At 49.7% G+C, this 144179-nt stretch overlaps 1 protein-coding gene across 1 annotated transcript; it reads right to left on the reverse strand.

The window, feature by feature from the left end:
* Nucleotides 1-23965: 23965 nt before the first annotated feature.
* LOC146830215 (T-box transcription factor T-like) lies at nt 23966-107654 on the reverse strand. Its single transcript, XM_085604034.1, has 8 exons — nt 107399-107654; nt 73995-74259; nt 72722-72856; nt 68423-68484; nt 51808-51869; nt 34981-35157; nt 25353-25485; nt 23966-24584 (listed from the first exon to the last, which is right to left on the reverse strand). The coding sequence occupies exons 1-8, from the start codon at nt 107608-107610 to the stop codon at nt 24296-24298; spliced, it is 1335 nt and encodes a 444-aa protein (XP_085460160.1). The 5' UTR covers nt 107611-107654; the 3' UTR covers nt 23966-24295.
* Between the last annotated feature and the right edge of the window lie 36525 nt (nt 107655-144179).

The following is a 144179-nucleotide window of genomic DNA, read 5'->3' on the forward strand; positions in this document are numbered from 1 at the left end:
ACTTCCGCTCTAGAGAATCTGCATTAACCAGGGGCCACTGCCTTCTGCTCTAGAGAATCTGCATGAACCAGGGGCCACTGCCTTCCACTCTAGAGAACCTGCATGAACCAGGGGCCACTGCCTTCTACTCTAGAGAATCTGCATGAACCAGGGGCCACTGCCTTCTGCTCTAGAGAATCTGCATGAACCAGGGGCCACTGTCTTCTGCTCTAGAGAACCTGCATGAACAGGGACCACTGCCTTCCGCTCTAGAGAACCTGCATGAACCAGGGGCCACAGCCTTCCGCTCTAGAGAATCTGCATAAACCAGGGGCCACTGCCTTCCGCTTTAGAGAATCTGCATGAACCAGGGGCCACTGCCTTCCGCTCTAGAGAATCTGCATGAACCAGGGGCCACTGCCTTCCGCTCTAAAGGGTCTGCATGAACCAGGGGCCACTGCCTTCCGTTCTAGAGAATCTGCATGAACCAGGGGCCACTGCCTTCCGCTCTGGAGAATCTGCATGAACCAGGGGCCACTGCCTTCTGCTTTAGAGAATCTGCATGAACCAGGGGCCACTGCCTTCCGCTCTAGAGAATCTGCATGAACCAGGGGCCACTGCCTTCCGCTCTAGAGAATCTGCATGAACCAGGGGCCACTGCCTTCCGCTCTAGAGAATCTGAATGAACCAGGGGCCACTGCCTTTCGCTCTGGAGAATCTGCATGAACCAGGGGCCACTGCCTTCCGCTCTAGAGAATCTGCATGAACCAGGGGCCACTGCGTTCCGCTCTAAAGAATCTGCATGAACCAGGGGCCACTGCCTTCCGCTCTAGAGAATCTGCATGAACCAGGGGCCACTGCCTTCCGCTCTAGAGAATCTGCATGAACCAGGGGCCACTGCCTTCTGCTCTAGAGAACCTGCATGAATCAGAGGCCACTGCCTTCCGCTCTAGAGTATCTGCATGAACCAGGGGCCACTGCCTTCCGCTCTGGAGAATCTGCATGAACCAGGGGCCACTACCTTCCGCTCTAGAGAACCTGCATGAACCAGGGGCCACTGCCTTATGCTCTAGAGAATCTGCATGAACCAGGGGCCACTGCCTTCTGCTCTAGAGAACCTGCATGAACCAGGGGCCACTGCCTTCTGCTCTAGAGAATCTGCATGAACCAGGGGCCACTGCCTTCCACTCTAGAGTATCTGCATGAACCAGGGGCCACTGCCTTCCACTCTAGAGAATCTGCATGAACCAGGGGCCACTGCCTTCTACGCTAGGCCACTGCCTTCTACTCTAGAGAATCTGCAGAAACCAGGGGCCACTGCCTTCCGCTCTAGAGAATCTGCATGAACCAGGGGCCACTGCCTTCTACTCTAGGCCACTGCCTTTTACTCTAGAGAATCTGCATGAACCATGGGCCACTGCCTTCCGCTCTAGAGAATCTACATGAACCAGGGGCCACTGCCTTCTGCTCTAGAGAATCTGCATGAACCAGGGGCCACTGCCTTCCGCTCTAGAGAACCTGCATGAACCAGGGGCCACTGCCTTCTACCCTAGAGAACCTGCATGAACCAGGGGCCACTGCCTTCCGCTCTAGAGAATCTGCATGAACCAGGGGCCACTGCCTTCCGCTCTAGAGAATCTGCATGAACCAGGGGCCACTGCCTTCTGCTCTAGAGAACCTGCATGAACCAGTGGCCACTGCGTTCCGCTCTAGAGAATCTGCATGAACCAGGGGCCACAGCCTTCCGCTCTAGAGAATCTGCATAAACCAGGGGCCACTGCCTTCCGCTTTAGAGAACCTGCATGAACCAGGGGCCACTGCCTTCCGCTCTAGAGAATCTGCATGAACCAGGGGCCACTGCCTTCCGCTCTAGAGGATCTGCATGAACCAGGGGCCACTGCCTTCCGTTCTAGAGAATCTGCATGAACCAGGGGCCACTGCCTTCCGCTTTGGAGAATCTGCATGAACCAGGGGCCACTGCCTTCTGCTTTAGAGAATCTGCATGAACCAGGGGCCACTGCCTTCCGCTCTAGAGAATCTGCATGAACCAGGGGCCACTGCCTTCCGCTCTAGAGAATCTGCATGAACCAGGGGCCACTGCCTTCCGCTCTAGAGAATCTGAATGAACCAGGGGCCACTGCCTTTCGCTCTGGAGAATCTGCATGAACCAGGGGCCACTGCCTTCCGCTCTAGAGAATCTGCATGAACCAGGGGCCACTGCGTTCCGCTCTAGAGAATCTGCATGAACCAGGGGCCACTGCCTTCCGCTCTAGAGAATCTGCATGAACCAGGGGCCACTGCCTTCCGCTCTAGAGAATCTGCATGAACCAGGGGCCACTGCCTTCTGCTCTAGAGAACCTGCATGAATCAGGGGCCACTGCCTTCCGCTCTAGAGTATCTGCATGAACCAGGGGCCACTGCCTTCCGCTCTGGAGAATCTGCATGAACCAGGGGCCACTACCTTCCGCTCTAGAGAACCTGCATGAACCAGGGGCCACTGCCTTCTGCTCTAGAGAATCTGCATGAACCAGGGGCCACTGCCTTCTGCTCTAGAGAACCTGCATGAACCAGGGGCCACTGCCTTCTGCTCTAGAGAATCTGCATGAACCAGGGGCCACTGCCTTCCACTCTAGAGTATCTGCATGAACCAGGGGCCACTGCCTTCCACTCTAGAGAATCTGCATGAACCAGGGGCCACTGCCTTCTACGCTAGGCCACTGCCTTCTACTCTAGAGAATCTGCAGAAACCAGGGGCCACTGCCTTCCGCTCTAGAGAATCTGCATGAACCAGGGGCCACTGCCTTCTACTCTAGGCCACTGCCTTTTACTCTAGAGAATCTGCATGAACCATGGGCCACTGCCTTCCGCTCTAGAGAATCTACATGAACCAGGGGCCACTGCCTTCTGCTCTAGAGAATCTGCATGAACCAGGGACCACTGCCTTCCGCTCTAGAGAACCTGCATGAACCAGGGGCCACTGCCTTCTCCCCTAGAGAACCTGCATGAACCAGGGGCCACTGCCTTCAGCTCTAGAGAATCTGCATGAACCAGGGGCCACTGCCTTCCGCTCTAGAGAATCTGCATGAACCAGGGGCAACTGCCTTCTACTCTAGAGAATCTGCATGAACCAGGGGCCACTGCCTTCCACTCTAGAGAACCTGCATGAACCAGGGGCCACTGCCTTTTACTCTAGAGAATCTGCATGAACCAGGGGCCACTGCCTTCTGCTCTAGAGAACCTGCATGAACCAGGTGCCACTGCCTTCCGCTCTAGAGAACCTGCATGAACCAGGGGCCACTGCCTTCTACTCTAGAGAACCTGCATGAACCAGCAGCCACTGCCTTCTGCTCTAGAGAATCTGCATGAACCAGGGGCCACTGCCTTCTGCTCTAGAGAACCTGCATGAACCAGGGGCCACTGCCTTCCGCTCTAGAGAATCTGCATGAACCAGGGGCCACTGCCTTCTACTCTAGAGAATCTGCATGAACCAGGGGCCACTGCCTTCCACTCTAGAGAACCTGCATGAACCAGGGGCCACTGCCTTCTACTCTAAAGAATCTGCATAAACCAGGGGCCACTGCCTTCTGCTCTAGAGAATCTGCATGAACCAGGGGCCACTGCCTTCTGCTCTAGAGAACCTGCATGAACCAGGGGCCACTGCCTTCCGCTCTAGAGAACCTGCATGAACCAGGGGCCACTGCCTTCTACTCTAGAGAACCTGCATGAACCAGCGGCCACTGCCTTCCGCTCTAGAGAATCTGTACGAACCAGGGGCCACTGCCTTCCGCTCTAGAGAATCTGCATGAACCAGGGGCTACTGCCTTCCGCTCTTGAGAATCTGCATGAACCAGGGGCCACTGCCTTCCGCTCTTGAGAATCTGCATGAACCTGGGGCCACTGCGTTCCGCGCTAGAGAATCTGAATGAACCAGGGGCCACTGCCTTCTGCTCTAGAGAATCTGCATGAACCAGGGGCCACTGCCTTCTGCTCTAGAGTATCTGCATGAACCAGGGGCCACTGCCTTCCACTCTAGAGAATCTGCATGAACCAGGGGCCACTGCCTTCTACTCTAGGCCACTGCCTTCTACTCTAGAGAATCTGCATGAACCAGGGGCCACTGCCTTCTGCTCTAGAGAATCTGCATGAACCAGGGGCCACTGCCTTTTGCTCTAGAGAATCTGCCTGAACCAGGGGCCACTGCCTTCCACTCTAGAGAATCTGCATGAACCAGGGGCCACTGCCTTCCACTCTAGAGAATCTGCATGAACCAGTCGCCACTGCCTTCTACTCTAGGCCACTGCCTTCCGCTCTTGAGAATCTGCATGAACCTGGGGCCACTGCGTTCCGCGCTAGAGAATCTGAATGAACCAGGGGCCACTGCCTTCTGCTCTAGAGAATCTGCATGAACCAGGGGCCACTGCCTTCTGCTCTAGAGTATCTGCATGAACCAGGGGCCACTGCCTTCCACTCTAGAGAATCTGCATGAACCAGGGGCCACTGCCTTCTACTCTAGGCCACTGCCTTCTACTCTAGAGAATCTGCATGAACCAGGGGCCACTGCCTTCTGCTCTAGAGAACCTGCATGAACCAGGGGCCACTGCCTTCTGCTCTAGAGAATCTGCATGAACCAGGGGCCACTGCCTTCCACTCTAGAGTATCTGCATGAACCAGGGGCCACTGCCTTCCACTCTAGAGAATCTGCATGAACCAGGGGCCACTGCCTTCTACGCTAGGCCACTGCCTTCTACTCTAGAGAATCTGCAGAAACCAGGGGCCACTGCCTTCCGCTCTAGAGAATCTGCATGAACCAGGGGCCACTGCCTTCTACTCTAGGCCACTGCCTTTTACTCTAGAGAATCTGCATGAACCATGGGCCACTGCCTTCCGCTCTAGAGAATCTACATGAACCAGGGGCCACTGCCTTCTGCTCTAGAGAATCTGCATGAACCAGGGACCACTGCCTTCCGCTCTAGAGAACCTGCATGAACCAGGGGCCACTGCCTTCTCCCCTAGAGAACCTGCATGAACCAGGGGCCACTGCCTTCAGCTCTAGAGAATCTGCATGAACCAGGGGCCACTGCCTTCCGCTCTAGAGAATCTGCATGAACCAGGGGCAACTGCCTTCTACTCTAGAGAATCTGCATGAACCAGGGGCCACTGCCTTCCACTCTAGAGAACCTGCATGAACCAGGGGCCACTGCCTTTTACTCTAGAGAATCTGCATGAACCAGGGGCCACTGCCTTCTGCTCTAGAGAACCTGCATGAACCAGGTGCCACTGCCTTCCGCTCTAGAGAACCTGCATGAACCAGGGGCCACTGCCTTCTACTCTAGAGAACCTGCATGAACCAGCAGCCACTGCCTTCTGCTCTAGAGAATCTGCATGAACCAGGGGCCACTGCCTTCTGCTCTAGAGAACCTGCATGAACCAGGGGCCACTGCCTTCCGCTCTAGAGAATCTGCATGAACCAGGGGCCACTGCCTTCTACTCTAGAGAATCTGCATGAACCAGGGGCCACTGCCTTCCACTCTAGAGAACCTGCATGAACCAGGGGCCACTGCCTTCTACTCTAAAGAATCTGCATAAACCAGGGGCCACTGCCTTCTGCTCTAGAGAATCTGCATGAACCAGGGGCCACTGCCTTCTGCTCTAGAGAACCTGCATGAACCAGGGGCCACTGCCTTCCGCTCTAGAGAACCTGCATGAACCAGGGGCCACTGCCTTCTACTCTAGAGAACCTGCATGAACCAGCGGCCACTGCCTTCCGCTCTAGAGAATCTGTACGAACCAGGGGCCACTGCCTTCCGCTCTAGAGAATCTGCATGAACCAGGGGCTACTGCCTTCCGCTCTTGAGAATCTGCATGAACCAGGGGCCACTGCCTTCCGCTCTTGAGAATCTGCATGAACCTGGGGCCACTGCGTTCCGCGCTAGAGAATCTGAATGAACCAGGGGCCACTGCCTTCTGCTCTAGAGAATCTGCATGAACCAGGGGCCACTGCCTTCTGCTCTAGAGTATCTGCATGAACCAGGGGCCACTGCCTTCCACTCTAGAGAATCTGCATGAACCAGGGGCCACTGCCTTCTACTCTAGGCCACTGCCTTCTACTCTAGAGAATCTGCATGAACCAGGGGCCACTGCCTTCTGCTCTAGAGAATCTGCATGAACCAGGGGCCACTGCCTTTTGCTCTAGAGAATCTGCCTGAACCAGGGGCCACTGCCTTCCACTCTAGAGAATCTGCATGAACCAGGGGCCACTGCCTTCCACTCTAGAGAATCTGCATGAACCAGTCGCCACTGCCTTCTACTCTAGGCCACTGCCTTCTACTCTAGAGCATCTGCATGAACCAGGGGCCACTGCCTTCCGAATCTGCATGAACCAGGGACCACTGCCTTCTACTCTAGGCCACTGCCTTCTACTCTAGAGAATCTGCATGAACCAGGGGCCACTGCCTTCCGCTCTAGAGAATCTGCATGAACCAGGGGCCTCTGCCTTCCGCTCTAGAGAATCTGCATGAACCAGGGGCCACTGCCTTCCGCTCTTGAGAATCTGCATGAACCAGGGGCCACTGCCTTCCGCTCTAGAGAATCTGCATGAACCAGGGGCCACTGCCCAGGGGCGTAACACAGGCCCCCGCAGCCCCGCGGTGTGGGGGCCCCCACGCTCCAGGGTCCCCTCACTCCCTGGGAGGGAGATGGCTGCGCCTGCAAGCAAGCCTCTTAAGTCCCCATAAATTAAACTATGCGCACACGCCACGGTGACGGCCTCTAAACCTCCGAGTGTTCCCTCTCTTTCTGTCTCGCTCCTCAGTTAGTGAAAACCGAGACTTCAAGAAAGAGTTATTACCCTCTCTTTCCTCCTTTCGTTTATTTGCTCCCCTGTGAAATGGATCCAAAAAAGAAAAACATTTTTGCTGGAAACGTTGTCATTTTCTGACACAAGTGCAGCCTCGGGATGAAGAGAAATAAAACATTCCAAACGTGAAAAATAAATAACTAATTAAAGCAAGACAGAGTGGTTGCAAGGTGGCCAGATTGATTTATTTATACCTAAACACATTTAGTGCCACTTTACAGTGTTTGCCAGTGAAGTGATACTTTTGTTTTCTCCTCTCTTTTTGAGCAACATAGTTTTCCCTGTGTGGGAAAGTGCACCTAGCCTGGAGGTACTGAAATATCTGCTTGATGGGTGAATTGGAAAACAAAACGTGTACAGCGACTGTGTGTTTACAAATGTGTTTTTTTTAAACCATACTGCCTATATTTCTGAAAGGATATAAGCGATGGGCACTGAAACGGGTCCCTTCCGGGACCTGTAGTCCTGGCCTTACCTTTTCGTGCAAAAGCACTCACTAATTTCAGAATAATGAGTGTAAAAGGAAAAAGGTAACCATGTTGTTCCTGCTTACATTTCACATGCTTTACTTAATCTTGCATTCCCCATGAGTGTTTGCTTTTTCTAGGATGTTGTTAAGTTTGTTAGGCAGCATATTGCTCTTGTCTAGTGCGTAATTAGAATTGAGTCACTTGCAGGTGTTTATAGCGGGTCAGTGCAGCGCAAGTTTCTCTCAGTGCGGCAGTATGGTGTTCAGTGGGGGAGAGGATGTGGCGCTATGGTCAGAGCTGCTGAAGTGGAACTGGTGAACCAGGTTCAGCCTTAATGACCAGGCTCCCAGACCACTCTCCTGAGGGAGCACATTCCTGTGCTACACCTTAGAAGGCGCCACAAGATCTTAAAAGCCCTGGTGTCTTAGCACCAGCAGGTGGACCCTAGCGGTGGCAAGTGTGGATTAACCTTGAAGGCCTGTCCACCACTATCCATGAAGTTCACCTGCAGTCTTGGAGACAAGCCTATGAAGCAGCGCACCATAGAGTGGCAGTGACTCTGTCACTGAGGTCACAGGACTAGGGCTGGGCGGAATTTGCGGAATGCCTCTTCGCGGAATTTTGAAAAAAAATTGTGGAAAATGAGCGCACAACCTGAGGGACCGTGTGCCCGGGACTGGGGTCCCTCGTGCTTGGGCAGGCTCCCCTATCTCCCCGGCCTGGCTGCATTGAGAAGCAGGGACCGGCCCCGGGCCTCCTGATTTTTGGTCAGGGCCTGGGATCCCACGTCCTGCGGCCTGCCAAGTGTCCATCTGCCCGGGACAAGGGACCCTGGTGCAGAGCCCCGGAGCCCTGCAAGGGCAGGCGGGAGCCCTACCGCTATGGCTCGGTGTGGGCAGCTGGGAGTCCTTTCGGTCCCGGCCATCTGGTCGCACCTTTCCCTCGGCCATCTGGTCGCGCGCAATTCTTTCCAACGGGGCGACCAGATGTCCGGGCCAGCCTGGAAGTCCCGATGAGGGTCCATTCGCCTCGCGGATCCCAGCCAGGGCTCCAGGAGGCCGGGCGCACCCGCGCCTAGGATCCCCTCCGTCACTCGGAGCGCGAGGGTTACAAGAAAGCCTTCCTCCGGATTAGTAGGGGCAGGGTATGCCGGGACACCCCTCCCAGGGATGGCGGTTCTCAGGCGGGGACCAGATGGGCCAAGCCCGGACGACACTTCCCCGGGGCGTCCGGTGCTCCCTCCTCCAGCCCGCGGCGAGGCAAAGTGCCCAGGACGGGCTCCATGGGTCCCCCGGGCGTCCACTGAGGCCTGCAGCCCCAAAGCCCTGCAGCCCTGGAGCCCTTCAGCCCGGAGCCCTGCAGGCCCGGAGCCCTGCAGCCCCGGAGCCCTGCAGGCCCGGAGCCCTGCAGCCCCGGAGCCCTGCAGGCCCGGAGCCCTGCAGGCCTGGAGCCCTGCAGCCCCGGAGCCCTGCAGCCCCGGAGCCCTGCAGCCCCGGAGCCCTGCGTGGGCAGGCGAGAACCCTAGCGCGAAGGCTCGGGGTTGGACAGATGGGAGTCCTTTCAGTCCCGTCCATCCGGTTGCACCTCTCCCCTCGGCCATCTGGTCGCGCGCAATGCTTTCCAATGGGGCGACCAGATGGCCGGGCAAGCCTGGAAGTCCCGATGAGGGTCCATTCGCCTCGCGGATCCCAGCCAGGGCTCCAGGAGGCCGGGCGCGTCCGCGCCTAGGGTCCCCTCCGTCACTCGGAGCGCGAGGGTTACAAGAAAGGTGGGTAGCCTTCCTCCGGATTAGTAGGGGCAGGGTATGCCGGAACACCCCTCCTGGGGATTGCGGTTCTCAGGCGGGGACCAGATGGGCCAAGCCCGGACGACACTTCCCCGGGGCGTCGGGTGCTTCCTCCTCCAGCCCGCGGCGAGGCAAAGTGCCTAGGACGGGCTCCATGGGTCCCCCGGGCGTCCCCCGAGGCCTGCAGCCCCAAAGCCCTGCAGCCCTGGAGCCCTTCAGCCCGGAGCCCTGGATCCCTGCAGGAACGGAGCCCTGCAGGCCCGGAGCCCTGCAGCCCTGGAGCCCTGGAGCCCTGGAGCCCTGCAGCCCCTGAGCCCTGCAGCCACGGAGCCCTGCGTGGGCAGGCAGGAACCCTAGCGCGAAGGCTCGGGGTTGGACAGATGGGAGTCCTTTCAGTCCCGTCCATCTGGTTGCACCTCTCCCCGCGGCCATCTGGTCGCGCGCAATGCTTTCCAATGGGGCGACCAGATGGCCGGGCCGGCCTGGAAGTCCCGATGAGGGTCCATTCACCTCCCGGATCCCAGCCAGGGCTCCAGGAGGTCGGGCGCGTCCGCGCCTAGGGTCCCCTCCGTCACCCGGAGCGCGCGGGTTACAAGAAAGGACGGTAGCCTTCCTCCGGATTAGTAGGGGCAGGGTATGCCGGGACACCCCTCCGGGGCTGGCAGTTCCTTGCCGGGGACCAGATGGGCTACGCCCTGGCAACATCCTCCCAGGCCTCCGGGGCTTCCCTCCACCGGCCCGCGGTGTGGCAAAGTGCCCAGGGACGGGCTCCACGGGTCCCGGGCAGTCCTCCACCCGGGCGCCCGGGTCCCGAGAGCTCAGGTGGTCCTCCCCGTGCCTGAGGCCCAGCCGGGGTCCCCCGAGCCCACCCCGGGAAGCAGAGTCCCCCCAAACCCTTGGTGGGTGGGTGTGTGGGCAGGCGGGAGCCCTACCGCTATGGCAGACGGGAGTCTTCAGGTGCCGGCCATCTGGTCGCTCCTTTCCCCTCGGCCATCTGGTCGCGCGCAAGGCTTTCCAATGGGGCGACTAGATTGCTGGGCCAGGCCTGGAAGTCCCGATGAGGGTCCATTCGCCTCCCGGATCCCAGCTAGGGCTCCAGGAGGCCGGGTGCGTTCACCCCTTGGGCCTCCTCCGTCACCCGGAGCGCGCGGGTTACAAGAAAGGGGGGTAGCCTTCCTCCGGATTACTAGGGACAGGGTACTCTGGGACCCCTCTCGGTCCTCAGCCGGCAGCTGGATGGGCCCGGATGCCGCCCCAGCCCCGGGTCTGTCCCGGGGCCTGCCGCGTGGCAGGGTGCCCGGGACGGGGTCCGGAGGGCCCGGGGAGGCTTCCTCTGCACCTGCGGTCCTGGGAGCCCTGGCTGGGTCCAGGGGCCGGGCCCCTGGTCGGGGCTTCCGGCCCGTCCCCCGGCACTGCCAAAGGCCCGGGATGGGGTTCCGTTGTGGCCGGGGAGCCTCCCCTCGCTGGATCGGGTTCAGGAGCTCCGGCCGGGCCCCTGGGGGCCCCGGGGAGGGCGGCCTCCCCACCCTGGGCTCCGTCCTGGGTCCTGCCGCGTGGCAGGGTGCCTGGGGCGGGGTCCGGAGGGCCCGAGGAGGCTCCCCCTGTGCCTCCGGGCCTGGGAGCCCCGACTGGGTCCAGGGGCCCTGTCAGGCCCCGGGTCGGGGTCTCCGGCCCCGGGCCCCGTCCCCTGACCTGCGGCACTGCCAAAGGCCCGGGACGGGGTTCCGTTGTGGCCGGGGAGCCTCCCCTCCGTGGATTGGGTTCAGGAGCTCCGGCCGGGCCCCTGGGGGTCCCGGGGAGGGCGGCCTCCCCATCCTGGGCTCCGTCCTGGGTCCTGCCGCGTGGCAGGGTGCCTTGGGCGGGGTCCGGAGGGCCCGGGGAGGCTTCCCCTGTGCCTCCGAGCCCGGGAGCTCCGGCTGGGTCCAGGGGCCCGGTCGGGCCCCGGTCGGGGTCTCCGGCCCCGTCCCCCATCCCGCGGCACTGCCAAAGGCCCAGGATGGGGTTCCGTTGTGGCCGGGGAGCCTCCCCTCGCTGGATCGGGTTCAGGAGCTCCGGCCGGGCCCCTGGGGGCCCCGGGGAGGGCGGCCTCCCCACCCTGGGCTCCGTCCTGGGTCATGCCGCGTGGCAGGGTGCCTGGGGCGGGGTCCGGAGGGCCCGGGGAGGCTCCCCCTGTGCCTCCGAGCCCGGGAGCTCCGGCTGGGTCCAGGGGCCCGGTCGGGCCCCGGGTCGGGGTCTCCGGCCCTGTCCCCCGGCCTGTGGCACTGCCAAAGGCCCGGGATGGGGTTCCGTTGTGGCCGGGGAGCCTCCCCTCGCTGGATCGGGTTCAGGAGCTCCGGCCAGGCCCCTGGGGGCCCCGGGGAGGGCGGCCTCCCCACCCTGGGCTCCGTCCTGGGTCCTGCCGCGTGGCATGGTGCCTGGGGCGGGGCCCGGAGGGCCCGAGGAGGCTCCCCCTGTGCCTCCGGGCCTGGGAGCCCCAGCTGGGTCCAGGGGCCCGGTCGGGCCCTGGGTCGGGGTCTCCAGCCCCGGGCCCCGTCCCCCGGCCTGCGGCACTGCCAAAGGCCCGGGACGGGGTTCCGTTGTGGCCGGGGAGCCTCCCCTCCGTGGATTGGGTTTAGGAGCTCCGGCCGGGCCCCTGGGGGCCCCGGGGAGGGCGGCCTCCCCACCCTGGGCTCCGTCCTGGGTCCTGCCGCGTGGCAGGGTGCCTGGGGCGGGGTCCGGAGGGCCCGGGGAGGCTCCCCCTGTGCCTCCGAGCCCGGGAGCTCCGGCTGGGTCCAGGGGCCCGGTTGGGCCCCGGGTCGGGGTCTCCGGCCCCGGGCCCCGTCCCCCGGCCTGCGGCACTGCCAAAGGCCCGGGATGGGGTTCCGTTGTGGCCGGGGAGCCTTCTCTCGCTGGATCGGGTTCAGGAGCTCCGGCCGGGCCCCTGGGGGCCCCGGGGAGGGCGGCCTCCCCAACCCGGGCTCCGTCCTGGGTCCTGCCGCGTGGCTGGGTGCCTGGGGCGGGGTCCGGAGGGCCCGGGGAGGCTTCCCCTGCGCCTCCGGGCCTGGAAGCCATGGCTGGGTCCAGGGGCCAGGTCGGGCCCCGGGTCGGGATCCCCGGGCCCGGGCCCCTTCCCCCGGCCTGCCGCTCTGCCAAGGGCCCGGGACTGGGGTCTGTCGGTCCCGTGCAGGCCTCCCCTGCTTGTCGAGGTTTTCTGCGGGCCCCGGTTCGGAGGGCCCATCGGGTCCCCCGCACAGCCTCTATGGCTTGGGTCCAGCTGGGGGCCCTGGGCCTCCAGCCCCCCATGCCCTGGCACCCGCTCACTCGTTCGTTGGGGCACAGAGCGACCAGATACCTTCCCTTCCCAGCCTGGTCGTCTGGTAGTAACTTTCCCCTTCGGCCATCTGGTCGCGCCTGTTCCCTCGGCCATCTGGTCGCGCACGTTTCATTTGGCTATCTTTTCTTCGGCCATCTGGTCGCGCGCAATGCTTTCCTATGGGGCGACCAGATGGCCGGGCTCGCCTGGAAGTCTCGATGAGGGTCCATTAGCCTCCCGGATCCCAGCGAGGGCTCCAGGAGGTCGGGTACATTCGCGCCTTGGGTCCCCTCTGTCACCTCGTGCGCACGGATTACAAGAAAGGGGGATAATTTTCCTCCGGATTACTAGGGAGAGGGTCAGTCAGACCTCCGAGTGGTTTGGCGATTCTGAATCAGGGGAAGGCAGACCCGGGGCCCGCCCGCCGGGGCCCCCAGGGGCCCGGGTACGCTCCTGCCTCTCAGCCCCTTCCCGATGGTCCTTTCTCTCCGAGTTTTCTGGGGCAGACCCCCGTGAGGTCCGTGGATCCCGAGACAGGGGAAGGCAGCACCCGGGCCCGGGTACGCACACCTGCGGAACAGGTTTCCTGGAACAGGCAAATCCCAAACGATTCTATAAATACATTCCAATCTGGGTCGCTTGTATTCCGTGCAAGACCCGCTATATTCCAACTAGCTACCTTCAGGGACACACTGTGATCCCCTCCCCGCCCCAATGTTGGTGCCCTTTTAATAGGGGTATTGGCAGTGGTAATAGCCATTTCGCCGGCGGGTAATGCCGTGGCATGTGGGGATTGAATGCCCCCATCGGGCGGCTCCCTGCAAAGCAGAGTCACCACCGGTAAGTGCCCCCTGGAATTAGTTAATGGGGAGAAGGTACTAGTGGGTGACCTCACCAACTGCTCTCCAGATAATAAACTGTAATTTAGTGTCTCCCCAGATGCCTCAATGTGCGTTTCCCGTGTTAGGCAAATTGCCTGTCAATAGCCTTGCCAAAATCGACCATGCGACTGGCAAGGGATATTATTAAGTAGACTAAATTGGGAGAGACTACCGCGAGTCTGTCTGCCGTCCCGACCCTCCCACATAGGGGTTCCGGCTGGCCTCACTGGCGGATTTGGGGGATTAAAATAACTAAGGTCGCAAATGCCAATTGATCCCCCGCTACCTGTTGGGCTATGCTCCTTCATATGTCCTCTGCATACATAGCTAACAATCCTTGGATCTTCAAAGTTTACTATGATGCAATCCCCACTTATAGTTTTTTGCCTAGTGCCAATCCAGCCAACTCTCCGTACATGGATAATCCGGTCCTCCCAAAATTCGGGCAAGGGTCTATTCTCTTTAAGCCAAAATAGGGTCTTGTTGAACAATTCAGTATATGACTCGCGCTTACCCGGGCTAAGCACGGGCACCCCAGTCAGCACGGCTACAAAGGGCTGACAATCAGGGGGGAGATTTATAGTGTGATCCCTCCCACGCTTAAAACCCTCACCTGGCTGCAGTACGTGCGCCTTTACAGGTTCAGCTAGATTGGATATTGGGATTTCGGGTGCACTGTGGGCTATTGGAGTGGCAACTATGGTAGTGAGATTTGCCTTGCCAGGAAGAACCGGGGCTGGGGAACATGCCGTCTTTTTACCTGGGGTATTATTAGTGGCCTTAAAGGTCTTAGGTTTCTCTGCAAGCTTGGATGCTGACTGGCCAGGGTTACCTGTAGCCAACACAGTAGGATACAGATTACGGTCGGTCGCCTCAGATGCGACTGGTAAACTGTCTACTGAGGTGGCTGTGCTATGACAAACTGTAGGCGTTCCCCTACTGTCAGGTCCCCCCCCTGATCCAGCCTCCCTAATTCTTAACTGCAATTTTATGAATGATTTTAAGGAAAAAAAGTTGTCTAGGGTTGCCTGCTCCATTTTGTCCACCCGCTCGGTTAGCCCTCTAATTTTATCTAACACTGGAAGGAGTAGAGATTTCATTATTTTCTCCATATTTGCAAGTAGGGGAGAATCTGGGGAAGGAGACGCTGCAGTGCCACCAGACTGTTCTTTGCAATCACTAGTCGCTGGCCCCTCAATTGGACCCTCTCCCTTCTCTCCCTGTAATAAGCTGGAATCCCACCCTACTGCATTGTTAGAGTCACCCGTCCTATCACCAACCCGCCTCTGTCTCTTACGATCTTTAGTCAGTCTACTATTCCGTGGGGTGGGCAGTCTTTTCCTTTTAGTGGGGGCTGGAGGGATTTCCGCCTGCACCACGGTAGCCGTTGGAGGGGGCAACATTGGGTGGGTAATAGGATTAGCCGGGGGCAAGATGGAGATGGCTGACTTGGTAACCACTAGGTCTGGGACCACAAAATTTTGAGCATTGAGTGCCGTGGCCGATTTTCCAGCCCTTCTATATTCATATCAGCTTTATTTCGGCCACTAGGACCATAAAAGGAAACACAAAATAAGCATACAAAAACATGAAAAAGAAAAATACATATTACGCAATACATATAAAAATGTGTCAATTAGCAGTTACGACACAACTGTAACAGAAGGTGTTTTAGACACAGTGTTCGATTCTATACAACGGTTACGAATGATCCACATAGCTGTTAAAAATTTCGCAACTGCGAATACTGTGGGAGCTGATAGGTCAGTTTTTAAAATTCTGAAGGCTGGGAGGTGCTGCTTAAAGCCCAGATTTTTTAATAAAGGGACGAGCCAGTATCTCCTCGGTCTTTGATATACTCGGCAAAAAAATATAATGTGCAAATCTGACTCGTAAAGATGGCCGCATGCTGGGCATTGTGTTGCTAGTTGCAGGTGTGACCAACTTGCGGTAAAAGCCCCTAAGGGGAGGGTGCCATAACGCCATTGTAAATAAAGTTTTCTGGTTAACGTTGGTTCAATATTATCTAAGACTAATTCTCGATGGTACGTGTCTTTGAACCCCAGAAAGTACTCAGATAAAGACCCAGCCCTGACCTTCGTTAATAGAACACGTAAATTGTGCTCATAATAGGCCAATGAGATAGTTTTGCGTGAAATCGTGTAACATGCATTGGCTGGGTCAGACCACAGATCGGGTCTGCCTATTATCTCACAGGAATGTTTCACGTGCATTAGCCATGGGACTTGGTCCACTTTTACGAGGCGCAAAATCTCTTGTAACTCCATTCTGAAGTTCTCGAGCTCTGGAGTACACCATATTTTACGCCAAAAAGTTAGAGGTTTAAGCCCAAGTTCCACCACAATAGGTCTTAAACCCATGTCTAGTCTTAATGGTAGTAATGGTGTGCTAGACGGTAGGGCTGTCAGCTGCCTCAGGAAATTATTCTCAATCATCTGCAGTTTCTGATTGGCTGTATGCCCCCAAATTTCGCCCCCGTATAACCCAGCCGCCCTAGCCTGGGTTTTGTAAATATGGAGGCGTGGGCCTAGTGGTTTGTAAGTCAGGCCGTTTGTCATCCTGGAAATGGCACCCGTCATCTGGGTTAGCTTCAGATTTGCTTTTGTCTGGTGAGAGTCCCACTTCATAAATTGATTAAAGGTAACCCCTAAATATTCAAAAGTATGTACCCTCTCTAGGCTGGAGGCCCCGATCCTGGGGCTTGGTCGAGCTGAAGCAGACGGGTTGAAGATCATGTATTTAGTTTTTGTGGTGTTGATCTCCAATCCGTGTATCTTACAGAAGTCCACAAAGCCATCTAGGACCCTCTGTATGCCCATGGGAGATTTGGAGAGCAGCAGGGTGTCGTCTGCGAACATAATAGCTGGCACCCTGCTGCCCGCCAGCCTAGGAGCGTCGATGTCACTTAGCTCATTCAGGTGGTTGAAGACCCCGTTGACAAAGAGGCAGAAAAGGGTCGGTGCAAGCATACAGCCCTGTCTAACCCCCCTGTCAACGGGAAAAGCTTCCGAGAGAATTCCACCTCTGCCACACCTTACCCTTGCAAAATTACCCTGGTGTAGTTTTTTCAGGATTGCAAGAAGGTCTGCGGGGGCCCCTAGGGCCGTCAAGACAGCCCACAATTTGTCCCTAGGGACTAAATCAAAAGCCGCTCGTAAATCTACAAATATCGTATATAGGCTGCCCCCTTCAACTATTACTGACTTCCAATATAGGAGGTTCAGACGAAAAATTTGGTCCACCGTTGAGACACCCCTCCTAAAACCCGCTTGGAAGCAGCTCAGTATGTCATGGTCATCAATCCAGACCTGGAGTCGATTCAAGATCAGTCTTCCAAAATTTTTTGTGGGACGTCTATAAGACTGATAGGTCTATAGTTGGCTGGGAGCAGAGGTGAACCCTTTTTGTAAATGGGGACAATCTCTGCGCCCAGCCAAGTATCGGGGAGCTCCATACCACCCAGGATTGAATTAAATAAAAGAGCTAAGTAAGGGGCCCAGACGTCCGGCTCCTGCTTAAAGAGGTCGCCCGGAAGACCATCCAGACCTGGAGCCTTACCAGATGCCAATCCAGCGATAACCGCTCTAACCTCCTTGTTTGTAAACAAGGGCGTTTCTACCGTGTCGTCAACCGACAGCAAGAGAGGGGGGACCAAATCCCCGTCTGGGGATTGGTATAGCGATTGGAAATGGTCTGACCATGCCCTAGCTGAAATGTTCGGCTCCGATGCTGTGGCCAATTCCATCGAGCCAGTGTTCAAAGTTCGCCAGAATTTACGCGAGTCGCCCCTGGCAAGTGATGCTGAGAGTGTTTCCCATTTTAGATGTTCCCATTCTTTTTTTGCATTGGTAATTAAGATTTTATATGCGGATCTCTTGGCCCTAATCTCCTCGCTCCCCACACCCGCCTTGATGGAAATCAAGAGGTTGTTTTAGCATTACGGCAGCTCTTATTGTACCAAACTGGTCCTGCAGTGCTGCCGTTAGCCCTCTTAGGAACTCGTGTGAGGATTGTTGATATTAGCTCTTAGGGCAACCACCCGGGGGTGGTCCAGGGTAGAAGGGGCAGGGAGAAGTGGGTCCAATATTCGCTCCGGAGAGGGTATCAAGGCTATCGAGCCCAACGATGATCGTCTATCACCAGATGGGCCGCGTGATAACCGCCGTTCAGCCATAATGATTTCTTTATCAATAACATTGGCCACACGGGTAATAAACTGGTCCATAGTGCCAACCATATCCGCCCCACCCTTCCGCAAGCTTTTGCCAGAGCGAGTTGACATTGCTAGGGCGGAACCAGCCCGGTAGGGAAGTCAAGAAAAGGCCCTAGCCGTGACCTAAGGCAGCCGGGTACGAAAGTACGTATGGGCTAGCTAATGACAAGCTGCAGATTTCAAGGGGGGGTGGTCCAGCCCAGCCTCCTCCGGCCCCGGACGGCCCGCCCTCTGCCCTGGCTCAGCCCGGCGCCGCCCACGCGCGTCCCGCGACGCGGAGGGAGCCAGTGATTTTAAAACGCCTCCGGGTGCGCTGGTATCCGGAAGTGTGATGCACCGCAAGGGCTCACGGGAGCTGTAGTTCCCCCAGCTACGGCCGATGGCATGGGCCAGCCGGAAGAAACAAACAGCGTATGCGCCCCGTACACTGCGTCCCGCTCAGGACCCGGAGAATCAAGTGAGTGATGGCAGGTTAGGGCTTTCGCCAATGTCCCCCGCTCCACCGAGGGAGCTAGTGATTTTAAAACGCTTCCGGGCGCGCTGGTATCCGGAAGTGTGCTGCACAGCAAGGGCTCACGGGAGCTGTAGTTCCCCCAGCTACGGCCGATGGCGTGGCCCAGCCGGAAGAAACAAACAGCGTATGCGCCCCGTACACTGCGTCCCGCTCAGGACCCGGAGAATCAAGTGAGTGATGGCAGGTTAGGGCTTCGGCCAATGTCCCCCGCTCCACCGAGGGAGCCAGTGATTTTAAAACGCCTCCGGGCGCGCTGGTATCCGGAAGTGTGCTGCACCGCAAGGGCTCACGGGAGCTGTAGTTCCCCCAGCTACGGCCGATGGCGTGGGCCAGCCGGAAGAAACAAACAACGTATGCGCCCCGTACACTGCGTCCCGCTCAGGACCCGGAGAATCAAGTGAGTGATGGCAGGTTAGGGCTTCGGCCAATGTATTGTTACAAATGGCATAGCTTGTATGTTAAGAGTGTTTCCCACTTTCTCATTAGAACTTAGAGAAAGACAACATAGAGGCATTTCATTTAAATGTTGGAGGTTACAAATCAAAATATGCTAGATTTCTGGGTGGTAGGGCAAGGTGGTAGATGGTGAGCCGTGCCGCTGGGGGAGGGGGGCCCCCTCCATGTGCTTTGCAGGGGGGCCCCCTCAAGTTTCGTTACGCCACTGCCACTGCCTTCTGCTCTTGAGAACCTGCATGAACCCGGGGCCACTACGTTCCGCTCTAGAGAATCTGCAAGAACCAGGGGCCACTGCTTTCCCCACTAGAGAATCTGCATGAACCAGGGGCCACTGCCCTCTGCTCTAGAGAATCTGCATGAACCAGGGGCCACTGCCTTCTGCTCTAGAGAATCTGCAAGAACCAGGGGCCACTGCTTTCCCCTCTAGAGAATCTGCATGAACCAGGGGCCACTGCCTTCTGCTCTAGAGAATCTGCATGAACCAGGGGCCACTGCCTTCCGCTCTAGAGAATCTGCATGAACCAGGGGCCACTGCCTTCCGCTCTAGAGAATCTGCATGAACCAGGGGCCACTGCCTTACCCTCTAGAGAATCTGCATGAACCAGGGGCCACTGCCTTCCGCTCTAGAGAACCTGCATGAACCAGGGGCCACTGCCTTCTGCTCTAGAGAATCTGCATGAACCAGGGGCCACTGCCTTCCGCTCTGGAGAATCTGCATGAACCAGGGGCCACTGCCTTCCGCTCTAGAGAACCTGCATGAACCAGGGGCCACTGCCTTCCGTGCTAGAGAATCTGCATGAACCAGGGGCCACTGCCTTCTGCTCTAGAGAACCTGCATGAACCAGGAGCCACTGCCTTCTGCTCTAGAGAATCTGCATGAACCAGGGGCCACTGCCTTCTACTCTAGAGAATCTGCATGAACCAGGGGCCACTGCACACCAGTGTTGGAATAGAAATGTTGTGACCATCTGATAATTCGTTACAGATCTTTCATGGCAGCACGCGCCCTAAAAAGGATGATCTCATTTTTTCCACCATTCTGCATAGCCCAGCAACACTGTGGAACGGTGAAAACAGGTAAACACCAACAGACACACAAAAAACAGCAGATCCAATTTTGTACAAAATGTTACTTTTGTGTATTCTTTTCAATTAACTTAATGTCACATTTAAAAACACATAAAAAAACTCCCAAGTTAACAAACGTTTTTGAATCCTACCTAAAGTAGAGTCAAAGATGTATTACACTTAATATTATTTACATGATTGTCTGTGGTTTGGCAAGAGAGTCATATACTGTCTGCTACATCCATGGCAATGCTACAGCCCTTCAGTCAGCAGCCCTTGCCCAGCCTCTGTCTGATGTGCTTCTCCAGTTTCGATTACTATGTTGGCTTGATGCTGTGCTTCGATGCTTCTTGCAGTGGTCATGGCCGCGCTGCCATTTTGCATCAGCGGTGTGGCAGAAGGAAAGACGCATCCCACAAGCCTCTCGGCGCAGGTCAAAGCATCCGCTCCAGGGAGCCATTCCAAAGAGGTTTCACCATCGAAGCATGCTAGAAGCATAAGGCGCACTTTACCAGCTATGTTTGTCTTCTTCAGTAGTTTACACCACAAACGGTCTTAAACTACACAAATTAGCAATGGGAAATCATCTTGCTCTGTTTAAAGGTTTGTGTTGAACATTTGGAACAAACACACCCACAGTGCAGCTCCATGGTTTGCCTTTATTCTGAAAATGTATTAAATCTGTAGCGCAGTGGCGTAGCATGGGCAGTGGGCTGTCCGCCCCGGGTGGCATGAATTTTGGGGATGGTGGCCTCCCCCACCCCAACTCTTAACTGCAGCCGCACGGGGCAACAACAAAAACAGGAATCGTTTGCCAGCAATCTCCCTGCTCTTCCAGCCGCCACGGGCGGCGAAATGACTAGGTACACGACTGCTGTCCCATAGTACCAGACACGCTTGTTGGACATCATTTGTTAGATGGACATTTCATGCCAGAGAATAGCAGAAGGACCAAGCATTGTCATGGCCCCTGTGAGGGCTGGGCGGGAGCAACAGAAGAGCCACTCTCCAGGCACAACCTGCGCCTGTTCATAAATGGTTTTCTATCATCAGGAACATCCACAATTGTCCGGATTTTTCTTGATTAGTTCTGCCATTGTGTAAACTAAGATATTTAAGAGCATACGGGAAGATCCAAGTTATTGAACAAGTGTTTAGTAAAGATGTTAAGTGTGATAACATCAATGTGCAATATCTAAGCTGTGATGGAGAAGGCGGGACAACAAAAGGAATGATCAAGGCACAATTTCTAAATCATATTAACATGGGTCACCTGGCTTGGTGATCTAAGGCCCTTGCATGCAGTTTCAGTATGCTGGCTACCTGTGAATGGGCTGTCATTCATTTGAGGTATTGTCTCATGGTCAGTGGCTGTTTCACAAGAACGAATAGGATCATGGAAATTACCAGCTCCAGCTGCCAAGAGACTCTCCACTCCACAAAAGAACCTATTCCAGCAGTCAGTAAACCCCGCTTAGAGAGTTGAAATAGTTCCACAGGGACCGGCCATGGAAAGTGAATGTCCGCAAATCGAGACAACAAGTAACGTTAAAAGGTAGCGTCACAACAAGGACAATCCCTGTGCATGCAACAAGTACAGACAACACAAAAAGGGTCTAGTACAAAGTGGTAGCAGTTACTAAATCATTCCAGTGCTCCCAGTGAATTCATTGAAGTTTACTTTTTAAGATGATTTTCTTGTAAACTCCTCTGATGTATCCAAATCTGAGGAAAATCTATACATTCAGTAGTTGGAAAATGAACTTAGCTGGTGCAGCTTATTTTTAGCTTCGGATGAATTTCTGGCATTTGTGCCACAATGTTGGTAAAAGAATACCCCTAGTCTGGCAGATGGGGTCACTCCAAGCATTGAAATGCACAGGCCACAATGTGATCGTTGTGTAGAACCCACTTACTATGGCTGCAGTTCCCTACACATATCTGTTTTAACAGTTGGTGGAATGCAGCTATTGCTAGCACATACTAAATGTCTTGATTAGAGGCCTATCTTCGTATTACAAACCAGCCTTTTCTTTGGAGTATTGCAAGAGAAAGGCACTTCTTGTGTTCAGGTCCACATTGTCTTTGGTGTCTATTCTCTGATGTGTCAAGACAAAGTCCAGCAGTGTCCCGAAAGTAATGAATGGCAGGTTTTGGCAGTTTACCCCTGATGCACACTGGAAAACATGTATGCACCCTTGTAGGATTGCATATCCAGTACAGACCACATTGCAGTTAAAGGGAAGCCATGCATTTTATAACACAGGGTGGGACAGTTTCGCTCAAAAGTGCTTTGTGTGAAGCATACAGACTATATGAGCACTGGTTAGCTGAGGATGAAGAGAATTCCAAATGCTGAGGATGAACTTAGTTGTTCCATCCACCTGCAATTGTCACAATTCAGACACTGGTGAAAGAAACCATTTTAAGCAGGAGTCCCTTTAGACTGGTCAATGTCTTCCATCCTCATCATTAACAAGGGAAAGGAAAGGGATGTATGGACAGCCAGCATTCCTCGATAAGACGCAGGACATCCCATGGTTCTCCCCAGTCCTGTTTTTAAGGATAATTATATACATTACATAAGGGGACCCTTACTTTATGTTTGTAACCACCTACATTCAGTAAACCCCAATAGTACCAATGTCTTTTAAAAAACATGTCTTTGTTATGTTAAACTTATTTTAGCGTTAAATGTTTCTTTTTGCATGTCCAAAAAACCACAGTGTTTCTAATTACTATTAATATCATTGTAATTTTGAACCTTTGCCTCTATCATTTATTGTGCTTTTTCATGTTATTCTTGCATGAATCACTGTGTCTTTCATGGCATCAGTCAAACGGCGCCACTGAGAGCAAATACTTTCCCAAGCCTCTATAAATCAGGCATGATTGTGTGATCCGCACCCTCATTTGGAATCGATGAAGTGTGTTTTTATAAAAAGCTGCTTTTCCCTGAATACATGCATCTGCTTTGCAGAGCTTAATTGATTCCTTTCAGCTGCTTTTAGCTGAAAACTTCCCTAGCGCCAGTGAAACCTCGCTGGTTGCTTCCTTTGAACACACCTGTCAATCATCATGAAGCTCACGGTGGGAGCCCAACCCAGCTTGCCTGCGGAGGCCCCTCCTTTAGAATCAATTAATTGTTTCTAAGCAATGTTTTATTACTATGAATACTTTACCCAACCCATTATTTGCGCCAGCGAATTTCGGGTTTGACTACATAATTCTTAATTTTGTCCTTCGCTGCTTTTGCACGCATTTACATGGCAGCAGATAATTGATTGTTTTTTAGCTACAGTTCAGCTGCAGCCTTTTGACTTGCCAGTGAGGCCTTGTGATGCCTCCTTTGAACACACTTGTCAATCATCATTAAACTCCCAGCTGGAGCCTTGGCCTAGAGTATTTAAGAGCTCATTTCTCACTTGCTCCACAACCAGGAAGCAGTGTTTCGTGAGGACTCCGTGTTACCAGCCCAAGAAAACAATCATTCTTTGGTGAGTTTTACCATTGCCCCCTGACTATACCTTTTTTTCAAAATCACTCTCCTGGTTTAGTGATTAATTTCCCCTCATTTTGTTTTCCTTTAGATCTTCTGTGCAATTCATTTCACAGTTGGTAAGATTTTAGATTTATTCCATACAATTGTGTTTTACTCACATCTGAGTCAGCACTTATAATACCTTTCTACTTCACAGACATCCTGTTAGAATAACCATACCCCTCCAATCAATTTGCCTTGACCGCCCTTGAAATCCTAGGGTGAGTTTATGTAATTCAACTCAATTCTTAATTTAATTACTGTCAAATATTAGGAACTTGAACACTCTTTAGTATAATACTCCTTCCCATAGGCCTCCTCCTCCACAGTCCTGATGAAGACCCGCTTGTGACACTCCACCAAGCGCCCATAGGGTTGAAACGTCGACGATCTATTGTGGCACAGATTGCAGGACATAGTTGTTACCAACTATTTAATTTGTTTAACTTACTTGTTACTGCATTTTGAATCTGGCCTTTCAAAAACAAACCACATCCTCCCACCCTCACCTCACTGCACTATGTATTTATATCACCACTGAGCACCACTATCTCACATTTTTTTGTATCACTGTGAATTTGGAAGTATAAAATTCTGCAATGTGTTTCTGTTTATCGAATATTATCAATTCTGATACATAAATCCATGAAAATCCTTTCTCTGTGTTCTTGTTCCTCTTTCCCCTTTTGTTCAAGAAATGTTTTTGCTTTCAGAAATGTATTATATGTTATGCTGAAGTAACTACGACTAACTACAATACGCATTGTTTCTACCCAAGGGAACCATTGTTCTTTATACGTTAAATACCCAGGTTCCTAGGGACACAGGGTCACCCCATTGTGTTAATATATAATCCCATGGTTCTTGGCAAGGGGGATTTTTTTGGTTTAACATTGATACATGACTTCCTCCTGTGACCAAAGATGCAGTTGTGTTCAGAAGTGTAGTTCTTTTTTCGTCTGCATTATGCTACTTTCATGATGAAAGTAATGTAGTGTAGTAAACATAGTATAGTAAATTATGTGTGCACAAAGACAATGTTAGAATGACACACAAGAGCAGTTAAAGCTGTGTTGATGGAAACAGTCCATGCTCTTCACTCTGCACTGCTCCGTGTCATTCCTGGCCGGCTACAGTTTTTCATTTGGCACACATGTTGGCTCCGAGGCAACGCTGGACAGGCGTGCAATGCTCGCATTATCATTAAACGGAAGTCTTTTAGATGAAAGGGGGCGAGACGAAAGGGGGCGAGACAGGAGTCCATGGAGATGCAAGCCGTGCATGGAGAGATGTTTCGTACTGGTTTTCCGAAAGGTCTGTTTGCAACCCAGTATCATACATAGGAGACACCTGGGAAGAACCATGCAGTGAATGCGAGAGAGGCGAGTAGTGCGACGGAGAGCTTCGTAAGAACTGCGTCCCCAATCCACTTGTCATCCCACCGGACTGAGATACGGGGATAGGGGTTAGAGTGCTGTTATTCACCGACCACAAGTTAGCATACTGGCTACAAGACAAGAGAGAAAAAGATTCATGAGGATCAGTTACAGAGCTGTTTTTTATATAATTTAGTAGCTTTTTGTTCACTCCATTTTCCATATTACAGGCAGCGGCTGCTTGGAAAACCGTCGCCCCACAGCTCTCCAAGCAGTTCAAGAAAAAAAAACGTATAATAATGCAGCGTTATTATCATTTTATTTTTCCTACTGCAGTGGCTCAGTTGGTTATGTGCGTGCGGAGCTGGGCTCCGTGACCGGCCCTCTAGGGATGGCCAAACCATCATGCGCACTTCTCATGTTCTCCACCCAGGCTGTATTACAGGCCGAATCACGGCACTCAGATCAATCACAATGCTGCATTGCAGCATTTTGATTGGCTGTGGGGAGCCTGGGAGCCCGGGTGCTTCCTGCTGCCATACTGGAAATGAAGAGGACGGAGGAGAGCAGCAACCAGCCAGCCAGGTAAGTGGGTTTAAAAAAAGAACATTTGTTGTCCCCCTCCCCGCTGTACCACTCCCGTCCGGTAGCAGCCTCTGCTGCAGGTCTTTCAGTCCCATAATTCCCAAAACTACTGCACCATGGTATTGTTCTACCCCAGAATTTTACAGCTATTGCTATTGCTTAAAATTGACACTGTGGATATGCACTTGTTTACGCAAAATTATGTATTTAGCGCACTTGCCATGTTATTGTACTTTAAGATTCTGTATACACTGAACCAGTGGAAACTGGCTGCAAAATAGTGTCAGCTGATCTACAAAATATCTGATACATACCCAGAGCTGCTGGGCACACCAGTGGCATGACCCATGGGAAGCATACTGTTGTGTGTTGGCATCTGCAGGCTGGACCAGTTGTCATGGGACGGAAGCATGGACAGACAGGCTGACGAGTTGTCTGTGTAACTTGCTGTAAAAAAAATCTAATGTTCACGTGTCAAAATGTTGGGTAATTAAATAAGGCATGTCAATTCAATTTTCTTCAATATTAAAGTTAGGGAAAGTGGCTAAAAACACAGGGCATTGACAGATGTGATAAAACAAATTTAGGAACTCAAATGACTGTTTATAAATAAATTTTACTTCACAAGTACTTTAATGCTTCCATCAATTTACACAAAAGCGTACATAACATACCTTTATTTTTAAACACATCCTGCAAGATAACAATCGTGTGAGCACTGTACTTAATTTTTGTTTTTGAGTGAGATAGCTCATTAAAAGACCTGCTGTTTTTCCAAAATTGGTGGACACTGGGAAACGCAGACCAATGTGTTGTGTCCTGGGTAAGAAAACAAACCAAAACCTTTGTTCAAATCAGAGACTGTTTGGGCATAGTACTAGAAACAAAGATGGATGAAACACTGACAGTGCTTCCGAGTCCTTGTTAAAAAGAATACATTTTGAAATCCAAAGTCCGGGATATTCTTTTGCAAGGTTTGTGCCTTGCTTGACCTTCAGATCCATGTGTTTCATTTGTATGCGTTTGAGTTAGACCAGAAGAAAATCAAAACAAAAAAACGTTACTTACAGACTACCTGAATGTGAATCAATTCTTTATTCATTAGGAAGGAATCATTTTTTGTTTTATATATTAATTGATATATGCACCTCTTATCAGGTTAACTACTCAAACCTTTGCATTCGCTCATCCATCCATCAACCCACTTTTTCATGCACTCATCCACCCAGCCATCCGACCAATCAGCATTAATGTTATTAGCTAGCTGCGATTCATATCCATTTTATTGAACTATATATTCGAATACATATCACCCTGAACATACATCAGATTTTAAATCCGAATCGTGTTCTAAACCGGAGTCAGTCTCAGACATAACTCGAACCCGAAGTGACATGAAATTATCCATGCTTTTGGATGGACAACCGATGACCGCATATTGCGGCGGGCCGAGGTGATTAATAATTTATTTTACTATGTGGAAAGATTGCCAAGTGAGCAGTAACACATTTTATTCAGAGCAGCTATGAGGTTCAATTAAGCTCTCATTGTGAAAGAAGAAAGAATCCGATTTTCAGCTAAGAACCTCACCCAAAGTGGATTTTGCACCATAAAGACACAACGGGTCAAAAATATGGAATACAGTGGAGCGGAGGAAAGCGGCTGCTACCGTTATAAATGGCCACCTGTGTAGATTTATTGATTTGCTTTCCTGCCTTAATAAGGAGACACTTCGTCTCATCTTATGACTTAAACTGAATATGCACCAGTGAACGGCATACTATGGGCCGAGTGAGGTGAGACATTCTCGAGTCACTTGATGTCCTTCATGATGTCATGGGTGAGGTCATCAATGGTGTCTTTTGGGATTCTAGTGTAATGCCATCTTCAAGGCAGCGTGTGAAGGGGAAATTAAGGCTGCGTTGCTACATAAACATGGCAACTATTTTTTGAATTGAGCTTAAAAATGGATGGACATGATTAGTATTAGCGTGTAGGTTTTTAAATTTTTTTATTTGATAATTCCTCATTTTAGTAGGCAAATAGAACCACTGTGTGCCATTGCACCACAATGGTGTTCGAACTTCAGTTGAAAGGTGGCACACATCATCATTTCAGGAAGGGAAGAAGTTTCATGGCCAGGAGCAGCCATTGTCCTTGGTACTTAAAAAGTGATTTCTAAATCTCCTGGGAATTTAGGGAAATTCTGTGTAGGGTTGTGCAAGTAAGTTCATCAACAAGTACAATGGTATTTACTCAAACTGCCAAAGGAAAATTACTTTTGCTCATAAGTTCTATACAAAACAATTATGTAACACCCTTGTATGACTAGATATTGATCAGCCAGTATTCCTTTTTTTGCACCATCTCTAGACTACGTACAGCATATTCCACCATGGGATATTACTGCAGTTTGCCTGGAATTGCTCAGTCCCACAGGTTTGAGAATCCAGTCATTCGTGACCGATATCAATAAGTTAGAACTGGCATTGCCACCTCTTTATCCGACCCCAGATCATGCAGAGTCCCTCAAGATTCAGCTCTCTAGCTGTTAACATTTACTGGCGCCAGTTGGTGGATGGGATTCTATAGCAAACACTCGTTACTAATGTATGCCAAACATTCATCTACGCACATACGACTAGAGACCAACCAAGAACAGTATATGGGTACCAAGATGTTGAATTTCTTAAAGCACATCTATTTTATCACCGAAGGATGGTCATCCTGTACAGTTCTGAGCCACAGGACATGGTTAGTCAACACACTACAGAACGTGCCTTACGTTTCTTCCTACAGCACCCACACAGGGTAAAGCTGGGAGTCTGCTTTGACTTGAGCATCCCTTTAGATTATTACTGAGATAGTGCATACAAGGGTCTCCAAATGACTAAGACGATTGAGCTAGTGTTTCTATGCGTAGATCACTACAATACAGTAAACTTCTACACCACTAAAGTATTTTCAGATACTCTAGAAAATTGAATATGCTACTTACCAGTATGCATCTGTTCTTGGCATGTAGGGCTGCTGACATTCATATCTGTGCATAGATCGCCGCCTAGTGTTGGGTCCGGATGTTTGCACGTTGTTGTCCTGGAAGAGTCTTCGAAGTGTCACGAGATAGGTGACTCCTCCCCTGGACCACAGTGCGCATGGGCATCCTCTCCATCCTTAGATTGTTTTTCGCCATTGTGGCAGTGATGGAGTAGATGTAGTAAGTGATGACCATGCTATACAGTAATTCTGAGAGCTGCAGCTGCTACAGGCGCCGGGGAGGAGGGTGGGCGATATGAATGTGAATGTCAGCAGCCCTACATGCCAAGAACAGATGCATACTTGTAAGTAGCATATTCAGTTCGAGGCATGTGGGCTGCTGAATTCATATCTGTGCATAGAATACATAGCAGTACCTCCTATTAGCGGCGGCTACCCGTGCCAGCTGCAGCAGTCTGAAAAAGAGTTTTGAGAACAGCCTGTCCTACAGCTGCCTGCTGTTTTGAGTGTACATCTACACAGTAGTGTTTGGTAAATGTATGTATAGTGGACCATGTGGCTGCTCTACATATTTCCTGCAAAGGAATGTTTCCCAGGAAAGCCATGGACGCCCCTAACTTTCGTGTTGAGTGGGCTCGTGGGGGAATCGTTAATGTGCGTTTAGCTTTTTGATAGCAAATTTGAATACATTTAACGATCCATCTGGCTATACCTGCTTTGGAAATGGCGTTGCCCTTGTGTTGTGGAGAAAAGGCAACGAAAAGTTGTTTTGTCTTCCTAAAGACCTTAGTTCTGTCTATATAGTACATGAGGGCTCTCTTTACATCTAGTGTATGGAGCATTCTCTCTGCGACATGCTGTGGATTTTGAAAGAAAACAGGCAGTTCAATAGTTTGATTCATGTGGAACTGCGATATTACCTTGGGCATGAATTTGGGGTTGGTACGTAGTACAACCCTGTTTGCGTGAACCTGTATGAATGGCTCTTGAATGGTTAGTGCCTGGAGTTCACTAACTCTTCTTAACGAAGTGATTGCCACTAGGAAAGCTACTTTCCAGGTGAGGAATTGAATCTCACATGAATGGAGAGGTTCGAAGGGTGGACCCATCAGTCTGGTGAGGACCAAATTGAGGTTCCACACCGGTGCTGGTGGGTGTCTTGGGGGAATTACTCGTTTGAGTCCCTCCAAGAAGGCTTTGATGGCCGGCACTCTGAATAAAGAGAGGTGCTGCCTGTTTTGGAGATAGGCTGCTATTGTGGTTAAATGGTTACGTATTGAGGTGTATGCCAGATTGCATCGGTATAGGTGTAAGAGGTAACAGATGATGTTTTGAATGGATGCGTCCAGCGGGTTAATGTCATTGTTGTTACAATAAATGACAAACCTTTTCCATTTAGCCGCATAGCAAGCTCTAGTAGTGGGTCTTCTGGCCTCCTTGATGATATCCATACAGTCAGGTGGCAGGTTTAGGTAGCCAAACTCTAAGACTTCAGGAGCCAGATTGCCAGGTTCAGCTGTTGCGGATCTGGGTGCTGAATTTCGCCATGGTTCTGCGTTAAAAGTGCGGGTTTGATCCGCAGCCTCTGATGCGGCACCACGGAAAGTTCTAGAAAGGTGGTGTACCATGGTTGGCGCGCCCATGTGGGAGCAACTAGGATGAGTGTCAGAGAGTGTTGTCGCAGTTTGCGTGCCACTAGCGGTATTAATGGTGCTGGGGGAAAAGCGTACGCAAATCTGCCGGACCAGTTCATCCTTATCGCATTGCCCTGTGAGTGAGGATGTGGGAACCTGGCGGCAAAGCTTTGGCATTTTGCGTTTTCGTTTGTGGCGAATAGGTCTATCTCTGGATGACCCCACTGTTGGAAGTACGGTTGGAGTACTGATGGGTGTGGTTCCCACTCGTGCATCTGGTGGCTGTGTCTGCTGAGCAGATCCGCCATCTGGTTGTCCTTGCCGGGGAGGTGTTCCGCCATGAGGAATATGTTCCTCTGAATGGCCCACTTCCACATGCTCTGAGCCAGATGAGACAACTGTGGAGAGTGTGTTCCTCCCTGCTTTTGTATGTAGTACATGGCAGTCATGTTGTCCGTTCGGATCAACACGACCTTGTTGCACAAGTGTACTTTGAATGCCTTCATGGCTAGGAAGATTGCCATCAGTTCCAGAACGTTGATGTGCATCTTCTTTTGTTGGGTTGACCATAGTCCCTGCACTGTGTAATTGAGTACATGAGCTCCCCATCCCTGGAGAGACGCGTCCGCTGTCAGTATTATCTGTGGAACAGGCTCTTGGAACGGTCGGCCCTTGCAAAGATTTTGTGGATTCCACCAATGCAGAGAGTTGTATGCCCGACCGCTCACCAACACTAGGTCTTTTAACTGTCCTTGAGCCTGATTCCATTGACGTGCCAAGCACTCCTGAAGCGGGCGCATATGTATTCTCGCGTCCGGGACTATGAAAATGCAGGAGGCCATCATGCCTATCAACTGCATGAACACTCGCGCAGGAAGGGAGTGTTGAGGTTTGAACTTTGAGATCAGCAGTTGCATGCTGTTGATCCTCACTAAATTTGGCTGAGCTGTGGCTGCCAGAGTGTTTATGGTTGCGCCCAGGTACTGTCGTACGTGTGCGGGTTGGAGATGTGATTTTGGGTAATTTAGTGAGAATCCCAGACTGTGAAGAAGTTGAATGGTGAGGGACATGTGGCTGGCACATTGCTGGGCTGACTTTGCCTGAACAAGCCAGTCGTCCAGGTAAGGGTAGGCGTGAATGTGTTGTCTCCGTAGATGTGCAGCCACCGTAGCTAGGCACTTGGTGAAAACCCTGGGTGCTGTTGTCACTCCGAAGGGAAGAACTTTGAATTGATAGTGATGTTCCTGAATAGTGAACCTGAGATATTTCCTGTGTGATGGGTGTATGGGTATGTGGAAATACGTATCTTTGAGGTCTAGTGTGGCTAGGAAGTCTCCCTGGCTGAGCAGCGGGAGAACCTGCTGTAGGGTGAGCATATGGAAATGCTCTGAGAGAATGTATTGGTTGAGGGGTCTCAGGTCTAGTATAGGTCTGAGCGACCCGTCCTTTTTTGGGATTAAGAAGTACAGAGAGTACACCCCTGTCCCCTGCTGGTCGGTGGGCACGACCTCTATTGCACCTTTTTGCAGCATACTTAGCACTTCCTGCTGCAATAATGCCAAGTGCTCTACGGACATAGGACGGTGCTTTGGCGGTATGTTGGGTGGAGTGGAGGTTAATTTGAGGCAGTAACCGTGCCGGATAATGTCCCTGACCCACCTGTCTGTGGTGATGGTTTTCCACGTGGACAGGAACCGCTGGAGTCTCCCCCCGACAGGTGTTATGTGGTCGGGGGGAAGGGAGAGGGCGTCACTGTTTGTTTTTGGGTGAGGACCTGGTGTTGCTGTAACCACGTCCTCTGCCCTTGGTGCTGGAGCCACGATATCCACCTCTGTTGGTTTTATCGTAGGTACTCTGTGTGCCCCCTTTAGTGTATTGCTGCTGTGACCCCTGGCCTCTAGCTGCTCCTCTATTCCCGGGGCGACGAAAGGAGCCACTACGAAACTGCTGCGTCTGCAGAGCCCCCATTGATTTCGCAGTGTCTTTTTTAATTTTCACGAGGGTAGTGTCAACCTCAGGGCCGAATAAGTAGTCAGGGTTGACTGGTTGATTTAAGATGTTGTTCTGAATCTCCGGCTTGAAGCCTGAGATTCTCAACCATGCGTGTCGTCTTAACATGACGCTTGTGTTGATTGCCCTTGCCGCTGTGTCGGCAGCATCCAGGGCGCACTTGATGGATGCATTGGTTAGGAGTTGTCCCTCTCTGATGAGGAGCTCCGCTGCCTCTTTGTATTCATCTGGCAAATGTTGGAGTAGTGTTTCTAGTGTGTCGTAGTGGGAACGATCATAACGGGCCAGGAGTGCCTGTGTGTTGGCAATGCGCCAGATGTTTGCTGCTTGCGCTGCAATCCTTTTGCCTGATGTCTCCAGCACTTTGGACTCCTTGTCTGGGGGAGGAGCATCCCCTGTTGTCTGCGAATGGGCTCGTTTGCGAGCGTTAGCCACTACCATAGAGTCCAAAGGTAACTGACCCCTAATGTACATAGGGTCTCCGGGTGCAGGCTTGTATTTTTTCTCAATCCTGGGGTTTAGCACCCGTGCCCTGGTTGTTTCCTTAAAAATGTCTTTGGCAGGTTTGAGAACTCCTTTCAACATGGGCAGAGTTTTGACAGTTCTTTCGGAAGAGGCGAAAGTGTCCACCAAGAAGTCTTCTTCGACAGTGTCAGAATGGAGTTCTACTCCATGATTGGCAGCAGCCCGTTCTATGAGGGCATTGAAGGCAGCAGTGTCCTCTGTGGGAGATGTCTTTGTGCTGTAAAGCTGCGTGTCATGGGTATCTGGCACGGTACTCTGGTCGGTAGGGTCATCCCATGCCTGATCTGGGTCTTGCAGATGCTCATCAGGATCGACATCCCCAGGGTAGGTGGTATCATCTCCCATATAGTCCTCCACTGCGTCTGTCTCTGAAGGCGTAGGAGAAAAGGACTGGGGATGCTGATGTGAGGGTTGTAAGCGTTCATGAAGAACTGGTTCCGACCCCGCTGGCAATTTGTGCTTGAGAGGTATTCTGTAGGAGTCCAATCCCCTCTCTGGCGTGATTTTCCGCTTGCGGAGCATCAGTTTACCAGTGTTGGCGTCGATGAATTGTGGCAGTAAAGGCTCAGAATCTGTGTGTCCAGTAGACGGGGACTGTGTCTGGCGGACAAGTGTTCGGATCTCGAACATCTTCGGCGCCGTGGACAGCGGCAAGCCAAAAGTGATGTTGGTTGGCGCCGAGGGTGCTTTCGGAGCTTTGTGCGTGTCGGGGCCCGACGTGGATTGGAGGGCTGCCCGTTCCCTGATGCGTTGCAACGATGCCGCGACTTGTTGCACGGAGAACGCAGAAGGCTCTTTGGAACTGGTCGGCAACTTGGAGGTAGGCGTTGACTGCTTTGGAGCCATGGGGTCGCTGGAGTCGACGACTTGGCGTGTGCCGCTGGTTTCGACGTCGACGCAGATGGTGCGGCCACTTTGACTTTGGTGGTCGGGGCCGACGGCTTTGGTGCCGGAGGCCGAGGCGCTTTGTGGGGACCGAGGGCCTTCTTCTTTGGCTCGGCACCGATATCCGCTGCAGTGAGTTCGGCGCCGAAATCCCTTTTACTGCGTTCGGGGCCGACAGCCTTTGCTGGCGTCGAAGGAGTGGAGGGCTTCGAGGCCTTCGAGCCGATTACAGCCAGTTTCACTTTTGGTTTCGGTGGAACTGGTGCGACGAATGGTTTCGGAATCGCTGAAGGGAATCCAGTCGTTTTCGTTAATAATGGCTCGTGCGGAATGTTCGAGACCGGGCCTGAAGGCGGGGCCGAAGAACTTTGAGATTGATCTCGGTTAAGGCCCGGAGGCGATCCCTCGACCTGAGCCTTATGATGACGCACTTTGTCGGCCTCCGTATCGACGGGTGGGCCTGGCTCCTCGCTAGAGCTATCTTCTTCGGCCCCTAAGGCCTCATCGTAGTCTCCTACCTCGTCGATGACTTCTTCCCTTTGAAAAAGCACCTCATCGTCGTCTTCCGATCGGGAATCGTGTTCGGAAGCGTGGCTGGAGTCTACTTCTTCCACGCTCTCGGCGTCCTCGTCTTCGGTGCTGAAGATGTTGGCCGGGGCAGGCACCGATTGCTGCGCTTCTAATCTCGCCGCCCGTCGATTCCGGAGAGTTTTCTTTGATCGGAATCGGGCACAGGCCATACATTTCGACTCATCGTGATCCGGTGAGAGACATTTGTTGCATACCGGGTGGACGTCGATGTGTGGGTATTTTGCGTGGCATAAAGGACACCGTTTGAATGGAGTCCTCGATTCCATCGTCGACGGAAGTTCGATGTTCGGACCAAACGGATCCGAAAAGCTGGAAGAAGGTTCGAAGGTAGTAAAGAAACTAGTCGATACCGAACGGGAACAGGACCGACGAAAACTAAAGGCCTTTTGGTCTTAAACTGAGGTTTCCCAACTTGAGCTAAGATAAGCACATCCGAACCCAATGGCGGAAAAAAACAGTCTGAGGATGGAGAGGATGCCCATGCGCACTGTGGTCCAGGGGAGGAGTCACCTATCTCGTGATACTTCGAAGACTCTTCCAGGACAACAACGTGCAAACATCCGGACCCAACACTAGGTGGCGATCTATGCACAGATATGAATTCAGCAGCCCACATGCCTCGAACACAGAATCTCGAGGACCGATTATTTCTAAGTCAGACTAATCACCATCTCTAAAATGTATAAAATAAAATCCAAACTCCTTCATGGGAAGTTGGTTGACCAGAATACCTCTGATAATTGATCACCCCATTCATTACCCCCATCATCAGCAGCGTTAGGTTTTGCTGCTCCGTCTGATCAGCCAGTCTAAATGCAGAAGGAAGAAATATGGAGGGAAGCCCATTGGAGGACATGGCGCTCACCTTTGAACTTTCTGGCCCGCCCCTTCCAGATGGCATCATCCAAACGCAGAACTCATTCTGTCCAAAGAGGACTATCAAGATCCACTGGAACAACCCCCACTCATCTTCATCTAATCTCGATCCTCATTACATCGCTCACTAAGTGAAGATTGACCAAGGGTGTTTGGTTGAGCACACACTGTTACCAGTTCTGTGAGATTAGTTATGAGGCACTTCCAGTATTACCTGCTGCTTGGAAGTGCTGTGGTGATCCCACAAGAAGTCTGCCCCATTGCTAACCAGTGATGTTACGTCAACTTTGCTCTAACAATACTATTTAAGGTCACTGGATACAAATTCCTATAACCCAGTCTCTACAGTAGATGCCTTATAAACCCGGAAAAGTAGGCAGTTTGATGTACAGAGATTCTGATATTTGGAAACATTGATACGTACTCGGAGAATTATTTCTGTGCAAGAACGGACTGGGGTATGGACTTGAGCGGTGATTCCTCAGCGATGGGTATCGTTCACAACCATGGGATGAGGAGAGAGATAAAGGTGCTCCAAACTGAGGGTGGGTATTTCCAGAATGACAAAGGGGTCCAGGGCCAGGGATAAGCCAGCCACCTACTGAAATAAAGAAACAGAGCACCATGTGAAATTTCTCTCTTTATATGTTTATGTACTATTGTTTACTGTAGTCCATAGCCATTTCTTGCAAACGAGGAGTGAAAGAGTTAATTTCTTTAAAATAAAAACAATGGCACCTCTGTCTCAAATGGCATCCAGTGTTTGGGACAACTAGTGAAAAAGTAAATGATGAAATGTACATCTATTTTGCTTATTTAAATACATGCCATGTGCCTTTACTTCAGATGACCAAAAAGCCAAAGAGTGTGAAGGCATCAATAAATTATGAGACAGATTTACAAGGACTGGCGCATCCCTGCATATCAGCAGGGATGCGCCAGGTAAGATGCGTCACGCAAGTTTACCCTTGCGCCACCACAGATGCGCCGCATTTACAATGCGGCGCATCGTGTTGCAAGGATAAACAGATGCGTGACGCATCTGACGGCGTAAGGGCGGCGCATTACTGGAGTCGTGTCGCAAGCGCGACGCAACTCCAGCAATACTCAGGAGCTGCCCATACCTAACATGCTGCGTCAGGCCTTTACGCCTGCTTCAGGTAGGCGCAGGGTTTTGACGCAGCAGCGTCGGAAAAGTGACTGAGTGAAATCTTGTAGATTTCACTACGTCACTTTTCTGAGGCTTTTTCCGACGGAACGCCCACCCTGCATACATTAAACCTGACGCAGGTTTAATGTAGCGCAGGGCTTTACAACGTGACGCATCTCTCTAGATGCGTCACGTTGTAAATAAGGCGCAACATGGCGCATGGTTTACCCCGCCGCTGCGTCACAGAAGTGATGCAACGCCGGCGTAAATGTGTCGCAAGGGACTTGTAAATCTGCCCCTATGTTTTTATCATCCCCTCCCACACCCCACGAACTCCACCTACATGCATTCATCTACTCTTGTGCAACCCTTTGAACATTCACCTTACATCAAGATAGATCATTTCATAGTTAAAATTAAAACAACAAGGATTTCCAACATGAAATCTCATATATATGTCTTCATTCAATCGTTAGCAGCCTTATACACAAACTGCTTTGTCCCTTACAAAAAATCAGAAACAAACTGTAAAGAATTAAGTTATGTTAAATTTTCTAATAAAGCACCAAACCTCAGCAGAAACCTCTTCCTTGGAGCATGGGATAAAATGCTAAATCAGGTGACAAAACAATCTTGTTGCTTTGCAGTCAGCAAAAAAGGAACCCAAAACAGGAGACAGACAAACATCCTGAAGACTTACATAGATATTGAGATCCACATTTGAACAGAACTAAAAAAACTGCTTCCTTGTGTGGATGGAACACGTTACGGTGTGTGTGACAAGACATCAATTTTTAGGTCTCGCATGAGCCAGCGCATACGCTGATTGGCGACACATTTAGTGAGTGGGCTTTTAAAAGTCCAACCACAGCTTTTTCGGTGGCATGGAGTGTGCGGTTATGCGCACAGGCACGAGCAGAGGCGCCATCTGACTTTCCTCTCGCTCTCCCAGCGCGTGCGCGCACCACTCACGTGTTTTTTTTAATTTTCTTTTTGCTTGCGCATGCGCACACTACTCCTGGTCGCGGCCGCACGTTTTCTTTTTGCTTGCGTGCGCGCACACAACTCCCGGTCGCGGCCGCACGACTTGCTTGTTGCACGGCCAATGCTTGATTCCTTTACGAGTGCTGCTTATGTCATGCAGCACTGCTGTATGCCGCCTTCCTAAACAGCAATGCTATACCCCCTTGTTTTCAAAACGGCCACTTGCAGACACACCCTTCATGTACAAGCAGGCGCCTACTTCTGTGCTTAGAGTGAAGGTATGGCTGGTGGACAACTCTAAAAAAAGACGTGAACAGGGGTGACGGAAAGTACGTTTTTTAAAAACTTTTATTTAGTAGTTTCTGTTTCAATTTAGGTCTAATCTTACCAGGTTAATCATGCAAAAGCTCATATTTTACAAGCACTCTCTCCCTTCCATCTCGCTCTTGCTCGCAAACACACTTTACACACAGCTCTGCTGCTTCTCTCCAGACCTCGGATCCATGGCTACCCGGAGCCTACTCCCACCATGATTCGCTGCAAGCCCCTCTCGGAGGAGTCAAGGCGCACACCGGGAGCCCCTACTTTCGGTGCCGTGCCCACCTCCAGAGGCAGTTCTGCACACTCTGCACCCCCAGCTCCAATATTATATCACGCTTCCAAGGGTCACCGCCATAGTGAGAGGAAGTCTGGGCTCCATGTTATGCACATTCAAACGTTCCATTCACCGGTGTGTGCCACTACATCTTCTGTATTAGTTGCTTGTGTGAGTGTGTGTGTGGGGGGAGGTAGCTTGCACTGGTGCTATATGTTCTGTACCCGCAGGTGAGAGTGTGCACTTGTGCTACATTTTCTGTATTGGCTGCTTGTGTGAGTGTGTGTGTGTGCAGGCTCGCAGTGGTGCTACATGCTCTGTACCTGCTGATGAGAGCGTGCACAAGTGCAAAATTTTCTGTAGCGGTACTGTGTTTAGGAGGCTTCTACTGGTGCTACATGTTTGTACCAGTTTTGTGTTGGGGTGAGCGTGCATGAGTGCTAGAAGTTCTGTTACCTTGTGTTTGTGCGTGTGCAGGTGTAAGCTTGTACTAGTGATGCATGTTTGGTACATGTTCTGCGACAGTGCATCCACCCGGAGCTTACTCCCACCATGATTCGCTGCAAGCCCCTGTCGGAGGAGTCATGGCGTGGAGCGGGAGCCCCTACTTTCGTTGCCGTGCCCACCTCCAGAGGCAGTTCTGCACACTCGGCACCCCCAGCTGCAAGCCCCTGTGAGAGGAGTGAACGCATGGTCCGGAGCCCCTGCTCCCAGTGCTGTGCCCACCTCCAGGGTCAGGTCTGCACACTCTGCACCCCCAGGTCCATGCATTTCACGCCCAGCCCTAGCACAGCAATCTTTACTCCCATACTAATCTTTTAGGTCATCTATTAAAAATGACTCTTTTCAAAAGAAAGCCGCCACAGTCTCTACTGTACTACCCCATATGTGACTACATTCAGGTGCCAGTTTCAGACAAGGGTGAGAGGGTCATGTTTTGGTTGACTTAATTAGCGTGCACCGCTTTATGGATGCTGCTATTTATCTCTCAGCATTTTGGCCACTTTGGGAGTCTGTGTGCCTTTAATAATAATTGCCACAACACCGTTAATCGTCTCTATGGGCCTTATTTTACATAGTTTAAATTTAGTGCAGGTTCCTTTCCTAAATCTGCCCGTAATTCTTTTCCCTCTGCCTGTATACCACTCAATGTGGGGTTACAGATATGGTCTTAACATTACATACTGTATTTCACTGGGCTGTAAGCCAACTCCATAACTCTAGCATAGTTCTCTAGCTTCTTGCTCCGCAGCTCTGGTTATTGCGCCACATCATTGTGCTTTAGGGAAATTGCTAGTGCCATATTGTGTGCCTATGCTCCCATCTACAGTATGTCATACATTATTAAAAAGCAACATGCAGCAACGTATTTATGTCTATAAAACCTTTAGTTGCATTAAAAGCGCATTAAGATTAAACTAATTTGCCCACAATTACAAGACGGTGAGCCAACGTTGTGACTCTAACATGGCTCCTTAGTTTCTTGATCAGCAGCTCTGGTCATTTCGCCACATCCTTCTGCTTTTGCGAGATTGCCTACTGTCATATTATGTGCCTATGCTCCCATCTGCAGTACGTCATACATTATCTAAAAGCAAAAGCCACATGCTACAACATATTTATGTGTGTGAAACCTTTAATTGCATGGTTTTACGTTCACTGTCTACAAACTCCTGGCTTCCAATGTATTTACCTCTCGTTCAGCACATCGCCGTCTGTATTGCAGTGACTGCGCCTATGTAACTTCTATATGCTATAGTTGGCACTAACTCAATGGGTCCAGCAATTTTGAGGCTCGTCATTTAGCAGCTAATATTAGAATATCATAATTTGTAAATACATCAGAATTGTAAATGGGTTTAAAATTAAGCTTCATGGCGATTTCAAAGTGAATGATTTTATCAGTTAGGTATTTTAAAATGTTTTTGCATCTTTTTCGTCAGGATATCGCATTAGAGCTATGTGTGCACTTTTTAATATCAGAAATTCAACTGCTTGACATCCAGTCCTTCTTCGATGTCTAAGGTTCCAATGCAGCTGGGCAGCAAAAACTCTTCAGCCAGACTTAGAGCCAGAGGCCACGCTCTGGACAGGGTTCGCTCTCTTATTGGGCGCTGTTCTTCAACTTTCCAGGCCTTCAGTTGACGTCACAAGTCAGAGCATGGGGTTTAAATGCCTCTTGTGTGCAGAGCCATGGCTGTTCCACTAGGACTATGCTGGGTCTCTGCACTGAAATCAGAGCATGCGGGAAACTTGCCGACCATCACCTGCACCTGCCCCCCCAAACTCCGCAATGGCCTAGGGTCGCGGGCTGCCCATGAAGCGACCGCCTGTCACCAGCAGAAAAAGAGTTGCACGAATATCAACAAATATACCAGCTGCTTCCAGCAATGAGCTATTGGATGTTATGTACCAGGTTTACGGTCCACCCAGCCATATTTTGCAGCAGCCTATAACCTATATTACCAGGTAATTTTACTTAAACATAGATGCCAACATTTGATGAAAGTTTAATTTCTCATTTGCATTAACTGTCATAGTAGAGGAGTTTGAGGCAATAGTGGTAATCACACAAAACCACATAATTCAACTCAACACAATTCCAGATGCATCCAATCCACAACACACAATTCTACATCATGCCACTAAATTCAACAGCACACCACATAATTAAACTCCACTCCATACCACTCCATATCACTCCACAACACAAATACCATTCCACATAATTACACTCCATAGCACACAATCCCACTCCACATAATTCCAATAACCACAATACCACATAATTACTAACCACGTAATTCCACATCGCACCATGCCACATATTTCCACATCATACCATGCCACATAATTCCACTACACAAATCCACTCCACAACACGAAATTCCACGCTACACAATTCCACAAATAAGTAATCCAACCCACATAATTCCACTACACACCACATACATACTCGCCTTTGGGACCTTATAAGTGTTTGACCATGCAAAAGTTAATGTTGTTGCACCAAGGGTATTGTGCTGCATAACTAAATAAGGTCCCAAAAGCGAGACCTATTGGCTATGCCAATGCTTGTTTGTAAATTATGTTGCAGACTGCAGAGGCATTTTTGATTGCGCTACTGCGTGTGCCCATTTTCCCAGCCTAGCTAAATCGCCTTGGCCACTCAAGAAGGCGAATCCGACTACGGTGCAGGAGTAAAGTGGTTTCCACTCTTCCTCCTTTGCAACCCCCAATTACTTCATCTGGCTCCACTGTCCGCTGCAATCTCTGCTGGGTAGGCAAAAAGACACAGCCTTCTTTCTCTCGTTCTCCGAACCTCCAGTCAATGAATTCATGACCAGTGGCGTAAGGCAAAACGATGGGTCCCCCAGGAGAATGTGATGAGGGACCCTGAGTCTTCCATATCTCACAGATATGCATTTGCCTTGGGCAAAATGGGGCTCTCAGCACAGGGGGCCTATGTTACACCTCAGAATTGATCATATGTTCTTAGTGTCTAGAGGCCACTCAGTTAACAGGAAGTGTTAAACGCATTCCTTTCCTAGCTCATGTTGTTCCAGCACAATGATCCATAGCCTTGGAGAAGAGAGACATTACGACCCGGGACCACCGCGGGCTCACCCCCTGCCAGGCTCTTGCAGTGCTCTGGCCCTTGGGTTGGGAGGGGCTCACCCCCTGCCAGGCTCTTGCAATGCTCTGGCCCTTGGGTTGGGAGGGGCTCACCCCCTGCCAGGCTCTTGCAGTGCTCTGGCCCTTGGGTTGGGAATGGCTCACCCCCTGCCAGGCTCTTGCAATGCTCTGGCCCTTGGGTTGGGAATGGCTCGCCCCCTGCCAGGCTCTTGCAGTGCTCTGGCCCTTGGGTTGGGAGGGGCTCACACCCTGCCAGGCTCTTGCAGTGCTCTGGCCCTTGGGTTGGGAGGGGCTCACCCCCTGCCAGGCTCTTGCAATGCTCTGGCCCTTGGGTTGGGAGGGGCTCACCCCCTGCCAGGCTCTTGCAGTGCTCTGGCCCTTGGGTTGGGAATGGCTCACCCCCTGCCAGGCTCTTGCAATGCTCTGGCCCTTGGGTTGGGAATGGCTCGCCCCCTGCCAGGCTCTTGCAGTGCTCTGGCCCTTGGGTTGGGAGGGGCTCACCCCCTGCCAGGCTCTTGCAATGCTCTGGCCCTTGGGTTGGGAATGGCTCACCCCCTGCCAGGCTCTTGCAGTGCTCTGGCCCTTGGGTTGGGAGGGGCTCACCCCCTGCCAGGCTCTTGCAGTGCTCTGGCCCTTGGGTTCGGGAATGGCTCACCCCCTGCCAGGCTCTTGCAGTGCTCTGGCCCTTGGGTTGGGAGGGGCTCACCCCCTGCCAGGCTCTTGCAGTGCTCTGGCCCTTGGGTTGGGAGGGGCTCACCCCCTGCCAGGCTCTTGCAGTGCTCTGGCCCTTGGGCAGGGAGGGGCTCACCCCCTGCCAGGCTCTTGCAGTGCTCTGGCCCTTGGGTTGGGAGGGGCTCACCCCCTGCCAGGCTCTTGCAATGCTCAGGCCCTTGGGTTGGGAATGGCTCACCCCCTGCCAGGCTCTTGCAGTGCTCTGGCCCTTGGGTTGGGAGGGGCTCACCCCCTGCCAGGCTCTTGCAATTCTCTGGCCCTTGGGTTGGGAGGGGCTCATCCCCTGCCAGGCTCTTGCAGTGCTCTGGCCCTTGGGCAGGGAGGGGCTCACCCCCTGCCAGGCTCTTGCAGTGCTCTGGCCCTTGGGTTGGGAGGGGCTCACCCCCTGCCAGGCTCTTGCAGTGCTCTGGCCCTTGGGTTGGGAGGGGCTCACCCCCTGCCAGGCTCTTGCAGTGCTCTGGCCCTTGGGCAGGGAGGGGCTCACCCCCTGCCAGGCTCTTGCAGTGCTCTGGCCCTTGGGTTGGGAATGGCTCACCCCCTGCCAGGCTCTTGCAATGCTCTGGCCCTTGGGTTGGGAGGGGCTCACCCCCTGCCAGGCTCTTGCAGTGCTCTGGCCCTTGGGTTGGGAGGGGCTCACCCCCTGCCAAGCTCTTGCAGTGCTCTGGCCCTTGGGTTGGGAGGGGCTCACCCCTTGCCAGGCTCTTGCAGTGCTCTGGCCCTTGGGTTGGGAGGGGCTCACCCCCTGCCAGGCTCTTGAAGTGCTCTGGCCCTTGGGCAGGGAGGGGCTCACCCCCTGCCAGGCTCTTGCAGTGCTCTGGCCCTTGGGTTGGGAGGGGCTCACCCCCTGCCAGGCTCTTGCAGTGCTCTGGCCCTTGGGTTGGGAGGGGCTCACCCCCTGCCAGGCTCTTGCAATGCTCTGGCCCTTGGGTTGGGAATGGCTCACCCCCTGCCAGGCTCTTGCAATGCTCTGGCCCTTGGGATGGGAAGGGCTCACCCCCTGCCAGGCTCTTGCAATGCTCTGGCCCTTGGGTTGGGAGGGGCTCACCCCCTGCCAGGCTCTCGCAGTGCTCTGGCCCTTGGGTTGGGAGGGGCTCACCCCCTGCCAGGCTCTTGCAATGCTCTGGCCCTTGGGTTGGGAAGGGCTCACCCCCTGCCAGGCTCGTGCAATGCTCTGGCCCTTGGGGTTGGGAAGGGCAAGCCTCTCTCTGGTGTGTGGTCTCCCGTCACCCATCACGCGAGATGCAGGAGTTACGCGTCATTTCCGTCTCGCACAGCCACGATGGCCAGGAGTATTTGGGCCGGTCTGCCTCTGGCCTCCCCTTTTTACCCAGATCAGTGCAATTTACCGACCCCCTCAGCCCTTAAATTTGGCACAAAACCTACTTATAAGTTTCATTCAAAACAGCTAAAGGGACCTCCATATCATACCTCTTTCGTTACCACTAGACCACCAGGCACTCGACAGGGACGGGACGCTGACGCTGTTGGTTCCCCTCGCCGCCACTTGCAAAACGCTGGCCGCAGTGGGGGGGAACTACAGCTCCCGGCAGCCTTAGCACCGGCCAGGACCTCCTTCCGGTTTGTTCCGCGCCCGGAGGCGCTACAAATACAGAGGCTCCCTCGGTGGAGCGGGGGACATACCTCTTTCGTTACCGCTAGACCACCAGGCACTCGACAGGGACGGGACGCTGACGCTGTTGGTTCCCCTCGCCGCCACTTGCAAAACGCTGGCCGCAGTGGGGGGGAACTACAGCTCCCGGCAGCCTTAGCACCGGCCAGGACCTCCTTCCGGCTTGTTCCGCGCCCGGAGGCGCTACAAATACAGAGGCTCCCTCGGTGGAGCGAGGGACATACCTCTTTCGTTACCGCTAGACCACCAGGCACTCGACAGGGACGCTGACGCTGTTGGTTCCCCTCGCCGCCACTTGCAAAACGCTGGCCGCAGTGGGGGGGAACTACAGCTCCCGGCAGCCTTAGCACCGGCCAGGACCTCCTTCCGGTTTGTTCCGCGCCCGGAGGCGCTACAAATACAGAGGCTCCATCCGCGTCGCGGGACGCGCACGGGCGTCGCCGGGCTGAGCCCGGGCAGAGGGCGGGCCGTCTGTGGCCGTCCGGGGCCAAAGGAGGCCGGGCTGGGCCACCCCTCTAAGGCAAGTGAACACTTCAAGCTTGGATGTACCCTGTTGCATATCATTTGCTGCATCTTAATTACTTTTGTAATTTTGTGACTTGCACCAATTAGAAGGTTGGCTCACGAGCACGTTAGAAGGCCCTGTCCTCCAATATTGGATAAATACTAAACTGTGACTGATCGGCTGCTGGTTTGCCTTGTGCTCTTACCACCCCTTGCTGTCTGAAGCTCCTGACCCGCTGTGAACCACTTGCAGCAAAACCAAACTAGATAGAGTTCCCAGTAACCATTTTGATTCAAGAAACATATTTATAAGCAAAACAAGAGGGTAGCCGTTCCCATTATTTGTGTAACCAAATATACAATTTATAATTTATTGTGTTGCACATGCGCTGTTTGTAAAAAATGTTAGCAGTTTATCCCTAAGATCAGGGCAACTAGGGCGATTACAGATAGTCTGTAACTGGGTCTTTGAATTAAACTGTGCCCCATACTGTTAATCCATGGTAAAAAACAATTCCACTATGGACAACTACCTTGTGAAAGTAGTAAGTCAAATCAACAAAGATAGAAGGAAATCACTGGGCCGTGAAAATACTACTACCACTGACTTAGGTCTTCTGAGTAATGCTGCTAACACTAATACAAACATCGCGGCACCTAATGCCTTAGCCGCTGAATGTTTGCTAACAGAGTTTTTGGCGCTACCTGAGTCCCCTGTAGTTTCAGAATGTCCTCTACTCACGTCTGCAGACCCTAACGCCACACCTTTGAATCTGTCGGACGAATCTAGAATTGATCATTTAGTATGCTCCCCGAAAAAAAGAGCCGTAAGGGAATGTAGAAAAATGATATCAAAGCGGGGTGGGGCACAGCACAAATCGAATTGTGAAGCTACTCCCAAAAATTCCTATTGCCAAAAGGGAACTATGACCAAAAATTGCGGTACTGATATATATATGAGCACAAATAGTATGTCCTGTATTATTAAGGCTTTTGAGGATAAATTAGAGGCTGTGGTTAAACCACTAGTTGAGAAAATAGACATACTATCTGCAGAAGTGCTTAGACTAGGTGGCTCTCTTTCTACAATAATTGATACTCAGAACAAATCACAAGGTGGGACAATGGAGCAAGAGGGAAGAAATGCACAAGCCCCGACTAAGGAGAACACCCTCCCACCTAATCCCATACCAAATAACCAGATGGTGGATAAAACTAATACACCAAATGTAGAACCACCTTCTACAGGTTGGACAATGGTTCAAGCTAAGAAAACTCGCTCTATTAATTTACCCCCACAATGCGAACCATATGTTATAGTACTCACAAATGTGCCACCCTTAGATACTATGCAGTCTAATGTACAAAATGAATCACATGATTCCCTTAAACGGAAAACAGTTTCCTGGCTAAACCACAACTGTGGGTTCCCCGTCAATTATTCGGATCAGATACTATCAACTAGACGGGTCCCATGGATTGGGAGTGCCAGGAAAACTTGCAAAGGTGATTGCATAATCGTTAATTTCAAACACCCCCAACACGTGGCGACTGTACTACTTAGAGCAGCATCATTGGTACTGGGAGAGAATAGTGTGGGTGTACATCCTTTAGGTTATTTTTACCAGCATCTAGCTAGGAATAAACTGATTAATATTCCAAGTATATCCCAAAACAATACTCAATGCTTACCTTTTCAGTTAAACACAAACAATAGGTATTTGGCATTAAGCACCCTGGATCTGAATGACTGACTAACGTCAGCCAATGTGACAGATGTGGAGACTAAGATAGCAACACAAGGTGGAGACAGGATTCTGACTATAGTGGAACCTAATGATGAAACTGATCAAATAAGGTTGGAGACCACGGCAATGCTACATGATACCCAGATACCTTATCCTAGAACAACTACGGAGACCTATATAAATTCAAGGTCAATTATTGCCATCTTGGGCGAGAATGGTCAATGTGGTGTCAATCATATTGTGAATGGGGGGGTTATCTACTGCAAAGCCGCCATTATATAAAAATATTGTCTCACACATTACTGCGGATGGTGCAGCTGAACTCCCATCTGTTAGATTAACAGCATGGAATATAGCAGGGGTAACTAGGAACATGCAGTATGAAGTTTGGTGCTCCTACATTGAGAAATTTGATATCATTCTCCTGCAGGAGACCTGGGCTATAGATACACCTCATAGATTGGGCTATAGAACATTCAGTCCTGGCGCAGTGCCGTCAGCGAGAGGAAGAGCATCTGGGGGCCTGGTGATCTGGATAAGGGTTACTGTGGAGGTAGACATCACACTACTATCGATTGATTCCCCTGATCTAATGGGATTAAAAATAGTAACTAGGGGAAAAGAAATTATATATTTACTAAATGTATATAATAGACCGCATCCTCCTAGTAAAGAATCACAGGTGATAGACCTCCTTGATTCTTTTTTAAATACTTTAAGTCCAAGTAAGCAGGTAATTGTTGGAGGAGATTTTAACTGTCAATATGAGCCAGTATTGGGCTTGGATACTTTATTTGAAGAGCAGGACATAGCTAATAATGTCCTTCCCTTAGAGTCCAATAATATGGTTAAAAATTCAAGAGCAGCTATGCAGATTTTACAAACCTCAGTAAATCACGATTTAAGGGCGTGTAATGGCCGCTTTCAGTCCGATAGACCAGCGGCCCCAACTTTTGGTAGGGGAAACTATAGGTCCCACATAGATTTCTTAATGGTTTCTATGAGTCTATGGTATCTAATAATAGATTTTAAAATAGACCGTAGAACAGAGAGTGACCATTTCCCCCTCCAACTGTGGTTACATCCAGAACCTTTTACACCTAATATAAATACGGTAGCCATGCTAAATAGCCCCATAGGAGAACACCAGGTTTCAAATAATAGGCGCGTTATTAAGTGGCCCTATATTCTGGCCAAGGATGAAACGATGATAAACATATATAATTCCTTTGCCGATATATTGGAGGAAAGCCAAGTGCCTGCTCTAGGTACTCAGGATGTGCTAGATTTACACTACAAATTAGTAGATGCACTGACTCCCCATTTAAGTAAAATCTATAAAAAGGACTCGAGCCAGAAAGATAACCATCTAGCGACAACAAACCAATGGTATAATAAAGATTGTCGTAAAGCTAAGACTGACCTGATCCAGGCTGTAAAATTAAAGGACTTCCAGGGAATCCAATATAGTAGATTAGCATACAAAAAGACATTGGCCCAAGCAAAAAAAGCCTGGGACGATGCTCTCTGGGACGACCTTATAAATGCAGCCCACCAGAAAGATCAGGCCACATTCTGGAATCTAATCTCCAAGGGAAACAAAAAAGGCAGATCATCCAGGGATATATACCTCGATGAAAAAACCTGGTGTGATCACTTTTCTAAATTATATCGTAACACCAATGAGGAGTTGGCTATGGAGGACCAAGAGATTAATAGATTAACTGACAACAATACCCTCCTATATTTTAGCTTAGAAGAAACTGTTGAGGCATTACAGGCTATTAAAATGGGCAAAGCACCAGGCCCCGATAAAATTCCCGGTGACTTGCTAAAGCATGATGTAGGAATTTGGGGACCCTACATTAATTTCCTATGTAATTCTATAGTGGCTGGGACACCAATTCCTGAATCTTGGAAAGGGGCTGAAATCGTTACAATTTTTAAGAAAGGGGATCGTTATGATCCAGCCAACTACCGCCCTATAAGTTTAATAGACCTTTTACAAAAAACTTTTGCCAGACATATTTTAAACAGACTTTTAATGTGGATAAAAGGGGCACAGATTTTATCTAAATACCAAGCAGGATTTAGGTTAAAAACCAGCACGGTGGATCAAGTATTTAGATTCATGTGTATTTGCTGGAAATATATTAATATAAGAAAGGGAAGTTTGTATGTAGCATTCATTGATCTAAGGGCTGCGTTTGACCTTGTACCCCGCAAATTACTATGGTCCACCCTTAAAGATATGGCAGTTCCCAGTGAGTTACTTAAGGAAATAATTAGACTCCACACAGGAAATTATGCTAGAGTTAGATGGGGCAAGGGAGGAGAAATTTCAAAGGATATCCCTGTGGGTCAGGGCGTCCGCCAAGGTTGTGTGCTGGCGCCCACACTCTTCTCTCTATATGTCAACAATATACCTAACTATCTAAAAGATTGTAAACATGACTCCCCGAAATTAGGAGACGAGGTGATCACCGCATTGCTCTTTGCTGATGACACAATCCTCATCTTGCAAACCCCGCAAGGCTTACAAAACCTAGTAAACACTTTTAACAACTATTGTGTGGAGAAGGGGTTAGAAATAAACTCATCTAAAACAAAATATATGTCCATAAATCCTCAGAAATCATTTAGAAAGAATTTGGCCTTAAATAATCAGAAATTGGAATATGTGGAGAGTTTTAATTACCTGGGCATTATGCTGGATAGCATGCCTCATTGGAAAGGGCAATTGGAAAAAAGTAAATTAACTTTGAAACAAAATCTAATGCCTATCCTAAAGGTGCACGCCAGTAGTCAATCCAAAGCAATTACGCCGGCACTAGAACTATTCAAAGCAAAGGCCCAATCGGCAGCACTATACGGCGCCGAGGTCTGGGGTTACTCCTGCAACAACACTTTTAGGAAGGAAGAGAATAGCTTCATACGCAGGCTACTTAAAATACCACTAAGAACACCGATAACTCCAGTGTTCATGGATATTAACCTTAAAAGGACTGACCATCAAGCCACATTAAGGCCACTACTCTATTGGATTAGACTATGGACAACCCCTGAGCTGAGTGACTACAAGAATGGACTGTTAGAAATAATTAGGATTGATGAATATAAAAATATTCCCTGGTTAAAACATATTTCCCAGTGGTTTAGAAAGCTTGGGTTCTCCCATTTTTGGGAAAACCCCCAGAACATGTTACCAATCTCAAAAAAACTTTTGAAATCTGCTTTTTGGGTATACGTAAAGAATGAAGTATCCTCTAGCTCCACACTAGGTATATTGACGCAGAAATTCTTGTCCATTAAGGATACTCCTGTATTCGAACAATTTATGGACGAGATAAGACCACCATTAGCCAAAACACTGTATTTACAATTCAGATATGGGGTCCTGCAGATTTCTGCAAATACTAGTAGTTGGAAGGGCAGTGAAGATGATAGAGGATTGTGTACCCTTTGCTCACAAGAAGCAAAAGAAAATGATGCTCATGTACTGTTTTTCTGCCCAGTTTATAAAAAGCCAAGGGATCAATGGATTAAACCCTTGTGTAAAAACATGGGGTTTAGACTTTTCAAAGAGGCAGAACGTACACTTAAGTCAAATACTTCACAACCAATAGTGTTCAGCTTAAGTAGATTCCTATTCAATGTATATCTTATAAGGAATCAGAAAGGATGTAAGCTATAATATTTAAAGGCTGATTATATAACCTTCTTGCTTGGTTAGACACCATGAATTTTATTTCCTTCCCCTTTCTTAAATATATTATAATAATTTTTTTAATATTATCTGGCTTTTAACTAATTTATATTGTTTTTAGCATAGCTGTGATAGAATTTATTGTGATTGATATCCTCACTTATTGCCTGGAATCTGGACTGTGTATTGTACATGTTTTTAATATCTATGTATGTTGCTTTTATGACAAATAAGTCGAAATAAAGCTGATTGACTGACTGACTGACCTCCATATCATACTTCCTAAAGCAGCACTGAGGGTGGGATGCAGCAAGCCTGAACCATGTACGGGATGTACACACCGGCCTAGGGGCATGTGCTCCTATTTACCACTGTAGGGCATGGGGCTGTAGCTTCTCAGACTGCCTGGAGCCTGGTGTCGGAGTGGCCGAACCCTGGGGACAGTGAGTTGGTACTGTCCTGTAGAGATGCAGGTGGTTCCACCTGTGTGGTCCGCAGGGGATGAAGGATTGTCAAACAACTTGGTGTTGGAGTGTTCATGTTGGAGGCCTTGTGTAAACAGTGTGTATGCTTTCCGTAGAGTTTAGGGATATGCGCTCATTCACTTAGTGTGAGTTACTCTAGATTTTGACAGATGTACTTCAACATTTGCTGTATGGTGTTTATCCCACTTGACCCTAACAATGTACATGTTATGTTGTGTTCTTCACATACTTGAAATAGACATGACCTTTACCCAGAAGCAGTTCATTGTCTTGTCAGTGTCTCGTTTGGGTGGTGCACTTTCCAGACTGGGGTCTCCGGGCCCCATGCATAAGAGAAGTGTACAATGTGGGCAGCGGTACCACCCACTACCCTCCCATTCTTGGTCTCTATTACAGCTTTATCAACATAGGATTTGTGCTGTCCACAAAGCCAAAAAGCCTATATAAATATTAATTTATATTGAAAAAATAATACAATTTACATGATTCATGATATGTGGTTATATTATTGAGCATTTAGCAGAAATACATTTGGAGGAAGATGAGAACAGGCTAAGGGTAAGATGAATACGAAACGTGTGCCAAGCTCACGGCTGCTGGCAATTGTTAGTAACAGTTATAAGACACATCAAAAAATAAACACATCTAGATCAGAAATGGCATAGTAAAGTCATTCCCTGTATACTAGAAAAAACTAAAAACGGAAACAGTATAACAAAACACAAGGGAAACCATAAGGACTGGTGGATAATGCAAGATATGAAGCCAAGCTAACCAATAAGCAATATAGGCACTGCCTAAAGTGCCATCCAGCCAGGGCACCATCATGGCAAGGCAAGGTCTGCACTGTTGGAGAAATAATAGAGCCCCTTGCATGGAGCGGGAAAAGCCAACGATGGCCAGCCTCATTCTGTAACCTACAGCACCCAAGCTTTCCTACTGGTGGACTTCAGGTCAGAGGGGCGAGGAGGGCACTTGGCACCCGAGATGTGAAACTCAACAATCGCTCTGCGAGTATATTGGGGAAGAGCTGAGCTTCATCTTTTCGATACAAGAAAAGGACTCTTGCTCAGTTTCATCATTTCCCGTGATCTCTTTCTAACACTTGCCTCCTAGAGTCCTGACACTTTAATCGTGTGAGCCGGTCATAGAAGCTTTAGACATCTTCTATAAATGGGCGCCCTGCTATGCCTCGGAGAGCCCATCTCCTTGACAGCTGCCTCGGAGCCCCATGCCTGGTTAGTCCAAAGCCCTTGTATAAAAGGAGTTAATAGGTGTTTAAAGAACCTTCTGAAATAAAATGAAAGGTTCCTTCTTACACAATACTAAGTACAATTGGCAACTAAGTGAAAAAATACAATTACAACTTAGGGCTTTATTATGAGTCTCGCAGTTCATGGACTGCCAGACTCACGGGGGCACAGTGGTGAAGGTCTATCGACCGCCCCATTACGACCATGGCGGTCGGGCCGCCCTAAGGCCATCACTACTGCCAGGGATCAGGGATCCCTAGCAGTAGCGCGGCGGCATTGAGGCCTCAATATGCTTGGCGGGGCAGCTGTGGCCCAGTCAAGCATATTACGAGTTTCTTCACCACCACACTTTTAATGGCGGTGAGGAAACAAAGTAGGCTCTATAGGGCCCACTTGTGCCTTGCGCCATGTGGATGCACACAAGCGGGCACAAACATGTGCCCCCCTGTGTGCATGCACACCAGTACCTGTACGGCATGGACTGCAGTAGTCCATGCCGTGCAGGTACTCTCTTTGACGTTCCCATTGTGGTGCCTATTTCATAGGCACTGCCCTGGGAACACAAAAGAACCACCCACCAGGCAGAAGAAAACTCCTGATCTTGCAGGCGGTTTGTACATGGGGTTGGCGGTGATCCCGCTCACGCTCCTGCAACGCCAAGCTCTTAAGAAGGCCCTTAGATGATGATTAGGTTATAATTACAGGGCAAACAAAACCTAAGCAGGCTCACTTTGTTTTTTTGTGTTCATGCATCCTACATTAAAGTCAAACAACTAATCACCCTATGATCGAACACAGACCGACAGAGGTATCATTCGAATAACTTACATTGTGAATAGCCAGACTGTTGATTGTCACCCACATCTTCTAGAATGTCCTTGTGGTCACTTCTATTGAATAGATGGAAAAACAGAGGTTAAAAAAAAAAAGAGAGAAGGGCAGCTTGATACACCCCAAAGATTAGAAATCAGTGGCAGGGTAAAGGGAGAGCGGCAGTACTGTTCAGTACCTGCAAGGCGGAAATGTGCTCTCATGTAACAACCAATATATCCTTTGAGACCAAAGCCATTGTGGCACCGGTACCATCCTGATAGTCAAGAAAGCTTCAGAGTAAGGGTTAGGTAAAGTAAGCATTATCTGATTTCCTCATTGAATTGGCCGATTCTTGCAAACAAAGACAAGGACAGGCGAAGCCAAACGGCTTCGCTTTCTTCCATAACAATCGCATCCATATATTCACAGCTTCATACGCCATATGCCCAAGCACAGCTCCTATGCACTAGTCCGGCAAGTATATAAAAGCACAGCTTGGCATTTCCACATACAATACCATATGGCCCGTCTCAGAGTCACACGCTTGTGCAACAGTAATACCAGACATGCCCAGGTGCTGGCACACATGACCATGCACTGCCATTATAGTCCTAAATACCTTCATAGACCTAATTACTGCCATCTTATCAGCGGCAGCTCCTCCACTAATGTGTAAGGTATGTTCTCGTTACTTTTGTAATCCAGTACTGGGTGCCTAGACTCAGTACTGGGACCTTTATCCAAAACAGGTAAGCAATTACGTTTTCAAATATTATTCGATTTTTGAAGAATATTTAAAGATTGCAGAAATCGACACTTAGAAGAAATTTCACAGAAAAACAGTCAATGGTTTCCTATGGAAGAAAATTGAGTTAAGGGTAAGTACAGTTGTAGAGATTTTTCAGAGTCAGTGCTGGGCACCAAGATCCAGCACTGGGAGTTCACCTAGGAACAGGTGAGTAAATTCGTTTTTGTCACTCGGCTAATTTTTGGTGAATATTTGAAGATTTGAAAAGTCCACACTTAGAAGAAATTTCAGGAAAAAGCCAGTCAATGTTACCCTATGAGGAAAATAGAGTTTGCGGTTTAAGGGTAAGTACTCGACTGGCAGAGTTGAGGTTCTGGGCACAGACTCAGGGGTCTCCCAGGGTCAGGTAGGTACAGTTGGTTCACCCTCAGCGGCTCTAGGGCGGCCGGGTGCAGAGAGAGTTAGGCCCAATGTTATCCTATGACGGATAAGGGGGCCTTGTTTGGTGGCTGCTGACTGGCAAGCCACGCAGCTGTGGGAGCTGGGCTCCTGGTCACTTACTCAGGGCAAGTGGGGAAGTAGGAAGGAGTAGAGTTTTCACTGCCAGGGCCACTCGGGCGGCTGGCTGCAGAGTGCTTTTGAGCCTTCGGGCGCTCAATGGATGTCAACGGGAAATCTCCGGTTAGGAAAAAGACTGCAAGCTCGGGGACGAGGACTCTTCAGGTGCCACCACCACTGCCAGAGGTAAGTTGGGTAGTTGGAGGATAGGTAGGTACCCCGGGGTTGGACACAGGGGGCGCCGTGGGGCGCCGCGTGCAGGGGTGCCTTTAGGTGTCGGGAAATCTTACCCTCAGTTGATCGCGGTTGGGGGGGGGGCACCTGGTTCTGAGGCTGCAGGCTTCTTCAGGAATGTCGAGGGAGGTCCTTGGGTGCTGGACTCGGGGTCACAGTCGCCGTGGGGTCGTCCTCAGGGTCTTTGTTCACTCCGGCACTGGCCAGGCTCGGCTTGTGCAGAGTGTGCTGGGTTCGCGGTTCCGGGCTGCTGCCAGGGGTTAGAGATGTTTCGAGTAGAGCCTCTACTCATGGGAGTCCCAGGGGCTTAGAGCCAAAAGGTAGCCAGGTCCTCCGGGGTTGGTGAGGTTGCTGGCCACGAGAGATGCCGCGCTGGAGCAGGAGCAGGTTCGAGGGTCGACAGGCCGGTAGGGCTAGGGCCAAAGCAGTTGGTGTCTTCCTCTTTTTAGCAGCTGCAGGGCAGGTCTTTGTTCTTCTTGCTCTTCTTGTAGTTTCGAATCTGGGATCTGGGGAAGGAAAGGTTCAGGGTGCCCCTAAATACTAGATTTAGGGGCGTTACATGTAGGTGAAGGGCAGGGGCCAATGGGTCCCTGTCCTGGGGTGGGTACACCCCCTATCCTGCCTCTCTCCTGTGGGAGGGGGGCAGGAGCCTAGTCCTGATTGGGCAGTGCTTCCCATCTTCAAGATGGCGAGAGCCCGGAGATGTGCTTCACCTCGCCTCCTCCACCTGAGGGGTGGGGTTGGCAGGCTGACACATCCCCTGTCCTTATTTGGGGTTTCCGGCCAAGCTTCCCGCCAGAGTGGGGGGTTGCAGTGGCCTGGGGAAGCTCACAGAGGCGGAATGCCTTTGAAGCTTCCCCCTGCCCATCCTGGGGGAGGAGATTTAGCACCTCGCCCAGGATGTGCATTGTTGCAGACCCAGGAGAGCAGGGGCTCTCCTACCCAGGGGTCCAGCAACATGTCTGCTGTGTGGCAGCCTAGGCAGCCTCAGAACAGACGTGGATTGTAGGTTTAGGTTTCAGGGGGCCACTCTAAGATGCCCTCTGTGGTGCTTTGTACATTAAATCACACACTGGCATCAGTGTGGATTTAATGTGCTGAGCAGTTTGATACCAAACTTCTCAGTCTTCAGTGCTGCCATTATGGTGCTGTGGAGTTCGTGTTTGACAAGCTCCCAGCACCATATACTCTTAGCTGGCAGCACTGCACTTACAGGACCCAGGGATGGACCTGGGTACTGTAGGGGCACAGGGCTCCTGCCTCTGTGTCCACGCCACTGGCATAGGGCACCCAGCTAGAGGGGTGGCTGATGTATGCCAGGGCAGTGTAGGTTGTGGGCATGGCACAGAGGGGTGTGTGCCATGTCGACTCTCTGTTTTGTCTTGTATCCAGGCACTCAGCCTGCAAGAGCAGTGTGTGTGTGTGTTAGGGTACAGGGCCTCTAAGGGTGGCACAATGAGTGCTGCAGCCCTTAGAGGCCTTCCCTGGTCACAATGCCCTGGGTACCTAGGGTACCATTTACCAGGGGCTGACATGTGGCCAGGGTTTGCCAATTTGGGTTTTTGCTGTTAAGCAGTTTTTAGGGTAGGTTCACAGGCCCTGGGCACCTGATTGGCAGGAGCCCAGGGCACAACAAGGAAAAGTGCATCAGCTATTTAGGCAAAAAAGGGGGGGGGTTACTGCAACAGAAACCCACTTTCTTACACTTGTGTTTTAGGTTCTTTGTACCATTATAATTATCTGTACTTGCTTTATATTGGAGTCAATTGCTTATGAACGATTAAACTGATTTCAAAGAGCAGTCGTGCTAACTAGTCAATGACCGAGAAAATATATAGGAATCTGCACAATAATTAGTGGATTGGTCTGTCCTCTGTTACAGATTTAAAGAAACTTGTAAAAATACAGAGATGGGGCAGGGAGTTCAAATAGAGGGGGGAAGAGTGAGGTAGGGTAAGAGAAGGACAGGCTAAGTTCAGGGATGAATGATCAGAGAGAGACAAATTAGGAATGGCAAAGCTCATGTAGATCAATCTGTTGGAATCTGAGCATGCGCCAGAACACTGAAGGTGAGCAGGCGGAGCGATCAGTGTCACATTAGTGTCATATTGTAAATATATAAACAAAGGGCAGTAGTAGAGCTCTGGAGGGATGCCAATGTATGATCATTGCAAGTAGCTGAGAACAACTTCCTAAGAGCCTTGCTGAGTTGGGGGCCGGGCACTCCTTTACTGGCACTCTATAGCTCAATTTCACCCCTACATCGGCAGTATCGGCCCTCTGGCCAAAGATTTATTGGGTTAGGCTGTTAAGAAACCCTAATGCAGCAAGATACTTGAAAACCCTAGAAGAAACTACCTCCAGTGATGACCATGGGGGGATCACATGGTCTACCCATGTACAGAATATCTTAAACGAGCTGCAGATAGAGTCCTTCTGGGCAGATCCCTCTACAGTAAAGCAGCATACTGCTGATCTGATTAAAGATTGGTACCATGAGGGCATGCAGAAAAGGAAGTGCTTGGCGTTTAGTTGAGGATCTATCTTGTGTATTTTTTATTTCAAAAACGCCTATAGTTTTCCTTATACTGGGTACCTGGATGTGATATACCCCAAACTTAGGCGTATGATGTATGTAAAATACCGGCTGGGTATTCTGCAACCTAGGGCTTACCTAATTCAATTACATAGGCTGGCTGCTGGATGGGACCACTGTGACTGTAGCTTCGGAGGGATAGACAACTTAACCCAATTTATGCTGTTCTGTAAAACATACGCCCTGCACGAAGGCGATGGCTCCTTCCCCTTTTTAAATTCTATTGGGTTAGATGTGTTCAATCGGCATTGGCACTTTGTTTTAAGCCGGATAATTTGTATGCCTTGCTTGAGAGAGCTGCCTACCATGCTAGGTATCAATTCAAACAGATAGCCAATGCAGATTCATGTACATCCCTTCAAGCATTGTGCTGTTAATTGTTGTCTAAAATGTATGCTTTCCTAATATTCCTCTGCACTTGCACTTTTATAAGTTTGACAAATTCGATGATTGTTTTTTATTGGGATGGAATACAGTACCTAAAAGCTACCATGTCGTCCAGCTGATTTTACTGAGTATATTTTTTTAACATGTGAGTTTTCGACTGAGTTGAATATTCTTTTATTGTTTCCTGGCACTTTTATATATTTGATGAATGTATTGATCAGTCTATTGGAATGGAATATAGTGCCCAATTGTTCTTATGCCGCCCAGTTGACTGTACTGTATATGTTTTGAAGAATTTTTGTATATTTTGCTGTTTTTAAATCTTAGTTTTAATTATTGTAAGGCTGACAGCTGAAACAATTTCGTACTTTAATATTCGGGACCGCGTAGGGGACAGGGCCCTACCCCTGTCTATCCTGGTAGTAGCGAACCGCAAATGGTTAATGCGGTATGTACAAGTGCTTTATATAACGTTCTAGCTATGAATGCACTGTGTACACGTTATTTTGCACCACTACGCGGGTTCCATCTTGGAAGCGGTGGCCATCTTATGATTGCCCTCACATAGGCTATAATGAAGCAAATACGGGCCTTACAATACATGTGCCTTTCCTTGACTCTTCTGTGACCTGGGCAGCTTGGCTCCGCTGCCCCAGGTCAAACTGGTCTCACGAGTTCCCCTTCCTCCGGCCACCTGTGATTAGCATCAGGGCTTGACACACCATAAAGTCCTTTCATCCCACACAAGCCTCCGGCTAATCTCTTTCGCACCTGCTTGTTCCTGCTTTATGGCCTGTTTCCCAAAACAGGAGATGCTCATGTTTATTGGGGCCTATCGATATCTGATGTGGGATCTGAGCCTTGCTGTGTAAATAATTGTGGGCTGGCTTAACTGGAATGTGGGATAGTCATCATGACTCTGCTCTTTCGTTTGAACTGTACACTTGTATATTGCCGTATCATAAACCTAGGAATGTATGCCTGAAGCAGGAAAAACTGTATTTAAGAAGAAGCCCGTTTCTGTGATTTTCAGCAGTCTCCTGAGAACATACACGCTGTTGTACTTCTAGGATACCTGTAATTGGTCTGCAGCCAATAAACAATTCTTTGACTTCACCCAGAAGACTCTGTGTTTCTGTAGGTCTGAAACAGGGAGAACCCAGAAGTCATAGGGTGTGTGCCCCTGCACCGCTGGGCTTAAAATACCCAGTACTTCAGTTTGGCGCCCAACGTTGGGCGATTTCAGCTGTACCAGTCCAAGCCAGAGGTTCGTGAGGAGCTTCGTGTGGAAATTCTGGAGGAAGGCCGCCACTTCATCGACCCCTGCATGTCGACGTGGTCCGAAAGTCTTTTCTGCGAGGTTCTCCGCGTCCCGACGGCTACGAAGGACTGCTGCCCTGATTAATCGACCTGTTTTGGACCCTTGACGAGTTTGGTAGAGCGAAACAATCGAGAGAGTCTTCTGGTGACGCCATCGATCATCAATATTCAGTTAAGTATAAGTGGAGCGTCTCCCATTTATTTGGCATCCTTCGGGATCGCTTTGATTTGGAAATTTGGAGTTTGCAAACGCCAAAGCCAGAGGACTCGTGTATTCACGAGACTATCGTAATCGATAATCCTTTGAAGTTTGGAACTAGACTAGTGAGCGAAGATGCCTGGTTCTAGAATATTTGGTAGATTGTTTTGTTTGGGTTGTGGAAGGGATTTCCAGTTAGAGGAATCATGTCCGGTTCCTCCGATTGGAACTCCAACTTATGAGCTTTATGTAAAACATGGCGTAGGCCCCATTGCATATAACGAAGTATGGATGCATTACACCAGAAAAGACGGTGTTTTAAAATGGCCCCAAAATGGTAGTTTCGATACCGATATTTTAGATAATTTGGAAGTGAAATTGTTTAAAAAGAAAGCCCGGCCGGCGATGTTTGATTCTTTCCGCTTATGGCGAAAGGAAGCCAAACAGAAGGAAATTAAGCTAGCGAAAAAGAGTAAGAGAGAAAAAGGTATGACAGTAATGCAAGCAGCTGTACAATTCAAAGACAATGAGGAGGAGCAGATGAATGAGCAATTGCACAGGCAGCGTAAGCTAGGGATCGACAAATGTTACCCAGCCTTACCGCATTCTAAGCAGAATGAGTTAGAAGAAAAGGAGAAAGATCCCCTGATGTCGCATTTGCTGAGTTCACCACCCCCGTATGCACAAAATGCCACGGCGCCTCCCCAGCTTGTGAATATGCCACCTCCAGTTAATGTACCGCAAGCCTTGCCACAGCCGCCAGCTGCTCCGCAGCCGGCTCCTATCCCTATAGCGCAGCCCTCTCAAGGGCCGCCAGTTGTGTTACCAGTTGCCCCCGCGCTTCCTGCAACTTTGCCTAGCACGCCAGCGGTTTTCCCTGGCGCCCCTTCTTACACTACTCAAGTACCTGTTTCTGCATCCTCTTTTCTCCCCTCTGTTTATCCCCCTGTTTTCGCCTCAACTTCTCCTTCAGCGCGACAGCGTTTAGCTAATGTGGTTACTACGTTAATGTCGCCTCTTTTTGAGTCATCTAGTGCGACTCCTGGCTTACAGCGTAAGCAATTGCGCAGTCAATTGCCTAACCCCGATGAGAAAAAGGTAATAGATCGTATGGCACGTAGATGGATTGTTTTCCCTTCACTATATGATGTGGAATCAGTTGTCAACATTTTCCATCAATGGGATGCCCCAAAACAGAGGTATGTGTTTGAGAAAATGTGCGAAATTCTCTGTGAGGAATTGCATGATAATGGTAAAGACCCGAGCCCGCAGGAATTGTGTCGAGTGAGATTTGATTTTGGAACTGGTACAATTGTGGATCGCGACGTAGATAAAGCAGTTGCGGTTGTATTGTCCTTCAGGAATGATGATTGTCAACAGTCATTGTTTGAACAAGATGTCCTTGTGGGGAAAAAGGTAAAAGCGCGACAATACCCCATGAGAGAAGTCCCTCCGGTATGGAAGGACGCCGTTGCAGCTGATGCCGCTAATGGTATTGCTGCAATGCCAGCGCATTTTCAGCGTGTTTGGGTACATGTTCCCTGGAAGCGTTCTGAGGTGTTAGCGCTTAAGCAGACATTGCCTGATCCCCGTAAAAACCCTGCAGGATATTATAAAGAGTTGTCACAGATGGCAGGATCATGCGTTATGAATCTGGCAGACATAGACATGTTGTTTGGTAATGTTGTTCCACAGCCCCTATGGGGATCAATTCGTAATGCAGATCACGACGCAGAACTAGGTGCTACATGGGCTGACATCATTGCCGCTGACGCTAGACAAACTGGTGGCGCGAAACCTGAGCCTTTAATAGCAGAACTCCCTGGTAGAATCATCACGTATATGAAGACAATAATGCCCGCGATGCGCGTAAATTGGGACAAGCTATCTGCATGCAAGCAGAAGAAAGACGAGACAGTGTCAGACTTCTTTACCAGGTTTGAAGAAACGTTTATTGACCACAGTGGGCAAGATATGAGTACTGAGGGTGGCCAACGGTTATTTGTGGATAAATTTGTGCAGAATTTACTTCCTGACCTGTGTAAAAAGTTAAAAGATTCAGAAAGTTCTTGGGCTGTTTCCTCTTCAGCGCAAATACTGGCTACTGCACAGTATTATGAAAACAGAGATAAAGACAAAAGATAGAACAGATAAGAAAACGAAAGAATTGAAGACGAAGGTCCTTTTGCAGCAGGCTTACCCGCCGCGTGGAGGTCAGAATAATTATAGGCAACCCCAAGGTGTCTATCACCAACCCCAACAATTTCAGCATAATCAGCAAATGAATGGGTATTATCAACCACGTGTCCCTGTAGGTCCCAACCAATGTTCATACTGCAAAGAGGAAGGTCATTTTAAATATAGTTGCCCTAAATTAATGCAGCGTAACAGTAATACGTATGGCGCAAGAGGTAGGGGTGGTCAGCAAGCTCCAAGAGGCAGAGGGCGTGGAAATGTTCCCCAGAACGCGCGTCCTCTTCCGCCTCAAAATACCATCAATAGCTTTGACCAGCAAGCCAACACGACTAGTGATACAGCTCAGTACTACAATAATGATTATTATGCAGAAGATGACAATGCAGAAAATAATGATTACTAGGACAGCCGTAGACAGAGAGAGGGAGTTGTTTCAGTACCAGTGGATCAGAGCGGACCGTATGTTGAGGTGACTACAGCAAATGTAACGGAGCCCTTTCTGCTAGACACTGGTGCTGCAAAGAGTTCAATTATGCATTCAAAACTCCCTGGCGCACCTTTGTCTGGCGACATAAATGTTTCAGAAGGTTTTTCTGGCGCCCCAGTTAGAAACCCGATTTCTAGTCCCATGTCACTTTCTATTGGACCTTGCGAGCTGAAAGCACCCCTGATCCTAACAACAGGTTGTGGTGAGAATTTGCTAGGATTAGATTTGCTAAAAAGATTACATGCTACACTGTATTGTTCACCGTCAGGAGTACAACTTACATTAGGCAAGAAAGTGATTTCCCCGATGTACTTGTCTAAAAATGCAATGCCACCTGAATTGTCATCCCTTCCAGATGTCCTTTGGGCTACTGGTCCCAATGATGTGGGTCTCTTGGAAATACCGCCATACGTGGTAACTTTAAAGGCTAATGTCAGACTGCCACGTATTCCCCAGTACAAAATTTCCAATGAAGGTCAGAAAGCATTGTTAGAAATTGTCAGCGATTTGATTAATAAGGGTGTAATTGAAGAGACAAGAGGCAACGTTTGCAACAGTCCGATTTTACCTGTCTTAAAACGAACGGACCCTTCACAGCCACCTGTTTACAGATTTGTGATTGATCTTAGAGAGGTTAATAAGATTGTTCTGCCACAGTTTCCAGTTGTCCCTGATATAACTGCCTTGTTAACCATGATTCCAGCCTCTGCTGCATGGTTTTCAGTGATCGATTTAAAGAATGCTTTCTTTAGCATCCCAATTGCAGAGGAGAGCAGAGACATTTTTGGCTTCAGTCTGGGAGGCCGAAGCTTCCGCTTCAAACGCGCTCCCCAGGGCTACTGTGAAAGTCCATCAATATACAGCCAAGCTTTGAAAGCGCAGCTTGATGCACTTGTTTTACCTAGTGGCGCTATCCTGATTCAGTACGTTGACGATTTACTAATCGCCGCGGATACTGAAAAGATCTGCAAAGAAGCCACATTGTCATTGTTGCGTCATTTATCTGCTTTCCATCACAAAGTGTCTCTCTCAAAGCTGCAATATTGTCGACAAGAAGTGACCTATTTAGGTCATCTCTTATCGAAGGAGGGAAGGAAACTGACCCCAGAGAGAATTCAAGCCATTGCACAGTTGAGTGTGCCAAGAACACAGAGAGAAGTGCGTGCTTTCTTGGGCATTACCTCATACTGTAGGCACTGGATCCCCAATGTTTCCCTGTTGGCAAAACCTTTGTTAGCATTAACATGCAAAGACACACCGAATCCTATCCCATGGTCTGAAGAGTGCCAGAAAAGTTTTGTGGAATTACGTAATGCATTGTGTTCAGCTCCTGTGTTGAGTACCCCTGACTACAGCAAGCCTTTTACATTGTATGTTCACGAGAAAGATGGGTGTGCATTATCAGTGTTAACACAGCCTTTTGGTGACAGACCGCGCCCATGCGCATATTTTTCGTCAACCTCGGACCCTGTAGCGAGGGCATTGCCAAGTTGTCTAAGAGCGACAGCCGCTGCAGCTATGTCTATCCGACAATCTGCTGGTCTGGTAATGGATAACACACTGATCGTTATGGTTCCACATGCTGTGGACACATTATTAAACAGGACCAAGACGCAACACTTAACTAGTGCGCGATTATCAGGCTATGAGCTGACACTGTTAGCAAATCATATACACATAAAGAGATGCAACACGTTGAATCCAGCTACGTTATTGCCAAATCCAGCAGACCTAGATGAGATTGAGCACCATGACTGTCTGTTCAGAACAGAAGAAGAGACGAAAGGGAGAGTAGATCTCAAAGATACTCCCCTGACTGAGTGTGATGGTACTTTATGGGTGGATGGTTCGTGTTTCAAGCTCCCGAATTGTGACACGACTGCTGCATATGCTATCACGACTTTACACACAGTTGTGGAAACTGCACGTGTGCCACATAATTCGGCCCAAGCAGCAGAATTAATCGCCCTCACAAGAGCATGCGTGTTGTCTGAAGAAATGAGAGTGAATATCTACACGGATAGCCAGTACGCCTTTGGCGTGGCTCACAGTTTTGGGCAATTGTGGAAAGAACGTGGATTCCTGACTTCGCATGGGGCTAAAATTCAGAATGGCAAGTTGGTGAATGATCTCCTTGAGTCGCTGACCCTACCGTTGCAAGTTGCGATTATGAAATGCAGTGCGCACAGGAAAATCACAGATGATGTTGGACGTGGGAATGCGTTTGCTGATGAAATCGCGAAAGAAACAGCACAGGATGTGAAGACTAGAATGTATGTGGCAGGCCCCGCAAGATGGGTTGGTGATGTTGGAATGTGTGAAAACACAATAGAAAGTGTGAAGTCGCTTCAAGCTGAAGCCACAGAGAAAGAATTAAGCAAGTGGAAAGAAAGTATGGGTAAGTTGGATGAGAATGGTTGTTGGATTGATCTGACAGAACATAGGCGATGGTTGTTGCCTGATGCATATGTGCTTCCAGTAGTTACGATGGCACATGGAATGGCACACATCAGTACGAAAGGAATTTGTAAGTTGTTGGCTCCAGTATGGCAGAATGCTGGGATTCCCAAGTGCGCAGAGAATGTGGTCAAGAATTGTATGGTATGCTTGAAATACAACCCTGGTAGGGGAACCCCAACTCCAGCTGGTCATTTTGAGCCTCCATCATATCCATTTGAAGTTTTGCAGCTGGACTTTATCCACATGGAAAGGTGCAACAACCTGAAATATGTATTGGTGGTTGTTTGCGCTTTTTCAAAATAGTGCGCACAGGAAAATCACAGATGATGTTGGACGTGGGAATGCGTTTGCTGATGAAATCGCGAAAGAAACAGCACAGGATGTGAAGACTAGAATGTATGTGGCAGGCCCCGCAAGATGGGTTGGTGATGTTGGAATGTGTGAAAACACAATAGAAAGTGTGAAGTCGCTTCAAGCTGAAGCCACAGAGAAAGAATTAAGCAAGTGGAAAGAAAGTATGGGTAAGTTGGATGAGAATGGTTGTTGGATTGATCTGACAAAACATAGGCAATGGTTGTTGCCTGATGCATATGTGCTTCCAGTAGTTACGATGGCACATGGAATGGCACACATCAGTACGAAAGGAATTTGTAAGTTGTTGGCTCCAGTATGGCAGAATGCTGGGATTCCCAAGTGCGCAGAGAATGTGGTCAAGAATTGTATGGTATGCTTGAAATACAACCCTGGTAGGGGAACCCCAACTCCAGCTGGTCATTTTGTGCCTCCATCATATCCATTTGAAGTTTTGCAGCTGGACTTTATCCACATGGAAAGGTGCAACAACCTGAAATATGTATTGGTGGTTGTTTGCGCTTTTTCAAAATGGATAGAGGCCTATCCTCTAAAGGACAACACTGCTCTAACCACAGCCAAAGCCCTTGTGAAAGAATTCTTCCCTAGGTTTGGAATGCCAAGAATGGTATGGAGTGATAATGGAAGTGAGTTTGTGGGTAAAGTGATGAAGAATGTGTGTGAGGGGCTAGGTATAAAACAGAAATTCCACGCTGCAAATCACCCCCAATCAGCTGGATTAGTAGAGCGCTACAACGGCGCTCTAAAGCTCAAGCTGGCCAAAATCCAGGCGAGCACCGGTCTTAAATGGCCTGACGCTCTGCCTTTAGCACTCCTGTCCACCAGAATGACCGTACACTCACGAGTGGGACTTAGTCCCTATGAAGTGGTTTTTGGCCGCCCGGCCAACGTATGGGGTGTGCCAAGGCCTACGAAATTCAGTGAAATCGAGCATCCAGTACTACTCGATTACTTGTATGATTTGACTGTTAAACTGCGTGTTTTACACCAACAGGTGCATGATACTCTCCCGCCGGCTTCTGAAGCTCCTGGACACCCTATCGAACCAGGCGCGTGGGTTTTGGTGAAAAATTTTCAGCGGAAAACCAACGATGAGCCTCGCTGGATTGGCCCCCACCTTGTGCTACTCTCTACAAGATCAGCTGTTCGAGTAAAGGGGAAAAGGAACTGGATCCACGGCGCCCACGTGAAGAGGATCCCTTTGCCTCTGCCATATGACCGGTGGGTCCAGGAGGGTATCGCCGACTCTGAGACAGACACTGTACCTCGTTTTGTACCATTCAGTGATGCACGCATAAGAGACACAGCTTCAGACCAAGAGAGTAACGATATTCTGCAAGAAGCTGTGCCACCGTCAAATCGATTGGACACCACAGAGCCTGAACTCTTGTTTCAAGATCAAACAGTACCTGGCCGTCTCCGCTATAATTTGAGACCAAGGCCTATGGACAAATAAAGATTTCCTTACCTTTTCCTTTTTGACGTTATAGCTCTCCCATCTGAAGGACTTTCTTGATTTTTGTTTTTCGAACCACCATCCGGGTTCAGCCGCAGGGTCGCGGTGCCAAGACTTTGGGGTACAGGCCGAAGACGTTAGGTCAACGGTTCTGGTTGGTCTAGGGCGTTCCCTGGGCTGACAGGCGTACTCCTTAGCAGAAGAAACTCATCCGCCGAGAGCGGCCCGATTAGAGGATGGAGTTTTTTAAGATGGAGAGACCCGTTGAGGAAATGAACTTTAAAGCAAGGATATGTAAACTTATGAAGAGCAAATGTTTTGTATTTTTGTGCCTATTTATACTGTGTAGTATGATAATGTTCACCGTTGGATTTGTATTTTTCTCCTCTCAAGAGCCCATTGCACCCACTGTACAGCCTATACCTCTTTCTACTGCCTCCTCACACTCTTTTCACCCTCTGCCTGAGCACGAACAAACCAGACGATCAGAATTTGTAAATAACTCGTTTATTCAGCTCTTGCACCAGCACCAACTAGTCATGAATACAACCAATTGCTGGGTGTGTGAGTTAATGCCACATACCATTAATAAGGGTATTCCCTATCTGGTGCTGCCATTTAGTTACAATGGATCGTCATGGGCATTCCAGACCATGTTTCTCTTTGCCCTAGATGTCAACTCCCCGCGACAACCGCGCTCCATCAGACCTATCACCAATAATAAGGCCTTAATGAAAGGAGTTGCCGATATGAGCAGAGATATCGATGCATACTCATCCATACCCAAGGAAGAATTAAGACCTTATGTAGGGTGGAACGCAACGGGGTATAGTATTAGTCTGGGTGAAAGACAGCGAAAAATCTCATCCCCAATCTGGGTCGTACCCCACATAGGTCGGTTCTGTTTACAAGGTTATGGTCAGAATCCTAGAGCTCAACTGGGGAGAAGTGACTGTACTGAAACGTACACTTTCCCATCACAGTTTTCCCCTGCGTTTTTGGCTGCCAAGGGTACATATTTCATCTGCAATGACCGAGCATATACATGGTTGCCCCCTGATTTCTCGGGCACATGTTATATTGCAAACTTGCTACCGCCAACATTTACTGCTGCCTCTGACTATCACAAGACCAGAGTTGTGAGAGGCGTGATTAGTAAAGAGGATACTGCCGGTCAGGAAGCGGGAGACTTCTTTTTGGGTTTCCTGCCGTTTTGGAGACCTATGGTAAATAGTAGGAACCTGAGACAACTGACTCGTGTGGTTGAATCCACTGTCAATGTAACGGCTGGTGCCCTTGGTAATTTGACAGCTGAGCTCCAATCGGATCGCCTTATGACTTTGCAGAACCGCATGGTTCTAGACGTTATACTTGCAGACCGTGGTGGGGTATGTAAGGTTATCCAATCCAGTTGCTGCATTTTCATACCAGATAACGCTCCAACAGTCTATCAAGCCATCTCCAAACTGCATAGAATATCTGAATCCATACACGTGGATAAAGGAGATTGGTCACTGGTGGGGTGGTTCTGGGAACTGATATCTGCCTGGGGTTGGAAAGTTCTGATGGTCATTGGAATGATCTTAGCCATTCTTTTCCTGTTCTGTCTGTGCATACAGTGTGCTCCTGCGATATGTGGCCTCTGTGCTACATTATGTGTAAGGAAACCTGTATCGAGGGACGAGCTAAGTAATATGATGATGCTACAGCAACATCTCCATGACTTCGTGAATATTGACCTAGACTCGGATTGAGATGAGTATAGTGATTGCCTATGTAAGGGCAAAAGGAGGGTCTGTCGTACTTTAATATTCGGGACCGCGTAGGGGACAGGGCCCTACCCCTGTCTATCCTGGTAGTAGCGAACCGCAAATGGTTAATGCGGTATGTACAAGTGCTTTATATAACGTTCTAGCTATGAATGCACTGTGTACACGTTATTTTGCACCACTACGCGGGTTCCATCTTGGAAGCGGTGGCCATCTTATGATTGCCCTCACATAGGCTATAATGAAGCAAATACGGGCCTTACAATACATGTGCCTTTCCTTGACTCTTCTGTGACCTGGGCAGCTTGGCTCCGCTGCCCCAGGTCAAACTGGTCTCACGAGTTCCCCTTCCTCCGGCCACCTGTGATTAGCATCAGGGCTTGACACACCATAAAGTCCTTTCATCCCACACAAGCCTCCGGCTAATCTCTTTCGCACCTGCTTGTTCCTGCTTTATGGCCTGTTTCCCAAAACAGGAGATGCTCATGTTTATTGGGGCCTATCGATATCTGATGTGGGATCTGAGCCTTGCTGTGTAAATAATTGTGGGCTGGCTTAACTGGAATGTGGGATGGTCATCATGACTCTGCTCTTTCGTTTGAACTGTACACTTGTATATTGCCGTATCATAAACCTAGGAATGTATGCCTGAGGCAGGAAAAACTGTATTTAAGAAGAAGCCCGTTTCTGTGATTTTCAGCAGTCTCCTGAGAACATACACGCTGTTGTACTTCTAGGATACCTGTAATTGGTCTGCAGCCAATAAACGATTCTTTGACTTCACCCAGAAGACTCTGTGTTTCTGTAGGTCTGAAACAGGGAGAACCCAGAAGTCATAGGGTGTGTGCCCCTGCACCGCTGGGCTTAAAATACCCAGTACTTCAACAATACATAAATAACGGAATCCTAAAACATATTTGGATAGAAGCAGAAGAAACATTTCTAACAAAGAGTGTGAAGAGGGAGTAAGAATAGAGATGGGGAAAATAGGAGGGAGTTAGGATAGAAGAAAAGAAATATGTAAGTGAGATAGAAGAGGAGAGAGGTGAGCCTGAGAAAGGAGCAACAAAAGGGAAAGGGCAAAACATAACTAGAGAGTGAAACAGAAAGGTTCAACAAGAACAAGAGCGAAACAGAAATTGAGTGAAAGATGCAGGCCTATCTAGAGATAAAAAGAGAGTGTGAAAGTGTGGATGGGATGGGTTAGAGGAAACGGGGAGGGAGAGAAAAGTGTGGCTGCAGTGCTGCACCCAGAAATAGAAGGGATTAAAAGCCAACAGCAACAAAATGGACTGGAAAAAGGCCTGGGGGGGGGGGGGGGTGATGGGCAGGAGAAATGACATTTAATAGAGATGGTGATGTTAGAGAAGAGTCAAGGAGCTATCCCCCAAGCTGTTCTTTCTACTTCCTGGAAATGGGATATAAACCCTCCCTCTCAACGCCTTCCTTAGGAACCTGCATACGCCTTTATTTTGCCATACATTTATAGGGGCATGCATGCTGGACCTATCCAAAAAGCCCCCGTCCCTCCTTTGGTATTTAAGGACCTTTGCATTGTAATAGCACATAAGAGGTGGATACTGAACAAAAAAAGCTCACATCCCTTTGGACTCCTAGCTCTCAGTAAAGAATGAAGCGCTATATGGCAGATAGGAAGTGTTGACCTATTACATGGGGACACAGCCATTTTGTACTGTGAGACAAATTTTCCCCAGGTTTGTCAGCAGTCGAAATCTGTGTGAAACTCCGTGCGGCTGGTAACTACCGTTACAGGCCCCATTTGGATTACGGAGGCACTTGTAATTGAGGGCCACAAAGACACACATAGAAATAGCAACAAAATCCTACCTTTTTTTTGCATCTAGGAAGGCTTTTGCAAATGGGTTGTACTGGATTTTCAGAGCTGTAATCTAAAAGAAAAAATGCATTTAAAAGTTGTTAGGAAAGGGCTGCCATAAGATCTCACCCACAATAAGAAGTGATTTCAGGTTAAGATTGTTTTTATATAGCCATGTGCACCTTAGCAAAAATAGGATGTACTGCAAATCACTGGGGAGCTGTACCTAATGTTCTATGTGCTTAGATCTGTACGGCACCAGTTGTAGTGCACGGGTGGGAAAACAATATAGTACACCATACAAAATGTGTGTATGCAGTGTGCCCGGCTATGTTTCATAGCGCTGGGTAGAGTATCTTAAAACAGGAAGTTAAACATCCTGTTACATTTTTTTTTTAATTCACAAAAATTGAATTACAGATGTAAGCACCAACAGAAGATGTGAGTAACAAATAATCTAGAAAAAGGTTTTTGTAGTCCTAATTAACAACCGTTTTGTGGCCTTAGCATGCATGGTGGAATGTATGACGTTGCAACGCATGCGTTCACAACTCATGCCTTTACAATGCAGTTGTTGTTACCACGCGTGCCATTACATCGCAAGTCGTATCAAGGACTTGCTGTAGGGGGCGCGCTGGAGCTAGGAATAGTATTAATTACTATTCCTACTCCAGTTTGTGCAACACATTCCCTGGTGCTGCACGCCCCCTACATCAAGTCGTTGATACGACTTGCGATGTCATGGCACACGTGGTAACAACGTGGACGTTGTAACTGCATTGTGAAGCCATGCGTTGTGGAAACACCGTTGTAACCGCTGTTTCCCTGCATGGTGTAATGGTTACGTTTTGTAAATATTATCGTGAAAATAAACCACACAAAGAATAAAGGAAAGAGAACAGTAGGTATGACGCCACCTCAAAGTGGCAGCTATGGAATAAATTAGAAAATAAAATAACCATTCCATATAATTTTGAAAGAACAACACGGATGTTTCCTACCTGGTAGGAGGCAAATTGGTGCAAAAGTTATATTTTTAAGAAAAATATGCCCCCAGTAAAAAGAGGAACGAGATAATGCGACATCATTGGAGGGGCCATGTCACACACAAAATACAATAACCATTACATATAATTTTTGTAGAACACTAAAGAGCGATTCCTAGCTGCCAGGTACACTTAGAACAAGGATGGAAACATGAAACATTCTGTTTGTTTTAATGCACATCACAAGAAAACATAAACCTTATCTGTGCAAAGAAAAGATACTATTGGCTTGAAATGCAAGCACAATATAAACACACAATGATGCTAACAAAGAATAAAGAATGGAAAAACGCAATGGCCCACTAGTCCTAGTACTGAAGAACATGTTTTTTAGTTGAATGTGCATATGTAATCAGCAAAATCATGATACTCACAGTACAAGAGAGCCAATTTATGATCTGGGTTTACCGTTGCCCCATGCTGTGGTGTGCAAAGCAAAATGTGAACAGACTAATCGATAAAGAGGGATTACCCAAAGCCCCTTTACATATTCATGTATTTTTTCTGCATGAATTTGTATGAGGTTGTCTACCCAGCTAAAGCGGTCTCTCAGGCCGATATGAAAATCGAGGATGACCCTATATACCCCAGGCCATCGCGGCGGGGATGGGATGGGCGGAAGGGACACACCTGACACGCGACTCTGCATTGCCTGTCGCCCTAACCGCATATTGTGATGTGATGTGAGGTGACAGGAAGTTCCTGTGATGGCCGGCACAAAGAGAGCCAGAAGGGGCCCGGCCCATGGTGGGCGTGAGTTCTAATGCCACACACCCCCCCAAGGGCGTGTTCCACTGTTCAATATCGTGATGAAGGAATAAATCAGTAGTTTATGGAAACTAGAAAAAATGTAGAGGTCATAAAGAAAAATAATCAATTACCAAAGTAGGAAGGAGCAAAACTGTAGGGCATAAGTCAGTATTAGACCTTATGAGAGAGAAATATTATCGAGTTTGCAACATTATGGAGCTGAAAAGTGTTAATTGGGTGTGAAAGGTCTAGAATACTGTGTACAGCAAGTGAGAAAGACTGGACCTAAAAGATGTATGTGTACAGAAATACAATCTTCAGTAACTCAATATTATAATATTCACACACTCAAGTTAAAAAGCAATTGACATTTATTATGTATGAAACATGTTATACATCATAATTAAAAACACAATCTATTCTGATCCCTACTTTGCGCTAATCTACACAGATTGTATTTCTGTACATGTATTCAAGGGACTGCTAGTAGATACTTGAAAGAGTACCCTATTCCCTTGAGTTTCACAAGGGGTCTCTCTCTATTTTCCCATACCTAAAAGATGTATGTACATCATGGAGAATGTGTAGTGTGAGGGATTAAAATGGAACTTGATGGACAAAAGAGCTCTAGTAATAAGTAACCAGTATAAAGACAAGGAGATGGTTTACCAAATCAACTACATTTAAGGAGGCTAGATCAGCACAGACACAAGCAACCTGGCACCCCAGAATACCTCCATGTGGCCTTTTTCACCAGGAAAAAGGAGTGCAATGGGGAAAGAGATTCAACTTTCTTTTTGAACATAAAGGACTAGTTGTGAAGGCGTGCGTGGTAAAGGCATCAGTTGTAAAGGCATCCGTTGTGCAGGAATGCGTGTTTGTTAAGGCATGCGTGGTTCCGTCATACAACTTTGTACACGGGATTTGTGTCCCGTGTACTTCATCCACCGGATAATTGTTGTGTCATTAACAGTTTCCTTCCGATCCCTGCAGGAAGTTGCATGGGGCGATGGGACAGCCCACTTCAGCCACTGGCTGATTACAATGAGTGGCTGCATTCTGCTCTTTCAAAAGGAGCACATCTGCATACAAATTAGTTTGCTTCAGATCCATAAACCACTATGGCGATGTGTGCTTCTGAAACCAAAAAATACTTTTGCTTTTAGCCACATACTGGAGGGGGCCCAGCAACCCTACATACCCTACAAAAGCCATAACAAAACAAGAGAAGCATTGACAAAACCAAAAGGCTTGCAAACAAAGCCAGACCTATTATTGTCTTTGCCAATGCTTCTTTATATTTGTGTACCCATCAGCTGAAAACCGTCTCACAAAATATTTGGAACCTGATGAAGAGACGATAGTTAAGGCAAATTGTCATTTTTTCAGCTTAGCCCCCTGAGGAAGTCAACATGGCAATTAATTAAATGAGGACCACCCGTCCATGAAATTATATCATTAGAGGCCAACATTATGCTAATAAAAAAAAAACATGAGCAATATATGGAATGTGTAGGCCGTGTAAGGAGGCAAGCACTTTAAAACAGTGCTGATTTTACAGTGCCTTGGATTCTGTAAGATGTGATTGAGTCATTGTGTAATGTGACTGAATTATAAAATGTATTAAGGCAATTCCACAAGCTATTCAAAAACAGGAAAGTTCCTGCCAGGAATACATGAAGGTAAAAACAATGCAATTTGCCAAGATAAGCACAGAAATTACCAAGAATGACACCAGTGAGACCTCAATAATCCAGTATAAAGGGGATGCAAATACGGACAGTCAGTCAGAGCCGCTACATAGAGTTCTGGGTGTGTAATTTAGATGAATGGAGTGTCCTCGCCTCTAGTTTCAGTGTTAGCCAAGAGTGGTGTAAACAGCAATCAGTATAAAAAAGCAATAAATATTTACCTTTCTTTGGCCAAATAAATACACATGTATAGGCATACATTCCTCGCTCATAAATTCTCACGATGAGTTTTAAATATACTGCTGATGAAGAAAGAAAGTCATGGAGTAATGTTTTGCTGTGGTCAGACACCAAGAGTAAACAAGTATGAGAAAATTATCACATTATGTCACTTTGAGTTTTCTCAAACTGACAATAAATTTAGATCATGTGAAAAGTGATCTGGCAAATAAAAAAAAAATCTGTGTGGAAGACAGTGTCTTCTGTAGGACGAAGAAAAGTAATAGAGGTGTTGGAAATATATAAATAACTTTGAAGCTCGCAGGTATCATCAAGCACCCTGAATGTTTTTTCGTTTTTTTGTCTATGAGAAACATAACTTCATGAAAGATATTTTCCACTATGTTGATCCAAGTTCCAGATTTTTTTAAACTTTCAAATGCTCTCTGTCCTCATATCTGTCTGACACTGACTTAAGCATAAGCTGATTGACACTAAATTCAAAGCACATAACCTTCTCACAGCAGTGCTGAAATGCCCGTAGGCCATGATATTGACACACTTTGCCCTGCTGTGGTGATGCCTCAGTAGAAGTGGGGCTCACCTCTTCATTCTGGTATGCGGTGACAGCTATGAACTGGGTCTCGGGGAAAGAATGGCTGGTGGTCATCCTCTGCGGACCACCCACTCTCACTATATGGATCCGCGGCTCATACTTGTGCAGCGAGTTTAGCATGATCTGCAGGGAACAGAGAGAGAGCGGTTACTGACACACGGTTACTATATCTCAAAGGGTGCACAACCAACATGGCACTACTTCCAGTAACTGAATGAATCTGGACCGTTTCTGGGGGCAAAAGTGCACGTGGCTCTGGGAGGCCTGCTAAATTTTTGTAGTTTCATCGCCGTGCACTTCGCCTAGCATCTTTGCAGGACATTGGAGGGTGTTGGGTAGCTATGGGAGGGAGTGGAGGGCAACCATGTCAGAAGCAGTAAAAGGTTTATGACGTCACTTCTGCTACCAGTGGTACTTTGGGAACTGGAGTCTAAGCTCATACAGTAGGAAAACAAGTTTATCAAAATCTGCCTTTCATATGGTGTGCCTTTCAGATGCTAGCAGACTGTGGTTCTCACAATTCATCTAACTCTGTTCATAAGTTTGGCCATAAACAGAAACATGCCTGTGGAGTTCAAAGATGTTGGCCCTATATGCTGTCATAATCTAAAGAAAGGTGACAGACAGAACATAAATTAAGTTCCCTAGAAGCAGACTGGGGCAGGCCATTAGATATAGAAAGGCTGAGGTTAATACGCTTTCTAATTAAAGCTGTGGATGAATAGGGTGGCATAACAGATTCGCAGGCTGCTTAACGTGCCATGTGATCTGTCATGGCTGACATCATACGTTATACCCTGGTCTCTATGCGTTCTGTATAGGAACTTGCATCTCAGTTCACACACATACAGCACAGGAGATTTATTCACAAGGGGTTTGAGGGGGTGGTTAATTGGTGGCAATGAGCTAATGTAGGCATACTGTTGTGGGCGTGATGTTAGACGTTAAGGACAGAAGATATGCCCACATGATTTTTGGTGCAGTTAAGGGTCTGAAGATTAGACTAAATCTAGACAACCAGACTAGACCTCAAACCTAACTTGGGACCCTGGCCTCACCCAAACGAGCTGAGGTTTAGTTGCCTCACTCATTGAACAGTTGCACTTATTAGTTCACTTCCGGGTTAATGCAGGAACAGTTTCCGGACCCGCAAGTGGGGGGCGGGAGTAGCACACAAATGCCAGCTACAGACAGATACACCCACCACATGGAAGCTGCCCGTTTATGCCTACTACCTACCCCCACAAACTGTCTCTCTTACCTGGCCACCCCCGTTCAGCTTGTTGGTGAGCTTGACCTTGCTGAAGGAAACCGGGGCCTTCATCCAGTGGGCTCCGAAGTTGGGCGAGTCCGGGTGAATGTACACGCAGCTGGGCACCTGCGGCTCGGGCTTGCCCCCTGGCACCCACTCCCCGTTCACGTATTTCCAGCGGTGGTTGTCGTCGGCCACGAAGTCCATGAGGAAGGAGTACATGGCGTTGGGGTCCAGGCCCGACACGTTCAGCTTGAGCACCGGAAACATCCGCCTGCGGGAGGGGGGACAGCAAAGCACAGGGGTAACTGAGGTGCCAGGGGCCAATGGGAGATGGGGAGGACAGTGTAGATTTTCCTAATAGTCTATGACGGAAAGTCTTAATTTTATTAAAGACACGGAGGGGAGTATTATGCTTTCTTATCTTGCTTTAATTTCAATAGCAACCAAGATAAGTTAGAAACTACAGTTCCCAGAGGGCTCAGCGGAACGACTGGCCAATGGGAACACAATAAAACCAAAACCTTAGAGCCAATCATAGCGTAACAGCACGAATAACGTCACATCTGACTGCGAACATTCCTCTTTTTGCTGGCGAGCAGATCAGATAAAGTCACTAGACAGTGGAACAATCGCTAGAATAATAGAAAAGGCTAAAGTCCAGGAACAGAGCTCTTGACCCAAATCCAACCAGGAAAGTTGAATTGAGCTGCAGGAGACACCGTAGCAGACTCCGAACAGGAAGGAGAGGAGACCAGCCGAAGTGGAAGACGTTCCTGTCTGTTGAAATCGACGTCACAAAGATGCAGGCGGCAACGCTGGAGTCGCTGAAGGGAGGGAGAACACAGATTAGAAGTGTAGAGGTGGGATAATACTGGCCTCCGTGTCTTTAATAAAAATTAAGACTTTCCGTCATAGACTATTAGGAAAATCTACATTTTATGGCAAGACCGGAGGCTCCTACTATGCGTGTTTAAATCATATTAACCACCATAGAAGCCACAGTATCAACAGGTTTGCAATAAAACATTTGAAACACATTGTCATTAGACCAATCCGCTGATCTCAGAATATCCTCCAAATGGGAGCCAGCTCAAAAGGCTTTAGAAGCCATGGCTCCCCTGGTGGAATGGGCTCCGAAAACGGAGATGTCAATGCCCACAAGGGACAGAACCCAACGGGCAAGGAAAGCAGAGGAAACAGGAAGATGGGGTTTACGAAATGAAATGAGAATTTGGGAATGAGAGGACGTTCTGAGATCAGAAGTTTGTTATTCATATACTTTAAGACATTGACCTACACATAATTTAGGATGGGAAGGAAAATAAGGGTAAAAAACAGAGTTCAAATTTGTCTTTGTCCTTCTATTAATTTGAAACAAAACACCTGTAGCAGAAAACTGGTGAGAAGAAATATCCAGAGCCTTAACATCTGAGACACGTTTGATAGAAACCATACACAGTAACATGGTAAGCTTGGCAGATAACATTTTCAGAGAAAGCGCAGAATTTTCAGGCCAATCAGAAAACAACTTGAGAACCACGGTAACATCCCATAAACTTGAATATTTAGCCAACGGAGGTTTGGAAAATCGAATTCCTCTCAGAAGGCGGCAGATTAAAGGGTGAATACCTACTGGTTTGCCATCAATAGGAGAATGATTAAGAGAAATGGCGGATCTATACAAGTTGACTGTTCTATAGGACTTACCTGCACTGGCTTCAGAAGCCAAGAAATTGACCACAAAATTTAGAGGGGCTGGAAAGGGATCGATATGTCTTTCCAGACACCAGCTTGCCCATAAAGACCATGCGGACTTGTAAGCTTGGATTTGGTGCCACCTAGATGGTTGTTGTAGCGAACCGCAGAAACATTGTCCATGCGCAGAAGAATGGAACACCGAACCCGTTTTTTTGTGAGGCTTTGAATCGCAAAGGAACCTTGAGAGTCTGCCACTTTTGGAGAAAAAACTTTAACAACCCCCTACTGGGAGAGGTGGAACATAACCTACCTTGTTGGTTGTTGATGTTTCTGAAGTTCCTCTGGCCTGGACCCCTGAAACCACGACCTCTTTGTGGGTAGAATTGGGGTTTGTAATCTCAGGAACCGGAGTTGAAAGAACCTCTGGAGCCTTGGTTGCCATAGGAACGGCCGGAAGAGCGACCCCTTCCTCTGCCGGCCCGTCCAAAAACCTGAGGTGAAAATACTTTTTTAATCGATTGCTGAGCCTTATCCAAAGAGGCGAATGTAGAGACGAACCTGCTGAGGTCCTTAATCATAGAATCACCAAAAAGGAGACCATTTGCTTTAATACCAGGGTCCTGGGTAGCTAAATTGGCCAACTTGGGATCAAGTTTAATTAAAAGACATTTGCGTCGTTTGTGTGTGATCACAGCATTAGCGTTTCCCAAAAGACACAAAGCTTGCTGGACCCACAGGGAAATGACATCTGCAGACAGCTCCGTACCCTCCGGGCGGGCAGATTCCGCCAGATCAAAAATGCGCGCCAAAGGACCCACCACGTCAAGCAATTTATCATGGCAGGTGGACCAGGCCTTGTCCACCCTTTTGCGCGGGTCTTTACCAAATTTGGAAACGAAAGTGAGTAAGGGTTGATCAATAGAAGGGGCGATGGTGATTTTCTCAGCCAAAGTGGGTTTAGGACATTCAGATTTCAACCTGGACCTAGTAGTAGCCTCCAATGGAAGACGAAGCCTGGCGGAGATATAATCACCCACGTGTGAGGGGGGAAACCATTCAGCGGAATTCAGGTGACGAATGGAAGAAGGGTCAAACATGGGAACCCCTTCCGAATCCAGGACAGGCTCAAAATTAAAAGAATCTAATTTGGATTTCTTAACAGGAGGGGAGGGAGGGTCATACACATCAAATAAGTCAAATAAATCATTTACGTCATCGATATCGTCATCTGTGTCCAAAATGGTGGAAATAACCAACTTTTTGGGTACCTCTGTATGCTTCGATTTAGTCTTGCGTTTACCCTCTGAGCTTAGTAACCCCTCCTTAGAAGGAGGCCTGGGAGGCACATTGTCCTCAATCACGTGCGAGGAAACCTCGCTGGTCAAGCCTGACGCAGATTTGAGAACAGGAACAGAAGAAGAGGAAACCACCTTTCTTTTTCTGCTATCCCCCGCAGAATGGGCCAGTGCTTTGGACAACAAACGTAACATTTAATTCTCCATGCCCTTTGGAAAACGTCTCATGGACGATTCCACAGCAGATTCAACTGAATTGTTAATGAATTTATTAAGGTCGTGCTTGAAGGACTCGCCTTCCTCCTGCTGCTGGTCTGAACCAGAAAAGCTATCCACCTCCATGCCTCACAAGGAGAAATGTAAAACAGAGTGAGGAAAGGGTTAAGTAAAAACAGGGGCAGAAGCAACCGCCGGGACAGTCCCCCGCAGGGCGTGACTACCGCACTAAATGAGGAACTCCGGCGAAGGCGAACGAGCTAACAGAAGCTCCAGAGACGGCAGCCAAGCAACAGAGAAGCGCTCTCATGAAAGGAACAGCGGGAAACAGCCACAGCGCAGCAGGGAAAAACGCGCTCGTGAGCCACAGTGCAGCGGTAAATACCAACGCAAACTGCATGTATCGGGGGAAATTACAGGACGGAAGGAAAAAACGGCCGCAAAAGGCGCTACTGCAACAGCGGAAAGCTCTGCATTCACAATATGAGGGAATATGTATAAAGCAATTAGTAAGAAACATAAAACCAAGCAATTATCCAAATACATGAAGAGCAACGAAGATAGGTCACTTATCTGACTGCGAGCAGCAAGAAAAGAGGAATGTTCGCAGTCAGATGTGACGTTATTCGTGCTGTTACGCTATGATTGGTTCTAAGGTTTTGGTTTTATTGTGTTCCCATTGGCCAGTCGTTCTGCTGAGCCCTCTGGGGACTGTAGTTTCTAACTTATCTTGGCTGCTATTGAAATTAAAGCAAGATAAGAAAGCATAATAGGAGCCTCCGGTCTTGCCATAAAATTTGTGGACGAGGCTTTGGATATGCATAGTCACTGCCTGGGAGGAGGGGTCGTTGTGTTGTTGGGAGTATCCGAGAGCACAGGAGGCGCTAGAAATACGTGATTCTGGTTTCTTTTGGGAGAGGGGGCAGCAAGAGGCTGCTGTGCCTGCCGTGGACGTATGCACTGTTTAGGAAGGACCCTTCAGACGAGTCCACTGTGTGATGGACGGTAACTCAAGGGCACTGCCACCGCACCTCTGGCCGGGTAGCAGGGAATGAGCGTCTTGCGCACAGAAAACACGGACAGGAGCCCGACAGGCAGAGGTACTCTTCTGGGTACTGTCTGCCCGACGACACCAAACTGGGGTGGACTCTTTGCCCATATGTGCAGGTGGTGGGCACTGGCAAACATTTTGGAAACTAGGAGTTCTTTTTTCATCGCCAGTCAAAGCAAGAGAGATAAAGGACGAAAAGTAGGAAAGGATGAGAAAGAATATCATGGGAAAACAACGAGAAAGGGAGAAAGCTTTGATGAAAACGAACTTGCAAGCGTAAGATGAAAAGAGAGTATGTATGACAAGCAGTGCTTTAAATGGGCCGGTACTCACCGGTACAGAGTACTGGCAATTTTTAATTTTCGCCTCTTGAGTACCGGAAGTTCTCCTAGGACAAGGAGAGTACCGGTACTCATGGGGGGACCTAGACACCGGTGGTGCGCTTCATTTTCTCGTGCCTCAGCAGCATTTTTCACAGGACCCGCTCTGCTTCTGCAATCCTGAGCTGAGCTGCACAGGAGCGCCAGAACAGCAGCTCTTCTCACCTTGACACAGCAATCTTGTTGTGCTTCTCTGGAACTCTTTCAGCATCGTGGGGTGGCTGATGGGTGTTTGTTTACCCTTTGATCCTGCACAGTAGGAGTTGAGAGTTCATCCTAAAACTAATGGAGAGGGTGTGGGGCGCATTCTTCAGGGCAGTACAGCTTTTTAGCATACCATTGTTTTAAATGACTGAAAATGCTAGTTCATCAGCAATTTAAATTAAGCATTTTTACTTGAATGTAAATTCCTGCACTTGCCGCCAATTTTACGATTACCCACAAACAAAAAAACTCTTTAAAGGCAACACAATTTTTTTTGTTGCTTTGGTGCATTTAAACCGCTTGTTTCGTATGGGAAACCATGTTTAACCCAAATGCGACAGACAGCTCCATGGAATGCTTTAGACTTATAGACAGTTATGGATTTTAGCTGGTAATGCTTTTGCATGCTGGGACTCTTAGTTCTCCTTTCTCATTATAAGTAAGGGGTTCTAAAAATTCCAGCATGCAAAGCTTTGATGGCAAAATTCAGAGACAGTTTTGAACATACCCTTATTATTATTAGGGCCATAACCATAGGACAGATACTTCCGATTTTTTAACTTTGCACTTGGATTTCTTGCATTTGAAGCTTGGAAAGGTTGAAAACCTGGCTCCGCCCCTAGTCCCGCCCCACACTCCACCCCCTAGTCCACCGCTCTTTTTGGTGAGTACCTGCACTTATTTTTATTCCATTTAAATCCCTGATAACAAGGTAGAAGAAAAAAAGCATAGGGTGGAATCAAGAATAGGTGGCATTAGTCTTTAATTACATGCACGCAGTCCCGTCTTTATAACTATGTATTACAGCTTCGTAATATCGTGAACAAAATATAACGGTTGTTACAATTCCTTATAAACATTTTTATGGGGATGGGTGCAAGTCTACATCAGCCCCGTCGTTTCAGGAATCCTTGCAAATCAGAGAGATCTCCCCAACAGATGAATGAAAATAGTGTATTACTGGTTTCATGGCGCATGCGCATCACAAGAAATACACATCCCCAAACTAGAGCCACGTACGTCAGGCTCGCTTTCCAAACAGGTATTTCTTCACAATCCATTTCATTTAGTCCGCGCTATATAAAAACGCATTAAATAAATATTTAAATCCATAGCCAGAGCGTGTCATGCACCAGCTGGACCCCGACGGTCGTCCGTGCGCAGTCGGCATTGCGAGGCGAGCCATACAAGTGGCAGACATATGGTATATAGGCATGCCAGGGCTCGAGTCAGGGTACCACGCGGGTGGACGGCGTCCCCTCACTTATTTTACCGGGAGCTTGATAACTGGAGCAAATGGAGACACACATTCACTCTTTGGCCTCTCTGGGGCGAGATCGGAGCTCATTCAGAACGCAGCTCACGCGCTGGCTTCTCTGATACAATCGCATCTAAGGGGTGAGCGAGGGGAGGCAATGAGTCTGATGGTGCAAGCCACCTTTCGTGACGTCACTTCCTGTTGTGACGTCAGCGTCTCCCCCCAATTCTTTTTTTAGGACTTGTGCCCTGGGCATGGCCAGAAAACGCATAAATGACTTAATTGACACAACGCGTATTATGCAACAGAAATCCACCCATGGTTCAAGGTGTGAATGAATGTGACTAAGTTGAAGCGCTGGGAAGCAGTTTACACTTCCTCGAATATTAAGCTTGGACCAACGTTACACTTATCTCAACAAACACCATCAAAACAGTAAATACATTTCGCTGAAGAGTCTATAAAAATAAGTGCTGTATATTTAAAGAATGGTTCGTGAGTGGCATAAGAGACCCTCCCTCCTGAAAGTCTATAGTGCCAATATCGACCACACTCACCAGCCCTCCCGCAGCAACATACAGGTAGCATAAATAAGCAGACAAGACAACTTTTTGGAGGAGAAAATTGCTGCAGGTTTATTAGCATACCAAATATGGCAACATGGTGGGTTATCTTACAGGCGATCCAAAGGCAAGCCGCCCCTCGCGGCCTACCACCTGATGGGCCAACTTGCATCGTGGTCTTAGCCAATCGGTGCTTAGCGGTTGTGGTGAGGGGATAGCCCCTCCCACTTCCGGTGAAACATTGGTCCACCATATAACTCACGCCCCCCCCCACGAGGGGCGGAGCGTTCAAGCGACCCCCAGTTGTACAGGTTTCCAACTGCCCGTAGGACAGATGGGGCACCGTCGCACCCCAGGGTCCACCGCACAGACTTCCTGGGGATATTTGGCCTCAGCACCCTTTGTGCTCCTGAAGAGGGTACCCCTGAGTACCTTTCCGCCTCTGGATCGCCATGTAACTCCGCCTGCAACACAAATAAAAAGATTAGAACATCCTTCCTCCCCTCACCCTGATCGCCGGGTAAGCGGATGGGAGGGAGTCGGCGTCAGGGCGAGGGGACAAAGAGGCCACCAGGGGGGTGGGGAGGAATATATACCTCTCCCTGAACCCCCCCACGGCCGGAAGTGACGCGTGGGACCCCAGCAGGGGTCTCAGCCAAAAGACTAGGCTGCCCAGTGTGCCATCTTGTGGCACTAAAGGGGCTGCCCTCTTATGAGGGTCCCCTGCGGGGACTGTCGGTCAGCCCGCATAGTGCCAATATCGGCCACACTCACCAGCCCTCCCGCAGCAACATGCAGGTAGCATAAATAAGCAGACAAGACAACTTTTTGGTGGAGAAAATTGCTGCAGGTTTATTAGCATACCAAATATGCCAACATGGTGGGTTATCTTACAGGCGATCCAAAGGCAAGCCGCCCCTCGCGGCCTACCACCTGATGGGCCAACTTGCACCGTGGTCTTAGCCAATCGGTGCTTAGCGGTTGTGGTGAGGGGATAGCCCCTCCCACTTCCGGTGAAACATTGGTCCACCATATAACTCACACCCCCCCTACGAGGGGCGGAGCGTTCAAGCGACCCCCGGTTGTACAGGTTTCCGACCGCCCGTAGGACAGATGGGGCGCCGTCGCACCCCAGGGTCCACCGCACAGACTTCCTGGGGATATTCGGCCTCAGCACCCTTTGTGCTCCTGAAGAGGGTACCCCTGAGTACCTTTCCGCCTCTGGATCGCCATTTAACGCCGCCACAGCCCTGGGTGTTGCGACCGTCACAGCCAGGGTCCCCCACCAAGGCCGGCGCTCCTACTTACATCCCGCTATTTCCAGGGCCTCCCCTAGGTCCAGGAGGAACAAGTCCATGCCTATTCTGGAGAGATGTACCCCATCGTCCACGAGACACCCTGTGGATTTAACATGAAGCAAACCATGTCTTGTGAATCCAGACCCCATTTGTTCGGTGAATTTACGCATCGCGCATCTGACTCTCCTGCGCGCAGTCTCCATTGCCTCCCCAGTTCGGGCTCCCTGCCACAGGAGCCGGGGAGTGATCTCTGACCACCACCGTTCACATGTCCCTAACTGGTTGCTTCAATTGCAAACTGTGGCCTAATGTTTTGAAGCAGTGTCCTTTTGCCCAAAGAGCGGCCTTATCTTTAGCTATTTATGGTGCTTCTCCCCTATCCAGCAAGGATAGGTCCATGCTTAACTGGACAGATGTTCCGCATTGCCCTCAAAGCACCCTGTGAATTTGGTGTGTAGCAACCCACGTCTAAGGAAGCCAAATCCCCTCTGCTCAGTGAATAAACGCATAGTGCAGATGACCCTTCTGCGCGCAGGCTCCATCGCCTGCCCCACCCAAGCTCCCTGCCACGGGAGCTGGTGGTGATTACAGACCACAAAAGAGCACTTTGTGGTCTTCGTGGTCTCCTTCTAGGGTGCATTACTTCATCCCACTGACCAGACAATTTTACAGTTCTTATGGATTGCTCCCTGGTGAACATAGTAATGGTGTCAAAACAGGTTTGAGGGAATATGTGAATGGTACCCGTTATTAGACACTGCACCCTTTCGTGGACTGACAACTTACTCAGCCCACCCTGCTTGCTGAACCTTCAACCGGCCACAGCTGCCCCGTCCCTGCTATCCACCTGTGACCCTTGATACTTACACCAGTAGTGTTGTCAGGCTACCAGGTTGTGTGTCACGTGCTTCGCTGCAGTCCCTTTAGTGGATCCACTGGGACCCTTCTGCATCCCTGCAAATGCTTAGTCCTGAGCTAATGCCCTATAATGCCCTTGCCCATCCCTCAAAGACATCTGACAGCATGATGCCCCTCGCAACTTTGGTGAGGGGTTATGGGCCCAGCGCACTGTGTTTCCAACATATATCCTCCCTAGATGCTCCAGATAGTGTGAGTGGCTATCCCTGTCCTGGGAGGGCATGCCAATGGCCTGTCCACCCCTTGGTGACTATCCTGCCATGGGATAGGCGACATTAAGCACTGGTGTCCTCGTGTACATGACGTATAGGAGGGGGGAACAACATGTACGACTACCTGTCCTTTCCCGAGCAGTGGGAATGCCAAAACAATCATTCCTCAATCATTGTAGCCAAATTATGCTATAACCCCATGTTCCCCCCAGCTTGTGCACCGCAACCCACTATTTAAATGGCAACACCTGCAAATGCCTGGCTCCCCGGCTATAGGGCGGGTGTTTTGTCTCCCCTGAGCAACTGGTAGCATGCCCTTGTATACAGAGTGCACCTGCTCTGCTGCATCGACCAGACCTTTGGGCAGGCAATCCTGTTGTTGACATGTGTCGAACAACTGAATGGTGTCCCTCTGGTTTGTGTGACTGTATGTCTATTGTGCATCCCCCCATGTGTGTCCTGCCATGATTTGTATGTCAAGCCACAAACGCTGTCCGACTACTCTGCTCCCTATCCGTGCTACTTTATCAGATCAAGAAGTGTCATAAAATTAAATATGTGCCTTCGATGGATGGGGGCTTCAAATAATGCCTGCTCTCTTGAGGGAGAATGATGCACAGATGAGCTGGTGGCCATTGTCCAGATGTATCCACCAAATACATAAACCTGTAAGCTAGTACACTGGCTTCGGTGCCTCTGGTTACTTGCCTAAAACCACGAAGGCCCCCATATGGCATTATTGCCTGGCATGTCAGGGGGAACTTTGCCCAGAGCTGAATGGTCTTAGTGGGGTTAGACTGGAGGAGATATGGGAGGCTAATGCAGGCCCAAAATCTGTGCAAATAGATGATGCGTCACCATAGTACCAACGGGCCTGAGTATAGAAGCTGGCGATACTGTAATACAACTTATGTAAATGTCTCAGCGTGGGCCAGAATGTAGAAGCTTTATGTGTGGCTCGTGCAGGCCCAACTAATCTGCAGGGCCACTCAGCTCGCTCAGGCAATGTGCTGCATATTGTCTGGTATTTAGCCGCTCGGTCATTGCCTTCCTATATTACTACAAAAGGAGCACTACCCTACAACAAGCCCATCTGTTGGCTTTGACAATGCTTCTTAGTTGCATAAGATAGAGAAGCCACAAATATAGCTTTCTTGCCTAGCCAACCAAGAGCTAGCCGCCCCCATCCACAGCTGCCAAGGTTTCAACTGCTATATGTGACATTTCCATCATTCCAGTGCACTATGAGTGACATATAAAAGACTATGAATTACACTTTCTTGCTAGCAGTCAAACCCTTAGGATGAGGGAGACATACCGATATCAGGAAGTACGCCTATTAGACCAACAAGAAACTCTAAGACGACCAAGGTATAAGGCTGCTATTGAGAGATATTCCAGAGCTTGGAGTGTGCATGTGTGAGACGGTAACATATATACGATACTTTGGGAGTCAAAGTGCCTGGAATGGAATGAGACTGAAGTAGCTCAGATTGAGCAGAATATCATGCATATACACAGTCAGTCTGACAGCCTGGCACCGTAAGTACTGGAGATGGGCGACTGCAAACTAAAAGCCTTGCGCAATGTACACACCTTGCGCTGAGGGGGGAACTGGCTTGTGCCGGTTTTGCCTCATACTGAGCACCCACTCGCTGACCTATGGTGCCATCATCAAGATGCACCCCAAAGGCCCCCCAAATAGCAGCTGCACCTAGCGAGAGCACTGCCCTCCCCTACCCGGGGACCGGAGGCCCGAATCTGCCCTTCTCTAGCACAGGACACCAACCAGGCGAACAGCCCTAATATGGCTTAGGTGTAGTAGTATACTGAAAATGCAACAATTCTGGCCAGGTGGCACATGTGCTTGCGGAGAACACAGTCCCTTATCAAATTGGCACCAACCAGGTACAAGTCTCTTATTATTATTCTCAACCTGTGAGAGCGAAACTACCACCAATGGTCGCACTTCCGACCCACAGCATTCAGATCCCGAGCCCAGTATGCCCCCCTGCAAAGCTTCACCATGCGCCGCTTTGGTCATGTGCTCCGCCCTTACGACATCACTAAAAGGTTTCTTTTAGTTGGCAGACTCACCTATTATTTTCATTACTATTAGTGAGCTGCTGCTGTGTTACCCTATTGCACACGTCACCATCCCCGAATATTGTATAGAAACACATTTAGAAATTGGAAGAGTTTGCCCGTGCACTGTAGTGCTTTTCCCAAAGTGGGCAAGAAAGAGCTGGACTGTCTCAAATTCAGAGCTGATCCAAACAGGGGCCCCCAAATGAGTTTCTACCAAGGGCGACTGCTAATATTACCGCATGTGCTGTTGTGTACGAGTGTGCACTCCTGACCTGGTTTGGGAAAGATATGAATTGTGCCCACTGTGGCACCACCGCACCCTTTCGCTGAGTGACAACCTACGCAGTTCACCCTGCAACTGACCCTGTTGCTTAATACCGCCCCTTGATGCCCTTGCCTGCCAGTCACCGCCCTGCCAACATAATGCCCCCGCAGCATGTTGGAGAGGAGAGTCCCCTGTACCAGTTTGCGATTCCATCATACCTTTACTGCGGCTCCAGTTCATGTAAAGTGTGTGTCACTGTCCTGGCAAGGCATACCCCGTAACCCGTCCCAAACTGTAAATGTGGTAACTATGGGCATTTGCCTCATCCGCTGTATTTCAATTCTGTAGTGTTGTGGACCTCAGTATTAGTGAACATCCTACCAGTGAACTGAGACCTAATTGCATCTGTATCCTACATGAGGTCTAGAGCAACACTGCAGTCTGCCAGATCGACTCGCATGAGAGCACTCCCACGTGTGATGATCACAAGGAAGGGAGTTGAAATGCAAAAGTGCCTGTGATCACCCAGTTGAGTCAAGTGGGAAGCCTGGACTGACCTCCAGTTATAAGTCTGTGCAGGCCCCGCCCCAGACGTCCAAATCCCATCACGTCCTCAGAGACCAGCGTGCTCACCCACCGATACCATGGCCACGGGGCACCTTCTGTCCCCCCTTGTATTTTAGCCGATATACTTCTCACTGTACAATACTGTGGGCCCGATTCACAGAACTAACTTAAGACAAAATCCTAAACTTACTACCATTTTGGTATTCACAGAATGCACTTACTGCTTTCGGTATTCACAGAATGCACTTACTACTTTTGGTATTCACAGAATGGATTTACGACTACTAACTTTACGTCCGCACTCGGGCCAGAAATTCCGGCCCGGAGGCGGAGCTTCCGGCACTGAGGCGGAGCTTCCGGGCCGGAGGTGGAGCTTCCGGCCCGGAGGTGGGGATTCCGGCCAGTGGCGGAGATTTAGCCATGGCCAAAATCTCCACCTCTGGGCTGGAAGCTCCGCCTCCGGGCCGGAAGCTCCGCCTCCGGGCCGGAATTTCCGGCCCGAGTGCGGACGTAAAGTTAGTAGTCGTAAATCCATTCTGTGAATACCAAAAGTAGTAAGTGCATTCTGTGAATACCAAAATGGTAGTAAGTTTAGGATTTTGTCTTAAGTTAGTTCTGTGAATCGGGCCCACAGATTGCACAATGCACCCTGCCCCCTACTGAAAATAATTGGAAATAAATGAGACATGTGACCGCTGCCCAAGATGGCGCTGTTTGTATAATGAGGGGGGGGTGGGCTCGCAAAACGGAGTCATCGCACTTACCCACGGGTACTGTCAATGTCACTTGACTGATACAGGCCATAACAAAGTTGCTGTAAAGTTACTTGCAAACCCTGCCACGCTGCAGCGATGTGGCCCCCGCTGAAGTCCGGATCGTACTGCCTGGCGATGCCGCCATATAAACATCACTAATGCAATTCTGCCCTTTCCCTCTGAATTGCTGGCCGAACTCACCTTCGAGCTAAGAGAAAACATTACATCGAGCCAACCTGAAAGTACACTCATCTATTCCTTTAAATACTTTCATCTGGTAAAGTATAATTGAGGCAGGTCAATAACCTCTAATTTACATCAATGTGCCCTGCCTCAAAGCTGTAAAATGATTGCTACCTTGTTACTCAGGTTGAGTTCCCACGTGACGAAAATTTCAGACCTCAGTCCATTTGCAACTGAGCGATTTTGTTTAAAATGTGTCTGTACTTAGTAATAAAATTTACCCCGGAATTGTGTAGCCACCCTAGAATAGTGCTGGTATGAACATTTCACGAATTGTAGGCCAAGACCCTGCCATGGCCCTAATGCCTAAGTTGGAAAAGGAAAAACTTACTGCATCTAAAGCCACCAGAATGCACGAAACTGGGACTCTCACGGCCCGCGGCGCCTGACTAACAGACACAAAGCTACAATGCCCTACCCAAGCTGGCTCAAAGTAGGCTCCTGGGGTCGGATCCAAACACCTGCATAGCAGACGTTAACTACACATAGCTATCGCCACCCCCTCTGAGTGGAAAACTGCAATGCAACTGAACCAATACTGACTCATAAAAGCTAACCAATATACCGAGGAGACTGAAATTAATCCTCGGACCCAGATCGCTTTCCATTTCCCTGCCCCTTACCTTCCGTGAAGTGCCCCTTAATCCTCATGGCGGAGCCATAAGGGGCAGGACTGTAAGTTAAAAAGTGGTAAACGATGTAGGAGAGTAGGGTCTGCAATCCTATGATCACCCAGATTTTTTGCTTTTGCTTCATTGGTTTACGACTTTCTCCGGCTGTGGGCCTGCCAATCAGACCCACAGCCTAGCTGTTCTCTCTCGAAATTAACACACATGTACATTAGGTGCATCCACTAATTGGAACTGGGCCGCCTTGTCAGTCCCTGTCTCAGCATACCACAGGTATCCAGGGCATCGGTGTACCCAGGGCCTACCAGGGGCTGAAGCATGTATTATGCCACCCCTGGAATGGCCGCCCAAATCTGACACAACTGGCTGCACGACAGCTGGGGCCACGTGGTGTAATCACCCGTTGCTGTAGGTGTAGTATTCCTACACCTAAACCCTAAAATGGACACATGGATTCCTATCAGTCACTCCTATAGCAGGCCTTATCAATCCTGAAGGCAGAGTGCAGGGAATCATGTGGGACGGTGCTCTGGCGCGAGCTGAGCCCGTCGACGGCTTGCGGAACCAAGTCCTAATAGCCGTTCCATGGTGACGCGGGCCAACTACTTTTAATGCATTATAATCCTTGCGGTTATTTGCTAACTTTGGCATCACATCACCTACACATGTCGAGTAAGGTGTCATACGAATGGGAATACGAACCCCTCGCCAGTCCTGGCGACGGGGTTAGCATTCCCCCCTTTTAGAGGGACACGACATGGAAGTAACCTTGAACCCCGGTTAAAGTTGACTCAAGCCTCAGCATCACAAAATGGATGCTGCCACCAGACACAAGTCTGACCTCCTGCTGCTGGGGGACCTTCCAGCAAGGGGAGCTTGGACAAAGGGTTTCCTGTCGAGGGCGGTGTTAGCACCATCCCAGACAGGGTTTGTGTATCCCAGGTAGGCAGGGCTGAAAGGAAGGTGATTGCAAGTGGCACCCCGGTGCTCACTGTGCATAGCCCGGCTCAAACCAGTTTCGGGGGCACACCAGCCCCTGAGCTGGCGCGAAGCCGGACAAAGGATAGGGGTGTAACCACCCCCCTCCTGGCTCCACCCATAGGTAGAACCTAGTCACGGGCCAGCCCCTTTTCTTAGAATAAAGGTAGGAGCGAGTCCCCTTCCCAAATTGGATAATCAGATAATCGGATAACTCCGAATCACGAACCACTTTCCACGAAAGGAACTCTTGACTATTTCTGAAGACTCTCCCTTGTGGCTAAGGAGTAGCCACCCTGCACCAGCAGGCACCACCTAAGCGCTTGCGGGTTGCTGTACGTCTCCTACGGATCAAGACTGCCCAGCTCGACGAGACCCGAGTTCCCTGCCATCTCTGACCTTTTACCTACCTCATCAGCCCAGCTGAGAGTCGTAGGTGTGACGAGACCTGCGGGACCGGCTATCTTCAGAACCTGCACGACGCTTATCTAGCACGCCCACCGAGGGACCCTCGAGTGAGTGCACCTAGGGTTTGAGAAGCCCTAAACCCTGAGCAGCTCCAGCATCGAAGTCTGTCTCCCCAGCATCCACGAGATCTGCGTGGGGGCCCTTCCGCTTCTTGCTGTTCCCAGCGTTGTCCGACCACTTGCCGACCGGCTTGTGGCCCTCTTCACGACGCTCCAAGATTATTTGCATCACCGGTCTGGTTGCTCCAGACTGGCTCTTGCTCCCCTTCAACAGAGGAGTACCACGGACCCTCCTGGTCCACTCCCGACGCCATCTTGACTCCCCCGCTTGGGTTGCCACTGCCAAGATCCGCTGCCCCTTCCTGGGCCCAGCATCATCGACAGCAGACACCTTCGTGGGACAGCTCGCCCTCCATCCTGGTCGCCGCTGCGCCTCCTTGTCCGAGGAACAGCCGAGTCCGACGTCACCCACTCACCTGGTCGAGGTGACTTCAGCCGGTACCCCGCTGGTACCCACACGATCGCTGGCTAGCGGTTGAGAACTGAGTCCCCTCTGCTTTCAGGTTTCCTTCATCACCGATCCAGGCTTGGATCGCTCTGAACATCGTCACTGGTCGCCTGCCAGCAACTTCTTCTTTCAGGCTCCTGAGACTACACGAGGACTCCCGACATCTTGCCGAACTTCACGCAGCCGCAGCCTCTGGGCTAGGTAACTCGAGCATCTCGGTGCTCCATCGCAGGTTCGCTCTACAAGTGTCCAGTTCCTTTTTCGTTTAGTCCCACTGATCGGAACACTCCGGAATCAGTACCTCCAGACTCTAACCATTCGCATTTCACTGTTAGTGTAGATGGTTTCTCGTGCCCCTCGGGCATTTGTGTAAATTGTGCAACTGAAGTATTTTCCTAAGAGTTTTGTAGTGTGCTTAGCTCCCTGACTCATAAAGAGCCAGGGTAGTCTTGTTATAAATAAATATCCTTTATTTTCATAACAACTTGTGTGGTGTCCTTTCACTTGGTGTTCAAGGGGTATATGTGATGGTAAACAGCTGGCTTAACACGCCCTCTAGAGTTTAGCCTAAGACTGCTCGTATCCACGCTACTAGGATAGCTGGTCTAAAAGGTTGACTTACAACCAATCATCAATAAGGGTCGTTTGGAATGATACACAGTGATCACTAGAATAGTGAGCACTACATATCAGGCCAACTTCTCACAAACGATTACCCTTGTTTTCCCCGTTAGGAACGGGCCAAGTGAGTGCTGTTCTGCCATGGCAAACGTCGTATATGGGTAGCCTATTACCCTGATTGTATCAGACGCACTGAACTGTGCCCCCACTGGCAAATCCTATTAATATGGTGCCAAGGCAACCGCAGCGCGCCATGCTTCGTCGCTTGCAGCGCAAAGAGCACTAGTCCCTCAAACAATGCCCTACATCTGCCCGAAACGCAATTAGTGGCACCCCCTGGGGAAACAAATGCATTTATAGGCACGGGGGATTTGTCCAGAAACCGGATAATGAACTAGCGCAACGTACATCCGGATTGCGGATGTGGGAAAATCTTTCCCGGGAAGAGTGATGCATAAGGCACTGGGGTGTAATGAGCAAAACAAAATGATAGTAATGTTTCTGGAATTTTCGCCTCTCTCACACAACACTACTCGTGTTTTGCTAGAGGTGGAGAACTGACCGGGGCGAATGATGGCGGCAGTAGTGGACAAGAGCTATACTGCAGCAGTGGACGAGCACTATGAATTCCCGAGGGCCACAGTAAGGGAGGAGGGACCATGCGCGCAGCCAGTGCCCAGGAAGGAACAGGAGGACTCGTCTTTGGCTACAGCAGCCCAAGAGAGCAAGCAAATTTGCAACAGAAACAACCTCCAATATGGATGATATCCACGCTAGAGGACAAGAAAATATATCAGGAAGAGTCAGATGATAGCTTCGGCTATTAATGTAAAATTGGCCAAGAACCTGAAAATGCTCTCTCTCTTTGTTGTGTCAGCAAAGGTGACGAGAAATATAGAGGGGAGAAGGCCAGGCGCACCCATTGGGCTCACCGGGCACAAGCCCCCCCCCCCCTCCCTCTAATGTGTGTACGCCCAGCTGAGACAGCTTCGCGGGCTGGCATCGTCTAATTGCCGCCGGACCCAAGTACTTCACGGGGGGGCGCAGGCAGGCACCGCCATTCCCACCGCTCGACCACCACAGCTAGTGGAAGCTGCATAGTTATCCCTTGCTGACAACCCCACCTAGGAGGGCTGTTGGACTCGGCCCTTCTGGCAGGTTCACCCCTGAAACTTTTTGCTTTTTACTGTGACCTGGTGTTAGAGATTTTTGGCTTCTGCGCACTTTACCACTGTGTCCCAGGGTAAAGTACGTGCGTGAAGTGAGGTTGGCCTGCCCTCCCATAGGAATGCATGGGGGAATGTATGTGTCCCTGGTAGTTCCTGATGCGTGGGGAGGGCAGGTGCGAGTTTGGTATGTGCGGACTCGTGTGATGAAATGTTGCGCGATGATGTGTGCGGTGTCAATGTACCTAGTGTGGAAGTGCCACTTCTAGAAGTTGGCATTTCTGTGTGCAGTGTTCTCTCTGGAACTGTGGACTGCAGCGCCTGGGGAGCTCTATATCTTTCTCTAGGAGGGCGCTTCAGGGGGTGTTAGCAGCGCAGGGAAGCTGCCCGGGCCCCCCCCCCTGCTCGGCGGCTCGAGCGGGAGCCTACCCCGCTACTAGGGAATTGATAGCCCTAGCGGGTGCCCACCCCGCCAGGGACCTTGCCGTTTTTTTTGCTCGAGCGGGAGCCCACCCCGCATTGTGGCGCTCGTTTGCGGGTGCCCACCCTGCTTATTTAATTACTTCTCTACGCGGGTGCCCACCCCGCTTTGCACCTAGCGAAAATGTGGGTGCCCTCCCCGCTGTGGGATATCTGAAAATGGGAGCCTACCCTGTACTGGTGCAAGGAGGAAGAAACACAAAGAGCCCTGAAGGCCGCCGCACTGCCCGCGGCGACCCGGAAGGACTAAGGGAAGCCCTGCTGGTGGGCGGGTCTCGGTGATGCGCCCCCGGAAGTAGCTGGGCCTCCCGTGAGCTAAGGAAGACCCGGAAGCCTGCCCCGCCTTCGTGTGCTGCAGGCTGAGGCCCCGGTCCCAGGGGAAGGACCGTGCGGAGAGCAGCGCACCCGGGAGCAGCCCGGGAGATCACGAGTGTGGAGACGACGCAGAGAGAGACGGTAAGTGGGGGCATCCCCGCAGGTCTCTCCCCGGCCCCGCACAGCGCTGATACTTGGTTAAGAGCCTAGAGGGCTCCAACGTACGCAGCAGTGCTTGCTTAGAGCGCTAGTGCGCTCCAACGTCGGGGGCAGTGTGCTCGAGCCCCCGAGAGGCTCCAACGACAGGGTCCGCATTGTTCGTTGAGAGGCCCGAGAAGGCTCCAACGAAGGGGCAGCATTGTATGTAGAGTCCAGAGGGACTCCAACGAAGGGGCAGCATTTTACTTTGCTGAATCCAGAGGGACTCCAACGTAGGGGGACATTCTTTGCTTTGATGAGAAGAGCGGCCACGGAAGGCAGCGGGCCGCTCCAACGTTGTCCCACGCTGTTTTGGACATATTGGTTTTAGAGCCCTGACAGGCTCCAACGTGACTGGGGCATATTTGTTTTAGAGCCCTGAGAGGCTCCAACGTGTGACATACTGTTTTAAAGGCACAATGGTGCCCAGGCTCATTCTCCCAGCTCCCCAGCACTTAGTGGGCAGCTGCAACGTTTTGGTTGTGGCCCTTGCGCTTTGCCTTGACTGCGTGCGCAGTCTAGCCCTGACCCTGCTGGACAAAGGGCGTTTGAGCCCCTGAGAGGCCAAGTGGGCCTGGGGACAGTTTTCCTGTGTTGTGCCCTCACCTAGGGTACATGGTTGTTTTTACCTGTGTGCGCTTGCGCAAGATGCCTTGCCTTTATGCTGTTTTCACTCCTAAACTGTGTTTATGCATTGGAGATTGTTTTTCCTAGTAGAGATTATGTTAGTGTGTACATGGTTCCCTGCGTGATGTGTACCTAAGGTGTTTCAGGATTGCGTAGGGTGTACTTACCTGTTTCCAGTGGTTACTGGTTGTGCGCTACATTTATTATTTGTTCTACCTTTCTACATTTACATTTGGTGATTTGTGATAATTCTGACAGTGGTCCATGTGGCCCTGTCTTGTGTAAATAGTCCCCTGTAAATTCTGCCCAGTGCCAGTTGGCACAGTGTAAATTGTGTGAATATTATCTAATGTGTTTTGGTATAATACAAAGGCTATTTTTATATAATACCTTGTGTGGTGTTTCTTTTGTGGTGGGCCTTGGGTGTTGTTGCTGGGTGCGCGCGCAAACGCTTTACACATTGCCTCCGGGATAAGCCTGACTGCTCGTGCCAAGCTACCAAGGGGGTGAGCAGGGGTTATCTTTGGCGTGTAACTTCCTTGCCCTGACTAGAGTGGTGGTTTCTGCCTGGCTTTGGCGCAAGCCCTAGCCAACCAGAAATACCATTTCTAACATTGGTGATCAGCGGTGGCATAGGACTTGCGTTTGCGCTGTACCGCAGCAGCAACTGGCGGCACTACAAAACTCTGCATTTTAGATAATCACATTTTGGGTATTATTATTTTGAGTTCCATTATTTCTTCTCCTAAAGGTGTCCTTTGTGAATTGTTTACTCCTGTTTTAGCTCAGACACCTAGGTTCCTTGTGTTGAACTTTTCTCAAGAACGTCCGCCAAAATGGAGCCTGCTTTTAATTTCTGTGGTCTGTTTAGATACAGTATGTTGGAGTAGGTCAGGTTCTGTGAAGAGAGAGACATAGAGGTGGGTGAGTCAGATACCCAGTCCAAACTGAGGGACAACCTGATCCTATGGCAAAAGGATGAATGGGAACATGAGCGCAGTGAGAAAGATAGGGCCCGGGCCGCACGCCAAGAGGGTGGTGGGTCTGAGGGGAGCCCTGAGGAGTCTGAAGAGGAGGAAGAAAGTGACAAGACAGGGCCGCCAGTAGATAGTGAAGACCCCATAGATAGGGAGTCCCTTGCTGGGTCCAGTGTCAGGAGCAGCGCCCCATCCCTTTTCCTGTCCCCAGAGGAGTGGGTAGATAGGAGGGAAGAGAGGGAGCATCAGCTGGCCATGGAAAAGCTCAGGATAGAGCATGCCAAGCTGGAGACCGGGAGGGTCTTAGCGCAGGAGAGGATGGCGGAGGCTGAGAGGGCCTTCTCCAGGGAGAAATTAGCTCAGGAGGGTAGGTTGTCCCCTGAGCGCAGTTGTAGTTGTCTGGATTCCCCAGGGAGGGTAGAGTCCAGTGGTGGCAGCGATATAGAGTCCAGTGCAGGACGTCCCATTCCCAGTTCCCCAAGTATGGTACCTTGTTCCCAAGAAGAGGAGTATAGGTTGAAGTTTAGGGGCAGTAAGAAACTGCCTCACCAGACTTGGGATGATTTTTCAGAAGAATGTGAGGAGGCACTGACTAATTGGGTGACGGGTGACACGGAACCTGAATATCTTGAACTGTTTTACCTGGTTCTCAAAGAGCACCTGCTCAGTTGTTGATCGCCGGAGTTGCGCCAACACCTGTTGGGGTGTGGGTTTTCTGATATATGGCCATTGGTAGTAGAAGCAGACCGCTGGGAAAGTGCCCAAGGTTCTGATGAGGTATGGGAGAGTACTTCCAACAGTAGTGGCTCAGGTATCTTCCCGTCCAGTATGGGGGAAGAGGCTCAGAGTAGCCCAGCTAGGTCCCAGAGTAGTGAGAGGGGTGTAGGGGCTCACGTCCTGTCTCAGTGGAGTAGGAGTGAGTGGGTGACTGAGTGTCCCCAGGTGCCCGAAACCCAGTCTCAGAACCTGGATGGTTTCTTCAGGGAACATCAGGTTGGGGGCCTAGGCTGTCCTGTTAGTCCATTTGAGGAGGATCACCTAGTGAATGGAGAACCTGGAGCATCTGTAAGTAGAGCTCCAGTGGTTCTGGTGTCAGGCAGTACCGCTCCAGTAGGGAGGGTGCAGAAGTCCAGCGAGAGGGGTGGCATGGGGCTGTGTTCCCCAGTGGAGGAGCCAGTGGGTCAGGGACCAGCCGGGAGGGCTGAGTCTCCTAGAGGTGACCATGGTGACCACAAGTCTGTCCTGGGGGATCTTCGCGCACTGTCAGGTGGACAGGGGACGGGAGATCTGCGCCAGGCAGACTGTCACGCAACATATGAGGCATATGTTACTCTCGGGGGGATGGTGTGTAAGTCCCCAGAAGTCCTGGAGTGCCAGGCAAGTACTAAGCCGAAGGGTTTAGACCCCTGGTTGGGAGACCAGGTTCAGGATCAGCCTGACCTGGAGGGAAGGACGACTGTAAGCAGTGTCCTGACCGATGTAGCTGTTAGGGGCACCACTCCAGTTGGGAGGGTGCCGGACGCTGGAAGGGGGTGCAGAGGGAGGGAGTCCTCTCCTCTGACCCCGGTGCAACCTGAGGGGTTAAACACTAGGTTGGGAGACCAGTTCTCAGGGAGAGGTCCTGAGCTGGTGGGTGAATTGCGTTACGAGGTCGCCTCTCAGAGGAAGAGAGGGCGGAACCCCAGAAGAAGAGGTAGGGGGAGGAGAGCCTCGCCCATGACTGTTGGTCAGCTTGAGGGTACAGACCCTGGGCTGGAGGATCAGTGGCAGTTTAGAACTGCCCTGATGAGGGGCAGAGTGGAGAATGGTTGCTATGTGCCAGGGGTTTCTACCCCCCACTCTGTGGTTAGGCAAGGACCGGTGGTATCTGGATGGCCTAGGGCCTGGTCCTGGCCGCGGACAGCTGAGGAGTACCAGTGGGGTAGCCCAGTTGGTCCGCCGAGTTTTTTCAGAGAGAACCACGTGGGTTCAGAGTGGCGTAAAACTGGAGAGTGTCCCTGCCGTTGCGGGCCTGCGTCCGTGTTTTATCGCCCCAAGCAGGGAAGACCATCACGGTGGTGATTGGTCTACCCTGCGTTTTGGCTGGAAGGGGGTTGTGTTGGACTCGGCCCTTCTGGCAGGTTCACCCCTGAAACTTTTTGCTTTTTACTGTGACCTGGTGTTAGAGATTTTTGGCTTCTGCGCACTTTACCACTGTGTCCCAGGGTAAAGTGTGTGCGTGTAGTGAGGTTGGCCTGCCCTCCCATAGGAATGCATGGGGGAATGTATGTGTCCCTGGTAGTTCCTGATGCGTGAGGAGTGCAGGTGCGAGTTTGGTATGTGCGGACTCGTGTGATGAAATGCTGCGCGATGATGTGTGCGGTGTCAATGTACCTAGTGTGGAAGTGCCACTTCTAGAAGTTGGCATTTCTGTGTGCAGTGTGAGATGAGTGCCTTGTCTGGCGATTGGCTGGCTGAGTTCATGTGATGGGCTAGGGAATCCCCAGGGTCAGGAGGAGTCACCCAGTGGTGAATGGGGAGATCAGCAGTCAGATGGGTGGGAGGAGTACACCTGGGACCTGAATAGGGCTGGGCTTTCCCCACACAATGCTGGCTCCGCCCCCTGTGGTGCGACTGATGACCCTAGCCTGTCTTGTGAAAGGAAGGAGAGGAGCTGAGCAAAACAAAGTGCTCAAGTGCTCCTGAACAAGTTGTAACTGGTTCTGCCCTAAACCCTGTGCTGTGCACAAAGGAAAAATGTGTATTAAAAGGGGCTGTGACCCCTTACAAAATGTTCTTCTTCTGATCCTACTTTGAGGGGGCCTGCTGCTGCTGGGCGCCAGGAGAGACCGCCACTGGGGACTGCCTCCCTGCTGGAGGGCCCTGTGAGCTGGCCTTTGCCCCCCTGCATCCAAAGACCTTCCCTGGACTTTGCCTGGCTAAGGAGAGCTCCCCCCTTTCTCTCTGGAACTGTGGACTGCAGCGCCTGGGGAGCTCTATATCTTTCTCTAGGAGGGCGCTTCAGGGGGTGTTGGCAGCGCAGGGAAGCTGCCCGGGCCCCTCCCCGCTCGGCGGCTCGAGCGGGAGCCTACCCCGCTACTAGGGAATTGATAGACCTAGCGGGTGCCCACCCCGTCAGGCACCTTGCCGTTTTATTTGCTCGAGCGGGAGCCCACCCCGCATTGTGGCGCTTGTTGGCGGGTGCCCACCCCGCTTATTTAATTACTTCTCTATGCGGGTGCCCAACCCGCTTTGCACCTAGCGAAAATGCGGGTGCCCACCCCGCTGTGGGATATCTGAAAACGGGAGCCTACCCTGTACTGGTGCAAGGAGGAAGAAACACGAAGAGCCCTGAAGGCCGCCGCGCTGCCCGCGGCGACCCGAAAGGACTAAGGGAAGCCCTGCTGGTGGGTGGGTCTCGGTGACGCGCCCCCGGAAGTAGCCGGGCCTCCCGTGAGCTAAGGAAGACCCGGAATCCTGCCCCGCCTTCGTGTGCTGCAGGCTGAGGCCCCGGACCCAGGGGAAGGACCGTGCGGAGAGCAGCGCACCCGGGAGCAGCACGGGAGATCACGAGTGTGGAGACGGCGCTGAGAGAGACGGTAAGTGGGTGCGTCCCCGCAGGTCTCTCCCCGGCCCCGCGCAGCGCTGATACTTGGTTAAGAGCCTAGATGGCTCCAACGTACGCAGCAGTGCTTGCTTAGAGCGCTAGTGCGCTCCAACGTCGGGGGCAGTGTGCTCGAGCCCCCGAGAGGCTCCAACGACGGGGCCCGCATTGTTCGTTTAGAGCCCCGAGAAAGCTCCAACGAAGGGGCAGCATTGTATGTAGAGTCCAGAGGGACTCCAACGAAGGGGCAGCATTTTACTTTGCTGAGTCCAGAGGGACTCCAACGAAGGGGCAGCATTTTACTTTGCTGAATCCAGAGGGACTCCAACGTAGGGGGACATTCTTTGCTTTGATGAGAAGAGCGGCCACGGAAGGCAGCGGGCCGCTCCAACGTTGTCCCACGCTGTTTTGGACATATTGGTTTTAGAGCCCTGACAGGCTCCAACGTGACTGGGGCATATTTGTTTTAGAGCCCTGAGAGGCTCCAACGTGTGACATACTGTTTTAAAGGCACAATGGTGCCCAGGCTCATTTTCCCAGCTCCCCAGCACTTAGTGGGCAGCTGCAACGTTTAGGTTGTGGCCTTTGCGCTTTGCCTTGACTGCGTGCGCAGTCTAGCCCTGACCCTGCTGGACAAAGGGCGTTTGAGCCCCTGAGAGGCCAAGTGGGCCTGGGGACAGTTTTCCTGTGTTGTGCCCTCACCTACGGTACATGGTTGTTTTTACCTGTGTGCTCTTGCGCAAGATGCCTTGCCTTTATGCTGTTTTCACTCCTAAACTGTGTTTGTGCATTGGAGACTGTTTTTCCTAGTAGAGATTATGTTAGTGTGTACATGGTTCCCTGCGTGATGTGTACCTAAGGTGTTTTAGGATTGCGTAGGGTGTACTTACCTGTTACCAGTGGGTACTGGTTGTGCGCTACATTTATTATTTGTTCTACCTTTCTACATTTACATTTGGTGATTTGTGATAATTCTGACAGTGGTCCATGTGGCCCTGTCTTGTGTAAATAGTCCCCTGTAAATTCTGCCCAGTGCCAGTTGGCACAGTGTAAATTGTGTGAATATTATCTAATGTGTTTTGGTATAATACAAAGGCTATTTTTATATAGTACCTTGTGTGGAGTTTCTTTTGTGGTGGGCCTTGGGTGTTGTTGCTGGGTGCGCGCGCAAACGCTTTACACATTGCCTCCGGGATAAGCCTGACTGCTCGTGCCAAGCTACCAAGGGGGTGAGCAGGGGTTATCTTTGGTGTGTAACTTCCTTGCCCTGGTTTCTGCCTGGCTTTGGCGCAAGCCCTAGCCAACCAGAAATCCCATTTCTAACAAGGGCTAGCACGTTTACTTGCACACTTCAGCTGTTCAGAGTGAGCGGCACAGGAGAGAAACCACTGCTGTGGCCCGATGGTCAAAAGTCACTCTCCTGGTGGGACAAGATGCGCAACGGGGACGAGGGGTTATCCGGCCAGACTCACCACGAATCTACGAAAACGCCCGCCATCTCTGAACGCACACAACCAAACGGCGTCATGGCACCTGAATGAGACCTACTGTTGGAGACCGCATCCTGCTGCGTGGTGGAAGCTGACAGCGTAGAAAAACACGGAGGGTGGAGGGGTGTTTCGCCACTCGCACACCCACACCACGCAGGGGCACATAGCCCCCTCGCCAGCAGCAGCGCCCCTGGGTCCCGAGTTGGGCCGGCGCCGACCACTTGCTCTGGGCTTGAATAAATGAAACCCCACTCTCCATTTACCACACGGGCAGAAGCCCCCGCGACCACCAGCAGCGCCGCCACAAAGCGAATGCACAGCGCTACGAGACGGGCTTCAAAACACTGTAAGCGGCCTAACCCCCCAGCGAGCACCCGGCGCGTAGGCGAGCTTTCCGAGCTGGAGCAGCCCCCACCACAACTAGACACCCCCGGGGCCAAGCACAATCAGCCCGCAGGACTTGTGGCCCACAATATTTTAAATTTTGCATCTTTGATAATAGCGTGAACTCGACTGGAGCGCTGTACATAAGCCCCGTATACAATATATTTTCAGGGACGGGAAGATACTAACTGGATTGCCCAGAATCACAGGATGTGGACGCGACTCCGTGGCTCGAACCCTGGTTTCCAGCACCAAAGTCGGCAGCGCATCCACATCCTCTCCCTTCGGACCGCACACCCGAGCTGAGGAGCACACGCAAACCTCCACCTCGGTGCCCCCTACCCCGTCAGCACAGTGCTGGCCCTGAACGGAGGGGTGCCGCTGCCATAGCCCTCCAGGAGCTGTCCCTCCCCCCCTCACTGGCGGGCCACCGCCAACCCGAAGCCGGGTTGAGCAACCCACTGGGGGGGTAATCACTCACCGCAATGCGGCCCCCGGGGGAAGTGAAGGTCGCAGACCAGTCTTCCCCCGGGGTATTCGCGCAACGACCGGAAGGACATGGTGGGGGTGGGATCACAGGAAGGAAGGAGGGGGGCGGGAATTGGGAGGGTATATAGGTGTCAGGGGAGGAGTAGCCGGCCTCTTCCTGACACCTGAGCACCACCGGGGGGAAGATAAAAGTTTGTTGGGAGGAAGTTTGTAGTGGAGGCCGTTTGGTCGATCGGCTGGTGGTCGGGGATTAGCGATATGTCCTGGCTGGGCTAGGGAGAGCGTCTCGGTTTGCGATGCCCCTAGGAGAAAATACGGCACGGCGGCTGGCTTGGCCGTAAGGTGAGCGCGAGTCCGATCGGCCGGGTGCAGCGTTTGCGGCCGGGTGTGTCCAGCAGGCGCAGGCCTGGAGTGTCGCGCTGATGGTGGTGTGCACGTGTGCGGAACAGATCTGCTTCGGCCAGCACCGGAACGTGGAATGTGGCAGGTAGGGGGGGGCATCCTGAGCGGGGGTGAGGGAGCGGGAGTCCTGCCGGGTAGCCCGCCGGCGGGTGTTGGGTAATGCTGCCGTCGCCCGCAGGATGGGGGGGGGGGACTGGAGCCAGTGCGCGCGTCTGCTGTGGGCCCGGTAGTGGCGGCGGGCGGGGTCGGCGAGATCGGCTGCGATGCCGCATCTGTTGCAGGGAACCAGGGTTCGAGCCTCGAGGTCGAGTTCCCATCTTGCGATTCTGGGCTAATCACTTAACCCCCCCATGCTGGAATGTGTACGTACATACGGAGCTCTGTGAAGCGCTCCAATACCTTCGGGTCGAGTTCGCGCTCGCGCCCGCATCGGTGATTCTGGGCAACTTATTTAACCCCCCATGCCGGAATGGGTAATGTAAATACGGAGCTATGTGAAGCGCTTCAATACCTTACCGAGTTCGCGCTCACGTCCACATCCGGTTTTCTGGGCAAATCAGTTAACCCCCCAAGCATGAATGTGTGATGTAAACACGGAGCTATGTACAGCACTCCAATACCTTAGGGTCGAGTTCACGCTATGTAATTATGCAATTATCTTTTATTGGTGGTGTGCGGAGCCGGCAGGAGAGCACACAGGCGTTTATCCATTGCGAGGTGGAGGTATGGGCCCATCAATTCTTGGACCTGCACCATTTATTTGGTTCATGGCGCACTGGGGCCTCCCGGAGGTTTCGGCATAGGAGGGAGGTGGGGGGGGGGGGGCTAGGTGACAGGGCCGTCTGTGTCGGTCGTGCTGCGAGGGGTATCTAGGACAGGGGTGAGGGACTGCCAGCACGGCATAAGGCCCGGTGGTGCTTGGGCCCACCTGGTTGTGGCGACCCGGTGGGGGGGGGATCCATGTCCGGCGCACAAGGCCGGCAGATAGGGGGGGATGCCAGCGGGGCGCACAACGGCTCCGAGACGCTGGCCAGAAGCAGTAGGGGGGTCCGCGGCGGCCTGCCCTCCTTCAAGGGATTCGCGCATTGAGGACTACAACCTTGTGAATATTACCAAGTTTGAGTATGTGCTTTGTGAAGGGTGGCATGGATGGTGCTGGGGGTGAGGATGGAGGAATGTGAAGGTGTGCGACGGAGTGGGAGTTGGCTGGCCGGATGCAGTGCGATGGAAGGAGGATGTCCGATGGGGCCTTGGAGTGCGGGGGGGGTGTTCAGGTAACCAGTCCATTTTGTTTTTGTTTCAGGCGAGTGCGCTTAAGGGGAGGTCACGGACGGACACTCAGGCGAGTGCGGCCTAAGACGGAGCGGGGCAAGGAGCTACAAGGGGGATGGCAGCTTCGGTCTGGAAGAGGAGGTCCCGGACGGACGCTCAGGTAAATGAATGGGGGAGGGTTTAAAGTCTGGGGAGTCGTACTGTGAAGATTAGGTGTTCGCGCCCTGGTTGTCACCGGGTGCTCATTTATAAGTGTATGCAATGGCCTTTCCTTCAGTACGGTTGGGACAATGCTGGGGGCCTGGGGAACCCAGGCCCAAATGACGCACGGCTGGTCAGCTGGTGAGTTTGGGGGTGATACAAGCACGGAGGCGGCGTACGTCAGACGATGGGAACCTTGGGGCCACGCGAGGAGAGGGTTTTGGGTTTCGAACGGCCGATGGGGATCTCAGGCGAACGGAAGGCTGGTAAACCAGGGGTAGCTTGTCCCTATTTGCTGTGTTTAGCGGCTATTTGCCATGGTTTGAGGGTGACTTTTGAGCTGGGGGTGCCAATTGACGCAAGTTGTGGATATAGGTCTCGAACTCATGGGGCAGCATGTCGAGGTGTGAGGCCCGGGGACTGATGGGGGTATTAGAAGATGGAGGGGGTGGGTGCTGGGCTGGAACGGTGGGAGAAGGGTTAAGACTGGGAGCTATAGCTCAATGGTAAGTCTTGTGCCTGCGGTTCTAAAGGATCTCACAAGACAAGGGTTCGAGTCCTGCAAACGCTGTCAAAGGTCATAAGGTGGCAAAATTTCAAACTCATCTTTTGTCAGCCCGAACGTAGCTCAACTTGGGGTGGTCTTTCTTCGACGCAATATTCAGCCTCTACCCACAGCTGGGACGGCAGGCAGGAGAATTTTCTCGGCGCTTACGTTGAGCGACTGGTGAGGGCTCCCGTGTCGGTTGGACGACGGCGTGGGAAGGACGGAGTCATTCCCGGGGGCGAGCTGGGCCGCACCGGTGGATGGGGAGAGAAGCCCTTGGGGGTAGGCAGGGGCCTGGAGGTCCTTCTCAATCAATTGGAGGCCATGGGTCCATGGCACTCGTTGACTCACAAGAGGAAGTAGTGGCTGCAGCGAGCAGGAGCACTGGGAGTCGTGGCTGGCCGTCACGGAGGCTCCCCCCCCCCCTCTGTTTTGTACAGGAGACCTGGGTGCAGAGTCCGTATGCACAGGGAGCACTTGAGGACTGGGAGTAGGTGAGGTCTCCGGGTGGGGGTGGAGGGGGGGCTGTCGCTGGGGCGAGGGCAGCTGTTACACAGGGCAAATATGCAGAGGGAGCGGGATTGCCTGACTGACGGCACACTGGGTGGGGGCAGCGGTCTTAAAGAAAGGCGGGGCTCTTGGGCCTCAGTGTCTGGAGCGCGAGAGCCGCGTGGCGGGACGGGGGGCTGTGTTATACAGGTAGGGACTTGCCCGGGGAGTGGGATTGGTGGAGGTTGTTTGTCGGCCACTTGATAAGATAATCACCTTGTGGTAGGCATCGTGGTTACAGAGGCTGAGGGGGTGCGCCGGAGGGTGTGCTGACGAGACGGAGAAGGCTTGGTACGCTGCTTGGGGGACTGCAAGATGCGTTTGGGGTTGAGATGGTCACCGGGGTTGTAGCAGGCAGGAATTTGGAAACAGGGATTCTGGCTCGCAGGACGCAGTTTTAGTTATAGGGGCGGGGGGATGTGGTCTGTGTCGGGAGCTAGGAGCCAGCACATGGTGGTCGTGTAGTAACACCACTGACAATATGGTAATTTCGTAGGGGACATCTGGGAGTATGGTAGTGCAGGACACTGGAGACGCGATGATAAGGTACCGGTGGGGCAGCAGACACGGGTGCAGGGGCTGTGGTGACGGGCGGTTGGTGCCTGGCTTGTCTGGGTGAAACAGGGGCACGACGTTTTCGAAATAGGGCAGCGTTTGGCGCTTGAGGCGTAGTGGAGGGGGAATGAGGCGCCAGTGATTGTTGGTAAGAGAAGGGAGGCCTAGGGTGGGGAATTTGGGCTTGCCACATGCGAGAGGTAGTTTTGCGGGCTACTGGCGATTTAGGTTTCGTTCGGGGGCTGGGCCGACGGGAAGTGGCTCCCTTAAGGAGGTGCACGAATGTTACGCCTGAGGGCTGGCACAGAGGTGGCATCATGGGGGCTTTTCGGGGGCGGAGGGGAAGTCGGAGATGGGGGAGATGGCAGTATAGTAGGGTGTATTGTGCCGTTATAGGTGAAAAGAAGGGGTTTGGGCGGGGGTTGGGGAGAGACTGGGGATGGAAGGGACAGAGACATAATCCTTATGGGACTAATCATGCTTTTTCTACTGCAGGTGGGGAGAGTGGCCTGGGATCCAGTGTGGTCACCTGGACAGGCGGACATTCTCCCGAACGTTGGGCAGCAACAGAGGCAACATAGTGGGTGTACGGATGTCATCAGGCGGGGAACGCAGTCATTTTGGGATGTTTGATGATTGAAGGGGGAACAGTAGAATTGACTCAGGGTGAGCGTTGCGGCCTGTGAGAGTGACTGTGTCATACGATATGGGACCTGGCTCTAATACAAGCAAAGCTGTGGGAGAGAAGGTACTCAGGAAAATGGCAGGTCTGGTTTTAATCCAAGAGGCATGGCAGGGGATGTGGTTCAATGACAAGGAACTTAGGAAGTGGGTAATGGGGAAACACTGCGCCTTGCAATGAATGGTCTCAAGGGACGGCTACCATGCTTACAAGGAACTGGTCTGCAGTGAATGAGACGGTTTGAGGGGAAACTGGTGGCCTGGTTGGGGATGGGGCGCTTTCATGGATGGGGATGGTCCTGGACATGTTTCTTGTTTACGAGGGACACTGGTGTGCGGGTGGATGGTCATCCACCGATGGTGCCTGGCGGAGGAGGGAATCTTTGGGGGTTGTTGAGCATGCGTATCAGCTAATAGCCCACAGGTAATGGGGACTGTTTGAGGGGACACGGGGCGGTTTTTGGTTTGGGGACGGAACACTTTTCATGGAGGGGGATTGCCCTGGAAATGTAACTTGTTTGAAAGGGACACTGGCTTTATGGGTGGATGGTCGTCCACCGATGGTGCCTTGCAGAGGACGGACTTTGAGGGCTGTCGAACATGCTTACAGGGGACTGGCCGCAGGAATGGGGACTATTGGAGGAGCCACAGGTGGTCTTGTTTGGGGCGGGGGACGCTCTTCAGGGATTGGGGATTGGCCTGGAAGATTACTGGATTACATACGGATACTGGCTGTACGGGTGGATGGTCATCCACCGATGGAGCCTTGCCAAGAAGGGAGTTTGGGGGCAATGGATCAGGCTTACAGGGGGACGATCCGCGGTTACGGAGACGGAGGGAAGCCAGACAGGTGGTTGTTTGCGCTGGTATAAATTTTTCACGGACGTGGTTTGTCCGGTTCATGCTGCTTATTGACACAGGACACAGTTTTGCAAGGGTGGATGGTCATCCACCTGGTGCCTTGAGGGGTGGGGGAGGCGTTAGGTGCCGCAACCTGGAGGGCCAGGTACTCCTACTTAGAGTATGTGCACCTTTCGCAGTCTGGGGTGTCCCGGCGATAGCGAACGTTATACAGGACGCAGGTTTAGAGGACGGAGGGTCGTCCACAAGGGCCGCGAGGTAGACTGGATGGAGGCGAAAGGTGCACTAGCACTGGGGGTGGGGCAGGGAACCGCCCTCCGGGGGTTTCCCTGGTTGGCGGTACTTTGGAGGGGTGGGTAGTCACATACGGGCGGATCCACCCCTCGGGAGGGGAGAACGGTACACAGGTGACTGATAGCGGGCGCGGGAAGCAATGACCAATGAAGGAAATTACACTCAGGATGCTTGGAGGGCAAGTGATGGGGAGAGGAAGGAGGTCACCGAGTGAATGGGGGAAGAGTCTAACAGGTGAGATGGTTTTGAGAATGGATGAAAGGAGAATGAGCCGGTATGGGTTGGGGAAGTATATTTATTGCAGTTATGTACTGTCGAATAAAGTCTAAATGATTGCAACCATGTCCTAATAAAATGGCCTTTTACGCTTCAAGTAACAGCGTGGAGTGTGGTTCTTGCGCGATAGTAGGCAGCTCCTGGGGACAGGACCGAGTCGGCGTCAGGGCGAGGGGACAAAGAGGCCACCAGGGGGGCGGCGGAGGAATATATACCTCTCCCTGAACCCCCCCACGGCCGGAAGTGACGCGTGGGACCCCAGCAGGGGTCTCAGCCAAAAGACTAGGCTGCCCAGTGTACCATCTTGTGGCACTAAAGGGGCTGCCCTCTTATGAGGGTCCCCTGCGGGGACTGTCGGTCAGCCCGCACGCAGAACGTTTATTTTTTTATTCACGCCAATTTTCAAAATGTCCATATTGCGGTACGGGCGTTCACATCGGCTACAGGCATTACATTTAAAACCGCGTAAATAAATGAAGCGCCAAGCACTTAAAAAATAAAAGGGAAATGGCTGTCAAAAGAAAAATATAGCAGTCGCCAATAAACTGCTAGCATTGCAATAACATTCCAGAATAATGTAAACAAGTTTAATTGAGTGGTTTGTATGCAGATGCATGGGGGGGGGGGTGAAGTCTATCGGCCCACTCCTACTATATATGCATGTCATCACGTTTCAAACTCTCGATAGCCCCTTCGTTGTAAAAGTACCGGGCGCATTAACACATTGAAATGAAGTGTCGCGCTGGTGCCTTTTATCTTTCCTTCTCGACACGTTCACACCTCTTTCCGGGGATGTTCGCCAGCACTGGCGTTAAAGATTCTCACGGAATCCTCTGCAGGCGTCGAGGCCAATAATCCGGCCCGCAAGCACAGGAGCCGAGAAGCCCGCTGTCCGCGCACTCGGCGCCTTCACTGAACCCGCCTAGCGCAGGATGCGTTCTCTCAGAATTTGCTAATTGCACACCAACCCTGTAGCGCATTTTTCTCTTCCTCAGTCTACGCACACTTCAGTACCCACATACAGCGTGCCTGCGGCACACTGGTGGCTGCTGGTAGTGCCACCGCCACTTGGCTGGCACCAAGAGGGCGCAAGGGCATGTGAGTGTACCTCAGAATATAGTCTTGAAGACGTTATCTATTAAATGTTGTGATTTAGTCCACGGAATAAAGTACAGCCGCGTGCAGCAGAGTTCAGGCACGACTCGGTAATTAAAACACATTATTTCGCTCCAATGCCAATGGCACAGCCGGGGCACTTGGAAATACTGTTTGGTTTTAGATTACCATCGTTTTAAGGTGAGACAATAAAGACCCCGCGGAACGAGAAGAACCCAAAGGAACTAGCAACAAGAAACGAGGAAACGTATTGGTGGGAATGAAGGTATCGCAAGAAATAGAAACATACAAGACGGAAGGGGTAAAAAGAACAAACGAGCAAAGGCGCGCAGTAAGGAAAGAAAAAAATGAATTGAACAATTTTGAAAGCAATAGAAACAAAAGTATTAACGGCTATATGAAATGAAGAAGATTGAAAATTAAAGAACGTACGAGTAAACGAACTTAAATGCATGGATGAATTAACAATGTTGAATTAAAGAACTAAAGAATTAAACAATGATAGAAGTTAGAATAAAGAAAGTAAAATGCAAGTTAAGTAAATGAATTTCCAATATTTTGACTTGCAAAACGACACCTCTTGGGTTGCACTTGTCATGAAAGGTTCGGACCAGAGCACACTGCACAACCCGCACTGATCCATCGTGGATGCCTTGGCAATGGTTCCTGTGAATTGTGCCCCCCTCCCTATGCATGCCATCCCAGGCCGTGTGGGTGAGCTGCAGCCCCTTACCTTCCGTTCTTGGTAACGATCATCTCGTTGGTGAGCTCCTTGAAGCGCCGCCACAGCTCGCCCTCCTCCAGGCTCACCTTGAGCTGGCGCTCGGTGGGGTCGCCCTTCTCGCTGCCCGCCTGCAGCTCGTGCTCCAGGGCGCTGAGCAGGTGATCCACCCTGCTGCACTGCCGCCCCTTCCCATGGGCCTCCGAGGACGACACCGCGCTCATCCTGCTCTCTTGAATTGCCTCTACAAACTCTTAACTCCGGCCTGAAACACTCCCGTGCACGCGGCACCGCCCGGCATCTGGGCAGCAGGCCGCGGCTCGCGCATAAATACTCGGGCCCCGCCCCCGTGGGCTCCCGTCGGAGCGCGGGCCCCCTTTGGACGGCGGTGCCCTATGCTGATGCGTCTGTAGCGCTATCAAAGGCCGCAGCCGGAAGTGGGTACCCTGCACCTGCCCTGTCAGACCTGGGGCTTATCACCATCAGAGTCCGGGGGTCCGGAGTAGGCCTGTGCTGCCTCCCTAGGATGTCACACCTACCCGAGGGGGCCTTGGGGCGCAAACACCGATCCGAGCGTGAAGCCACCGGGAGAACGTTATTCATATTTACTTAAAATGCAAAGCAATGGTCGTCACAGTGTGGCTCCCACTTGTAACTCAGCGACTCTGGTGATGCTGAGTCACGTGAAAAGAAATTGTCAGCTGCGCACGTTTCCCAAAGCACCATCTCTTTTAACAGCCAGAGCTGACAACTTGTATTTTAGTTAATGCAGTGAAGGAAGTGACCCGGAAAGGCCCACCCAGGTCACTCACGAGCACCTCCTCTGCCTTCCTACAAATGAAGAGTAGGTCAGACAGTAGAGAATGCAAACCCAGATATTTATTGAGGTTACACTGCAAAGAGTCTGACCAGCCTCTTGGGAGGACTGTTGAGGGACCAACTTTCCCCAGCATAAAGGTAACAGTTATACATTTCTATAACTGGGCAGTGACACGCCCACTCTGTAACTTTCCATAGGGTGACAGCTTAAACAAAGGGGCACACAAAGATGAGCTAAGAGTCTGAGACCGGGCATACACTATCTCTCTGGCAAGGTCACACAGTCTACCCTTGCAGCTGGAACAGTGGGAGCAACCTCTATCAGAAGGGAACGGTATGCGTTAACAAGCGACTTTCTCATGCTTCAGTGAGGCCTAACCTTGGAGATGCAAATGCATCCCAGCAGCTGTCAGACAAAAGCTTAGTTTCAATCATAAAGCAAAATGGTGAATGCATGAGAAAAAATGGCGGCACAGACGCTAACCTTAACTCACAGAGTATTTGCAGGGATTGGTTACACACATAGGCAGTAGTCATTAATACAAAGTAGCTACATGAATGCTAACATAATTCAGTGTAAAGCATAAGTGATTGAGCAATAACGCATTCAATTCTAACAGCAGTTTTATATAGCACAAACTTTACCCAAAGGTGTCAGAGCGCTTTACAAAAGAACCAGGTAAGTTACAAAAGGTACACAAGATAGACTGAACACACTGAAAAGTTATATATTTATACAGTTACAGAGGTACACAAGATAAGCTAGTCACTCTAACAAGTTAAATATATGCAGTTACAACGCTAACAAGTTGCATATTTTTATTGTAAAAATAAAAGGTGCCAGCGTTGGGTTAAAACAGAAGTAAAATACATATTTACAAAGTTGACCTCATGTGAGTGCTACATGGCCGTAATGGTCAAGAAATGGGTTGAATTATTCCAGGAAATGCCTTTGGAGAAGGAGAGTTTTAAGCTCTGTTTTGAAGGTCCAGAAAGGAACTGGAGAACCAGGTTGGAGTCTCGGCATCCGCTCAACATCCTGTGGGTCTGGGCGCATCACTTAATTTCCCCACACCTACCAAAAGTGAACGTATCCTTGTGTAACTTAACTGGTGCTCATGTAAAGCGCTCCAATAACTTGGGGCCGAGTTAGCGCTATTTAAAAAAAAACTTACTTGCTTGTGCAAACATTGAACATTCAATTCCCTCAATGCAGTTGTGTGCACTTTTCACATTAATGATAGCTTTATAAGCTTTGATAAGCTTTGATCTAATTGATATAGTATTTTTTTCTTATTGCTTGCATATTTGGTTATTTTCTTGGATTATTTTCTTCTGCGGCTTGAAACACATGCACGCAAAAAAAGGGTTAACTGTACTCTCAGAGAAAAACACCAACAATTTGTGCATGTTTTGGAGCTCTTGAAATATCAGAAGTTATACTCGAAACAGTTTGTATAAAATACACTGCACTTTTGACACAACAAATCAACTTCTATTTGCTATAACATTCCTTTAGGGATAGTTTGGACAGCTGTAACATTCCTTTAAGATGTTTCCATATCGTATATATTGCTTTAAGCCTATATTTAAAAGATGGAACACAGTATTGTAATAATTTTCCAGATTTCTTTTTACCCCCTTACCTGTTAAAAATGAAAATATCATCCAGGCCAGAATATACTGGTCAGATGCCAATCCTAATAATGCCATATCAATGAAAATACATATGACCAAATAAAACATGATAATGTACTGGGAGACATATATTCATAAGGTATTACTATAGTGCAATAGTCACATTTCTGTTATTACCAAACTACAGCCCATTTATTTTGAGAAATTACTGCTTATTACCTGACACATTCCATGTGGCAGTCACCGAGTAAATGGTCACACTTAGGGGTCCATTAGGATGTCCGCCCGCCACCCTAGCGGTAACGGGACCGCCCGCCTGCCATGCAGCGGTCCTGCCACCCCAATTATGATGCAACCGCCACCGCGGCAGTCGCATCTGGCATTTTAACATTGCGGTGGGTGTTGCTGGCTGCAGCACCGGCCGCAATGGTAAAATGCCATGTTGTGCATTGCCATGCACAACGTGGCAGTAACTGCACGGTGCCTGCCAACTTGTGCATGGGAATGTAGGGGGTACCATAGGTACCCCCCAAGTTCAGCCGCCCACCCCCCTGAGGGCCCGCAACGGGCCCCCAAAGCAAATCCTCGCCAGCCCTTCCATGGTGGCATCGCCGCCATTGAAAGGCCTGCAAATGCTCTACATCCTAACATGGATGGCGGTGCCTGATAGGCACCGCCACCATATTTCTGCCCCTGTTCCGCCCGGCCGGCAATCGTAAAGATTGCCGACTGGGGGAAAAGCGGCGGACAGGCTTTCCGTCCGCTGTGTTACCCACCACCATCGTAATATGGCGGTGGGAAATTCAGGTTGCAATGGCACGACGTGATTGTGGAGTTAGAATAGTAAATTATTATGGTTTAATATCCAGCACTTTCTCCAAGTTTATTTGGATTTGGAGTTAGAATAGTAAATTATTATGGTTTAATATCCACCACTTTCCCTGCGTTTATTTGGATTTGGAGTTAGAATAGTAGATTTTTATGGTTTACCATCCAGCACATTCCCTGAGTTTAGTTGGATTTGGAGTTAGAAAAGTACATTATTATGGTTTAATATCCAGCACTTTCCCTGAGTTTATTTGTATTTGGAGTTAGAATAGTATATATTTATGGTTTACCATCCAGCATTTTCCCTGAGTTTATTTGGATTTGGAGTTAGAATAGTAAATTATTATGAATTACCATCCAGCACTCTCCCTGAGTTTAGTTGGATTTGGAGTTAGAATAGTAAATTATTATGGTTTACCATCCAGCATTTTCCCTGAGTTTATTTGGATTTGGAGTTAGAATAGTAAATTATTATGAATTACCATCCAGCACTCTCCCTGAATTTAGTTGGATTTGGAGTTAGAATAGTATATTTTCATGGTTTACCATCCAGCATTTTCCCTGAGTTTATTTGAATTTGGAGTTAGTATAGTAAATTATTATGAATTACCATCCAGCACTCTCCCTGAGTTTAGTTGGATTTGGAGTTAGAATAGTAAATTATTATGAATTACCATCCAGCACTTTCCCTGAGTTTAGTTGGATTTGCAGTTAGAATAGTAAGTTATTATGGTTTACTATCCAGCACTTTACCTGAGTTTAGTTGGATTTGGAGTTAGAATAGTAATTTATTATGGTTTAATATCCAGCACTTTCCCTGAGTTTATTTGGATTTGGAGTTATGTAGGAGAGTAGGGTCTGCTATCCTATGGTCACCCCAAATTTTTGCTTTTTGCTTTACTGGTTTTTGACATATTGAGGCTGTGGGCCTGCTAATCAGACCCCCAGCCTGCTGTTCTCTCTACTAAATTGACACTATGCACTATAGGTGCATAACCAATTGGAATTGGATCACCCTGTGAGCCCCTGTACCAGTGTACACTAGGTACCCAGGGCATTGGTGTATCTAAGGCCTACCAGGGGCTGAAGCATGTATTGTGCCACCCCTGGCCTGGCCTAGCAATTTGACACAACTGGCTGATAACTCAGCTGGGGTAAGTTGGTGTAACCACCTCTTACTTAGGTGTAGTATACCTATACCTAACCTTAAATGGGACACATGTTAACCTATAAGTCACTCCTATGGCAGGCCTTAACAATCCTGAAGGCAGAGTGCTTGGTTCCATGTGAGATGGTGCTCTGGCATGAGCTGAGCCTGTCTGCAGTGGTCGGAACAACTTCCTTCTACCGTTTCCAGATATCGCCATACCATATACTCTTAAGTGCATTATGAACCTCGCGGTTAAATGCTATCTTTGGTTTGGCTTTATCAAAACATGTTGAGTAAGATGTCATACGAATTGGAATACTAACCCCTCGCCAATTCTGGCGACGGGGTTAGCATTCCACCCTTCTAGAGGGACACGACATGTACAGTACCTGAAACCCGGGTAAAATCAGACATAGCCTCAGCTCCACAAAATGGACGCTGCCACCACAGACACAAGTCTGCCCTCCTGCTGCTGGGAGTCCTTCCAGCTTGGGAGACGTGGACAAAGGGTTTCCTGCCAGGGAAGGTGCGTGCACCACCCCAGACAGGATTTTGTGTATTGGTCAGGTAGGGCTTGAATGGAATCAGACATGCCTGAGGCTCACAAGGAGCCTCGGTGCATATGCCAGTTCAAACCGGTCCTGGGGCACACCAGCCCCGGACCTGGGGCGAGCTGGACAAAGGATTGGGGGTGTAACCACCCCCCTTCCTGGTCCCACCCTTAGGGAGGGACCTAGCAGGTAGTCCGGCCCCTAGAATCCGCTTAAAGGTAGGAGCTGTGTCCTAAGACTTCAGATATCCTGGAATCAACTTGAAACAAAGAAGAAGACGGGAACTTCGACGCTCTGCTGCGCAGAGGACAGAAGGAAATCTCCCCTATGGTCAGGGAGTGACCATCTTGCTAACGCAAGCACCATCCAGCAACTCGACGTCTGCTTTGCCGCCGCCTCCTGCCGGAGTCCGACCCCAGAGACCGACAAGACCTGGACCTCCAGACCTCTCACAGCCCGATCCACAGTCCCTGCAAAGAAGGAACCCGTGGAGGCACCGAGACACGTGGAGCCAGCCATCTTGAAAAGACACTCGACAAGCTGCAAGCGCAACAACAGAGGCTCCCTCCGAGTTGTGCTTTGGGTCCTGAGAAGCCCAACATCCGAGCAGCATCTGCACCAAAGGTGAGCCCTCCAGCATCTCCACGATCTGCGTGGGGCCCCTCTGCACTTTGCATCTCGACGCGCCTGCCCGGTCCCTGGCCCGTTGGATAGTGGCCATTTTGGCGACTTAACTTGAAAACTACGATGCTGGTCTGGTTGCCCCTGACTGGTCCCTGCTGCCCTCCAAAGGAGCAGCCCCTCTGACCTTGCTGGTCAGAACCATCAGCTTTCTTCATTTCCTACGACTCCTGCTCTTGCCAAGACTTGTTTGTGTCCTTCGAGTCAATGACACCGCCGACAGCGGGAGCCTGCATGGGACAGCTCGTGAACCGACTCCTGGACGTCGTCGACCTTCGGGGACCACGTGGCTGCGGAGACAAGCTACACCTCCTCACCTGTTTGAACCCGACATCGCCTGGTACCCACCTGGTGCCACGCCGGTCACTGGCTAGTGACTGTGAACACTGTCCCCTCTGCTTTCAGGTCTTCTACAACTCCGATCCACTCTTGGATCCACCGCATCTCTTCTGGACCGGCCACCTGCAGCATCTTTGTCATCAGGCTCCATTGAACAGATAGACGAAACCCGACGCACTTCGAGACCTATGCACCCGCTTCCTGTGGGTGAGGTAAAGCTGGCACTCCGGTGCCCAAGTGTAGAGAAACATCTCTAGTGTCTGTGTTTTAAGTCTTAAGTTCGTAGTCCATCCAGAAGACCCTTCTAGCAGTAACATTTGAAGTTTTACGCACCCATTGAAAACCTATGGGAGCCCGCGTGTGACTTTCCTCACTGCACACGCGACCCGTGGACCTCCTGGTCACTAACTGAAGTTAGCTCCTTGTAGGCCCAGCGATTCTAGAGGCCCTAGGCCTTTTCCCTTTCCTGTTCGTGGTACTTATACCACTATTTTAGTATATGGTTTGAGTGGCCACCAGGGCCCATCCATATAAAGTGCAACTTCTGTATATTGTAATACTTTCTTGTTTAACGATTTGTGCTCCTGTGCTCATAAAGAGTCTAGGGGATACTCTGAGTAATAAATACATATATATTTTGAATATATATCTGTGTGGTGTCCTTTCATTGGTATAAAGGGGGGTTAGATATGGTAAACAGCTTGCTTAACACGCTTAAACGAGTTTAGCCTCAAAGACTGCTTAGCCTACGCTACCACTAGGGCAGCTAGTCCGAAAAGGTTGACTTACAACCACACCATAAGGGTTGCTTGGCATGGTACAAGGTGGTCACTTTAACTAGTGAACATCATATACCAGGCCAACTTCTCACAAGTTAGAATAGTAGATTTTTATGGTTTACCATCCGGCGAACGTTACGCCATCGTAACCAGCCCCTTAGATTTCAGTTTCCTGCACGAAATTTGCCTCCTTCAGGCCAATTCTGGTCCAACACCTATGTTTATAACCTAGTGACATAAAAAAAGAACTAACGTCATAACCTATACACGAGGATGCAGAAAGGCTAATATGCTACTTAGTTTAATTTTGCAGCATAAACAGCACAGAGTTACCACTACGCTTGTTAGAATTCTACTCATGAATGACAACATGCACAGTACGTAAGTAAACCAATACAAAGCACAGTTCATTAACCACTTAAAACACAGAAACATTGAACAAAACAAATGCACCTTTGCGTTCACAAATGTACATTTGGACTTACGAATATGCGTTTGCTCACTCAAAAATGTATTCTCCACTCTATAAATATGAGAGCATGAATAATCAAAAGTTGACGGCTATCTCGTTGGCCAACTAGTTTCCCATGCCTCACAGAAAATTCAAGAGATGATTTTTTTCCCAAATGGCGGAGCCAATGTCAACGAAACTGTTGGATGCTTACAATGCTGGCAGGCCAGGGGCATTTTTTTTCCTGAGGACAGAAAAGAAAGTGTCAATTGGTGCGCCACTCTGCCAGGCTAAGGCGGGCTTGCCATCAGTCTTTTCATTATTTTTACCAAAGTACCTGCTGTCATGGGAAAAATATAAAGCAGCCTCCATAGTGGGAAAGAATAACAAGCATTGACAAAGCTAATAGGTCTTGCCTTACTATCTCCAGCGCTATGCAGTATGGTTGAAGAAGAGAAAAAAAACTTGTGACGCAGCCAGCAGCATAATTTTGTAGGTGCGTAAAAATGTGCACGTGTGCGCCTACATAATTATGCAGCTGCTTTGAAAAAAATATATGTATTTGCCAATCTGAGTTTGATCCGAAACAATATTTATATCTTTTTTTATGAGGTCATTAGAATTTAGGTGGACAAATAAGTCAAGTGCAGGCCTAAATGGTGAAATCTTGATCCCAGAACAGAATCTGTGGGCCTTTACACTTGCAGGTGAAACTTCATGGAGAGTCTGACATTAGGCGGGTTATTAGGAGGGTGGGCGGATAGCCACCGCCGGCCTGGCGGTGGCGATCCGCCCACCATCTCAACCTGAATTACCGCCACCATACTATCATGGCGGGGGGTATCGCGGCAGACGGAAAGTCCGTCCGCAGCGTTTCCGCCGGTCGGCAATTGTTACGATTGCCGGCCGGGCGGAGCTGGGGCACAATATGGTGGCGGTACCTAGGAGGCACCGCCATCCATATTATGATGCATTGGTTGAAAGGCCTTTCCATGGCAGGGATGCCGCCATGGAAAGGCTGGCGGGGATGTGCTTTGGGGGCCCATTGCGGGCCACCCAGGGGGTGGGGGATGCACTTGGGGGGTACCCATAGTACCCCCCTGCAGTTCCATGTACAAGGTGGCAGGCACCGCGCAGTGCCTGCCACGTTGTGCATGAGAATGCACAACATGTTCATTTGGCATTGGGGCGGGTACTGCTGTAAGCAGCAACCGCCGCAATGTCAAATATACGGAATTTGACCGCCAGGGTGGCGGTCGCATCCTGATCAATGGTATGGGACCGCCGCATGTCTGGCATCCTAATAGGCCCCTAGGTTGGATTGTCCACAGGTGAGTGCTTAGTGTGAGGGGTGGAAAAAGTGGGTTGTGGGTTTGGCCATACAAAATGCAGGAAACACACAAAAACTCATGTGTATGTAAGTAGTCACAAGCATTTTGCAGGTAATTTCATAGCCTTTAAATACACACATATCAGTCATGTCATTCTTTAAACATCTTCATTTTGGAGTTATGCCATTCTATTAATTCATGTGCATCATTTAGAAATATAGGGGCCAATTATGATTGCGGAAGGCCCATCACCGCCAGCCATGCGGTGGCGGTCCTTCCGCAATCGTACAGCGATTTCCCCCGCCACATTATGATGGTGGAGGGAATCACGCTCAGACCGTGGCGGACGCAAAGACCGTCCGCCACGGGTCCGCCAAAAGCAATCTGACAGATTGCCTGGCGGACGGATCCAAAAGCCCTAAATGGTGGCGGTGCCTAGCAGAGACAGTCCACCAATTAGGATGCTTGGGATTGCAGGCCTTTCCATGGCGACGGTGTGGGTGGGGCTTCCTGACGGGGGGGGTTGCAGGCCCCGCTTGTGTTGGGGGGTGAGTGTGCACTTAGGGGGCACCCACGGTGCCCCCCTAGATTTCACAGCACTAGGGGGCAGGCACTGTGTGGTGCCTGCCACGTAGTGCTGTGAAATGCACAACATGGCATTTTACATCGCGGCGGGTGCTGCTGTCAGCAGCACCCGCTGCAATGTTAAAATGCAGGATCCAACGGCCATGGTGGCGGTCGCATCCTGATATGTTGTGCGGGACCGCCGCATGCATGGCGGATGGTTCCGGTTTACACCAGGATGGCGGACGGACTCCAGTCCGTCCACCATCCTAATGAGCCCCATAGTTATTCGAGCAGAATCCTAGCACAATAAACACTGTGGCTAAGGAATTGCATAAATCAGCTGGACCTCATCATTGTATCGAAAACATATTCCTGAAAGATTAACAACACCTAAACTTGATTATTCTAATCAGTGGCAATTGTTAGGTGTACCGAAAGAAAACAGCTTTTTGAAGCTAACCCCCTGAAATTAACATGCAATATAAAAAACAACACAAAGGGAAATGTGTACTATAGCCTTATATTGCTTCAGGCCTTGTGGTTTATCATGCCACCACAGCCCCTCAATGGCAATATTGGAGCATACTACATAGCTACCGATGATGCATCGTTCCCCCGCTCTATGTATATATGTGGATATATATTGCCTCATGGCGTTATAGTTAGTTGAACTAACTATAACGTCGGAATTTCTATGGTTTTCTACGAGTGAAATGTCCAACTAACTACAACGTTCCTGTAACCTATGGTTTTTTCAGTTAATATATATATATATATATTACCTACTGGCGGTCGCCAGTAGGTAGTTATAGTTAGGACCTTGTTTCTATTCAAAAAGCGTTTTTTCTGTTCCCAATAACTTTGGCCACGGTTGACGAATCTTCGTGACATTTTCAAAACGTTGGTCCAGCTTTGGTCAGCTCCTAGCCTGAAAGTTTCGGGGTGATTCACAAAGCGGGGGCCAAGAAAAAAGGGGGGTCCCAAAATGCGTTTTCTCTATGTTATTTCCCATAGGAAACTTTAGACACGACTACAGCCCGAACTGCTGAAAGGAATTACACCAAATTTGGTAAAAAGGTAGTGCTTGGTTCATAAAGCGACCTTTTTTTTTTAAATGGTGTAAATCCGTTCAGTAGTTTTTGAGATATTGAAGGAAAAAAATATTTATATATCTGGGCGGGACCTGACTACACAAGCACGAGCTTGGCTCTAATTGGCTACCAACACTTCAATCCAGGAAGTGTTGGCAGCCATCGCGGTGCAATGCTTTTTAGGTCTCGCCTAGCGACGCAGCGCATAACCTGCGCACTACACAACCACAACTGCACTGCCCTAAACCCTAAAACACTACCCCAGCACGAGCCCCTACACTGCACAAACACCACTGCACTGCCCTAAACCCTGAAACCCCACCCCCAGCATGACACCCTACACTGCACGAACAACACCACACTGCCCTCAAATCTGAAACACTACCCCAGCATGATTCCCTACACTGTCCGGACACCACTGCACTGCCCTAAACCCTGAAACACTACCCTCAGCACGACCCCCTACACTGCCCGAACACCACTGCACTGCCCTAAACCCTGAAACCCCACCCCCAGCATGACACCCTACACTGCACGAACAACACCACACTGCCCTCAAATCTGAAACACTACCCCCAGCACGACCCCCTACACTGCCCGAACACCACTCCACTGAACTAAACCCTGAAACACCACCCCCAGAATTACTCCCTATACTGCCCGAACACCGCTGCACTGCCCTAAACCCTGAAACACCACCCCCAGCATGACCTCCTACACTGCCCAAGCACCACTGCACTGCCTTAAACCCTGAAACACTACCCCCAGCAAGACCCCCTACACTGCCCGAACACTACTGCACTGACCTAACCCATGAAACATCACCTCCAGCAAGACCCCTACACTACCCGAACACCACAGCCCTAAACCCTGAAACACAAACCAGAGCAAGACTCCCTACACTGCCCGAACACCACTGCACTGCCCTAAACCCTGAAACACTAGCCCGGCACGACCCCCTACACTGCCCGAACACCACTGTCCTAAACCCTGAAACACCACCCCCAGCAAGACCCCCTACACTGCCCGAACACCACTGCACTGCCCTAAACCTGAAACACCACCCCCAGCACGACCCCCTACACTGCCAAAACACCACTGCACTGCCATAAACCCTGAAACACAACCACCCAGCATGACCCCCCACACTGCCGGAACACGACTGCACTGCCCTAAACCCTGACAAACCATCCCCAGCAAGACCCCCTACACTGCCTGAACACCACTGCCCTAAACCCTGAAACAACACCCACAGCAAGACCCCCTACACTGCCCGAACACCACTGCACTGCCCTAAACCCTGAAACACCACCCCCTGCACGACCCCGTACACTGCCAGAACACCATGGCCCTAAACTCTGAAACACCACCCCCAGCAAGACACCAAACACTGCCCGAACGCCACTGCACTGTCCTAAACCCTGAAACACTACCCCCAGCAAGACCCCCTAAACTGCCCGAACACCACTGCCCTAAACCCTGAAACACCACCACCAGCAAGACCCCCTACACTGCCCGAACACCACTGCACTGCCCTAAATCCTGAAACACCAGCCCCAGCACAACCCCCTACACTGCCAAAACACCACTGCACTGCCCTAAACCCTGAAACACCACCCCCAGCATGACCCCCTACACTGCCCGAATACCACTGCATTGCCCTAAACCCTGAAACTCCACCTCCTCCATGACCCCCTACACTGCCCGAACACCACTGCACTGCCCTAAACCCTGAAACACCACCCCCAGCACGACCCCCTACACTACCCAAACACCACTGCACTGCCCAAAACCCTGAAACACCAGCCCCAGTACAACCCCCTACACTGCCCGAACACCACTACACTGCCCTAAACCCTGAAACACCACCCCTGCACGACCCTCTACACTGCCCGAACACCACTTCACTGCCCTAAACCCTGAAACACAAGCCCCAGCACGACCCCCTACACTGCCCGAACACCACTGCACTGTCCTAAACCCTAAAACACCAGCCCCAGTATGACCCCTCACACTGCCCGAACACCACTGCACTGCCCTAAACCTTGAAATACCACACCCAGCACGACCCCTTACACTGCCCGAACACCACTGCATTGCCCTAAACCCTGAAACACCACCCCCAGCATGACCCCCTACACTGCCCGCACACCACTGATCTGCCCTAAACCCTGAAACACCACCCCTGCACATCCCCTTACACTGCCTGCACACCACTGCTCTGACCTAAACCCTAAAACACCAGCCCCAGCATGACCCGTACACTGCCCGAACACCACTGTACTGCCCTAAACCCTGAAACACCACCCCCAGCATGACCCCCTACACTGCCCGAACACCACTGCACTGCCCTAAACCCTGAAACACCACCCCCAGCACGACCCCCCACACTGCCTGAACACCACTGCACTGCCCTAAACCCTGAAACACCACACCCAACACAACCCCCTACCCTGCCCGAACACCACTGCACTGCCCGAAACCCTGAAACACCACCCCCAGCATGACCCCTACACTGCCCGAACACTACTGTACTGCCCGAAACCCTGAAACACCAGCCCCTGCACGACCCCCTACACTGCCTGAACACCACTGCACTGCCCCAAACCCTAAAACAACACCCCCAGCACGACCCCATACACTGCCCGAACACCACTGCACTGCCCTAAACCCTGAAACAACACCCCCATCACGACCCCCTACACTGCCCGAACACCACTGCACTGCCCTAAACCCTGAAACAACAACCCCAGCAGGACCCCCTACACTGCCCGAACACCACTGCACTGCCCTAAACCCTGAAACACCACCACCAGCAAGACCCCCTACACTGCCCGAACACCACTGCCCTAAACCCTGAAACACCACCCCAGCAAGACACCCTACACTATTTGAACATGACTGCACTACCCTAAACCCTAAAACACAACCCCCAGCACGACCCCCTACACTGCCCGAACACCACTGAACTACCCTAAACCATAAAACACCAGCCCCAGCATGACCCCTACACTGCCCGAACACCACTGCACTGCCCTAAACCCTAAAACACCAGACCCAGCACGACCCCTCACACTGCCCAAACACCATTGCACTGCCCTAAACCCTGAAACACCACTCCCAGCATGACCCCTACACTGCCCGAACACCACTGCACTGCCCACAAAACCCTGAAACACCACCCCCCTGCACAACTCTCTACACTGCCCGAACACCACTGCCCTAAACCCTGAAACAACACCCCAAGCAAGACCCCTACACTGCCTAAACACCACTGACCTAAACCCTGAAGCACCACCCCTAGCAAGACCCCCTACACAGCCCAAAAACCACTGCACCGCCCTAAACCCTGAAACACCATCCCCTGCACAACCCCCTACACTGCCCAAACACCACTGCACCGCCCTAAACCCTGAAACACCATCCCCAGCACGACCCCTACACTGCCTGAACACCACTGCACTGCCCTAAACCCTAAAACACCATACCCCGCACGACCCCTTACACTGCCTGAACACCACTGCACTGCCCTAAACCCTAAAACACCACCCCCAGCATGACCCCTACACTACCCAAACACCACTGCACTACCCTAAACCCTAAATCGACCCACAGCATGACCCCTACACTACCCAAACACCACTGTACTACCCTAAACCTAAATCTACCCTCAGTATGACCCCTACACTACCCAAACAGCTCTGCACTACCCTAAACCCTAAAACACTACCCCAGCACAAGCCCCTACACTACACCAACACCCCTGCACTACCCTAAACCCTAAAGCACTACCCCAGCATGACCCCCTACACTACCCAAACACCTCTGCACTACCCTAAAACCTAAAACACTACCCCCAGCACAACCCCCTACACTATACAAACACCACTGCACTGCCCTAAACCCTAAAACACTACCCCCAGTATTACCCCCTACACTACACAAACACCACTGCACTGCCCTAAACCCTAAAACACTACCCTCAGCATGACACCCTACACTACAAAAACACCACTGCACAACCCTACACCCTAAATCTGCTTCAAGCACGACCCCCTTCACTACACAAACATCACTGCACTACCCTAAACCCTAAAACACTACCACCAGCACGACCCCCTACACTACTCAAACACCACTGCACTACCCTAAACCCTAGAAAAGTAACCACCACCCCATGCCCAATCCCCCTTAACACTCACTCCTCGTGGTTCCTCTCTCCTCATGGTTCCTGCTTCATGTCGTCTCTGAGGGGCGGTGCACGTCGTTGTGAGTTAACGGAACAGCCTCTGTTTCCTTACAACGACGTGGATCGTCTACATGTTTTTAGAACTCATGGTCATTTACTATACATACCTTTACAACAAAATTCGTTTTAAAGGCATATGTGGTAAATGCCCATGCTTTCTAAAAAAATGCGTAGTAATGACTTTGCGATGTACAACGCATGCGTGGTAATGCATGCATTGTAATGGTATCGCGAAGTAAAAAATTTGTTGTAACGGCTGTTTACCGACTGAAGCTGGTCCCTGTTCTTCAGTGAGTCTTTTTTTGATAAATTAGGAGGAAGGAATGTGTTTTTTTTACCGTACAAGCACTCCCCCCAGGATACTATATACTGAGGAACGACAGGGGATCCCGGAAAGGGGGGGGGGGGGATTGCCATTATCCTCAGAACCCACGTAAAGGGACACATCGAACCAGATATTTTACTAGACTGCGAGAACTTGAGCTTCACTCTCACATTCAATCCCACATGCTCCCTATCGGGGATCCTAATATACAGACCCCCCGGCCCATGCGGAAGGTTTATAGAATCCTTCACTGACACAGTAGCAATGAGAGCTAATAAAGTCGCCAACTTCACCCTCCTCGGTGATCTAAATCTACATTTGGAGGACACCAGGAGCAGCGAAGCACACAACCGCGTACTCAACATGCAGGCATTACAACTCAGACAAAGAGTCATAAGCTCGACACACAACAAGGGCCACATACTAGACCCAGTTTTCTCTATTTCAGATACGATTTCAATAAACAACCCCTCCCCAGTACCCTGGTCGGACCACTACCTAATACCCGTCATCTGGAAGCTACCAGGGTCCCCTCCCAATATCCAGCCCCCTAAAAACTGGGATCGACCCTGGGTAAAGTTAGATCCAGAAGACTGGGCCACCTCCCTCAAGGCCACTAGCCCCATAATGGCCCCATAAGAAACCCAACGAAAAAAGACTCCCATGGTATACTCCGAAACTAAGAGAGATTAAACAGAATTGCAAAAGACTGGAAAGAGCATGGAGGAGGGATTACACATCAGAAAAATAACACAAATACAAGGAGTCCATAAAAGGATATCAAATGGCAGTTAAGTGAGCACAAGCTCAATACTATGAAGAGAAAATCAACTAGGCAGCCAACGCTCCCAGGGAAATTGCCAGAATTGCAAAAAAACTTTCTAACTGCCCCCTGCCAGAGAGGCCATCAGAATCAGCCCCCCAACGCTGTAGGGAACTAGCACAGTTTTTTAGCACTAAAATTCTTAATATAATCAATGCCTTCCCTACACCGCAGCAGACGGACAATCCCAGCACCCCAGAGGAAACTCGGACAGAGGGGGCAAACCTACTGAACAACTTCCCTAATCTGGACATGACCACCTTATCCACGCTTTTCACGAAAGTCAAATCAGGATCCCCTTGCGACCCAGCCCCAGCGCACTTACTACTTAAGGTGAAGGAGACAATACTCCCCCCACTCCAGGAACTCCTTAACCCATCCCTAAACACCGCGATAGTACCACCGAGCTGGAAACATGCCATGGTCAAAGTGCTCCTAAAAAAGCCCAATTTAAATCAAGAAATCTGGAACAACTACCACCCGGTTTCACTACTCCCCCTGGTCAGCAAAATCCTAGAAAAACATGTGAACACCTCACTTACCAACTACTTGGAAACCCACAAGATTCTACACTCATCCCAGACAGGGTTTCGTCCTAACCATGGTACAGAGACAGCACTAATAACAGTGACTGAGGAATCCAGAAAAATCCTCGACTCAGGGGGTAATGTGGCACTCATCCTACTCGACCTGAGTGCCGCATTCGATACGGTAAACCATGGCACCCTACTAGACAGACTCAATGAGGTAGGAGTATCAGGCAATGCCCTTAACTGGACCAAGTCCTTTCTAACGGACAGAACGTTCCAAGTCTTTGAAGGCCACCACACCTCAAGGAAGACCCCCCTCACCTGTGGGGTTCCACTGGGGTCCTCTTTGAGCTCTACATTATTCAATGTGTATCTGAGACCCCTAGCCGATCTGGTCCTCCCTTACGGAACCAAGATAGTTACATACGCGGATGACACCCAATTGGTGGTAGCCCTCAACCACCCAGATGGTAGCAAAATCAACCTTGAAGCCTGTCTGACAAAGGTTGCCACCTGGATGGATAAGTCATATCTAAAACTCAACGAGGACAAGACCGAACTAATGATCCTCGGCAACACAGTAAGCGCCCCCTTAGAACTAGAATGGCCAACCTGTCTGGGCCCCACACCCAAGGATAGGATAAAGAGCCTGGGAATCTGGCTGGACAAGTCACTTAAACTTGATCATCAAGCGGTACGAGTAGCAGCCACCTGTTTTGGCATCCTAAGACAACTGAGGAAAATACTATCTCTCCTCCCAGATGCCACACGGAGAACCATGGTCCAAGCACTTATACTCCCCCAACTGGACTACTGCAATGCACTTTACCTGGGCACTCCAAACTCAGTAATTAGCAAACTTCAGGTGGTACAAAACTGCGCAGCCAGACTACTACACAACATCCCCAGAAAACAATCTGCTAAACCAGCATTGAGGAATCTGCACTGGCTCCCTGTCCAGGATCGAATAACCTTTAAAGCACTCTGTATAACACACAAGACCCTCTGGAAAACAGGCCCAAAAATTCAATCCACCCTCTTTTCGTTTCACCGCCCTCTACGAAATCTTAGATCGGCCAGCCTGTTTCTAGTCAAAGTACCAAAGATCCGAAGGACACGATCTGGGGGACGCAGTTTCTCTTACAATGCTTCTAGCCTGTGGAACTCGCTCTCCCTACAGCTTAGGTCAACAACCAATCACCTCTCGTTCAGGAAACAACTCAAGACATGGCTCTTTCAAAAAATGCAATAATGGGAATAGGAAATGTGATCAAACCGCAAAAGACATGGACTTATAACAGACCATGTCCCAATAGAGTGCTTTAAAATCATTTTTTGATGGGAAAAGATTCCCTACTGGGTCCTCCCATAAATGGCTAAGCCCCATATCAGATAATGTGCCCTTAATCTTTTGTAACCATTTAATTTTGGAACACAAGTCTGCTTCTCTAATATACTTAACTGCATAAGCATATGGTGCTAACTCCGGGGTTGTCCACAACCGTCTCCAATAAGCCAAGGGTCTAAAACCTGCTGCCTTCTCAAATGAAGTACATCCCAGATCTAATAGTAGGGGTTTGAGAGGAGTCGATTGAGGGAGACCAGTCAGTGATCTCAGGAACCTATTCTGAGCAAGAACTAGGGGACCTAGATTTTCGAAGCCCCAGAGCTCTGCACCATAGATTATCAACGCCCTGATTTTACCTTTATAGATTGTTAGCGCTGGCCATACTGGTTTTGTATGGGATAGCCGATGTTCTTTTAATAGGGCGCCTGCTAATTGGTTATACCTGAGAACTAGTAAATCTATCTGGGGTTTCCAATTCATTTTCTTGCCCATTGTTACGCCCAGGTACGTAAAGGTATCGGTTTGCTCCAGGGACGCGTTGTTCATTTCCACCCTGCCTTTCACTATTTTATGTTTGTGCAACACCATGAACTTGGTCTTATCGACGTTAACTACTAGTTCATGGTCGTTGCAAAAAACAGTGAATCTGTCGAGGGCACGTTGCAGACCAGATTGAGTTTTAGACAAAATTAAAGTATCGTCTGCAAACATTAACAGTGGAACCTTCGTACCAGCAAGAGTGGGGGCGTCAGTTGGATACGCAGTATAATATGAGATAACCTTATTTTTAAACAAAGAAAAAAGGGTAGGGGCCAGAACGCACCCCTGCCGTACACCCTTGTTTACTGGGAAGCAATCTGTTAGTTCGCCCTGTTGTCCCCACCGTACCTGGGCATAATTAGACTCATGAAGTTTGATAATAAAACATAGGAGCTCGGGGGGCATCCCTGCCTCCTTTAGTGTGTCCCACAGCTTATATCAGGGCACCAGATCGAATGCTGATTTTAGATCTATGAATGCAGCAAATAGAGTCCCCCCGGCTAGAATCACAGTATTCCAATAAATCATCATGAATCTAAAAACTTGGTGAATGGTACTGACATGAGTGCGAAAACCCGCTTGAAAAGTGGATAGGATTTCCTGGTCATCTATCCATGTATTTACCCTACTTAGCACGAGTCTTGCCACAATCTTTTATAATGTATCTTTTAGGCTTATAGGCCTATAGTTACATGGGCTGGCGCAGTCTCCTTTTTTGTAAATTGGGATTATATCTGCCCCGCGCAAGGATTCTGGTATGGGGGCACCTCTAGCCAGGGCGTTAGAAATAATGTGAATGTATTTGAGCCAATTCTTTCTGTCATGTTTAAATATATCGGCCGGAATGCAAACAGGACCGGGGGCCCCGCCTGCTAGGACACCGTCTAAAACTCTTTCAATCTCCCCTATATCAAAGCTTAGGACAATATCAGATCTTAATTGTGGGTAGTGTCTGGGGCTACCTGTGGTGGAAGCAAATTGGGCCTGATAGTGCAAGACCCATTCTTCTGGAGGCACATTATTCACTGGTACGGGCCCTATATCTCCACTACCCCATTTAACTGTTTGCCAGAATCACTGCCAGTTTTTCCCATTACTTGCATATAGCAGATCCTTCCATCTATTTTCATCAAAGTTTTTCTTTTCCCTATATTGTATTTTCTTATATTCAAACCTTGCTTTCCTGACCCCCTGTGGTACTCCCAACCTAATAGCTTGGGAGAGGTGTCTAAATACAGACCTACATGCCCCATCATACCATTTTGCTGATTTTTGAATGACCTGCCTGGAAGATCTATTATTTTTTGTAAAAAAGGCTTTCATCTTAACAAAAAGGTCCTCATGGACCTTCATAAGGGCAGGGAGAGAGTCCTCGTGCATATCTAGAGTGGAGAGAGCTGTTAGCGTGTCCTCAAGGGTTACCTTAATCAGATCTAAAGTGCTATCATCTTCTGAGACCACTGCCCATTTTAACCGACGACAGTCTTGGGGCATGATTACATCTGCCGTCACTATTTCGGTTCTTGCCCTTGCCAAATATTGACCCTTTATCTCTAGAGTTAGCAATAGCGGATCGTGATCACTCTCCGTTCTACGTAGAATCTTCATGTCCAGAAGTCTTGGCCATAATTCTAGATCAATGAAGAAGTAGTCAATTCTGCTACTTCTTGTCCCATTATTAAAAGTGTGGGTGCCTTCGCTGTCGATATCGACCTCCCATTAACAGCCCTGAGGCCCCTCTCCAGGGATAGGCTTTTTAACTGGAGCGCCGCCTCTGTCCATTTAGTAATTGGGGGCAATGTTAAGAGTAGTATCCCCCAAGTCAAGTCCTTATCACTACTAAGACTGCCATCTTCTAGGCCAAGGGGCTCAAATGTGCAGTTGAAGTCACCTGCAATTACCAAATGATTGACCCCTTTCATAAATTGAATGAATGTGTCCAGTTTGGAAACAGTTGGTGATGCTTTCCCACCCGCTATCCCTCTCGCATACACATTAATCAATATAAAATCTGGCTCATGTTCATAGCGGATTTTAATAGCCAGAATGTCAGGGCTGTCAATCATTATCTCTTCCACCTGATGACCTATCTGCTGTCTAACCCAGATAATCAATCCCCCATAGGGTCTCCCTTTATGTCCTGCGATAGCCAGTTTACCGAAGGCCAGGTAACCGGGACGAAAAATCATGCTCAATGACCAAGTCTCCTGGAAAACAATAATGTCGTCGTTCTCAATGAAACATGACCTATCAGAAGACATAATCCTGGATGGTAGGCTGGCAATATTTCAAGATATTAATGTTAGTGCGGAAGAAGCCGTACTACCTTCCAAGACTAGAGGTAACGGGATCTCTGTACTCTCTGAGGGGTTGGAATTTAATATCTGTGGTCTCGTATCAATCACGTGAGAGAGAATGAGCTGATTGTTGGTGTTCTCTACCTGAAATCAAACAGCTGGTTGTAGTCAATCGCATGCATCTAGATCAGACAAGGGAGCAAATCTATTAACAAGATTTAAATCTAGGGATCTATGTATGGTTCTTGGGGTTGCCCAGGGTTGTCTCGCTACACTAAAGGTGTCCCTCCCTATTGGAGGGTGGTGGCGAAGTCTATAAAAGAACCCTAAAGGCAAGACAGAGATTTTATCAGAGTGATTTCCTAGATTGCTACTACCCAGATGATCCAAGAGAAATCTAACAGCATACTCATTGTTAAAGTTCACAACTACACAGTCACCCCTCCCTTCCTTTTTGGATGGTCCTATCCATGCAGATCGTCTAGCCATGATCATCTGGTTGTACATATCTCCGTCCCAGATCCCAACACCCTTCAATTGTGTATTAAACCAGTGTATAGCTTTAAACAGTAATTGTTCGGTGGATTCAGTCTGTCCTTCTCTCATTGCTGGGACGTTCTTCAAGACCACCACCAACGGGGCAGCTGCCGAAGGAAGATGTAGGGTCAGGGAACCTTCTAAGTCTGTACTGTGTTCCGATCTCCCATACTTCGTCAAGGGTTCTGAGCCATATGATCCTGGTGCAAAACTGGCCTGGTTTGCTATGGCACAGTTAATGTTTGTGATAGCCGGTTGCGCGTTGACAGGTTCTGCCGCTGCACAAGGCCTTTCCTCCCCCGGAAAGCTCATGATCGATTGGGCGAATTCACTTAACATGTTCCCTTTCTCGTCAGTATTTTCGATCAAAGCAGCCGTAACAACATGAGAGTTGGTAGCTGCGGTGACAGTTTTCCTAAGGGGCAATGGTCTTGTTGCTGGTAATTTAGAAGGTTTAGATTTAACTAAAGCAATATTACTCGGCTTGTTAGATATAGACACAGATGGCGATTTGGTATGGGCAAGTAGACCCTCAAGAGCGCAGAAATTAGACTTACTCAGTCTATAGATGATGGGATGAAGAGATATTGAGAGTAAGTTTTCCAGTTTCTTCCACATAGCCTCATTAGCTTCGGGAGAAAAATCGCTTTCTGGATCTAGATTCAGAGCTCCAGCAGTTACAGAAACACTATCTACTGCTGTAGCTGGGGCTAGTGAGGCAACTCCTCCATTTTTGATTGTCCTTGCAATCTTTGCGATTTTTGGTCTCTGTGGACCCCGTCCCCTGTTCCTCTTTGTTGCGGGGTCTGGGATTGCCTCAAGGATTTTATTTTTTGATTGGGGCGCAGACCTCGTGGAAATTCGTTGGAGTGGGCTACTTGCACCGCGCTCTTACACAGTCTCAGCATGTGAGGGTATAAGGGGTGCTTCCATTATGATGGATGCTTCCATTGACCCACTTAAAATCTGTATATTGTCACTCGCCTTATCGGTGATATCAATAGCTAAATCGGGGCAGATGTCGGGGGTACGAGTGAAGGCCAGACCACCCAGAGATGATCTTTTAGAGATGGGGGGTTCAAGAGATAGGCGGCGCTCCGTGATTGCTATCTCGTGCTCGAGTACAGAGCTCACTCTGATTAAAAATTGAAACAGTGTCCCGCCACATGTCCACTGGGTAGTGCGCTTCTCCCCTTCCCCTCTCGCTTGTTCATCTTGGAATGCAAAGTAGAATCAGTTCAAGCTTCCCGATTGATAGCAATTTTCGGCAGAAACAAGTAATAAGTTATTAGCAAAACTGACCTTGCGTAAATGAGGCACTCAGAGGGGGTGCCCAGCCCAGTCTCCTCCGGTCGCTGACGGGCTCAGACGGGCCCGCCCTTGGCCCAGGCTTTGCCCGGCACGCACCCGCACGCGTTCCGTGAAGCGGGTGCCACGAGCTGTTAAGTAGGCTTCCCCGTGGGTGCTCAGTTGTAGTGTGTGGATTTCAGGCAAAGCTTCCTGGGACTAGCAGTCCCCTGGGCAGATGCGGCGTTCTCCTGCGATGCGGCTCCCATGTAGGTGCATAGCCACAGTCATGCGTCTTCTGTGGGGCCTTTCGGGTTCTGGGCACCTCACTCGCCCACTTTCTTGTCAGCTGACACAGTTCGTGCAGGCTCTCCTCCCCCTGGTATTTTGTGGCAGGCAACAATATCCCTCTCAGCTAAGCATCTATTTACTGGGGCTCACCCCAGCCTCAGCCACACCATTCCACGTTCTTTCTGGGTGTCGGTTTTGATGGGGGTAGCGTTTGTAGCCGCCCCAGTGCAACCGGCGTTCACTGTAGTGATCAGTCTCTATTCTTGGGGCCCACAGCGGCTGTCACTGCCGCCCACTCTGCAGAAATGGCAGCTCACGCAGCTCCAACTGAGAGCGCTGTGGGGGGGCCTCGCGGCACCAGCGGCTCCACGCGGTGCGGTCGACCCCCGACTCTTCGCCACAGGTAGTATAGATGGGGCCCAAGGAGAGAAAGTCCGTTGGCTCATCTCATTCAGCGTTGCTCTGCCCAGCTCTATCACGAGGCCGCCTAGCCGTTGTTCCAGCAGAGTCCCTGGCGTATTTTTAGTAGTCGCTGGTCCCGGGTCTTCAGATCTAAAGCTCCAGCCCCTCACTCCTGAGCTCCGAAGTCCTGGCAGACAGAGCATGGGTTGCTTTGCAGGTCCCAGAGTGGTGTGGAGCTCCGCCTTGCTGTAGGGGTTTTGGGAGGCAGCCTCGCACGCGATCTCCACCCTGCGCCTCCCCTCGCATCCTCACTTTCCAGATGTCAATAAATTGCGTACACAGTTTAGTCACTAACCCATGCATTCAGTAAGACACATTTAATCACTCACTTATACAGTCAGTCACGTACCTACTAAATCCTCCATACAGAAACTTATACACCCACTCATTCCTCAATACAGCTTGGCATATATTTAAAACAAAATTAAACTTTACAGAAACACACAGTCACTGGATGATGTCATCAGTGATTTCATTTGAGATGTCATCAGTGATGTCATCAATGATGTCACTGACCATGTCATGAATGATGTAATATGTGACGTCATCAGCAGTGCATTGCGGGGGCGCGAGTTATAGTTAGCTGAACTAACTATAACGCCGGAATTTCTATGGTTTTGTACGAATGAAATGTCCAACTAACTATAACGTTCCTGAAACCTATGGTTTTTTCAGTTAATTTCTATGGTTTTTTAAATGCTAATTTCTAACTATAACATGCCTGAAATCTATGTTTTTTTAAGTGAATTTCTATGGGTTTTTAAATGCTAATTTCTAACTATGACATGCCTGAAACCTATGGTTTTTCCATTGAATTTCAAAGGTTTTTTTAAATGAAAATTTGTAAGTCTAATGTACCTCAATGTTTTTTTTATTATATATATATATATATATATATATATATATATATATATATATATATATATATATATATATATATATATATATATATATATATATATATATATATATATATATATATATCCACTCAAGAAAGCGCCATAACCTGGTTCTGGGAAACGAAGCTTTATTTAAATCGGCACAGGTAACAACAATGGTGAGGCACCTGACGCGTTTCAGCGAATTGCATTCCTCAGAGGTGCATCACATGTGCAGTGTCCCAGGTGTAGATAGTGAAGTCACCTGCCTGACTGCTGCCGTACTACAAGTCCCATAATTCATCAGGAGCCTCGGTGTGATACCCGTGCAGTCATGGTGATGTTTGGCCACACTGTCAGCTCCAGCGTGATGTTGCAGGTAGGTACGGTGCTTGGGCAGACACTGGTGCACACAAGCTCTTTGTTGTAACCCCACAATGTTCATAAGGCGCTGTATCCAGAACCCGCCAGGCAGAGGCATCAGCCTCACTCGGCTCCCTTTCTCGCCATCCACTGTAATAATCGCCGGTAAATCCTCAGGCTCACAGTAGGGCAAGCGGGTCATGCCCCCCTTAATTCAATCTCCAAAACAGCTCACTGTCGTCGGGGGCCCCCAACCCTGCAGGGCGGTCGTGGCATGCGGGAGACAGCATTTCCCGTACTTTAACATCCACTCAAGAAAGCGCCATAACCTGGTTCTGGGAAACGAAGCTTTATTTAAATCGGCACAGGTAACAACAATGGTGAGGCACCTGACGCGTTTCAGCGAATTGCCTTCCTCAGAGGTGCATCACATGTGCAGTGTCCCAGGTGTAGATAGTGAAGTCACCTGCCTGACTGCTGCCGTACTACAAGTCCCATAATTCATCAGGAGCCTCGGTGTGATACCCGTGCAGTCATGGTGATGTTTGGCCACACTGTCAGCTCCAGCGTGATGTTGCAGGTAGGTACGGTGCTTGGGCAGACACTGGTGCACACAAGCTCTTTGTTGTAACCCCACAATGTTCATAAGGCGCTGTATCCAGAACCCGCCAGGCAGAGGCATCAGCCTCACTCGGCTCCTTTTCTCGCCATCCACTGTAATAATCGCCGGTAAATCCTCAGGCTCACAGTAGGGCAAGCGGGTCATGCCCCCCTTAATTCAATCTCCAAAACAGCTCACTGTCGTCGGGGGCCCCCAACCCTGCAGGGCGGTCGTGGCATGCGGGAGACAGCATTTCCCGTACTTTAACATCCACTCAAGAAAGCGCCATAACCTGGTTCTGGGAAACAAAGCTTTATTTAAATCGGCACAGGTAACAACAATGGTGAGGCACCTGACGCGTTTCAGCGAATTGCCTTCCTCAGAGGTGCATCACATGTGCAGTGTCCCAGGTGTAGATAGTGAAGTCACCTGCCTGACTGCTGCCGTACTACAAGTCCCATAATTCATCAGGAGCCTCGGTGTGATACCCGTGCAGTCATGGTGATGTTTGGCCACACTGTCAGCTCCAGCGTGATGTTGCAGGTAGGTACGGTGCTTGGGCAGACACTGGTGCACACAAGCTCTTTGTTGTAACCCCACAATGTTCATAAGGCGCTGTATCCAGAACCCGCCAGGCAGAGGCATCAGCCTCACTCGGCTCCCTTTCTCGCCATCCACTGTAATAATCGCCGGTAAATCCTCAGGCTCACAGTAGGGCAAGCGGGTCATGCCCCCCTTAATTCAATCTCCAAAACAGCTCACTGTCGTCGGGGGCCCCCAACCCTGCAAGGCGGTCGTGGCATGCGGGAGACAGCATTTCCCGTACTTTAACATCCACTCAAGAAAGCGCCATAACCTGGTTCTGGGAAACGAAGCTTTATTTAAATCGGCACAGGTAACAACAATGGTGAGGCACCTGACGCGTTTCAGCGAATTGCCTTCCTCAGAGGTGCATCACATGTGCAGTGTCCCAGGTGTAGATAGTGAAGTCACCTGCCTGACTGCTGCCGTACTACAAGTCCCATAATTCATCAGGAGCCTCGGTGTGATACCCGTGCAGTCATGGTGATGTTTGGCCACACTGTCAGCTCCAGCCTGATGTTGCAGGTAGGTACGGTGCTTGGGCAGACACTGGTGCACACAAGCTCTTTGTTGTAACCCCACAATGTTCATAAGGCGCTGTATCCAGAACCCGCCAGGCAGAGGCATCAGCCTCACTCGGCTCCCTTTCTCGCCATCCACTGTAATAATCGCCGGTAAATCCTCAGGCTCACAGTAGGGCAAGCGGGCAAACTATAACTTGCGCGACCGCAATCCACAATGTGTCATTTCAGATGTCATCATTGATGTGAAGAGTGATGTCACTGACCATGTCATGAGTGATGTAATATGTGACGTCATCAGCAGTTTATTGTGGGCGCGCAAGTTATAGTTACCTGATCTAACTATAACGTGGAATTTCATTGGTTTTTTACGAGTGAAATGTACAGCTAACTATAACATGTGTGAAACCTATGGTTTTTTAAGTGAATATATATATATATATATATATATACTGTTACCCGTCCCGCTTCCTGCTCCATATCTCGTTCCCGTATGACTACACTACATTTCCCATAGAGCCCTGTTTCTGGGGGAGGGGTTGTGTGCTTTTCCATGCTGCCTTGTCACGAAGGTATAACTGGATGCTCCTCTCTATGGCCGGTGCTTGGCTTACTGAGCTGCGGTGGACCACGCCGTGTATTGCATTCCTTGGACTCTCGTGTGCTTTCTCTTGCTGGGTGAAAGCTTGTTTGGATACCTGCCTGTGTGTTTCTTTGTGACCCTTCGCGCCGCTTTCAGCGACGAAGAAATAAAGAACTCCGCGTCCTTCCCCGGAACGTACCAGACTATTCTGCATTTCTTCCCCTCTGATTTTCCTGCTGCCCGGAGCGTTCTCACTCCATCTTCCCTGAGCTCCCCGGACCCCGCCTGTCTTGCTTCCCGTATACGCTGTACGCGTTCATCTTGATCTCACTGAAGCTCTCGGACCCCATCGACTCTGAACCCCGCTGCGTTGGACGCTCTAGCTCTTACAACGCCATGAGCCTCGCCAGCGGGTGAAGATTGGATCAACCCCTGAATCTAGTAGGGGACAATATCATTGAAAGTAAGAGATTCATTTTTTTATTTAACGTTTCACTCCCCGCCTCCTCATCACAAGTACTTGTACCCGAGTGAAAGTTTTGAGTTGTCGTGGCTAAAAAACTCCACAGGGGACTACTGTTAATTGCCACTGGACTATTAGGCTGTTGAAATGCCAGAGCTTCTTAAAGGCTATAGACATTTTTTATTGTATACTGGCGCAGCGCCAGTGTCTGTGAGAGGATTACAAAAGCTCCGGATTAAAGGGATTAGCGCTTGCTTTGTGTTGATGTTGCAGAACCTCTGGTGTTCAACGGAAAAAACAGTTATTTATACACTTGGGAGAAGCAAAAAACAACAGTCCTCTAAGACATTGGATTCTTATTTTGGACAGCATTAATTGTGGTGAAACAAAATCAATGTCCTGGGCTTCTGAGTTCGTCTTTTTTTATTTTTTACGAAATTACTTTCAGAGGAGACCTTGCATTAAACTAGACCTTCATTACACACTGTGTAAGTATGGGGGAGTACACAACCGCGACTGTCATTACTGTTCTGCCCTGCTACCATAATTTCCTCTACTATATTTAACCCTGCCCTTGTCTCTTTTTTCCCTGTTTATTATTTTGTCTGCTACAGTCCAGAAACTTGAGCCTTCTCCCACTTTTTGAGATATCAAACTCCTGCTTTTACCAAGATATCGTGGTCCCGTGGTGGTCTCCTCTCTCCTTTGGGGTGGTAGTTTCTAGTCTGGTGCATTTACGGTACAGACTGGTAACTGTACCTTGAGGGAGAGTTGGGACACTGTCCTCGCTCCTGAGGAGACTGGTTTCGCTACGGCTCTGGGATCAAGACCCGCCAGAAAGCCAAGCCCACGTATACCTATATCCCCCGAGCGAGGATGGATAAGGGAGCCACGTTTGACGCACTCATGGATGGGTCCCTATCTGTTGAGCCGTCCGAAACAACTATGAACGATCTAGCGTCCGCAGTTGTAACCTTACAGTCCAAGCTTAGGCTACTCAGAACCGAAAACCAACGGTTAGTAACTGAACTAGACATCCTGAAAACACAAAGGCAGGTAGAAGCTACACCAAAACATAAACGGAGTTATATCCAACCTGCACACTTCCAGGTCCCTCTTCTGTCTTCTTCTGTTCCCTCTGCTGTGGGGGTGGGACTCTCCCTGTTAACGTGACTGTTGTGTCTCCAACCCCAACCCCGTTAGCTATGCCCGAAAGATTTAGTGGGGATAGCAGCAAGTATGGGGTTCTCATGAGCCAATGTCATTTGCAATTGCTGTGCAGAGCAGCCTCCTTTCCCGACGATGCAGCCAAAGTGGCTTTTATTATTTCTTATCTGACCGGCAATGCCGCCCTGTGGGCGGTACCTTTGGTTGAGAATGACGACCCTGTTTTATATGATTTGTCCCAATTCAAAGAAAGGATGAAAAGTCTCTTCGCCCGGCATTCTTACATGCAGGCAAGCGATAACGAGCTACTGGGATTAAAACAAGGTTCCAAAGACCTATTGACGTACATTACCACTTTTAATAGACTCATCGCTGAGACACAGTGGCCAGAGGATAAGAGAACTTCTCTCTTTTATAGAGGCCTCAAGGACGAGTTGAAGGATATTTTGTCCCAAATAGTTAATCCCCCTGAAGACTGCGCTTCATTTATAGACCTAGTGGTGAAATTGGATCACCGTCTCAGCGAAAGGAGAGGTGAAAGGACTAAGGGAGATTATCCTCGGTTTCTGTTGCCTAAAGTAGAGAAGAAAGAGGCGAAGGACGTCAATGAACCCATGCAAATAGGGGGAATTAGAGGTCCTTTAACGAATGAGGAACGTGAAAGAAGGCGAAAACTTAATCTCTGTTTGTATTGCGGAAAGGGGGGTCATTTTGCCAGAGAGTGTTCCGTTAAACCTAAAACAGTCTTGAAGGCACCTACAGGAAAGACTGGGTATGCTACACACGCGGAAAACTAACAGACTTGGAAGGAAAAGAGATCGCTCTTCCGAGTCATTCTTCAGTACAGATCTCACCATTTTTAGCCCATACAGTGGGTCTAGTGCCCAAACACTTCACCTTGAATGTGGTGCTGAGAATGCCTTCCCAACATAGAAAAGCTCTGCCCATACTCCTGGCCTCCGGTGCAACGGGTAACTTTTTGGATATCTCGTTGGCTAAAGCTCTGGGAATCGACTTTCTACCCAAGTCTCAGCCTGAAAAAATAAGAGCCATTGATGGTACCGAACTATCGTCGGGATTACTTGCTTATCAAACCCCGGCTCTCACAATGGTATGTGACAATGGACACTCAGAAGCCATCGCGTTCGACTTAATTGACACTCCTACTTTTGGTGCCATCTTAGGAGTACCATGGTTACAGGTACATAACCCCCACATTGATTGGGTCTCTCGTAGAGTAACCTTGTGTTCACATTTTTGTGTTGTACATTGCTATCAGGACAATGCGACGGGGCTATCCCCGCTTTGTTGTGCATTAGAGACTCCTGTAACGTCCGAGTTACCACAAAGGTATCGCAAGTACAGAGACGTGTTTGATGAAGCTAAGGCGGTGGCATTGCCCCCACATCGAACATATGATTGTAGGATTGACTTGGTCCCGGGGGCTGATCTTCCCGTTAGTAGAATATACGCTCTTACTGAGCCAGAAACCAAGTACTTGTACGAGTACCTACAAGACATGCTCAAGAAAGGGTTCATACGCCATTCCACTTCCCCGGTCTCGCCGCCTATTTTTTTTATTCCAAAACGTGAAGGTGGACTACGTGCCTGTCTGGATTATCGAGTCCTCAATAAGATCACCGTCAAAAATAAATACCCTCTTCCTCTCATCTCCAACCTTCTGGATCAGGTGCGTAAGGCTACCATATACACTAAATTAGACCTTCGAGGATCATACCACCTGATCCGCGTTTAGGAAGGAGATGAGTGGAAGACGGCCTTTCGCACGAAATATGGGCTATATGAATACTGCGCCGATGCGTTATCGCGTCTGGGTAAAGAAAAACGGCACATGATGGAAAACCCCCGTCTCATTATCCCTCAGCACAAGATAGCCACAGTCGGGGAGGGTGGTAAAGATGGCACATTTTTAGACAATTTAACCTCTGCATATGCCTCGCTCAGTCCGGAGGAATGGGTATCAAATCCTCAGAACAAGATAGTAGATAACCTTTACTATCATGATGGTAGATTGTATATCCCCTCTGATGAACTATGCTCTGTGATCATGAAGTGGTGTCATGCCCTACCCTTGGCAGCTCATCCTGGGGGCGAAAAGACGATACAACTCTGTCAACAATGGTTTTGGTGGAAGGGAATGATTCAAGATATCAGTGACTACGTTAAATCCCAGCCGTAGCAGATCATCATGCAAAACTCCATGCTATATGGGATACGGCTAAACAGAAATTACAAGAGGCAAAAGAACACATGAAAGAACAGGCAGACAAACATAGACCCCAGCACCTGTTTACGCTGAGGGGGATCTGGTATGGCTAGCAACCAAGAATATCACGTTAGAAGGACCAAGAAAACTACAACCTCGTTATATAGGTCCTTTTAAGATTAAAAGTCTCATAAATCCTGTTGCCATCAAATTGGATTTACCCTCTGAATAACAAATACATCCCGTGTTCCATACCTCCTTACTCAAAAGATATGAAACCCCCTCCTGTCCCGAACCTCCTCCTCCCCCCTTACTATAGATGGAGAACAGGAATTTGAGGTGAAAAGGATAATGGATTCTCGCAGATACAAGGGGAAACTGCAGTATCTAGTAGATTGGGTGGGTTACACTCCTGAGGACAGATCCTGGGAACCCGCGGAAAACCTACATGCCCCTCTATTAGTAAGGAGATTTCATGCTCTGTACCCCTCTAAACCCAGACCTGTGACTAGACCGTTAGGGGGAGAACTGTTACCCGTCCCGCTTCCTGCTCCATATCTCGTTCCCGTATGACTACACTACATTTCCCATAGAGTCCTGTTTCTGGGGGAGGGGTTGTGTGCTTTCCCATGCTGCCTTGTCACGAAGGTATAACTGGACGCTCCTCTCTATGGCCGGTGCTAGGCTTACTGAGCTGCGGTGGACCACGCCGTTTATTGGATTCCTTGGAGTCTTGTGTGCTTTCTCTTGCTGGGTGAAAGCTTGTTTGGATACCTGCCTGTGTCTTTCTTTGTGACCCTTCACGCCACTTTCAGCGACGAAGAAATAAAGAACTCCGCGTCCTTCCCCGGAACGTACCAGACTTTTCCGCATTTCTTCCCCTCTGATTTTCCTGCTGCCCGGCGCGCTCTCACTCCATCTTCCCTGAGCTCCCCGGACCCCGCCTGTCTTGCTACTCGTATACGCTGTACGCGTTCATCTTCATCTCACTGAAGCTCTCGGACCCCATCGACTCTGAACCCCGCTGCGTTGGATGCTCTAGCTCTTACAACGCCACGAGCCTCGCCAGCGGGTGAACATTGGATCAACCCCTGAATCTAGTAGAGGACAATATCATCGAAAGTAAGAGATTCATTTTTTTATTTAACGTTTCACTCCCCGCCTCCTCATCACAAGTACTTGTACCCGAGTGAAAGGTTTGAGTTGTCGTGGCTAAAAAACTCCACAGGGGACTACTGTTAATTGCCACTGGACTATTAGGCTGTTGAAAAGCCAGAGCTTCTTAAAGGCTATAGACACTTTTATTGTATACTGGCGCAGCGCCAGTGTCTGTGAGAGGATTACAAAAGCTCCGGATTAAAGGGTTTAGCGCTTGCTTTGTGTTGATGTTGCAGAACCTCTGGTGTTCAACGGACATAACAGTTATTTATACATTTGGGAGAAGCAAAAAACAACAGTCCTCTAAGACATTGGATTCTTATTTTGGACAGCATTAATTGTGGTGAAACAAAATGAATGTCCTGGGCTTCTGAGTTCGTCTTTTTTTTATTTCTTACGAAATTACTTTCAGAGGAGACCTTGCATTAAACTAGACCTTCGTTACACACTGTGTAAGTATGGGGGAGTACACAACCGCGACTGTCATTACTGTTCTGCCCTGCTACCATAATTTCCTCTACTATATTTAACCCTGCCCTTGTCTCTTTTTTCCCTGTTTATTATTTTGTCTGCTACAGTCCAGAAACTTGAGCCTTCTCCCACTTTTTGAGATATCAAACTCCTGCTTTTACCAAGATATCGTGGTCCTGTGGTGGTCTCCTCTCTCCTTAGGGGTGGTAGTTTCTAGTCTGGTGCATTTACGGTACAGACTGGTAACTGTACCTTGAGGGAGAGTTGGGACACTGTCTTCGCTCCTGAGGAGACTGGTTTCGCTACGGCTCTGGGATCAAGACCCATTTATCCATATATATATATTTTAAAAAAATTGTGAATAATTTTTAGTGAGAAACTATATTCATTCTTTTTTTTTTTAACATTATACAGAAGTCGCACACCCTACACGATGGCTGCGCGCATTCCGGTAGCCATTTTGAAAAGTCGCGCTGGGGTCGTGACTTCAGCGTAATTTGTAAAGTATGTAATATCTTTAAATTAATTATGAATAAGACTTTTCCTTTATGTGTTTGTCTAAATTTATTAATAAAAGTATTTTTAAAGTATTATTTTCAATATGATTTCGACTTTAACAGTATTCAATTGTTATTGGATTCGGAGGTTAGGAGGGATTGCCATTTTGCTCGATCTGTTTTGCAAGGTTTTTTGGTCTAGTCAAGTGGACACCCTCCTCCGGGTGAGGTACGGCTTGAGGATTCTATTCAAATGTGAGGAATCAACAGGCAGAAGTATCCATCAGAAGAGCAAGTTACTTACCTTCGGTAACGCTTTTTCTGGTGGATACAGTATCTGCCTGTGGATTCCTCACTGTCCCACCCGCCTCCCCGTTGTCCACCTGTTTCTACCAAAAAGATGCTTTTACTGTTTGGCATGAATGTTTTTAATATGTCTCAATCATGCTTATGTTTTAATAGTGAGAAATGCTTGATCTGTTGCTATTTCTTTATGCCTTTATTGGTTATGCATTTGTAGATATATATATATTTAATATACTATGTATACATGTGAAAATGTGTCGGTCCACCTGTTTACCTCGGTGGCACGGAAAAAATGGGTGGAACTGATGTCAGTTATGGCTCCTATGACATCATACGGTGTCGCGAGCGGAGCCGTGCTATTATGACATCGTCGTCGAAGTGGGAGAGCTGGGAAATTATTTCCGCGGAATGCTGGTGCAGGGGATATTCACCTAAGTGTTCAGGCTAGTCCTTTGGGAGCAACTTTTTATGTTGCCACACCAGAAACCGAAAACAGTGATCTGAGGGCAGATGCCCTGCAGATGGAACACGAGGTGGGGAGCCCAGTCGTGTGCACCGGCGGGGCAGTGAAGTGACAAGCACCACTACCCACAAAGAAGGTAACGAGGGCACTGAATAACACAGGATCTTCTCGTTGTATCTGGCAGAAACAACAAGGTTAAAATGCCCTAGTTCCAAAATGTAGAATTAGTGCTACAACGGTCTTCAAGAGGACCTGCGATGGATGGTGCTTCTGCCTTCCATACACTGGAGGCGGCACATGGGTCACGTGGTACGGTCAAACTGCGGTGGGACGCACACTCGTTGACCTCTCATGGCACTGCTCCACACTTCGGGGACAACGCTTTCCATTAGCTGTGTTTTCTGATGACATGTCGCGCCGGCCCCGTCCAACAGCAGAACCCCTTGAGATCCAAACAGACTCATCCACTCTCTCACCGGAAGTGAAACCAGGCCATGCGGACACTTTCACAATACAACAGCCGGGAATGCACCTTTCGGTAAAAAAAACACATTCCATCCTCCTAATTTATCAAATAAACGACGCACTGTAGAACAGGGGCCAGCTTCGATCGATAAACAGCCACTACAACAACTTTTTTTCTTCACAATACCATTACAACGCATGCATTACCACGCATGCATTTTACATCACAAAGTCATTACTACACATTTTTTTAGAACGCATGGTCATTTACAACGCATGCCTTTACAACAAATTTTGTTGTGAAGGTATGTATAGTAAATGACCATGAATTCTAAAAAATTTAGACGATCCACGTCATTGTAAGGGAACAGACGCTGTTCCGTTTCCTCAGAACGACGTGTGCCGCCTCTCAGAGACGTCATGAAGCAGAAACAACGAGGAGAGAGGAACCACGAGGAGTGAGAGGTAAGGGGGATTGGGCATGGGTGGTGGTTACTTTTCTATGGTTTAGGGTAGTGCAGTGGTGGTTGGGTAGTGTAGGGGGTCGTGCTGGGGGTAGTGTTTTAGGGTTTAGGGTAGTGCAGTTGTGTTTGTGTAGTGTAGGGGGTGGTGCTGGGGGTAGTGTTTTAGGGTTTAGGGTAGTGCCGTGGTGTTTAGGTAGTGCAGGGGGTCATGCTGGGGTAGTGTTTTAGGGTTTAGGGTAGTGTAGTGGTGTTTGGGTAGTGTAGGGGGTCGTACTGGGGCTAGATTTAGGGTTCAGGGTAGTGCAGTGGTGTTTGGGTAGTGTAGGGGGTCGTGCTGGGGGTAGATTTAGGGTTTAGGGTAGTGCAGTGGTGTTTGGGTATTGTAGGGAGTCATGCTGGAGGGAGTGTTTTGAGGATTTAGGGTAGTGCAGTGGTGTTTGGGTAGTGTAGGGGGTCATGCTGGGGGTAGTGTTTTAGGGTTTAGGGTAGTGCAGTGGTGTTTGGGTAGTGTAGGGGGTCGTGCTGGGGGTAGTGTTTTAGGGTTTAGGGTAGTGCAGTGGTGTTTGGGTAGTCTAGGGGGTACTGCTGGGGGTAGTGTTTTAGGGTTTAGGGTAGTGCCGTGGTGTTTGGGTAGTGTAGGGGGTCATGCTGGGGGTAGTGCTTTAGGCATTAGGGTAGTGTAGTTGTGTTTGGGTAGTGTAGGGGGTCGTGCTGGGGGTAGTGTTTTAGGGTTTAGGGTAGTGCAGTGGTGTTTGTGTAGTGTGGTGGGTCGCTCTGGGGGCAGTGTTCTAGGGTTTAGGGCAGTGAAGTTGTGTTAGGGTAGTGTAGGGGGTTGTGCTGGGGGAAGTCGTTTAGGGTTTAGGGTAGTGCAGTGTAGTGTAGTATACTGTAGTATAGTGTAGGGGGTCGTGCTTGGGGTAGTGTTTTAGGGTTTAGGGTAGTGCAGTGGTGTTTGTGTAGTGTGGTGGGTCGCTCTGGGGGTAGTGTTTTAGGGTTTAGGGCAGTGAAGTGGTGTTTGTGTAGTGTAGGGGGTCGTGCTGGGAGTAGTGTTTTAGGGTTTAGAATAGTGCAGTGGTGTTTGGGTAGTATAGGGGGTCGTGCTGGGGGTAGTGTTTTAGGGTTTAGGGCAGTGCAGTGGTGTTTGTGTAGTGTAGGGGGTCGTGCTGGAAGTAGGGTTAGGGTAGTGCTGTGGTGTTTGGGTGGTGTAGGGGGTCGTGCTGGTCTAGTGTTTGAGGGTTTAGGGTAGTGCAGTGATGTTTTTGTAGTGTAGGGCGTCGTGCTGGGGGTAGTGTTTTAGGGTTTAGGGTAGTGCAGTGGTGTTTGGGTAGTGTAGGGGGTCATGCTGGGGATAGATTTAGGGTTTAGGGTAGTGCAGTGGTGTTTGGGTACTGTAGGGGATAGTGCTGGGGGTAGATTTAGGGTTTCGAGTAGTGCAGTGGTGTTTGGGTAGGGTAGGGAGTCGAGCTGGGGGGAGTGTTTTAGGGTTTAGGGTAGTGCAGTGGTGTTTGGGTAGTGTAGGGGTTCGTACTGGGTAGTGTTTTAGGGTTTAGGGTAGTTCAGTGGTGTTTGGTTAGTGTAAGGGGTCGTGCTGGGGTAGTGGTTTAGGGTCAAGGGTAGTGCAGTGGTGATTGGGTAGTGTAGGGGGTACTGCTGGGGGTAGTGTTTTAGGGTTTAGGGTAGTGCAGTGGTGTTTGGGTATTGTACGAGGTCATGCTGGGGGTAGTGTTTTAGGATTAAGGGTAGTGCAGTGGGGTTTGTATAGTGTAGGGGGTAGTGTTTTTGGGTTTAGGAAAGTGCAGTGGTGTTTGTGTAGTGTAGGGGGCCGTGCTGGGGGTAGTGTTTTAGAGTTTAGGATAGTGCAGTGGTGTTTGGGTGGTGAAGTGGGCTGTGGTGCGGGAAGTGTTTTAGGGTTTAGCATAGTTCAGTGGTGTTAGGGTAGTGTAGGCGGTCATGCTGGGGGTAGTGTTTTAGGGTTTAGGGTAGTGCAGTGGTGTTTGGGTAGTGTAGGGGGTCGTGCTGGGGGTAGATTTAGGGTTTCGAGTAGTGCAGTGGTGTTTGGGTAGTGTAGGAAGTCGTGCTGGGGGAAGTGTTTTAGGGTTTAGGGCAGTGCAGTGGTGTTTGGGTAGTGTAGGGGTTCGTGCTGAGGGTAGTGTTTTAGGGTTTGGAGTAGCGCAGTGGTGTTTGGGTAGTGTGGGGGGTCGTTTTTGGGGTAGTGGTTTAGGGTTAAGGGTAGTACAGTGGTGTTTGGGTAGTGTAGAGGGGACTGCTGGGGGTAGTGTTTTAGGGTTTAGGGTAGTGCAGTGGTGTTTGGGTAGTGTTGGGAGTACTGTTGGGGGTAGTGTTTTAGGGTTTAGGGTAGTGCAGTGGTGTTTGGGTAGTGTACGGGGTCGTGCTGGGGGTAGTGTTTTAGGATTTAGGGTAGTGCAGTGGTGTTTGTGTAGTGCTGGGGGTTGTGTTTGTGGGTTTAGGAGAGTGCAGTGGTGTTCGGGCAGTGTAGGGGGTCGTGCTGGGAGTAGTGTTTTAGGGTTTAGAATAGTGCAGTGGTGTTTGGGTAGTATAGGGGGTCGTGCTGGGGGTAGTGCTTTAGGGTTTAGGGCAGTGCAGTGGTGTTTGTGTAGTGTAGGGGGTCGTGCTGGAAGTAGGGTTTAGGGTAGTGCTGTGGTGTTTGGG

This window comes from Triturus cristatus, chromosome 5_1 (genome assembly GCF_964204655.1).
Source record: "Triturus cristatus chromosome 5_1, aTriCri1.1, whole genome shotgun sequence".
Taxonomy (NCBI): domain Eukaryota; kingdom Metazoa; phylum Chordata; class Amphibia; order Caudata; family Salamandridae; genus Triturus; species Triturus cristatus.

What these genes read in the sequence shown, in the direction of transcription:
- LOC146830215 (XM_085604034.1), bottom strand. Translation starts at nt 107,610, where the DNA reads ATGAGCGCGGTGTCGTCCTCGGAGGCCCATGGGAAGGGGCGGCAGTGC. An exon ending in ACAGTCTGGCTATTCACAAT is followed by an intron (nt 35,158 to 51,807) that starts GTAAGTTATTCG and finishes TCTTTATTTCAG; the next exon opens with TAGGTGGCTGGCTTATCCCT. An exon ending in GCACAGAAATAATTCTCCGA is followed by an intron (nt 25,486 to 34,980) that starts GTACGTATCAAT and finishes TTTTTTTTACAG; the next exon opens with CAAGTTACACAGACAACTCG.